The 144179-nt window shown below is 46.4% G+C and overlaps 1 protein-coding gene across 4 annotated transcripts; it reads left to right on the forward strand.

Annotated features, from left to right (window-relative positions):
- Window positions 1-32598: 32598 nt before the first annotated feature.
- On the forward strand, window positions 32599-91225 carry FGFR3 (fibroblast growth factor receptor 3). 4 transcript variants are annotated; one of them, XM_055796969.1, is made up of 18 exons: window positions 32599-32729; window positions 32935-33152; window positions 55639-55902; window positions 60319-60372; window positions 66409-66578; window positions 71181-71304; window positions 71723-71913; window positions 75243-75393; window positions 79300-79487; window positions 80397-80545; window positions 80636-80757; window positions 81997-82107; window positions 82265-82455; window positions 83857-83979; window positions 85525-85595; window positions 87023-87160; window positions 87622-87727; window positions 87813-91225. In XM_055796969.1, exons 2-18 carry the CDS (start codon window positions 32978-32980, stop codon window positions 87975-87977), a joined length of 2493 nt encoding a protein of 830 aa, XP_055652944.1. In that variant the 5' UTR covers window positions 32599-32729; window positions 32935-32977; the 3' UTR covers window positions 87978-91225. The 4 variants fall into 4 exon arrangements, with proteins under 4 accessions (XP_055652944.1, XP_055652945.1, XP_055652946.1 ...); XM_055796970.1 differs by having other exon boundaries at window positions 80400-80545; XM_055796971.1 differs by lacking the exon at window positions 75243-75393 and adding an exon at window positions 76513-76657.
- The last annotated feature ends 52954 nt before the right edge of the window (window positions 91226-144179 follow it).

Below are 144179 nucleotides of genomic sequence, written 5' to 3' on the forward strand. Positions count from 1 at the left end.
TTCCCCTGGGTGTGACAGTCCTCAACACTGATAATAAATTGAAATGCAGCGTTGTTATGAACCATTAAATAATAGATGCGCTTCCTACAAGGGAGAACTGCTTTTAAAAGTTGGTTGAAACAATCTGTGTGATTAGTCTGGGTTCTGATGCTGAAAACGTCTGTGTTTTGCCTGAATAAAGTGCTTGGGACTGCGGCCTTTTCAGGTTGCTGAAGGGGTTTGAAATCCTTGTGTCCTTAACGTGTCGCTGAGTTTTTTAAGCCGTTTCCCTGAAGACTTCATCAAGGACCCTCACTTCAAAACTGATGACACAATATGGTCCATAAGAGTTAAATTACATATGAAGTAAAAGTCAAATGCTCGGTGTTTAGCAAATGTTTCCGTAGCATGACTGGCTGCTGTATTTACTGAACACATCAGATCGTTGACTCCACAGCTTCTTAAACAAGCCAAGTTTTTGTTTTGTTATGTTTGTGTTCCATAAATCCATTTAAACAGAGCTATAATGGTTATTTTTAAGCCATATCTCAAATGTTTCTAAGGGACTTCTGTAATATCCAACAGAGCTGGCTCCTCTCCTTTGGAAATAAGAAACTGCAGCTTCAATGAGAAACACTATCTGAACAATGTCCTCTTTAAACAGCCCCCAGAAGCACCGCATTTCCAACTCCAAAGGGAATTTGCATGTGTTTCAGCATCAAAGGCCGATATGACCCTATCACCTAGGGACTGTCATGTTATCTAAGTGCCCGCATATCAGGAGCACGATAACATTGTGTGGTTCACAGCTGCTGCCGAAAGGACATATTTTCTGAATTAACCTAGGCTCAGATTTATATAAACGATTCCCGATAACATCTGCCCAGGACTCTTCTTTGAAAAGGCGCGGCCATCCTGCCCGAGAGGGCTGGGGGCGGCACACAAACCCAGCCGAGACCCTTTCCCTGGAAAAGCCACGCTCGGGTTCGTGGTACCCACCCCACAAAACGGTGCAAAATAAGCCTTTGGCGGCGCCGGTGGGGCGATGAAGATGTCAAGCGGCTTCTTGGGAGCGAGCCGCCGTGCCTTGTCACGGCTGGACACGGACGGGGCGCAAAACGTCTTTATCACCCAGGACGGTGACCTTGAAGTGCGCTGGCTGCTCCAGCCGACAGCTTTGCCGTGAGGAGAGGGCGCCCGCCGCCCTAACGAGGCGCAACGTCGCGGCTGACAGCGCCTTCGCCTCGCTGCGCGGCGGCGTGTCCGCGGGGGGCGGCTGCGGGGCCCAGGCGGCCGGGCCGAGCGCTCGGCGGGGTGGGGTGGGGGCGGCCGCGGCCCCCGCCCCGCGCTGGTCCCTGCCGGGGCTCTGGCCCTGGCACCGGCTGTAAAGCTGTCGCAGCAGCCCGTCTGAACGCTCCCCCGCTCCTGGCCTGGAGCTTCCGCCGCTCTCAGCAGAGAGCTGAGCCCCGGCATCTTTTGTTTGCATGAGAAACCGCTGGCATCTTCCATTTGTAAGGTCTTTTAAGGCTCTGCTATGAAAAATAACTTTGCCTCGAAAATACAGGGGATTTTGCTGCTGTTGGGTTCTTTCCACGGCACACAAACCAGACCGTGACTTTGGGTGCTCCTCTGAGAAGTTATTTTTACAGGGAGATGGGTGGTCATTTAAGATGCAAAGGCGTTTACCAGGCTGCAATCTTTCCACCTTGCATATTCATTTCGATGCCTAGAAGCAGAGGCTGCTCCAAGGGGAAAAAAGCAGGGATGGATTCCTGCCTCTGTGAAGGTGCTCAACCTGGTGGGAAAATAAGAGGGAAGAGCAAGTGGGCCCACCACCCCTGAAATGGGCTTCTTAGCAGTGTTCCTGTAACCATTCCTGTGCTGGATGGATGTGGAGAAGGTATCAGGAGTGGTCAAGCCAACTTGCAGGCTAAGATGCAGCGTGCAGAATTGCATTCTTGTTTTCTGTTGGTTTTAATTCGGTTTAAGCCTTTGAGCATCGAGGTTGTGAAGCTGCAGGTCAAATGAGGACCCTGGGGCGTGGCTGTTGATGCAAAAGGAGAAAGGCTCCACAGCCAAGCAGGAGGTTTCATCACAGCCCTCTCAGATGTTCCTTGGCTGCTTGTCATCACTCTGGTTGAACTGGAGATAGATGGAGAAGAGCTTCCCCTATTCTACTTTGGCCTCTCCATGTGAATCTGAGAGCAGACAGGGAGAAAACATAAATCTTGGGAAAACAAGTAAAAGTAGCTGAGGTTTGGAACCTCTGTGAGGCTCTGCTTTGTGTTACAAATGCACTCCTGGTGCACCTTCAAGGGGGCAAGGCTGCCCTGGTCTCTGGACCTGCCTGCCCGCAAGGACAGGCTGCACACATCTGCCCAAATCCTCATTTCAGTGACAAAGTACTTTTGTGTCTGGACACAAGGCATATGCAAGGATTTTCTCAAACTAGAGGGAAACTTTCTTGTATTTGATTCTTTTGACGGATCTGGAAATATTTGCTGGGGAGTTTCCCTGACAGTCCTTGGTCTGGAATTGTATCTGAAATATTATTTTCCTGTGGATTTAGTACATTCTGAGTTTGTAATCCCTCAGAACCAGTGCAAGCATTTCTACTGAACTGGGACAGCAAGAGGAAGAGGAGGCTATTCAATTTGTCACTGTGTGTTCCTTCTTGAGTATAGTTACTATTTTAATGCTAGTATTAATGCATCATGGATTGAGACCTGGGATCTCAATATATATTTCGACATAGTGGCTAGGTGAACCACTGTACCAGGGCAGATGGACATTGGAAAACTAGCTTCTTTCCCAGAAAGGCTGACCCAAGGCACCAACAGCCAGACCTGAAGCCATGGAATCAGCTGTGCCACCCACCAAGAGCAGACTTCTTTGTATCTAGTCATTTCTCACAGCCCAGGAATGAACACTCAGTTACATGGTCACACCAGTGAACACTTGAATCGATGGCTGGGATCATCTCAGTCAGTGGAAATAAAGTACAGCATTAGTGTGATGGAACTGACTGAAGTTATACCAGAAGTGATACACACGGAGAAGGAGTTTAGATGTCAGATATTTTGAATCTTCTCTGTATTTGCAAAAAAACCCAAAGCAATCCTTTCATACCTGGTCCAAGCAGCTAGTAATGTTTTTTACCAGCACTGAGAGATGTTATAGGTGGGTTGTTGGGACCTACCAGTCCTACATTCATTTGCTGCAGTCTTGGTTTTGACCCAAGCTGTAACGATTGACTGAAAAAAAACCTTCTGGACACATCTTTTCCTCAGACTGTATCAATGAAGTTTGGAGTAGTTTTCCAAAAGTTTTTCTCTTCAGTCTCCCAAATCCCCAGTTGGTTTTGCTTTTTTTCCTTCCCATTACTGCCCCCTCCTTGCCTCGCACTGCCAAAGGGCTCTGGGAGCTGTGTCCGTCCAGTGCCTGGATGAGGACTCTCTGCTCACAGTCACGGCAAAGCCTCTGCATCTTGGCAAACACACCACAGAGCATCACAGTACACACAACAGTGTTTTTAAAACCTCTCTTTCCGTGGAATAAAAAACCCCTGACATTGCAGCCTGATTTCTGAGAAATCAGGGAAGACCTTGCAGTACTGGGCTGCAGGATGGATCCAACTGGGGTGCCAAAAACCATCAACATGAGTGAAGGCACCTGCACTGCCCCACTCTCAGGGCTGTACATCCTTCACCAACCACTCACTAGAGCCCACCCCGGATCCTCTGGGGACAGCAACAGTTGTTGGGAAGCAGCTGGGGATGTTGCAGCACCAGTATCTTCCAACACACAAAATGCAGCCTCGGGCTACTCGATCGCACCCTGGATTTCTGCATGGAGTATCTTGGGATGTGTTTAGATAGAAGATATTGTCGAAAATAAACCTTGCCCTACAACTGTTTTTATTCTTTGCAACAACTGGACCACTGGAAAAAGGACTGTTAGAAAACAAATCTGAACCTGTATTGTTGGCCAAGGCGTAAAATGATTGTCCAATATAAAGCATAAAACTTGTTAACAAGCAAAACACACTATCCAATTCAATGGCAACAGGAGCAGGGAAAAATATCAAAACCTGCCCGAGGCACCCTGGACCCAGCCCTTACGAACTAGACCTTTTTCAGAGATGTCTTTTTATTTCTTTCCCATTTTTTAGGGGATTTGTTTTATTTTTAGCAGTGACCCTTTTTTTCCCTTTCCTGATATATTGCTGTAAATAATAATTGGTTCCTTTGTGGCAGCATTTCCACATTGGCAGCAGCGTGTAGTGCTTTCTTGGAGGTGGCAAGAAAAAAGAGAGTGATTTGTTTCAATGGGTTATTGTTGAGTGAATGCAAATATCTGCAGCCACTGGAGCAAATAGGAGCAGGGGATTAGGCGCAGGAAGCTGGCTGAGTGGCATAGGCCATCTGTCCCGGTCCTGAGAAAAGAGGAATCTCGTTTGCAGTATATGTTAATTAGTTAGCTGATTGGCTCAGCTGTCACCTTTCCAGGGTGAAAGCACACGGGCACAATTAAATTCATGTCCATATATGTTTATCAAAGCACATGTTTTTAGACGGCCTTGGTTTTTAGGTGTAATTTTGTCTTTTCAGGGACCGAGAGGATTCTTTGCTATTGTGCCCACAAATGGAGGGGAGAAAAAAAGGAAGAAAGAAAAAAGAAAGAAGAAGAAAGAAAATACCTTAATTAAAACATGATCTGGATTGTTTGCTGAAGCGTCTCTGGTCGCATTCTTTAATGCACTTGAAATTACCCATTTGCATCAATAGGCGTTAGCTGAATTTATTTCCATTCAAATGTATTCCCTTGATGTTTCTACAGAAGGTGGTAGGTTTGGAAATATATGTATGGCAAGTTTGAGCTCCTACGGTGCCCCCATTCAAACACAATGTCAATATCCTACACTTAAAAGGAACCCGTTAGTTAAAATAAAACACTCCCTGGTTTGGGGTGGGTTTTGTTTTTGTTTTCATTACATTGACATCTCCAAGGCAGCATCCCCAGTAACTTTCCTTGGGAAGAAGTTGTCTGCTTGCGAGCCCCAGGGAGTTATTTCCCATGGTGTCATTTCAATTATTTTTGATTTATTTGTTTACTGTCTTTCAGTCCTTGTCAATGCACAATGGGCCACGTCTCCCCCTCCACGGGCACACAGGGCCCTGCCTGCGGGGTTTTGGGATGCTGCAGAGCACCGTAGGAGCCACGAACATCTGCCCGGCCACTCGCACACTTCAGGGGCTGATGCAGAGAGGGCAGGCGAGGGGAGAGGGCAGGTCGGGGGCAAGGGATCCTCCCTGGTCGAGGACACCAGCGTTGACCTTCACACAGAGCCATGAAAGAGCTGCAGAGGCTCCCGGTCCCAGGCTGGAGGAGCAGCTGGGGAGCTTCTCTCCTGAGGCTGTTTTGCAGCAGTGGAAGATTTTTTCCTTACTGGCTTTGGGGGAGAAACCTGTCACTCAGCCCACTTGGCTCAGGCAAGTCCTGGGGAGAGGAACTGTCTCAAAACACTCCAGCCCAGTGTCATTCACAGTGCCAGGCTGCATTCACAGCCCCAGCTCCCCAGAGGAAAACCCATCCTGTCCTTCCCATCCTCTGGAAGGGTCTGGCCACGGTTCCTCAGGCTACAAAACCAGCCAAGGGCCACATCTTCATGCCCTGGGGAGATGCTGTGCTCCTCACTTGCCTGTGTCTGCCTGCAGGGACTCCCCCTGAAGACAACAAGTTGATCCGCAAGGCAGGGAGGGAAAACAAAATGTCAGGAACTCCCTTTCTTGCAAAAAATGAGCAAAGGCATTCAAAGCTCCAATGGGCAGAAACAGGGGAGGAAATGTTCATATCCAAAAATTGAAGCTCCTACTTGTGAGCCATGTAAAAGGAATACACAGCTCTATGCTAGGGGCTTGCATCCTGCCTAGGGATAACGAACTCTGTGCAGACTGGGGTGAAGAGGAGCAGCAGGGGTATGGGGGGATCTGTGTTAAAACCCAGCATGTTTGAATGCTCATCTCTGCAGAGATGAGACATCTCCCATATGCACACAAAATCATAAAACAGGTAGCAACCTCCAGGAAAGTGTATGTAATACCTTCTTGCCCTGTTTCATAGGGCTCACACCCTTTACCTGCTGAGGGTTTCCTTCTTCCCTCTCTCTCTCCCTCCCTCTCTCCCTTCCTCCCTCCCTCCCTTCCTGCCTTCCTGCCTTCCTTTATCATTTTTTTTGACCTGGGGCACAAGCCTCCATCCATACGGTGCTTCTCTGTCCTACTGGAAAGGTGAAAGCTGAATTGGGTGAAACCACTCTCAGAGATGCTGAGTCCCACCATGAAGGACACCTAAGCAATGTCACCAGTACGTCCATTGATGGCTGGCATGGGCTGCCTTAGAAGTATATTCAGCCTCTGACAGATCAAATTAAACACACACACACGCCCCTAGCCAAATTACTCTTCTGTGTGGTTCATGGGTCCTGGCCAACTACGATATTTCCTAATACCTTTCATTGGCATCACACTCTCAGGGGCTGTGTGTGTAAATGTGTGTCGTCTTCCTTTTTAAGAAAAAGCACTAAATCAGCTATATTTATAGAGGATCAGCAGATGGCCAGCAAGCTGTGAAAAAAAATTCTATTTGTCAGGCTTATAAATCTGGAAGGGGAGTTTAAGCAAAACTCCACAGCACTTGATGCAATTAATTTCTGGAATGGTATTTTGTCTCTGCAAAATTATTCCAAGCCTTCAGTGCACAGAGGGTGCAAGGCGTTATATGGGTGCTATAACAGCAGCATCTAAGTGCTCCTGGGATATCCTTGCAGCCCTCAAGTGAGGCATAGCACTGCTGTCCTCACAAAACAAAGGGAGATGAACTGGGCTGCTCAAGCCTGTGCTGAGGATCCTGCAGCAAAGAAGGCAACTGAATACGGGCCAGAATTTGCGCTTAGTGTGATATGGGAGACATGGAATGAGCTCAGCCCTTTCCATGCTGGTGCTCATGGCTGGAGCAGTGCATCCCTGCTGACTCTATGGTATTTTACTCAGCGGCTCTTCTGGTTATTCGTGAAAAAAACATGCCTTTGCAGGGGTTTTGGGGAAGACTGGAAGAAGACCCAATGTGAGAATAAAGAGAAAAGCTGGCAAGGCTAAGGAGGGCAGAGACAACCTGTGACTGTGGTCCATTAGCAAGGGAAAGGTAGGAGCCCTGTAGGAGCGAGTAGATATACTCCCAGCGTGGTTGCAGAAATGGCACAACTAAAGCAAAACAAGAGTTACCCCTTTTTTCTTTAACCACTTTGCAAAATGTATCCAGACACTCATGTCACAGCACTGCAATGTTTTCTTTCATGTCCTAGCTAACCTATATTCCTCCCTTCCACTACTGGAGACATAGGATCTGGCTAAGCAGGGCTTAAAAATGCATATAATATATTAGCAAAGTTTGGCAAAAGTCCTAATTAAGACAGGTAAAAGCTGTGCGCTAACATCAGCCAATCAGAGCAACCACAGGGAGTTTCTCCTCAGTAACACAGCAGGTGCGAAAATATAGCTTGTCCCCTCTACGGGAGGCTTTAGGATACATTCGCTGAAATGTTTTTAAAATATACTTTTGCTTCTAATTTAAACCAGCTTGCTGCACCAAGTTGCTTTGGAGTCATAGTTTTTACAGGCAGAGAGTCGAAGATGCTGTTTTATGAAGGAATTTAATTTACAGCAGGGCATGGGGTGACAAATCTGTTCAGCCATCGGAGGGGGGAGAACACCACTTTGCTGGGGAGATGTGCTGTGCCAGGGCCAGGAAGATGTGCTGTGCTGGGGAGATGTGCTGTGCTGGGGAGATGGGCTGTGCCGGGGAGATGGGCTGTGCTGGGAAGATGGGCTGTGCTGGGAAGATGTGCTGTGCTGGGGAGATGGACTGTGCCAGGGCCAGGGAGATGGGTTGTGCAGGAGAAATGGACTATGCTGGGGAGATGGGCTGTGCTGGGGAGATGGGCTATGCTGGGGAGAACACCACTGTGCTGGGGAGATGGGCTGTGCTGGGGAGATGGGCTGGGCCAGGGCCAGGGAGATGTGCTGTGCAGGAGAGATGGGCTGTGCCAGGGAGATGGGCTGCGCTGGGGAGATGGGCTGGGCCAGGGCCAGGGAGATGTGCTGCGCAGGGGAGATAGATGGGCTGTGCAGGGGAGATGGGCTGTGCTAGTAAGCACCGACCACCCACTGGTCCTTCCTCACAATAACTGTTTCCACTGAGGAGGAAGAGTGAGTGCATGTGCAAAAAAAGCCAGTCTTCCACAGTCATTACTCTTAATTACACTATTGCTTGATTCAAGACTACCACAAAATTATCCTGATTTGCCACTGCCTTATGTAGAGGTCTGTACCAGCACAAACAGAGTGCTAAGTGGGTGTAAATCAATACCAACTCCTGAGCAGAGATTTCTGGCATGGCAGCGTTTTACGTTCAATTTCTGTAGCAGTAAAGGACACCATATACAACCGTGGAAAATCAGCTCCTCCCTCCTTAATTTTACTTGCGAGACCTCTAAGACGGGGAGCAGCTCTCACTTGCCAGATCATTCCCAGCAGCGAACCTTATATACCCACACACGTTTTTCCTTGCAAATCCTTGCTGCTTCACTTTTTTGACCCTCAGCCCTCACATTTCCAACAGTAAGTGGTAGCTCTGCATCTCCCAGGTCGTTTGTCTCCCACAGGGATTGCCAGTGCTCCATGTTTCATTTAAGAGCTGTCTCATGACAGCCAGAATTTTCCTCTTAAAAAATAAAGCTCCTCTCCCCACCCCTCAGAAAAAAACCCGCTCCAAAACCCAGCAAGAATCAAAGCTGAACTATCCAAGAAAACTTATTCCTTAAAAAAGACCAGTGAAGTTATTTTGGAAGACAACTGCTGGAGGTACTGTGAGAACATTGATATCCAAAGCTGTCATAATATTTGACCCTCAGAAAATAGGAATGTCCATCCCTTGGGTAAACTGGGATAATATTAAGCAGGGAGAGGGAAAGAAAACACTTGTTGTCTTTTGGAAGAGGGATGCAGGGCTGCAGCAGCACTCCTCGGCCGAGCGTGCAAACAACACGGAGATCAAAAGCTGAGCTTCAAGTGCTTCCCGTCAGGAGCCTTTCATCTGCAGCTCTGCAAGCGTTTAGAGATGAAAGTCCTAGAGTTTCACTGGGAGTGACGAAAAACATTCCTTAGGACCTTGCTTGAAAGCATGGCTGTCTGCGGAACGGATTTATATTTGGGGTTTGTGTTCTTTTTCTTTTTTTTTCTCCCGTCCCTAGGACTTAAATTATACACGTTGGGCCAAATGCAGAATTAGACTAGCTGCAGGCAAAGGAGATGGTGGTGGGATGCAGGGTCTGCTCCACCAGCTGCAGGTTGCAACGCCAGCCCCTTCAACCAGACAAGTGCAGGTAGGGTGGTCTTACTCCCCCCAAGAAGAAGATTTAATCCTCTCCCTCTGTTGCAGGTCTAGAGAGATGCATGGCTGTTCCCGAGAGAAAGTGGCTGGGGAAGGAGGAGACCAGACCATGGCTGCCATGGAAAGCATCGGGTATGCAACTATTCAGCAAATTCTCGCAAATGATGGTTCTGTTCTCAGAAATCAGGATCACTCAGCATACGCTTTGCAAATGGGGCGGCGGGGGTGGTGGGGTGGGGGTGGGGAAAGGCAGGGGGGGATAAATTCATGGGATAATTTATTCACAATGAATAATTCAACCAGCAGAAGTGACTACTCCAAAGATCGGGTCAAAAGTTGAGTACTTGAATAAATGAATTGCCCTTTCACAAATATAAAAAGCAGAAATCTCAATATTTATCATTTGCAGACACACAAATATTCCAGAACAACATTTTCTAATGAAGTTGGGAGGGGTGTTAATAATAAATTCTATTGATAACGGGAGTTAGAAAAGCAAATAATAACTGACTGGAACATGTTTATATATGAGAAGTGACTTTTCAAACAAACTGTCAACAGTGGGCTGCATTATAAGACTATTAGGAAATAGGAACTCTCTAAATAACTTGACTACCCCAGCAACTACTGAACCTACTGCCAGTAAATAAGCATTACCCTGGAGCACGAACCAAGCTGTTGCAAGCTCGGAGACATATGGCAAAAGCGCAAGCAGAGAGGCTAGAGATCTGCAGCTGAGACCAGACACACAGACAACCAAGGCAAAAAATGGGAACTGTCAGAGACCTTTCCTGGTGGTTCACCCCAAGAGGAGTCGCAACCCCTCCCTGGGTGTGAGATGGGTTTTGCAGCCGCTGCAGCCCAAGGACTCTAATGTGCAGCCCAGGCAGTGTCCCTGCACAACGGTGCAGGTCCCCACTGCAGGGTGACCAAAGACACCTATCTCCAACCCAACCAGTGTGGCCACTGCATCCTTTTCACCAGGACCAACCACATCTAGGCTGCTTCTGGCTGGGTCAAATGCATGTGAAGCACTCAGCTGTAACATGCCTGCCCCGTTGGCTGCCTCTATGGTGATATACCCGTGGAGGCTCACCGTGCTTTCTTGGAAAGATGTCCACAGCTCCTCCAGGATCCTCCCACAGGGGTCCAGATGGGCATCACTAGATGCTGTCGTAACATGAGCAGATGCTGAGCTTCTGCATGCTCTGAGAAAGTCTGTCGTCATAGCGTTCCATTATTGGCCGACCTGCTATACCATTGAGGCAAACCTACTCTTTTCCAGTAATTATAGCGCCACACCAATACAGAGGTAGGAGCTGATCTGGGCTCATCAACTCATTTCACCCAAGTTTCTGCTGGTCATGCTTGCTCATGGCTGATCTAAGCCATGGTAGGAGTTCATCAGTCTTGGGGAGTCCTCTGCCACCTTGCTGGCAGCAGTAACTGAACTTCAGCTGAGTCAAGGGGAATTTGATTCAGTGTAGTTTGGACGGGTGAAAATTAGGGTGCAGGTCCTGCAAGTCAGCTTAATCCAGTCCCGAAGTCATGTCTTGAGATCATATTTGAAAACATGAAGGTGCTGGGTGGAGAGTGAAATTCCTTTTTTCATTATACTGTGCACAGCGGTGGCTAGCAGAGCTCTCAGCAGAGATCAGTCTCTGCACAGGAAAAACACCTTGAGGCATCAACAGCCCAAAAAGGAGGAACGAGGTGGATGAGAGGCAGAGGCATGGCTAGCTGCCGTTGGAGCTGAGGTGCTGCTCTCCTTTTGCAATGGGGGTGCAGACTAAAAACATCCCAAATACTGCCTTCCAATGATGTCCTTTGCCTGCCCCGAAGAGCTGACATCTCCGCCAACTACCCTGGGCAACCAGCCTGGTGTTACTGAACTACAAAGAACTGTGAAACACTGCGCAGATGGTTTGACAATGCAGCCAGGGTTTATGGCCTGGAGCAGGACAGAGACGCAGCTCTGCTGGGACACAGCCTGGGAAGACTGGTGTGCCGAGCCCCACTTCGATCTGCCGCAAAACCCTGCCATGGCCCACGCAGCGACTTGGTGGCCAAGGTAGGACTCTTACCCCACTGCTTCAGAGTGCCCATCCTCTCACTGCAACCCCAGCACAGCTTCTCCATCCAACTGCAGACCCAGATTGCAAGAAAATTGGCTTGATTGGATTTTTTTTTTAGATTTTATTTTAGTTATGGAGGGGGAAAAAAATGGCTGTTTTCAACTTGGCAACAGGAATAACAAACACATGAGTACGAGAGCTGACAGCCTTAATTTGTGGTTACGTTTCTACAGCTTCATCTCAACAAGGATTCTGGACACAGGGGAGGCAAATACTGCTCCTACCCTATAAAAGAGGTACAGGGGGGAAGAATGTAGTCCACTAATTATAGAAATGGTCTGCAGTCAGAAGGACTCCACTACGAGCAATTAAAAGGAAAATTAACCATAAGAAAAGTTTTCTTTCGGTTTTATAGCTAAACCCACAAATTGAAGAAATACTGTACAGTTGAACTCCAACAAACAAGCATGCCTGATTTTAATGAGCAAAATGAAGGGCTTGTTTTATGGGATATGTAATATAATAGTCCCATGGTAAGGGAGCCTATTTCTCCACCGCTCTGCACTGCATGCAGTTATTCCAAGTGGTGCGAAGTGGGTGTAAAATGCTACTGAAACCAAATTTCTTCCTTGTATCCTCCTTCAGTCATATCCTACCCCCTTGAATGCATGTGTGCACCGCTGTGCCACAAGCAAATAAACAGATTAAAGAAAAAGGACTAGAACTGTGGTTAGGAAAGGAAGGGAAGGGAAGGAAGGAGGTTCTGGGCTCACCCCCTTGCCACAAACTTTCTGCACGATCCTGGTCGATTCACTTCATTTTGGCAGAAGCTGGGATGGCAGGGCTCTGGCATAGGTCCAAACCACTGGTAAAGGTGAGATGCACAGGGCTGGCAGACCACTGAGCTATGCATCTCCCCACTTGCTGCCCCTTAAATGCCTCTGTAGAGCTGTAACTCTGCTCTCAGGGATGAAATACCGTTCCCTGTCCTCACGGTCATGCTATGTGCCTACAGCCATCACAGCAGTCAAATACCCCTACAACAGAGGTGCACCGGAATTTGCAGCTGAACTTTGCTGTTATTGTAGCAAAAAGGTACTGTTGTCTATGAAAAACAAGATGAAAAGTCAAAATCTAGCAGCAACAAGGATGCAGCCTCAAAATTTCCCTGGAGGAGCTGCAGATGGTTGGGGTCTCCCTGCACAGCAGTGGGGACCACAGACATCTTGTTTTTTCATGCGTGTGTGGGGCACACAGCACCATCGCACACAATACCACCTCCCCCCTCCCCCTTTCCCATGCCCCTGCACTCACTGAGCTCTCTTTCACACCAGAGTGAAAAAAACATAACTACACCTATACACCCCCCCAAATGCCACCACCTTTGCCCCACAGACTAATCTGTTCTTACTTGCCCAAAGTTACTGAAATAAAAAGGCAACTTGGTGTTTATAAATGCAAAAGAAAATATATGACTTCTTTGCCAGGGAAAAGGTCTTAAGGCTATATAGCAGAAATTATTTCCAGTTGACTCCTTCCACCCCATCAGTTTCAAAGAACCAATTTGTTGGCTACTTTGTTGCTTTATTCAAAGAAAAATACCACTTTTTTTTTTAATTATTATTCTCACTCTCATATTTCATGTTGTTCTTCTTGTGGGTAAGAAGAGAGCAGGGGCAATACCAGCACAGAAAGGTCTGACAAGCAGCTGGGTACGAGTGAAAGCCATAATCTTCAAAGCTGGCTTTTGTCTCTCGTAACTCGTACGATATAGGAAGGCAATCTCACCAAGGGTCATGCTCCTTCTTCTTTTCTCTCCATTTTGGGTGTTGCCAGGAGAGGCTGCCCTGTTTAAGAGGCATATAACCCAGGCTTGCACCCTTCAGGGCATAACACATGGTGAATCTTGCTGTGATGCTCATGAGCATCCTGGACTGCACTTTCCAAGGTGGTGACGTCCCAGGGCCTTTGATCCAGAAGATGCCAAATGTCCAGGATCAGCTCCAAGCAGATTGTACTGCAGGGTCTGAGGGCCACAAGGCTTGTGGAAATGGGTTAAACATAGTTCACACAGGCTTATTTGTCCTGCATCTGCCACCAGCAGCATGCTTCTCGCAATTTATATCAAACCACAAATACCTCCCACCTGTGTCTGGGGCCATGGCTGGTGTTGATGGAAGGGCATGTTGTGCCAGGTTGCAAAGCGGGTGGAATCCTCTGCCAAGCAGCAGCTGGCTCTGCTGGAATGACCCAGTCTTCTGCAAACAGCCAACAACACTCCATGTGTAAATGCATTATACCAACAAGCCCGCTGGAGTTGCTGCTTCTCAAGAGTTTCTCAGTGATACCAAAAAACAATCTCACCAGATGTATAACCCTTCCTACATCCCTGGGGAGCTCCTCGCTTCAAGTGCCTTCCCCACCGGGTTTGCTGGAGTCTTGGACTGCTGAAGAGGGGGACAGGAAGGCAACACCAGTTTGGCACTCTCTTCCCAGAGCAGGGGGGAAAACTATCTTGATGTAATGGTTGCAACTAAGGTTTGAAAGGCAGAGCCATCTATTGCCCATGTCCTAGGCTGATAGCAAGTCCATCTCAGAGGTACCCAGCTGCTCTTCTCTCTCTCTCTCCTGTATCACAGTATCACAGCAGCATCCAGAACTGGTTCTCACAGGTACCACGGGGCATTTTTCATTTGTTTTTGTTTTTGTTTTATTTGACGAACAGCAAGTATGCCAGAAATCAAAGGTTTTGGAAGATGAAATTCCTTGCAAATTCAGGGTGATCTGAGCTAATAGTTTCAGCCAGAGGGGAGAAAAAAAGGAAAGAAAGAGAAGAGAGTGGGAGGGGAATTCTGAAAAAATTTCGAAACACATTGTTTCAACATCTTCTAAACAAAATGGGTTGTTTTTTTCTGAAATACCAAAATGTTTCATTTCAACATTTTCACATTCGTGTCTCAAAACAGCCTTTTTTGTTTTACAAACGAATATAAATTAAAAGGAAAAAAAATGAGTGAAAAGGTTAATAAATACAATAAAACATTTTGGGTTTGGACTGAAAGAAACTATTCGGGGTTGACCCTACAGGAATCTTTTCCTTTTTTTTTCCTCATTTGCCAAGAAAACACAAATAATTTGTTTTGGTTTGGCCTGAAGCAATTTATTTATCATTCTTGGAACCTGAAATGCCATTGTTTACCTAGATCAGCTCATCAGCTCCCTGGCACTCTTTTCTTGGGGGAATTAGGAAGATGAAGGGGATTAAGGGAGACCACATTGAGTTGGCTGCAAAGAGAGTTGCTGTGGGGTCTGCGCTTTTTGATCCCAGTCAGGGTGGTTAGGTGCTGTGGTACCCACAGCGCCCTCAGGACACAAACCAGATGTGGGGAGAGGTGAGAAATTTTATTAGACCAAAATAAAAGATCTAATAAAAGTTATTATCTGCACCCACAAGACTTACCTTGCCTGGAGAATGAGGCATCGTTATTGCTACAGCACAGCCCTGTCCCAAAGGGCACCACAGCATCCTGACCGATAGGTTTTAGAGGTTTTGGCTAGAAAGTCAGGAGGTCCAGGTTTCATGGTTTGCCTCCTGTCTGGGAGAAAAGGCAGCACAAACCATCCTTGTCCATACACAAGGGATGTCAGACAGGCGTGGGCACGAAGCGCAGACCCCAGGACTAGCCCCAGGTTGTACTCCTTGCTGTGCCATGCCAGGGGCTGCTGCATACACACTATTGATTTTGGTTGTGTAATGCCGAGCTGTAAGACCTCATCAGCTGTTACTCATTACACAGGCACAGCCCTTCTTGAATAGAAACCATAGCAGAAAATAGATCTCGGGATGTAAAACCTGACATCTTGAATTCATAAAGCAAGCGACAGCATTCTTGTTTAGAGTCTGAGGGTGGCCTGTTCTGAACTTGCCTTTTTTTATACCAGATGAGTCTAACCTCAGAGCCAGGATGACTCCAGCGAATATCATTACCCTGAAGCAAAGAAAAGAACACGACTCAAGTCTAGCAGTGCTAGAGTCGCTACAAAGCGCCCTGGCAGGGGACACCAAGTCTGATCCTGCCATCTGCCCAGACCCATTGGATCTCTGATGAGCTTCTCAGTCCCAACAAGAGCAACAACAAAAGGGTGCAATTCTGGGCTGCAGTCAGCCTGTTTTCCCACATGTGATATCCCAGCTGGGGAAGTACCTTGGCGTACCCCAGCTCCCAGAAAGAGACAGAAAATAAGCCAAGAAACCACCCTCCTCCACCTACCCCACTACCAAACCAGCTTCACTTCTGGCAGCAGGAAGGACTTGTCTCATGGCATGTTCCCCTCTCTGCTAACATCAGGCTAAAGGCAGGCATGAGCTGAAGGGTTTTTAATCCAAAGAGCAGGCTTAAAGACACAGGAACTTTTGAAGCACCAGCATCTCTTGGTGAGGCTGTGACAGAACACCAGCTCAGCCACAGAGGTTGCACTCTATTTGCTGCTCTGCTTTAACTCAGCTAAAAAGAAATAATTTGTCCACAGGTAGGTAGGTGCCCAGCCACAGCTTCCACAGCATACTTGGCACACAGAAAGGCTGCAGGAGTCAACACCCATCACCTCCCTGACCCAGAGCCATGTGAGAGAGAGGGGCAAGATGGACTATTTTCATTAAGCAATGAAGGGGCTGGGGAAGGACTCATTGATCTCTCAAGGTCTTTTACAACCTGAATTTTTTAGTTTCATCTACCTGTGCCATTAAGATGTGTGTTTGGGGAGACTGAGGTTTTATGTGAGAGCTCCTGTAAGAGCCCAGGCAGGACACCTAATTCCTCCCTGCCTTTCCAAAATGATGATAATGTGTATAGACAGACCCATTGTGCTGGTTTTGGCAGGGACAGGGTTAACTTTCTTGATAGTAGCTAGTATGGGGTGATGGTTTGTGCTAAAACCAGTGTTGATAGCACAGGGGTGTTTCTGTGATTGCTGAGCAGTGCCCCCACAGAGCCAAGGGCTTTTCTGCCTCTCATCCCACCCCACCAGCCAGGGGCCTGGGGGGCACCAGGCCTGGGAGGGGACACAGCCAGGGCAGCCCCGCTCCACCTGACCCAAGGGATATTCCATACCATGGGATGCCATGCTCAGCATATAAAGCTGGGGAAGAAGGAAGGGGTGGGGGGGGGCGGGGGGATGTTCCGAGCGATGGTGTTGGCCTTCCCAAGTCCCTGTTACGTGTGATGGAGTCTGGCTGTCCTGGGGGGGGGGGGGGGGGGGGGCCTCAGCCTGCCTGCCCATGGGGAGGGGGGAATTAATTCCTTGGTTTGCTTTGCTTGTGTGCACGGCTTTTGCTTTACTTATTAAACTGCCTTCATCTCAACCCAGGAGTTTTCTCACTGTGCCTCTTCTGATTCTCTCCCCCATCCCACCAGGGGGGAGTGAGCGAGTGGTTGCGTGGGGCTCATTGGCTGGCTGGGGTTAAACCACAACACCCATTCACTAGTGAGATACTTAGATAAAGGTGCTGGAGACACTGAAGTATCTGGCCGGCCAGCAGGTACAGACAATCCTGAGGAGGCATTAATGTGCCTCAGATACACCATCTCATCACTGTCCATAACCTGCTCATGCCCAGTCTTCAGCAGTGCATCCACTGACAAGGTCTTCTCCTGCAGCTCCTCATGCTCTCTGCACGCCATACCAGCATTACCTTTCACAGACTCTTTCCAAGGCAGCTGGCAGTGCAAGTCCCTTTCTCACCTACTCAGTGGGAGGGAAGAAATCAAATATACAAGATAAAAACACACCCTATGCAGCAGCCTGACTTAAGCACGCTGTCACCAGGTTCTGTCTATTTATTCTTTGTCAGCTCTTTCTACTTACTCAGTCTTTCCTCACATATTTCAAATCTGCATCTAATTCAAGTATTACATCCATTTATTTTCTTAATACTTTTATTCCCCTGAACTGTGTTTTTATGGTGGGTAGCAGTCGCTGCAAGCACAGTGCTGAAATAAGGCACTTATTGGCTGCAGCTCCAGGGATTTTAACCGGATATCTGCCTTTGTTTAAATTAAGTAAATCAGGATGTTTCCTAAACACCATTAGGACAGAAGTTTAGACTTTCTACTGAATCAACTTTTTGACCTAAAGCCAGCAATGTTTCAGTCAAGGATATTCCCGGGATGTATTCAAAGAGTCTAAAAATCCCCCTCATCAGGTCCCAGGAGCTCTGCAACTCACCCCATCGGGAACACCAGCCCAGCTCCCTTTGGAGGGGACACCTACCTCTATGAAGTGACTACTTGAGAATAAGTTTCTAGTCACTCAGAATTGAGTGAGATACATCCTGCTCTTCATTTTTTGATAAAGACCCTAGTTTATATTCTTAGAGACATACTCCCCCATACTCCCTGATCAAAACAAACCTGCAGCCATGATGGGGTACAGCTTTAGATGCTGTTATACAGAGCTTCGGGGGGGGGGGGGGTGTTGACAGAGCCATGGGCTGGTGGGTGTTGAGTTCCTGAGTACCTTTTCCTATAGAAATGTTTTACCATCAGTCTTTATTAGGTGAGGTGCTTCTGAAGAGCTCAAAGCTGGACATCATAGTGAACTTGAAGTAAACCAGAGATTTCAGCACCTTTTCTTAAGGTGGTATCTTTCTGGAAGCCCAAAAATTAAGCATACCACTTCCATAAGCAAGAATAAATGGCAGATGAACAAATCTTCCAAGCAGATCCATGGGCTCTGAAGACTGGAGAGTCCCAAAAGCCTTTAAAGGATCTGTGCATCCTGGGACTGACATTATTATTTTCTTCTGAAGAAGCAAACCACAGTGGCCCAGATGTAGTCCATGGGCACCCAAATGAACTACGAAGTACCAGCATACCCAAAAGAAACAGGCTGATGCAAATATTGCTTGCTGGGTGAAGAGGGAGGGTGAGTAATTCCTATCAGAAATTGTTCCAGTTATTGGAAATGCTGACAAAAGCCAAATGCACAATAAACTCTGGTGGTTCCCAGCACTGAGATGCTTTGAGCCAAAGGGAGCTTTGCTCTCCTTCAGCCACAGGCCACTGACAAAGAAAATAGAAACTGATGATAAAATTAATCATTTAATTGCCTTAATTAAACAACTGAGAAAAAGCTTTGTAATCAAATACCCACCTTCCTTTTGTTAAGAAAGGGTTTGGAGAACAATCTCTCAAGGTCAGATTAAGATTGCTGGAACTGATCCCCATTTGAGGCTTTGAGGTGCTTGGCTCAGTTGTTTGCATGTGAGAGAGCTTCACCCTCCGACCGTTACCTGGGCTGTATTCTTCCAGCCTCCTTCCCTGAAGTCAGCTGATCTATTTAAGCAAAGAGATGCTTCTCTCTATTAACAACGCTAGTAAAATATGAGCAGCAGTACTGACTGTGGAGTGTCTACAGAGGCCATTGGCTTTGAAGGCCTTGTTAAATACACTTTGTTTGTCTCAGCTAATGTCTTTGTGGTGATTCAGCCTGATTCCCTGTGCCAGCAAAATGAATGAGCATCATTAATGTTTTATATCAAGGTGCAGAGTGCATAGTTAAATGCCTTCACACAGACACTGACGTCACAGAAGGATGTTTTCCTTCACTTCTCCCTCCTTGGCATTGCCCAGGACTTCAGCAGGAGAAAAAGCGCATATAGATGCAACACAGGCCTTCTGTGGCTCAGCAGCGGTACCCTACATCACTTTGGTTTTACTAGCAGTGCAGTTTTTTAGATGGAAGCTGTACTGGCATATAAGCAGAGCTCAAAATGTTGTCCAGATCAGCAAAAAAGGAGGTTAAATAATTAGCTATAAAAAAAGCAAACATAACGAGAAGCCAGGTAATGCCTAACTCAATGTGATATTAGAAAGCAAAGGAATCTAAGTGAGGCAATTTACATATCTTGGCAGCAATGTGCAGCTCAGTAGGAATGTCTGGAAGGAAATCACATCCGCAGTCAGCACAGCAGTGTTAACCAAGATTTGAGCCTCAAAAATCTACAGCTTAAAGTCCCATCACTCAGGCTCCAGTTCTATGTTATTCCCATGTTAACAAATGGGTAGAAAACCAGAACCCCCCTCTGAAGGTCCAGAGCGCCAGCCAACTGACTGCATGCAAATTCCTTGGGAAGAATTAGGTATCTGATTAAATGAACCTATTGCAGACAGTGCAGCACTTGACCAGAGGCTCCTCCATAGTGGAGAAAACTTGTAGACATACCTTGAAACAGCTTTAAACATTGCATCAATAGCTGTCTAACCCAGCAGCACAGTGGAGTAACTGCCCATGTACTTACTCTGGTTTTTTTAATGTGTTTTGCCAGTATTTTGAACCTGCACCTGCTGCTAAAGATACGTGGTTTGGATCAACCTGCTCTGCATTACGGCCACAACAGTGACGGCAGAATGGACTCCGAGAGTTCATCAGATCTGAGTCTCCAGCATGACCCGGTAAGGGAAAGGCACACAGCAGATATGTGCTAAAAATGAAAGCAGAGCATCTGTAGAGGCCATCCTGCTACCAAACAACTGGAAGAAAACACAGATGGGGATGGCTGCAAGCCACTCATCAAAGAAAGCTGGGAGAGAGCATTTATGGGTTTTAAGCAACTCTGAGGACATGCAAAGAGCAGCTCAAGCTAGACAGGGATGACTAAGAAGTTGCCTTAAGTGCCTGATGGTGAGGGAATCATCCAAATTCAGATTCTTCAAAGTCTAAGTGGGTAAGCAGAAGCACTGAAGACAAAAGGAAATAATTCATTTTTCAGCTTGTTTCCACTACTGTCCTTCAGTGCCTTCAGAGCTAAAACTAAGTGACTGAAGCTCAGCTGGGTAAACACAAACCAAACCAAAACCCAGCCTGGTTTTTGAAAATATTGCCACTAGCTGCTCATTTGCAATTAGTTTGACGCCAGAGCCTACACTGTGAGAGTTTAAAACCTGCTGGACCCCCAAGGACATGTCTGCATGGATGCTCCCAGCTGCTCGAGCAACCTGTCTGGTCCTGCTCACCATAACCCTCAAAGTGGACACAGCCGCCCAGGAGCAGAGCTGGGAGCAAAGGGCAAAGGGCTTCCCCAGAACTGCACTGTGTGATGGGCCTTGAGCAAACGGGCTTTCAAGGGCAAATACCATATCTATTCTTTCACCTCTTTAATCTTATCAGTACTGTCTAAACCTGGTCTAACAGGCCATCCAAGGGACAGTGATTGCCTCAGGGTTGGACATGCAACTAGAGAGAGACTGCCAAGTATGCAGATGGTTGTTATCTGCAACAGCATTGCTGTGCAACAGGCTAAGCTGGGACTCTTTGGCCATCTCCTAAGGAAGAGCAGAACATGCCCCAAGAGCATGGTGTTTCTGCCCTTCAGGCTTTTGAATTTGGCCTCCACAGAGGCTGTCTTTGATCAGAGCATCACCAAAGCCTCGCCAGATTAAATTCCACCAAGCAGATCCTCAGCTGTGGTAAATCATCACGGTTTCCCCCAGGGGTGGATGGAGTTATGGTGTAACCCCCCCCTGCAGAGGATCCAGCCCTCCCTTTCATCTAGCTCGAGCATTAGTGATAAATGCAGCTAGTTTTGAATGCCTTTGTCAGTCTTGCTGGAAAAATGCTGATTGTGAAACGGGAATTTGCAATGCTAACAAAATCCTAAGGAAGGGCTGCAGAGAAAAATAACTGCAAACAAACAAGACCAAACCTCCTCACTCAGAAGTTTCACAGCATCCCAAGGGAATCATAGCAAGGAGCCAGAGACTGACAGCATTTGAACCCTCCTTTCTACTTCATGAAGACCATCTCCTAGCAAAGGGCACCTGATGCTGCAAGGCAATTCTGGCTGCTTTGCAAGACCCCAAAGCATCAAACACCCATGCTGGCTCCAGCCCAGGATGGAGCTGTTGCACTGTAGTGGTTTCATGCCTGCGCTGTTTTCTCCTCACATTTGCACTGACTCTGGACACAATCCTCGCCTTTCTGCTAAGCCTTGGGACTCCCGCGGCACATTGCACCACTGAGGTATAGCATTGCACTGGTGGGTGGAAATGATCCCCCGTAAGCAGAGGTAAGCAGAGACCCTCACTCCATCTGCCCACTCAGCATCTCCCTGGTTTTTTGCACCTTCTCTCATTTCTGAGAAACTCACCCTCGGCTCAGTTCCTCCGCCTGCAATGTCTTTCATCTGGAATTAAAAATAGAGTCGGTGCAGGCAATTTCTGAACTCATTGTGAATATGAAGAGGTGAGAAATTAAAACTAACTTTCCACCAGTTCTGGCCCAAATTGCCTGGAGCCCATTTCTTGTATTTCTGCCCAAGTGAAAAGGCCATACACACAGCTTTGGGGAAAAGAAAGGTTAGCTTTCAACAGCTTTTCACAGAGCTGCAGTCCTTGGGCTTTCCCTTTAAGGTTTTAGCATCTTTGGGATGTAAAAATTATAATACAGACCAAGCTGGGAAACACAGAAAACAGCAAGTACTGAAGCAAGTACCCAAAAGTAACACCAGGTGATTTTGGCAAGGCAAGACCTCTCTTTTTTAGAGTGAAGAAGCCTCCTGCTTCTTCTGCAGACCTCAGCATGGATCTCCCACACCTCTTACACCACATCCTCTCTCACAAGAGCCCTCAAGATGCCCCAGCACTCCCCGCTGCCATGGGGCAGGTAATGCCCACCAGCATTTTTTCCCCCCAAACAACATCATGTCTTCTAACTTGGATTTGCCAGTGGTGACCTGTGGTGTCAGAGCACAGCCAGCTCCCAAAATACAGAGGCTTCACATCAATGAAGACAAGTCTGAAGGCATGACAATGGCACAACCTTTTTGTCCCCTTTCATATGGGTGATTGCAAACACACAGGTGAGGTTGAGGCATTTCAAATACTGGCTGGGAAAAAGACTGAGCGCAACAGCATAAAAGGAGCCAGAATAAGAGCAAGTGGTTATTGCACACAGTAACCAAAGGAAAAATAACATTTTTCAGTCTTCCTCCATCAAGTACTTTTGACAAGGAAACAGTTAAAGTCCAAACTTTTCTCTATTTTTTCCCCAAATAATGTCACAGTCTCTTGGCAGAATGAATTTCTCCCTGAAAATTTCACTGACCCCATTCAGTTAAATTCACAGATCTTTTAAAGTTTTCCAACATCATCGAGCAAAAAAATAAACACTGGCAATGCTAAAAGCGCTGCAAGAGCTTGTTTGATTTGAGGAATTTTCCTTATTCTGTCTCAGGCCTGAGCATATGGTTAGAATTTTGGTGTCCACTGGCAGCTGGGGACTGGCTGGAGATGGGATTGCCCCAGCCCTGCTCCATGGGCACCGGCCTGGATGCAAACAAGGCAGCCATTCCTCAAAGAACATGAAAACCCTTCAATCGCCTGCAAAATGCACAGCCTGACACCAGCATGAGATCGCTAAAGGGAACAGCCTCCCCAGTTTGATGTTGGTTGGAAAGGGAAGCCAGAGAACTGGAAGAAAAGAAGGGGAAAGAGCAAGGGATCCCGACAGCAAATTACTATTTGTTGCCTTTCAGATCAATGCTGGACTGAAATCATGGCCCTAGGCTGCCATTTCCAGTAACGAGATGAGCCGCTGGCGACGCGGCCATGCTGTTTGCTGAGTGTGATTCATGTATTCACAGCAGTTGCCCACACAGGTTCTTGAGCAAGGTGGGCTCAGGGTAGCACACAGGTGGCTTTCCTCCTGGCTGTGGCAGAGCAGGTACACCCAGATGCAGGGACAGCTCTCCAGGGATGGAAACGATGCCCCAGAGTTTAAGCATTCCCAGGTGAAACAACACTTCCTTTAGGTGTATCCTGTATTTTCACTCAGAGGTAGGCTTTTCTTTTGCATTCAGCTGGGCGGTTCATTGTGATAAGCCACAACACTTCATTTTAGATTGTGTTTATTACCAGTTTGACTCATTACTCTCATATTTATTTTTCAAATCATTCCATGAAACACTTTACTGATACAACTAAAATAGATATTAACTATAGGGACCAATATTCACCTGGCTTCTTAAATCTGTCCAAGCCTGCTCACAAAAAGGAATATTTTTCAAAGCTGCAATCAGGTAGAAGCAAATATAATATATTTCATACATTATAAGAGACTGAGAGAACTCAAATTTAAAGTTAGCAGAGTCTATTTCCTAACACCAAACTCACGAATGCTCTTCTTGTTCCTCTGAATGCAATATCCCTTCTGCAAAATGATACCAGCCACTTGTCAGACTTCAGACCTTCCAGCAATGCTTACAATTTCCTGAAAAGTCCACATTTATTTTCAAGTGGCTGAGTCAGGCCACAGGTAACTTACTGCCTGAAACCAAAATATGAATTGAGGCATTTTGAAAGCTAATGTATAGCTCTGGATGAAATCCATAGTGCCACGATGTGTTTTAGATAGCAGCAATTTTAATGACCAATGATTGTCATCATTTGTTGTGTTTATGCCTCATTTACTGTGTTGTGTCATACACTCCTGCACAGTCAAAATCAGCACTTTAATTTTAGAGTCGTCTCACTGCATACCGGGAAAAAAATGTATGAAATATAAGTGGCATACTTTAGTCATCTAGCATGTCTCTCCATCAACCTTATCTGTCTTATCTTTAAAGAAAACTATAATTGGATAATCTTTACTTAATGTAAACTTCTAAAAGCTGGAAGCCATTTCAAGATTACACAGATTAACTGTGGCTACCTGTGAGAACATGCTTCAACATTTCTATGAATTCAGGGTGGATAAAATCAAGTGTCTCCAGGATTTATGAAACTATTTTGGCAAAGAAGACACTGGAAATTTGTCACATAGCCTTCAAGAAAAAATGATAACTCTTCTGTAGTGTCCTTGTCTTTCTCATTACCCCATGAGCCAGTCAGCTGGCTGGAAGCGAAGAGTGGTTTTAATTTGCTGTTGGTTTGCAGAGTGCCCGCTGGCTCCCAGGTTAACTTTAGCACTGTCAGCAGCAGAAAGGAGTATCTTTTCAAAGTTCAGATCATTTGATTTTGCTATACTTCTTACAGGTACAGATATTCCTTGTTGTCTAGCTGCACAGCTGTCTGCAGAGAAATCAGCCTGACAGTGGATTATCCCCCTTCCACTGTGTAGTAAGATACAAACTATTACAAATATTTTCATATTTCTATGGTTTGAGGCATCAACAGCCACAGAGAAAATATGCCCTTTTCAACCAAGTTCCTACTTGTGTTCTCAATTGAAAGAGGAGCTAATATATTCCTGGCAATACGCAGCCCTTTTGTCTTGCCACAGCATATGATTAATACTACGCCTGAATTTTGGAGACAAACACAAATTTGCTGTCACAATCAAGTGACTTGTACGAACCAGAGTGGATACTGCAACCGCCTGCTTGTTGCTGTTTCTGAAGTGCCCAGCTTTGTACACTTTTCCTCCCTGAAAATGAGGTTTGCTCTCCAGCTCTAGGCTAGAGAGATTCATAGGATCTGCACTGTTTGCATGCTGTCTCCGGTGAGCCCACCATGAGCAATTAAGAAGCAATTAAGAAGCAATTTCTGGGTAAATGACATTAAGCCTTTTAGCAATTATTGTTATTTTTCTGATTCGTTTAAATTCTTTTCTCTCCTTATTGCACCAAGTTTGGAAACTAATGATCAAGAGTAACTTGATTTTGTCCATTAATGTTAGTTCCCAGTTACCGTCACAGTTAGACTCCATACAGAGATATCACTAATTAATTGAAAAATACCTAAAAAATGTTTAGATTCAGCCTTGTAGCAAACCTCTGTTCCCACTAACAAGCAGGTCCATAGATTCCAGACACTATAGAGACTGAAGCAGACAGTCTGTATAAATATATGGGAAAAAAAAAAATGTAGTTACAGAAGAATAAGTATATAGTTGTTTTCAATCGGTTTCACTGCAGTCTGTGGGTCTCTGGGGTGCACTGACTTCTGAATGGTCTACAAAACTTAACAAGAAAAATAAGCCTGTTGTCAGTAGGCTTCAGTTTAACTATACAAGGGGCTGAAGCCCTGCTGGAAAAAAAATGTGGATGTCTGCAAATGAAAAAGTTTGAAAACCACTGACTGAAAACCACTGGCTATTCTGGCTCCATTTTTTTTAAGGAAGACGAGTTACACTGTAAAAAAATGCCTTCAGAAGCATCTCTTTACCTTTCACTAGTAGTGAAGACATGTTTGAGTGAGATTTGCAAAGAAATTGTGACCTTTTGGATGTAATATTGATGTACAAATGTGAAATGCTGCTGTGTGAAAGGAGGGTGCAGGCTGACCTCAGGCAAGGTGGCAGTTTGGAGAAATGAAGCCTTTAGAAACTGTGGGTCTCCTTCCTACCTTGGAGCACCTCTGGCACTTCCAGCCTGTTCCCTTCGGCTCAGGGGGATCCTGTTTCCCTTTACACCCCACCAGCACAGCCTGGAAGCCCCCCCTCCACCCACACACCAGAGGCTGCTAAAATGGGGTGAAAACGCCCTCCCTCCAGCAGCTGAGCATCCAGGATCCCTCCATTATCAGGATAGACACAGAGACGCCATCAGAAGCAATTTAAGTTTAAAAAGTTGTCTTTCAGAGGAGTCTCGTTCCCTCCATTGACCATAGGGACAGCTCAGATCTACCAGGTTCCTAACCCAGGTGCTTTGCTAACTTCACCTGAAGATATGTGGGTTTTTCAGCCTAAGTACATATGGGTGACAGTGTTGCAGAAATGCTCAGAGAGGGTGGGGAGTTTCTTGTCACACAGTTAATGGCAAATCTGGGGGTAAACCTTGGGTCTTCTCCATAAATAAAAACCTTTGACCTATTGGTGAATCTTTTACAAGGTGCTCAAGATCAGCAGAACCTGGCATCCAGTGTTTCCAAATGCTTATTAATGATTCATCTGATCCATTGACCTAAAGCAAAATTAGCTGTGAAAAGCATGGCAAAGCCATGTGGGCCTTGCAGGGCTCATTCTCAACAATACATCTGTCTCCCAGCGCTTTTCTGGTCACGTTTTAAATGACTCAGGGTTTCCTTTCAGAACAGATGGAGCTGACCTGTGTTAAAAGTATGTGTAAAAAAACTGGGGCAAAATGCAACAGAGGAGGGGGCTGACATCAAGTTCTAGAAAAATGCATTGTGAGCAATTTCTTCATATAAAAGGATAATAAAGAAGAGAATTTCTATCCCAGGGAGAGCTCCCAGCATTGAGTTCACTTCTTTCCTACGAAGCCTGCAGGATTTTTGTCTGGTTAAGGAAGAAAGTGCTCTCATTTACTCAAAATATTAATTTGCCCACCTCCCCCAGTGCCACCAGGACCACCATCTGCCTTTGCCCACTGCAGCATCCCAGCTTGGCAGGCACTGGCAAGGTTGGTTGTGCATTGCAAACTGCACTGCAGCTCAAGCAATTAATTCCCTCCCTAGGAAAGAGGCTGCTAGAGCATCACAGTGTTCCTGGAATGTTTGGAAATACTTGTCAAAACACGACTCTGGTTTCATTGTTAGTTCTATTAACATTCAAACATTTCCCTTGCTGATTAAAGGCATTGGCTCCATGCAATGCCTTAAAGTCAGTACCTACCTGCCTCCTATCCAATTTCTTATGTAACTGCTGCTTTCCACACCACAAATGTTTTTCTCTTAATGATGAATGAAATTATTTATGCCACAATTACTACGGAGAGGCCTTTCAGGGCTGGCAGAAGCCAAACCTCCCTGATCATAGGTTGCATTCTTCATGATGTTTGATCTGGACATCCAGCACGCTGCATAAGAGGAATCACATTTCTCCAAAAGCACAAGATCCCTGAGGTAGTTATCACTTTATTACAACAGAGCTGGACATGGTCCCAGAAGCCAAGCTGCACACCATAAGTTGGTATTGGGAAGGCAGTTCACCTTCCTGGGCTTTGGAGTGACCGATTGTGCCATGGAGATAATAACACTTTACTATCCCCTATAGAGTTATCTCTGTTTATATAGTATCCTGAGACCCCCAATTGCTTTTCCACTGCAAAGCTGCTGGACGTGCACATAGGATCTGGAATACATACGTATGTTGCTTCTTATTTCAAAAGCTATAGAGCCACCCAACTCTGAAACATGTCCTGTACATTTACTACACTGTTACATGTCTGATCCACCCACCCTATCCCCGCAGTGCAATATACCTAGAGCGGAGCTTGTGCCGTGCTCTTTGGAAAAATAAAACTACCACAGGAATGGCAAGGAGATAGCCATACAAATCAGGCTCTAGACGTGGCTGGGCTGGTGTCAGACACAGCACTGTGTCAGCCTTGGCTTGCAGGAGCACACAGGCCGTATTAACACAGAACTGAGAATGGCTGATTTGTCCCCGTATTCCAGCCTTCCCCTGAAGTAAGACGATGTGCCACTGAGAAAAAGCTTGCCTAAAAGTCACAGTAATAATGTCCTAATATTGACAAAAGTTCTGCCATCCCTAAGAGATGAAAGACCTCAGCATGTATTTATTTTATGATGTGGCTGTTTATTCTGAAAGCTCCCATGCTGCTCACTGCACATCCCTTTCCCTGCCTTGGAGAGGGTCAGAGCAGGGGAAAAAACCCTGGAGAAAAGAGGGTGAGGATGTGGCCACCCAGGCCATACAGCAGGGCCAGGACTTGGGGAAGAGCCCAATGTGGGACATCTCCAGAGGGCTGGACACAAGGGGTGTTTCCATACCCCCTGCTGTGGGTGGGCAGGGGCAGGCAGCCTGTGCCCTTTGGTGGTTTCTGGTCACATCCAGGAGAGAGGGTTTCAGATAAGGCCACTACTCCCAGAAGCCCATCTTGGCAGCTTGTGGGTTCTCCTCACAGGCACTAGCATTCACAGGCTGGTGGGGGATGAAACAGATTGTGGCTTTGTTTCAAACACCCCCCCAAAGTTAGGTGTCCTTCTACACCCTTCTACATGCGCAAGCGCAACCATGTGGTGATGGCATGAGTAGGTCCCGCAGGCAAAAGTGAGCTCTGTCTTCTCCTCACTGGGCTCAGGAGCATTGTCTTTACCCCAAGGACAGGGAACCCCCAGCCTGTGCTGACAGTCAATGGCACCTCTGAGAGCCGCTGGTGACCCTGCAACAGTCCCCGGCCACGCAGGCAGCTGCTGTGCTGAATCAACATTATGTCAAGGTCTGATTTTAAATTGTTGCTTCTCACACCCTCCACAGGCACGCTCCACTTTGGTTCCCCCCGCCCCGCCTCCACTTTCTCCAACTGTCTGCTCTGCTTTCCAGGCTTCCAAATTATTTTACCTCTGTCAGCACCTCCCTGTACCCAGCTCTTGCAGAAGAGACTTAGTGTGTCTCTGCAGCTCACTCATTCCTCCTTATTTCACTTCAAATCAAACAACTTGCCCCTCGCAGAGCCCTCTCTATTCCTAATCTGTTCACGCTCTTTGGTGGGAAACAAATCCCACAGGATGAGGTTGTGTTGCAACCAGCTCGCAGAGGGTGCAGGCACAGAGACTGCCTTCACAGGGTGGCTTAACCTCTTGCAGTGTTTACCCTGACAATCACTTGGATTCTTAATCTTAGCAACAGTGACTTTTGGCTTGAAATTCAATAAACCTGCCTGGAATCATGGTCCTTTGGGCTGGCGAGCTAATAAAAAACAGTTTAGTCGTTCCAATGCACCTTATTGATATAAACGGGTAGTGACATGAGCTCTGGACAACATACCCCAGTGTCTGCATCCACTGATGCTATTTAACCCTTGGATGCTAAGGATGGACAGCTTGGGCTTCTGCTTACACACCGACCCTGATCTCTGAACCAGTATTGCAATTTAGTCCCATGTGAGCTTGTAACGGCCTGTTGGGCTGCAGGGACAGCTCGATAGAGCTCTGTGGGGCTGCAACACTCAAGTCTGGCTCCCAAGTCGGCTAACAAACCCCGGTTTTGATAAGAAATATTTGGTGATATTTATTGTGTGTACCTAACCTGATACACTTCAGAAACTCACGTGACTGTATCTCTGATCAAACTTGCCAGCATATTAAAGCTTGAATTAAAGTTTCACCTTTGCTCCAACTCAGTATCAATTCAGGAATTGCTTCCTGCCTACTAAGGAAGCAAGTATGGGGATGTAGGGGGTACCAGTGCCCCAGTATGATTTTTGCAAGATTGTTACTGAGCCCAGCGCTCAGGGCAGTCCCTGTGCTCTGCTCTCTGCTTTGGTAAGTACAAGAGCTCAGATGTGCAGGGGATTTGCCTTGCAAAGTGCACCGGAGAGATGGCAGGGGGGAGCAGCTTGTGTCACCGCACCCCATCTCACCACGCTCTCCTCTAGCAATGTCACCAAAGGTGACCCGTGAGAAGCCTTGGCCCTAAAGGCTTTTGGACAGGCATCTCACAGCCAGTTTTGCTGACAGCACCCTGTGTTTAACTTATTTTGAGACTATCAACTGGTTGCACTTTCAGAGGGAGAGATTAGCAGCCTCCCTCCCAGACAGGGCTTTGGATAGGCATGAAGGGCGAGAGGGGTTTTAGTCATGCCAATGCCCCCAGGGCCTGCAAGGTCCCCCAAAAACTTTCCCAGAACAGCTGCTGTCAGTGGCCGAGCCCCCAGCATGGTCCAGGCAGGTGGTGATGCCATGGGAGTGTGACACTGGCCAGCTGGGACACTGGGAGCACCATGTACCACATTGTATTTCAGCCGCTCGCTCGGAAAAGGGCAGCCGCTCACCATCCCTCAGCTGCTGAAAGGGGTTTGATTTTCATCACTGACAGCTCTGGATATTAAGGGGATAAACAAATAAAAAGTTCTGGGAAGGGAATGTTTATAAAGAGTAAAAGGAGAGCAAACACATTGGCAGAGAGATTACCCTGCTTGAGGGAGAAGGAAAACTTTGGGGCTAATATGCGGCTTATGGCATAATAGTCCTAAAATAAATTCAATTGTGTTGTGTAGGCTTTACTAGTTTACGTACATGGATTTTTTTTTATAGCAAGAAAGTGGCTAAGACACAGTCCAGAGCTGTAGTTTTTGCTGCACAGCACTAGCATTGCAGCCCAGGCTCTGTTACAGTGGCCACCACAGCGATGAAGCAGCATCAGAAAATCTGCGCTTAATCGGGTCTGTGCTCCCCAGCCCCACATGAGCGTGCTGCACCAGAGGTTAATAAACGGGAAACCTAAAAATATCCCACTCTGGGGAAAACTGCGAACCTTGAAGTCCTTCGTACAGGACTATCTCAATACCCCTTTGATTTCCTGTTGTAAAGGGCTTCCAAATGTTACAAGCTTTTAGTTTTCCTGCAAATGAAAACCAGTTCAAAACCATTAAAGGGCTGAGCTGACTTGATCCAAGATGTAGACCTTCACATCTCCTAGCAACCTGAAAACTCCCCAGGTTCAGATCGGCCGTATCCATCGTATCGCCCTGCTCCAGGAGCATCATGAAAGCGCTTGCCTTCACCTGACATGGAGGAATAGTCACCGTGATGCTTTTGAAACGCAGTCACATGGTGAGAAACCACTCTGAATTCTGGTGTTTCTATCTCAGCTGTGGGCTTAGGAAAGCTCCTGATCCTCCTTTGCTGCTCGCCTCATGGAAAATGGGGATCGTAACAGTAACAGGTGCTGCTCTTACTCGCCTGACTTTACATGAGATCAGAATTTGGCCCCGCTTTTGCAAAAAGTCATCTTCAAAATAACGACGGCAACGACTCCTTGTGCAGTGTTATAATTATGCTGCTGCTGTTGTTTTTATTTTTATCGATTTTCTGGCACCTCCAGCACAGCAGTTTTGAGAGCAAACATTGCGCAGTTTGACATGCTGCCAAGCCATCTCTGTGACGGTGAAATAACCACATTTTATTTATGTCTGCTTTTCGCCCCATTGTTTTCATTTAAACCAATGGTGTCACTGGAGAGGGTCTCCACTGACATGTAGGATTTCCTCGTCACAGCCCTGTCTCAATGCTTCCCCACACAATGCGGCAGTATTGAGATGTCAGAGTCTCTGTGCCTGATAAAGGTGTCAAGACAGATCCTGGTCGCAGCGACAACAGCGCAAACTCTAAGCCCTCCATGGCGGCCACGAGCAATCCCCACTGTACGCCCTGGCAGAAAGCTGAACCTCCGCACTGCCCTGGCTTTTTGGCTCCCCCAAACCACCTCAGCTTGACCCTTAAAGCAGGTTGGGGTTTTTATAGGCCCCCTGTGCAGAGCATTTTTGGCACTGATAATATTTACATCTATTTTTGGTGCATGAGCTGCTACGTCAAGGGGGATTAAAGAAGAGCTGTGACTTCTCTGTACGAAGCCGCTGGGATCGCTTGTCAGCAGTAACTGATGCGTGTCGCTTAGGCAGCTCGGCCGTGTCGGGGGTCTCTGAGACAACCATGATATCCCAAACCATAACTATGACAGTGACTAGCTTGTTGCAATCGTAACTAGATACAAGTGACGTTTAATCAGATTGGACTGAAGCGCTAGCTAGTCCAGCCAGCAGCAGCAAAGGTGCAGGCTCCGTGGGGGCTGCACTTGCACCCACCAACAAACCAGAGGGATTCAGAGGCTTTGGTGGGTGAAGGCAGGGTGCTCGAGGCAGGGTGCTCGAGGCAGGGTGCAGGCTGGTGGCTCCGCTTCGGGGCACACCGCGGCAGCGCCGCTCGCTGCGCCAGCCTGCAGGCTGAGGCGAAGCCCCGCACGCAGCTTCTGCGCTGTCCCCCGACCCACGGGTCCGCCCGCAGCCTCTTCCCACCGCCCGGCTTCAGAAAACGCGCTGCTACAGGGGCAGAAAAGGGAGAGACGCGGCCGTGCTCCGGCGCGGCTCCGGAGTGGCACTCTGCGCCGGGGACGCGGGGTTTCCAGCCAACTTTCATCTCCTGGATATGGGAAAAGGGTGCCCGGCGCGCCCCGGGGACTGGGCGGGGGAAGGCAGCGGCGGAGCCGCCGCCCGCCCCGAGCGGCACCGGCCGCCCCCTTCCCCCTCCCGGCGCAGACCCTCCCGCCGCCGCCGCGGGGCCGGGCGCGGAGCGGAGCGGGCGGTGGGCGCGGCCCCCCGCGGCGGCGGCGGCGGCGGGGCGGGGCGGGGCGGGCGGCCCGGCCCGGCGGGCGGGGACATCGCAGCCGCCCCGCTCCGCGCCCGCACCGCGCCGAGCAGACGCAGGAGCGCCGCGGCGGCGGCGGGCGGGCGGGCGGCGGCTCCTGCGGGCGAGCGCGCTCGCTCCCTCCATGCGCGGTGCGCGGCCAGCCGCGGGGCTTGCGCAGGTAGGCGCCCCGCTGCTCGGCGCCCGGGCTGCGCGCGTCCCCTGGCGCTTGCTTGCCCCCCCCCCTCCCCTCCACTTCCCCCCCTCCCCTTTTTTACCCTGTTATTTTTCCTTCGCGTTATTTTTGCTTTTTCTCCCCCGCGTCGGCGCCAGGGGCGGGGGGGGGCACCTCCTCGCCCTGAGCGCCTCTCTCCCTCTCCCGGCAGCGCGGCGGCGGAGCGGTGAGCGGCGGCAGCATGCGGCCGGGGGATGTCTGAGGCGGGCGGTGCGGCGGCGGCCGCGCTGCCCCGGCGCCGCGCCGGAGGCATGCGGGCGGCCTGGGGCTCCGTCTGGTGCCTGTGCCTGGCGGCGGCCGTCGGTGGGATGCCGTCGGCGCGGCGGGGCGGCGGCGCGGCGGCGGAGAGGAGCGGCGGGCAGCCGGCAGGTAAGGCTGCGCGGCCGCGCACACGTGCTTCGCGCTGGGGCGGGCGAGGGGCGGCTTCAGCTCTGCGGAACCCCCCTCAGTGGGAGTGGGAGGGGGTCGGATGAGGGCGTCGGAGCCGGCTTCGCAGTTCCAAACGCGGGACCGGTGGGGTGGCAGCCGGGCCGGGGCGACCCTGGGCGCAGCGCGGCTCGGGCAAGCTGCAGAGGCGCCGGGGAAGGAAAAGCTGCTTGTAAGACGGTGCCGGTCCCCGGGAGCCCCCTGGCAGCGGGGCAGCCCGTGCGGCTTCCCGCGGCTGCGGCGGGGGAAGGAAAGATGCTTCCGTACGCGTGCAGCGCGCATCTTCGGCGCGCCCGGGCAGTGTCCTGACGGCGTGTGTGTCTGGGTGTGTGTAAGGAAGGGTCACTTCCAGCCACGGCGTGGGCGCAGGGCTGGAGTTGGGACAGCTCCGGGTTGGCGCACGCTGGGTCGCAGCTGCCGGACTGCGGCTGTGCTGAGCCGGGAACGGCGTGTCGGGGGAGCCAGCAAAGATCTCCTCTCGAGTGGCAGCACTGCAGTTGCAAGTAAAACAAAAAGTTAACACGTCGGACAAAAGCTGTTGTGTGTGTTTGTGTTGTGGGTTTTTTTTTTTGTTTTGATGTGTGGTTAGGTTTTTGTTTTTTTTTTTTTAAATAACATACGGCGGGTCTGAAACGCCGCGTCTCTCTGATATGCCTCAGCTGCTACCTGAGTCCCTGTTTATTTTTCAAAGCTCTTTAATGGAAGGGAGCCCCCTCGCAGCCACCCGTCTTCGGGATTGCATGTACCCGGCAGAAAGTTTCCATTGTTCAGGAAAGGGTTTGAAGCCTGTTTGCCAAAAAAGTGACAGGGGAATAAATGGGCTTCGTGGAGGCTGGGGGGTGGGGGCATTACTTTCATACCCCTTTTGGTTAAAGTTATAAATCACACCGGGGGTTGGTTTTGTTTTCAAGAAAGTCCTAATAAAACACCAGATTCTTAGTGTAACTCGTTTGGCTCATTTTTCACAGCCAAAAGAATTGATTTATGGGGCAACATCTCAGCGACTCGGTCAGAGCAGATGAGGTCGGTGTGCGGGAGGAAGCCAGCAGCCCGCGCCGCTCACCGCCCTGGCGAGTGGCAGGAGCGAAGCGTCCCCTGTTCTCCCCAGTTTAGCCTGAAGCATGTACAGGTGGGCACCGCTGGAGCCACGGGGGTGGGGAACAACCTCGGGGGCTGCCTCGGAGGGCCCCCGGCTTTCCACCCATGCCTTCAGCCCGTAGCTCGGGGTTGATGATGTGTTCAAGTGGTGCTAAACCCTTCCCGTGCGCTGGGACACCTTTGGAAGTTAAGGCGTTAGGATGCTGTTGGGATTGTAACGAGCAGCAGGAGGTCACACGGAGGGAAACGTCCCTCCAGCGATGCCTGTGAGCTGAGCGCTGGGCTGGGGTTTCCAGGGGCTCCGGTGGAAATCCTGTGGACAGGCTCTCCTACCGCTCTCTCTGCTTTCTCCAAAGCAAAAGCGTTGCTGTCAAACCCACCCCTTGCTCCCTGGGAGCAGGATTGGGCCCTGAGCAGAGGGCTTCCCTTAACTCAGCGATGTCCCCAAGGGCCACCCCACGGCTGCGATGGCCGGGGCAGCCTCGCCATGCCGGTGGCTCTCCCGCCCTACCACTGCCGGCCACGTGCACCGGGAAGCACCGGGAGGTGTGAAGCCGGTGCGGTTCACCCAGCAGCCCCGCCAGCATGGGGGTACCCGCTGCCCATCCAACCTGGGGCGGGGGAAGGTTGTGCAAAAGAAACTGTAAAGAATATAAACCTTCAGAGCCAAGTAAAAACACATTTTACTTTTTCAGTCTTTTTGAATTGAACGGTAAAAAGCAAATTCTTTCTCCTAGTCAAATGGGCCATGGGGTATTGGCTCATTACTGAGGGTTGTTGTTCGCTGGGCTTTGCATTTACAGTCTAAGGCCTTATTTTCCATAAAGGGGCTTGGAAGGATTTTTCCCCAGTGATCTAATTCTCCACACGGGGCTGTGAAGGCTGTAACAGCTACTGCTTTGTGCCTATACTCAGCTACATAAAACACACATTGAAGGGAGGCATTCTCGAGGTATGTGTATGTTTGCTAATATGAATACTCGCTATTAGCGGAGGTGGAGGGGGTGCAGGTTTTAACATCTCCGCAGGGAGGTGTTCGGCTGTTGGCAGGAAGGAGGCAGATGGCGGGGCTGTTGCTGAATAGAAGCTAAACTAAAAACACCAGGGGCCTCATCTGGGCTGAGTTTCTCTTCTCTCGCTTTCTCGGGGCTGCTGCAGGAAGAACAATGTCAAATTTCCCCCCCACCCTCCATCCCCCCGGTTTTTTTTTTTTATGAATGAAAGTAGAGAGGCGAGGCAGGATTGAATGTGTATGTCATTCAGGGGCTATGACAGAGATGATTAGGGAGGTCAGTGAACTCCTTTGCAGCCTTGAGCATGCGGTCACTCTATTCAGCAGCCACAGAATAGACATCAATATAAAAAAGCCCGTCCAATTTGCATTAGTATTCAGATAAAGATATTACTTCGTACGATTTGTGAATGTCAAGTAATGCTGGCTGTTTTCTTAGAGAGCAGACCAACTGAAACAGCAGCATTTTGCTTTTAAAAACTTCTGATAACAGGCCTGTCTCCTGTAGCTGGTTTGTATGTCTCTGTCTGTGTACGGTATACATGAAAAAGGGAGTTTGTGGGCTTCTTAGGATTTGTGTTGCACTAGTTAGCTGCTAAAGCTGTCTGTGTGCATTGAAAGAGTTGTATAGAGAGCTGCTGAGGTTTGAGCAGGTTTGTGTGGGAAGGGGAGAGCTCTCCCAGTCTGTCAGGAGCGAGAACTGAAGTTTCCTGGTGCAGCACTGGAGTCAAATTGTCAGCCAGTTACTGCACAGGCAGTTTTCAAGCCAGAAGAATGGAAGAGGGGCCATTGCGGGATTTTGCTTAAGTTGAATGGGAGGGCATGTACCAATTCCTGCGACTTTTCTGCTTGGAAGGAACTGGTGATGCACTGATTGGTTTTCGTCATGCAGCTGATGGTAACTGGGCTCTAAGCCTTTCAGCACATGCCCAGAGAGGGGCCCAAGGGGTAGGGTACAGTGATCTGCATTGCTTCGCTTTGTGTATCTGAGTGTTTCAAAGTTCACCCTGAAATTATAAGGGTATTTGAAGTGGGTGCCAAATGGCACTGACCATTCCTGGAACTGGCCTTGGGGTTTATGCATTAAAGCCCCCCTAAAAAGAGTCTCTTATATATTGATGGTGCTTCCTACTTTGTGCTTGAGACCATAAATGCTTCACATTCAGTGAGCAGCTATGAGCAATACAGTTTTGAGATTAAAAGTTGATCCATTTGTTCTCATTAACAGCAGCAGCTAAAAAAAGCTAATTAAGTCTTCAGTGTTGAGACTAGCATATTTTACTGAGCGATAAAGTAAGAGGACATGAGTAACGGATGATGAAATAGTGCTGCTTCTTTTTTAAAAAAAATCTATTTCTTAGCAAATAGCAAACTAGAAAGTCTGTTCCAGTGCAGAGATTGACTCATTAAATGTCTTCAATACTAGCTGTATAACATCACATCTTCTACGTGTATTGACAAGGGTCACTCCAATTAAACCTGAGGGTTTTTTTGCTTTTAATTAAGACTTTATTAACCGCTGAGTAGGGAACGTGATGAAAGTAAATCTGAAAATTGTGTGGCGAAGTGTTGATCTGCTAATTAAATCATGCAATTAAAGTAAGCCACTCTGACCAGCACGTTAACTTTTACAACTCCCTCCGACAAATCTGAAGTGTGCTGTTTGGGAAAATGTACCTGTCCTGAAGCCTGCCTGAGTAGTGTGGGTTTTGAAGTTAGTGGAACACTGAAGAAGTCTTGATTGCTGCATCCCCGCTGCGTCTGAACCATTTCCATCCAGTGGGACCCAGTCTGGTGCCTGGACAAAGCTGAAATTTTGTGTGAAGCTGCAGGACTTTTCCCCCCCTCTATAAGGGTGGGAAACAAAGTTTTTCCCCTTAAAATATGGTCAATAAAAGTAACTTTAATATCCACCTATATGCTTAGAAAGCTGTCTTCCCTGAAAACTTACGGTGTATATCTGCTATTTCACTTGGAGACCCTAAAAGATAGGGAAACAGCCCAGTTTCTGAGCAGTTAATAAAATTTCCAGAGTTTGACCAAGCTGTTTCTGACAGTGATCCGTCAGCTGGCACACAGAGCTGTGACTGAAGGCATTAGCTGAACCTTCATTTCAGCTGAGGTTAGGGCATGGACTGCTGGTAGATTTTTCTGGCTGGTCAGTGAAGCATGTGAGATCCAGTGCAGGAGCCTGGGCATGAGCTCTCAGATCAGAGTATGTGAAGTGGCTGTGGTGTTCTCCTATTAGCTTTTGGCAATTTTTAGTATATGTGGGGTAGACGCAGCAGGAATATTACAAATTCACATATTTTTACTAAAAATACAGGTGAAAATCCCTCCCCAGTTTGGTGACATTTTCCCAGCTAGGCTGAGCCTGTTACACAGGCGATCAATTAAACCGACTTTATTTTTATTGTTTCCCCATTTGAATATACTTTTCTCTTTTTCCTAGTGTGCTACGTGCTTGTTAACTTTTCCTGTGTCCTGGGAGTCTGTCTGGCTCTGCATACCTGTTTCTGGGTTTTTTCTGACCCTTCAAAAAACCCCCAAAACCCAGCTTGAAATTGCCTGCTGACGCAGCACCCTCCAAGCCATTTGATAGCGTGGTTTGATGGAGCTGTTTCAGTGTTGACCATTTAATCTCTTTTAATACTGGTTAGTTAATAAACTTTATTCTCCTCCACATACTAGGCTGGATGCCAGAGAGGATGGTGGCTTGGTAAAACTTTGCCTTGCATCCTTTTTTTTTTTTGCAGCCAGTGGGACTGCGGTTCAGCAAAGCCATTCATGGTATGTGAAAGCAGGCAGCCGGGCCTGCTAGGAGAAGTAAATCTGATAGCAAGCTCTACGCAAATGCTGGGCTAAAACCATGCCTGAAGATGTGTACAGTTGCCAAAAGCACCTTAAAATACCTTGTTACACCTTGAATTTTTTTCCTTGGCCTCCTGCATGGCTTATGTTTGCTGGTTGCCCCTTTGCTGGCTGTTGATCCGGTGATCTTGTGAAGAAAAATGAAGAAAAAAATAAAAGTGCCTTTTCCTCTCAAGTAGAGCTGACTGTCCCAGTGTCCCAGTGCCCCCTTTCCAGTATGCTCACAGCTCAGGTTGTCACGTGCCATAGAATTTAAAGCCCTGGCTGTGTGAAGAAGGGCTTTTATTCCTGTGGTAAATGTGGTATTCCTGGTGTGCTTACCCCCGAAGTATCTGCTCCCTGGCTTGCATGACCAGGAAGTTTCTGTAATATCAAAAGCAAACAAGAACTGTGAGATACAAGCTGAGTAAAACCTTTGGTAAACTTAGTAGTTAAAATGTGAAAGCTAGTCAGACGTAAACCTGCCCTATTATTCTGATAGGCTATCTGGAGGTTGTCACGTTCAGGTGGATAGGGACTAGCCAGGTAGTTAAATATTTTTTTCCCCTCCCCCCTGTGGCACTCAGGTTACACAATGAAGCATAGGGGTTTTTTGAATAGCAGCAGGGTCAAGTAAGAAAACATTTCTCCAGTAACTGTTTCAGTTTCAGATGTATTCATCTCAAAAAGGTGTGGTATTTCTTGTGGAGGGGGAGGCAGGTCTTGCATGCTGGCCCTGCTTTCTCAAATCCAGAAAGCAGGGGAAGGTAAAGACTTAATTAACTAAAAAGGTTATATTAAAACTTGGAAAGAGATTTCTTTATCAGGCAGAACTGTATGCAAAACAATTACCATGTGCTTACACGTTTAGCATCTGTGAGATTTTGGGGCGGTGCCATTTCTGCAGGTTGCGAGGGGTTAAAAGTATTAATGACTCAGAAGTGAGAAGGGTTCCAAGTTTTCGGGTGAGGAAAGGACGCAGCCTAGGATCGCTCTCCGCGAACCAGCGGAGCTGTGCAGGCGGCGGTGTATGCTGGAGGCACCCTTGCCCGGGAACGCCGCAGCACGAGCACCCCAGCATTGGTGTTTGCACCCAGGGGTTGTACTGTGAGCCACTGAGCTACCTGTGAACGTCACGCTGACACATGGCAGCATGCTGGTTTGGGTTCCCCACCCCACCCACCCCCCACTTTTCCTTTTCACCCAAGGAGCCAAGCTATTGCTCCATTCCTTAGTTTGAGTATAAGGTTTTTAGGGAAAGGAAGTGACGGACAGTCATGGTGCACCATGGCATGCCAGGCACCCACAAGGGTGGCATCCCAACTCCTGCTGTTTGATAACTGATGAAAGTATTTGTCAACTTATCTTCATTTATTACTTTTGCCCTGGAAAGCAGAGTGTCTTGTAGTTGTGCCCTTATTGCACCAAACTACCTCGTGCTGTTCACGAGGAATCTCACCGAAGCATTTCAGCTGATGTAGTTAGGTCAGTAAAGCCTTGGAGACCAGATCACTGCTGAGTTACAAGGGTTGGGCTGATACCCAGAAGTAATGGAGTTGAAGTGTTCTGGAGTTGACCTGGGATGAGCTGGGTGTAGGGGAGCCAGCAAAATAGCTGGATATTGCTCAGGGGCCAAACCTTGTGGTGGTTATGCAGTGAAGTGAGTAGGTGAGTTCTCATGGCTGCCAAGAGAGAGGAGCCATGCAAAGTAACAGGCAAGGACTGTTGTAGAAGGAGGGTACTATGGGTGAGAGCATCTCTGAAGCTTCTCTCACAAGATGCAGGTGGCACCTGGCTTCTGCGGAGATGGGGTGCAGACGTGGTCCCCGTAGCAGGACCCATGTCCCAGGAGATGTCTGGTCCCCTGTGTTGCTGGTGGAGGCTCTGCAGAGGGATTTACTGGGGGGGTTCTGTGGTGTGGAGCCGAGGAGATCATGTGAAGCCCTGAAGGTGTTTCTACTCTGGGCTCGGCAGGGAGGGTGCATCACCCTGGACTCACCCCCTCTTACTCTCCTGGGGAAGGCAAAACATGCATCTATGAAGGCTTTTCTTTTGAGGAAAAGGGAGCTACGGGAGATGTTCCTGGATCCAAATGATGAGACCAGACTTTATCAGCCTTACGCTTCCCCTGTCAAAAAACTGAAAAGCTCCAAAGAGTTGGATTTTTAATTTTATTTTGATGCTTGGCAGACCTTGTAAAGAACTTTCATGACAAGTTTGGCTCCTGTTTTGGAGGGTTGTTGCTTGCTTTGGGGGTTTTACCATTCTCTGCTGCATGTAGTCCTGTAAAAATAATAGAGGTCCTGATCTTGTGCCTATTGAATCCTAAGCAAAAAAGCCCCCATTGATTTCCAAGGGAGCAGGCTGAAGCCCTTCACAGATCGTGGTGGGAGCAGCTATTTAGCATAAGCTGGGATTGTTTGGAAAGTTTTCTAATGACCCAAACATTTTAACAAGTAGGGGAAACCCTGCGAGTGAAAGGGCTCCCTGGTTTGGGGGTGGGGAGATGCCCAGTGCTGCTTCATGGGGGTGATCCCTGGAGCTTGCTCTCGATCCCTGGAGCTGGCTCTCCCATCACCTCCCATTCCCCTCAACCTCCTGTAACGCAGACCTTCACTTCCCATCTTGTTTTTTTATAACTCCAGCCTCGATTCAAGCCGGCAGCAGCATCGCAGCCTGAACATGAGACTAGAGGCAATGGTAACGGCCACCGCCTGGGCCCCCTGTGACTCCGGCGCGAGTTCTGCGTGGAGCCAAGCTGCAGCACCGGCCGCCATCCCCTCATGCTCCATCCTAGTTGCCATTGTATCAGCGTCGGCCGGCATTAGCCCCAGTGCCGTGATCTGCAAGCCACACAATGCTCCGGGGAAAGTGTTAATAATCCCCGGCGGGGGTCCGCAGGCAAGAGGGGGTGAGCCGGCCGGTGGGCCAGCTCCAGCACCGCTCAGCTCCAGCACCGCTCGCTGCTCGCACGGGCAGGAGCCAGCTGAGGAGCTTTCCTGGCCCTTCATGGGCAGGCAGAATTGGGGAAAATTTTTTTTCTCAGAGGGTCTGGTCGGTTTTTGGGTTTTATCCCTCCCTTTCACATACAAGACTCAAGCACAAGAAATTCCCTCCCAGCAAAATATTTCAGCAGCTTGTTTGGAGACTGCAGGTCTTGAACTAAGCGGTGATTTGATTTTTGTTTAAAATTTTTTGACTTCTTACATAGATTCCCCCAGGCAAGCATTTTGTATCTAGCCGGTAGCAGGATCGGTGCAAAATGAGCATGCTGATTCCCGGAGACGTGCTTTGGGAGATGGGGGTATCAGACCTAAAAGTGAAGGGAAAAACCCAGTTGCAGTGGGAAGATTAGGGAGTTACGAGTGTGCCCTGACAACTACCATGTGCAACTGAAGATAAATCCTCTGTGAGCCTGTCTTTAATTAAAAGAATGATTGGAATTAGGCATAGTACCATCTCTCCTGATCTGTATCATGTGTATCTGTACGAATAAAGCATTTTTGGGGAGGGAGAAGAGGAAAACACCAGATTTTAATCTTCCTTTGTTAGCCGATATGTCTGCCTTTTGAAAGGGCATATTTCTCCCAGTCTTTGAGTACCCAGGCTTGTTGACAGTAAACAACTGTCACTTGGCAGTTTATGAAAGAAGAAGAATGTTTAAGAAAACATGTCCAGTTAAAATAGTTATGTTAATAGGCTGGGGATTCATGCAGAAGGGGGAGGGGGGTGTGTGCTGGTAGATGGAGGTGCATAGATCAGCTGGTATTAACTGTGTTAGAGATGAGCTGTAAGTGAATGTAGTTGGGAAAAATAAAACCCACACCAAAAAATACATACATTTTTACAGTCAGTGTTTTTTTTTTTCCCAGGGAAAATTCAGAAAGCCTCTTTCTTGCCATGTGCAGTGGGGATGAGCTTTAGGGCTGGGAGCTCAGCACTCCCACTGACGGGCCCTAATGCTGCTTCATGCTTTACGGGCAGCATTTAGACCTTGCAGCTGCCCTGATATGTCCTTGGCCTTTGCTTTGCCGGGGTGGTTGGAAGAGAAGACTGCAAGAAAACTCAGCCTCCTAATTTGCGAATTGATTAATTACAGAAAGGAAGGAAAAAAAGAATTAAGAAACGGCAGATGGTGTCCTCTCTGCATCCCTGCCCAAAGTTGCTACAAATCCATCACCCACCTTCTTCTGAGTTAAACACACGTGAACATAGTGAGTGATGAGTGAGCGCAAAGCATTTGTTCCAGCTCGGCCCAAAGGCATCAGTGTCAAAAGCGTAATGAGGTCTTCATGTCAGACACTTGAAATCTGTAATTAAGCATAAAAATAAGTTCCAGGCTTTCCAGCTCCTGATTTCCCTGGCTTGGGACCAAGGGTGTAAGCAGCTGGTGGGGGATGCTGACATTAGTCTTGAAAGGTACTGGGTAGAGCCACCCTCCTGCCCACAGTAAATACAGTAAACACTGTGTAGTTCAAATAAATAATGTGTAGATACTGTGTTACAGATACTCCACCTTTCCTTCAGCTGTGGGTATCTCGGAGGGGGTACTGTGGCAGCAGCACCTTCTCTTAACGGTGTTTCAGGTAAAACAGAGAGAGCTGCAGGAGCAAATGGGAATCCCTGGAATATGGGTGAAAGGGTCGCACTTAATTTTCTTTTGGCCACTGGTTCAATTAGTATTGCCATTATTTGGACAAGGAGGCAAAGGAAATGCAAACCTGAAGCCTCCTGCCACAGAAGTGCACTGCAATCTGCCCGGACAAAAAGGAAGACTCCTAGAAAGTGTTTATTGAGTCATTCTGGGACTCCAACCTGTGTCTTATTTAATGAAGGAACGAGATTGCTGCCTCATTTTTATGCATAGACATGGTGGTATCTTGGGATTTGGGAAGGCAGTGGGCGTCTCCATTGGGAAAGTCTTCTTGGCGGGGTGGGAACCACAGATGTCGCTGGAGGGGACAGGTGTTCTCCTTTGCCCCATCTCCCTTGGTGCAGGGGCAAAAAGGGGCAGGTTTGTACCCACCAGTCCTGTTTTGGCACTGGGTCACTGCCTGAGAAACTGGACTGCCTGCTTGATCCTTGATTTGGTGACCCCATGCAATGTAAAATCTTTCCTGTGAGAAGCCCATCTGCATGCTCTGAACAAGGTTGTCTTGTAGGTGGAATGTGTTAGTCCTGGCAAAAAAAGGCCTGAAACTGCCTCAGGTGCTTTCAAAATATGTGTAAATGTTTGAAGTGGAGGTTTTATCCCCCTCTGCCCCCCCTCCTCCCAGTGCATCACAAATGAGGTGCGAACAAGTGGTGCAGTCTTTGCAGGAATAACTTCACCCAGTGCTGGAGCCCGCCGTTTTGGGGATGAGAAGGAGCAGTTGGAGGAGCAACATGTGGTGTCTCAGGGCAGGGAGGGAGAGGAGACAACCCTGGATTAACCACCTACCCTCAGAAAGGGAGTGGAGGGGCCAGAATGCCCCAGGCAGCTCTTGCTCCATTTCTGGGTGTATACATCAACCTGGATGAATAGGTGTAAATATGTGGGGAGGTTGTCCAGCTTCATGTCTTCACTAGTGTTATGAGGTGGGGAGCGTGGCAGGAGTTTAGCTTCAGTGCCTGACTTGCAGCAAAGAGAAATCCAGCCCTTGGGTACCTGCTGGGCTCAGTTTTTATCATGCACATTCTCTGTCTGCCCAGAGAGACGTGGCTGTTTTCTTTCTCCCTTGACTTGCCTGTTGCGGTGACCACCCCTGCTGTCACAACAGCATCCATCTCACTCGGACACTTGTGTGCTCTCTTGTTTGCAGAGAGGAGGAGGTTTTAGAAGTGTTTCAGGTGAGGGAAGGAAGGGAGGAGCTGGGAAAATCAGACTGGAGGATGGGGCAGGTGTCCAGAAGTGCCTGTGGAAGGTCCCTGGCTCGTGGACATAGGACCAGCCATGTGCTGCTGCAGGACACTGGAAACGGCCCTCTGCAGAGGGTCTGCATTTCCTTACAGCAGCATTAAAACAGCTGTGTATAGGGGTGTCCACCCTGCTGCTGGCAATACTGCAGCTTAATGTAGTACAGTTTGTAGAAGGTGATTGCTTGGGAGCCCTAAAACTGCTTGAAGGCAGTGGGAACTGAGACACGCATGACTTCCTTGAACTCTCTCTTAATTTATTACACGCAGTCCAAAACCCACCGTAATAGATACGGTTGCGGGAGACCATTAAAAGGTCCGTTCTGGTGAACCTGATGCCCTGCTGTTGCTGCTGGAAATGATAAACCGCCGTGTTTGGGGCGGATGGTATGTGTGCCCTCTGTGTGTGTGCGTATGCTTGGAAGCTGGTAAATTCTGCTAATTTAGGGATTGTTTTCTAAGTCTGTTTTCTATAACTCCGTAGACTTAATACAAATAAAGAACTGACTTAAGTTTCCTGTGAGAAATGCAGAACAAACGCTAAGTGTGGGATTTGAATGCAGAAAGGTGAAAACACAAATGTATACAGAAATGGCAAGTCAAACAAGCTGAAAAAATATTGTAAGGTTGATTTAACAGAGCAGTGAACTCAAAGCTGTCTAATCCCTTTAGCAGCCTTCTTTAAAGACGAGAAATAAATGAATTTTTGACATCTACTTTTCTTTTCCCATCTCTCCCAACGCGTTTCTATTAATGCTGAAGGATAAGACTTGAGTTTAGCACAAGGACCAAGTGTTGCAGCTTTAGTTAGATGTGCTTTCTAAATAATAACGTCTTCGTTTGTCATTTGTGACTTCAGATTAAAGTGGATCAGACTTTCTGAAAGGAGATTACAGTTAAACTTCTCCAGCTTGGGTACCTGGCACCTAAATCTCACTTGAGTCACTGAAATAACAGGCTCAGTTTTGAAAGATGCTGAGCCAGGTCAGGCTCTACATGAAAATCGCTTAAGCACTCTCAAAATCTGGCTATTCATTTTGATGCTTGCATTTCAAATGTTTGACCTTTGTTTTCTTTACTAAGTATGCAGACAGAGCAGCCCCCAAATTATTGGGTTTTTTTCCCCTTTTATACATCTGAAAACGGCTAGCAGGGAAGACTTGAAGTTCTGCATCTTATTACTGAGAAATATAGATCTTTGAAAACTACCATTTTATGTAACTCAAGGGAAGCTTGCAAAGGGGGGAATATTTACTTATTTTCATTGACATGAACATGGTCTGTCGCATATCTAAAACCCACAATCGGTTAGAAAAAAACCCACCCAAAGTACCTTAAACCTTTGCCCTCTCTTAATCCATGTACAAGAGGGGTTTTTTTTCAGATGTTCTCCCCCCCGCCCCCCCCCCCCCCCTCCGCTGAAATAGAGGCAATTGATAGGCTCATAAACAAATACCAAACATTAAGTCCTAATCTCCATATAGAGGAGTCTGACCCTTTTTATGGAGAGAGAGGGTAGAGGGAGGAAACGGGGCCAGGAGTTTGAGGTTTAATGCTTATTAAAGTTTTAGTGGGTGGGAAAATGCAATCAATAAATTTTGTTTAATGCCTTGAAACTGGTGTTAGTTTTCACTAGCTACACTGGAGGGTAGTTTTCATTTTGAAACTAGGACACTCGTAGTTGGAATGACAATTAATGTGGAGTGAATATGGTCCCAGTTGGAAGCCGATTTTTTGAATAGCATGAAAACTCCCCCCACCTCCCCGCCTTGGCTCCGGAGTGGGGTAGCTTCCGTTTTTAATTAGCGAACCAGGCAAAATTTAGCTCATTGTGTCTTTCTGCTCCTTTGGCCCAGTGGATAGCTTGGATTTCTCCATCTTGCTGTCATGAGGCTGTTCTTTTTATTTTTTTCCTTCAGTTTTGGTGTGGGGAGGAAGGGCAGGGGGGGCTTCAGGATACTTAGGATTAAAGTCATTGTTCAGGGGTATTTGCAGCCAGCTGCTTGCATTAAATGAAGATTAGAGGAACGCACATTAAAAGTGTAAGGGAAACGCAGAGGAGCTGGGATTTGGGAGCTGCATAGCTGTGAACCGAAGGGGAAAGGTTGGGGCTTTATGGCAAATTTTTTCTGCTGCCATGTGATCTCAAAGCCCACTTCAGAAAAGCATCACAAGTAACAGAAAAGCATCACAAGTAACAGAAAAGCATCACAAGGAACTGCCAGGGCCAGGCCTGCCTGGGAATTGTAAAGGGAGCATGAGTCTTTGCAACCATTAAAAAGTTCCTGTGAGATAAACCTAAACTTCTGGGCCCAGCGAACTTACGTATTGCTTAAAATTCATCTGCAAGAGCACTTAGGAGGTGGTGAACGTTTTGCTAGAATTCACTAAAGAGCTGAAAACCCACCCAGGAGGTTGAAAGTCCAGAAGTAACGAATTTTTGAAGGATTTCAGGAAGGAAATGTAGAAGGAAGGGTGTAGAAGAGGAGCCTAGAAAAAAAAAGTAATTCTGCAATGCCTGCTTATTCTTTGAAGGGTTTACAAGAAAGATTAAAAATATTTCCAAAGATTCAGTTTCTCTCCTTTCTTTATGCTTTGTGGAACACTCATTTATGTAATCTGTCATTCTTGTTGCAAACCTTGCTAATTGCTTGGTGCTTGTCACCTACAAAACCCTGCTGGGTAACCTGGTCCAGGGAAGCATGAGGGATGGCATGGTGCACTGATGCTGAAGAGCATAGGTTTGTTCGGGGCCTCCATAGTTTAGCAGGACACAATCCTGCTCCAGTGGAGGCTGGGGACAAGGTTTGCCCAGTCTGTTGGGATGCTGGGAAGCCTCAGACTGTGCCTCAGTTTCCATAGCTGCCTGCACTGGCTTTGGAAAGGGGTTGTGGCGGTTGCTTGCTGCTGCAAAGATGAAGCTTTTTTGGACTTCCTCAGGCATGAGGAGCAGGAATGTAAAAAAAACATCAGCTGTTTTGTGGCAGGATCTGTCTGTCGAGACCAAGCTGGGATGCCCCTGCTGTGCTATGCAAAAAGCTGGGGCCAAGTTGGCCACTGGTCTTCAAAGACAACAAGAGGCAGACACCAAAAGGAAGATGACATTGACACAGACACCTAGGATCAGCCAATGGGTGTCCCGTCCCTCTGCCTTGAGTAGGGAGCAGTCTGGGTTGAGCATGTTTGGCCCCCACAGTTGGGTGAGGTGGACTGTGTATGTGACATGTGGGCAAACCAGCTGCAAGGATGCAGTCACCCACATGGTGTGCTGGGATTGGTGCCATCCCTGCCACGAGTGTGGGCTGCCGAGATCTGATACAGCTTATTGCCACACTCCCCCTGAGTAAAGCACGGAGGCCTCGGCACCTGGGAGAGCAGGAACCATCTATACAGGCATCCTTGAGGTGCTTCAGCATGAGCCAGGAGCTCTTGTAGGATAGGACACATGGAGCAGTACAGCCCAGGGACTTCAGCATCCCCACACTGCCAGGCCTCTGCTCCGCTCTCCCTGTCTTTAGGGACCATTGATGAAGTGGAGGACACCTCATATCAGTTCTTCTATTTCATTTAAAAAAAAGAAAAAAGGCATGCAGAGCTGTGAGATAGATGGATATGGGTAGTGGTTGCTTCCCTCTCTTGTGTTTTGAGTGAGGAACCAAGGAAAATGATTGCACGGTACGGCCAGATTTCAAAGAAAACTCCGCATCGCTGCCTGTTCCTTTAAGCCAGCAAACCCCAGCTGAAGGCTGTCCTTAGGACAGGCTCTGGGCTCTCAGCAGCAACCAAAGCTTTGTGTCCCTTGGGGTTTACATTCCCATTTTTGTTAGGTGTAGCCAGGAGACCCCTTTGATTTGTTCTCTGTTGTGTTTTTTTTCCCCTCCTTAGGGCTTTCCAAGTGCCACAGGGAAATCCTCCGGGCTAAAGTCTTTTTGTAACTATTTTAGCTTTGTGGCAATTTATTTCTTCTTCTAACTCTCAGCATCTGAATTGGGTGATCTGAGAAAACAGTCCATTAAAAGGAGGATACTGTAGAGTCCTGATGAATCCTGTTTTCTACTTGGCCGGTGGAACAGAAAGCTAATTGCCAGTAGTAAATCCATTCAAAGGAGGGCTGGAGGGAGGGAGAAAAGCTAATATTCCTCCTTGAATGCCATTTAATCTCTGAAACCTTTCATGCAGATGTAAATTAGGATTTGCACAACAGAGTCAACAGTTGCTCCGTAGATAAGGCAGATTTGCAACATCTGCTTTTCCATTCTAGAAGCTCTTCCAAAGTCGCTGTCGCTGTTGGGGATAGCCAAGCTAAATACTAGAGTTTTTATTCTTTCCGTAATCTTTTGTTTATGAGGAAAGCTGCATATGACAGAACTAAACCTGGTTATTGTTCTGCTGATTTGCTAGGAAAAAAGTTTGCTTTCCTCTTAAGATAGGTCTAAAAAAACCCTCCCACTGGGTGGTAATACAGTGCAGCACACTTGTTAACTTCTTTGGAAGAAACATTGTCTGGTAACAATTGCATAGGCCACTGCAGTGGTAATACAGTATAAACAGTTTACCTTGCAGTATTATTAGGAAAACTATGTTAAGCGTTTTCAGGAGAGCAGCACCCCCCCACCCCCACCCTTCCCCAAGCAAACGTGCAATAGGTGAAAGATAAAGTGCCACCTTCAAATGATGGAGGCAAACCCTTTCCAGAAGTGGTTTCCTAAAGGTACATTTCTGGATTACAGTTTAAGCTTTTACAGAAGCTACCATATTTTTTTTATTTTTGCTGAGGAGTGAGCCCCGTTGAGCAGGGGAGATAACCCAGCTGAACACCACTGCAGGAAAGCATATTGCTTCGACAAAGCATTCTGTGCTGCTGTGATTGCCAGGCTGAGCCCTTTCTTCCCGGGATAGCTGCAGCCTGACACTGGAAAATGCTCCGAGAGGGATCTTGACCTTGGAGAGGGAGAAAAGGGAGTGAAGAGAAAAGATAGGATATATATTTTATATAATACATATTTATATACACACATACATATGCACACACACATATATATAAAATAAGATAATATACGTAACATACTATATATAACATGTGTGCATTTGATATATTTTGCTGTGCCAGGCTGGTGATGTACCCTTTGGGGTGGCAGTGCCGTAGCCAGACAGGGATGTGCCACCACTGGCACCATCATAGCTGCTGCAGAAAGGGGAGGGAGGTTTGCCTTGCATAAAGCACTGCCAAAAATACGTCTATAAAAAACCACCCTGTCAGCTTCCCCCCTTCCCCCCCGCGCCCCCCCCCCCCCGCGGTTGAGGGTATGGGGTGACTGTGGGGGAGCTCGAGGGTATGGGGCGACTGTGGGGGAGCTTGCTTTGCTGTCGGCCGCTCCCTCGATCTTATCTGGCCTGAAAAGGCAGATACTTGGGTAAACAGGCGATCCCACGATCTTATCGTGCTCCCTCTCAGGGGCTGATGCTGGGTGCAGGGCCTGGGGCGGGTTTGGTGGTTTTTGGTATTCCCCCAGGGCTCATCTGCCTGTCTGGGGAGATGGAGGGAACAGGGGCATGGCAGGGTGCTCACGGGGGAGGTGGCACTGGGGCTGCTTGTCATCCCTCCTGGCTACTCTTTAAATTAAAGCAGGTCCCAAATGTACAGTGTTTGGCAATAAAAGTTTTATTTCCCTTCTCAGCAATGAGATTTGCTCAGTTCTCAGTGCAGAAGTCCCAAGGTGAGGTGGGCAGGCAGCCCCATGCCACAAGCAGCCGCGCAGGCATTGGGAAAAATGCTGTTGTTGGGGAGTGAATGATACCGTGGAACCCTGTTAACACAGGTGGGACACTAAACCAAGGCTGAGCGTGCATTGAGGACACGATGCTGGTCTGAGCCTGGAAGTAGTCTACGTGCTCTTTGCCATCACAGCTTTGTTCATCCCACCGATGCTGGAGGTCTCTGTATCCCTCCAGCAGTTAGCCACCAGCTCTGCAGCTGTGACCATGATCCCCCTGGGAACGGTATGCCAGCCTCAACAGGAGAAAGCTCTGGCATGATTGTTGTTCTGTGATCCTACAATACGTCCTGTGACATGAATTTGATGCAATAAAATACATAGGACAAGAAATGTTTTTGAATTAACCTGAAGGGAGAAGTCTGTTGATTGCTGCTATCCTTTTGCTTGTTAACCTGCCAAATGCAGCTTGTCCAGCTTGAAAAAGGGAGAATATGATGCACTTAGAAATGAGCCTCTTAGTCTATTCCACCACCAGGCTATGAAGCAGTCCCGAAAAGCCTCTCCAGGCTTGCCAGGGTGTGGGGTACGGTGAGGAATATCTTGCTGTTGGTACTGAAGGTCCTGTGCTTCGAGTGCTCTGTGGTGGGGGGTCTCGGTAGGGTTTCAGTTGTGTGGTGGATGTGCCCTGGCTGCGGGATGCTCACTGAAGGAAGAGGAGGATGGTGATGGTGGGTGAGGCGTGCACCCCACCTGAGCAGTCCCTCAGGAAGCTTCCAAACACATTGATGTTTGGAAAAGCACAATTGTGGGAAGCTATTCCAGGAGGAGAAACACAGATGAAGAGAAACAAGTAGAATGTCCTGGAGCCCAGGACCCAGCACTTTGTGAGGTGCCATGGGGCCCCCAGGGTTCCCCTGCCCCCCTAGGGCTCCCACAGGCACTGTGGACCTTTGCCAACCAGCAGCAGCCCCCATGCTTTCTGCCACAGCTCCTGGGAATAGTCCCTGACTCCAAGGAGGGCATCAGCTAGCCTCTGGGGGTGCTTGAAGTTTTTTGGGGGCCATAAGCAGGCCAGGAATACCCCACCACCCTCCACCTCCTTGGCCTTTTGTGGCTGAAGAAGAAGTAACTGCATATTCTCCTGCAGTTCTTGAAAGCTGCCTGCGGTAAAGCCAAAATAAAACATTTCCAGGCTCAGCCAGAAACAAGTATTGATGTCTAAGGAGCAGACGTCTGATGGAAATACTGACACACTTAAGCACTTGGAGCTGTGAACCACACAAAAAGTGAATTATTGCTGGGATGAGCCAAGCAGCTATGGAGATGAAGTATCTTACCCTTATAAGTGAATACATACAAAAGCTTTTTAGCTATGCTGGCCCAGCTGCTTCTCGTTGTGGAAGGTGCTTCCTGGCTAGTTGCTGCCTTTTTGCTCCTCTGTTCAGCTTAAAAATTGCCTGGCTCCCTGTAGCATGTTTGCTCTGAGCAGCAGTGATGCTGCTGCAAGTGTTGATCCCCATCAGAAGCGTCTCTTGGTGATTCTTGACTAATTACTGCTTTGGCTAAACTCATACATGGTTGAATTTTAGACATGTATCAGGACCCCACAACCTAGATTGCCTTCTCCTCTCTAAGAACCCATTATAGCTGCAAATGCATTAATCCCTGCACTGCTGGCAAGTGACAGAGCAGGCTCCCATAACCCCTGCATGAATTAACTCCCCAGTAATTTATACCTGTGTATCGAGGTTTAACCCCAGCCAGCAAATAAAGCTCCATGAAGCTGCTTGCTCCCCCCTGGTGGGATGGGGGAGAGAATCAGAAGAGGCACAGTGAGAAAACTCCTGGGTTGAGATAAAGGCAGTTTAATAAGTAAAGCAAAAGCCGTGCACACAAGCAAAGCAAACCAAGGAATTAATTCCCCCCTCCCCATGGGCAGGCAGGCTGAGGCCCCCCCCCCCCCCCCCGACAGCCAGACTCCATCACACGTAACAGGGACTTGGGAAGGCCAACACCATCGCTCGGAACATCCCCCCGCCCCCCCCCCCCCCCTTCCTTCTTCCCCAGCTTTATATGCTGAGCATGGCATCCCATGGTATGGAATATCCCTTGGGTCAGGTGGAGCGGGCTGCCCTGGCCGTGTCCCCTCCCAGGCCTGGTGCCCCCCAGGCCCCTGGCTGGTGGGGTGGGATGAGAGGCAGAAAAGCCCTTGGCTCTGTGGGGGCACTGCTCAGCAATCACAGAAACACCTCTGTGCTATCAACACTGGTTTTAGCACAAACCATCACCCCATACTAGCTACTATCAAGAAAGTTAACTCTGTCCCTGCCAAAAGCAGTGCACTCTGTCAGCTGTGGGTTTTGAAAAGATGCTTTTAATGTCAGTTAGATCCCAAATGGGGGTTTCCTTTGGGAGCAGAGGGACCCTTGCAACCTGACTTGCAATAGAAACGCTTTAGGATAAAGTTTTAAAGGGTGCGTGGGGATAGGTATTTGCCAGCAGCAAGGGTGGTTTTCTTGGTACCCAGGACTGAGATCCAGGAGGTGTGTGTTCAGCCCCAGTAAATCTGAAAACCTACCTCCCCACAGTGCTGCTTTGCAGGTGGAATTTTTCCGACTGCTTCAGTCAAAGGTGTATGAGCAGATGGAAGAAGCAACTGTGTCAGGAGAGCTCAGTACCTGCTCCCCGGATTGGTTTCCTTACAATTTAGCAGTGAGAGATGCAGGATGAAGAAGGTGGCCAAACCCTTGCCCAGGTCCTCAGGAGAGCTCAGCCCATCTGTGTTAAACTCCTCCCAAACACAGGCTGTACACACAGCCCCTGCCACTTTGTGAACGTGGTTGGAGATGTAGACTTCTGCAAGTCAGTCTCATGGCTGGATGCTTGGCTCCAGAGGGGGCAACTTCATGTCTCCTTCGTGTCTTGGTGTCTCTTGGTTGGGAACACCAGGCACTTGCAGCTGGAAGGAGGTGCTGGGCTCTGGGCACCCAGTGGAAGAGCTGTGTTTTCCCACTCAAAACTCCAGCTGTTCTCAGCATGGAAATGAGACTGTCTCTGCTTTCTGATTTATCATCTTATTTGAAAGCTATAGGAGGAATAAGAGTAAAATTTCATTCTCCAAGGTCACAGTTGGTCAAAGTGCTTAAGCACTTGAAGCGCATGTTTAAGTACTTTGTGGAGGTTTCCAATTTGAGCCCTGTTTATTTTTTAAGCCATAAGCACATAAACTGAAATTTGAAAAACTGTTTAAAGAAGTGAGATTAAAACCATTAGTATAATGTTTATAATTATAATCCATAACCCTTTCAATTCACTCTCCATCTTTCCAGACATTACTCCCAGTCAGCAGGAATAGTCACCAAGACTGAACTTTGCATTTAACAGGCATCACGGTATCTGGTGGAGACTGGCTGGGGAGATTGAGGGCAGAGATGCCAAAAAGTTGTCAGAAACAAGAGATGATGATGCTTTCCACAGAAAGAAAAGACCCCAGTGGTTCTGCTCTGAGTATAAAGTGAATTTCCTCTTTGTTTCAGCATTCCTTAATTATGTTTTATAAAAAGAGTTTGTCACTTTGTCCTTAACCCAGGTTCATGGCTTTCCAAAAAGAATGATTTCCTTTTAAATGGCCGAACAGTACAGTTTGGCTTGTGCTTAGTCTGGGTTTGTTCCTGTTCGGTAGGTTTATGATAGAAAAAACAAAATATACAAGTCTTGATAATTTGGCAAACAGCTTGGATAAAACTGTGTATTTTGTGTGGAGGGATTGTGCAGCTGCATGGGATTTGTTTTCCAGTAGATTAAATTAGCAAGAGCTTCCATCAGAGTCAACAAACGAAGATCAGTACCCAGTCCTGCAAGTGCAAAGCTATATGCGGGCTTTTTAATTGGAAGCCAAAGTTGGTATCATTGAAAAAATCCTTACAGTCTAGAAAAAGGAAGAAAAAACCTCTGAAAGGAGCAGTTAAACCAGAATATTTCTCAACCATATTTTCCCCAAGGCTATATCCCCGTTGGGAAGAGACCATGGGTGAACACTCAAGTGTCGCAACAGGTGCTGGTCTGATAGGAAGGAGATATTGGAGCTCTGTCTTCTTTTTCTTTTTGCTAAAAGTGTACGCTTTCAGGAAAAATCTTTTCATTAAAAGAAAAAAACCCAACACCCTAAACCTTTGACTGTATGAATACCACAAAATTCTGGCCAAACTCTAAAATACTTGAGCTGGAATTGCTGCAAGGGTGTCAGAGGAAAGAATCTTTGTAACCCCCAACAAGTGTGGGCTTTGCCTCCTGCGAGATGATACCTCCCATGAAATACCACATTTTCAGGCCCCCAGGATTCATTACTTCTATCCTGCAAGGGTATTGACTAAAACATTTTTATAATTTTAATTTTTACATTTCCTCAAGAATAAAAGCTTGCATGACAAGAAGAGAAGAGCAATACATTTTTCTCATAACCTGCTCCAACTCTTTCACTTAATGGCAGAAGAGCAGCTTGAAGCCAGTGCCACATCCTCGGGTATTCAGAGCTGCTGTAATTGCATTGGTTTTAAAGTCAAATTGTAATTTATGAATATGCTGAAGCTGCAAAATTAGGATCTCTGTCCAAATCTGATTACTATCTGAGATCAACTCGGGCCACCTGGGTTTGGATCATAGTTCAGACCGAACTGTTTTGAATCACTTTTCATTTGCTAATTATGTAGTCATAGCACCAAAGTATCTTCATCAAGGAGTAGGATCCCCTGTGATACATACTGTACAAAAGCAAGAAGACACTTATGCCTGGTGGAACATACAGCCTCGGAGCCGGTGTCAGCCAGAAGGTAGAGGTGGGGCAATGCCAAGTGAAAACGTTGGTTAGCATAGACAAAGTGGGGAGAATGGCAGTCTTGTTGTTAAGCTAGCTGGGTTGAGGGCAGCTGTATTCTAATTCTCCTTTATTAAAGAAGTGTAAAGGGTAAATAAACCATTTAATGCCAAGAGTGAGTTTATATGTCACTAGAAGGAACATGAGAACCTTCAGGCCCAAGAACCACACTTCGAACATGCACCGCATTTCGCCATGGGGACATTTCTGAGCTTGAACCTTTCCTTGTGTCATTATCCTATGGTAAAAAACATTCTCCAGCCCATGGCAGTGTTCACTGGCATCATTTGTGGAATGAGCTACTGCAGCTGGTAGACTGAAGAGACGAGGATTTCAGCTTTCATGCTCAGTCTTTGGTTCTGCACTTCTTTGTTGCACAGAGGGTAACTCCATCAGGGAGCTAGTGGTGGGTTCATTTATTTTAGCTATTCCAGCTTGCATCTTCCATTCAGCCTTCCCACCTTGTTTCCTTCAGCCCACAGAGGTTGCCTTTGGGCCACCCAGAGTCACTTGAGAAATTCTGTTTTCCCATTTCTGCTCCTTTTATCCCCTTCTTGCAGGGTCTGGCAGGGGTTGTGGACAGTTTCACAGGAGTAAAGAAACCGAGATCCAGGGACCAAACTGTGAATAAGCACACACTTATTTCTGCTAGATCACCCCCCACACACCCCAGTGCTGGGTGTTGCAGTGACCCTATGTAGTGGTCTGTGCTGTTTCTTATGATGCACCTGATGGAGTGGCCGTGTTTTGGTCACTACAGGGTGGACATGGTCCTTGTAGATCAGCCAGAGACCTGACTGCAGTGTGCACAGCTGGCTGTGCCTTACTGCCTGCCAGGGGCAGGCAAGCCTCGTCTCTGGCAAGGAGGAGCTCTGGGCACATGGAAGTATCAGTAGAGCAAATATAAATTTCTTTTTTAAATGCTCTTTCATTCTCTGACACCTGGTCTTATTTACTCATTTCCGTTTCTTTCTCCCTTTGCAGAATACTTGAGGAGCGAGACCGCCTTTCTGGAAGAGTTGGTGTTTGGAAGTGGAGATACCATTGAACTTTCTTGTAACACCCAAGGCTCTTCTGTGTCTGTTTTCTGGTTTAAAGATGGTATCGGGATTGTACCTACCAACAGAACTCATATTGGACAAAAACTGTTGAAGATAATCAATGTGTCATATGATGACTCGGGGCTGTACAGTTGCAAGCCAAGGCATTCCAATGAGGTCCTGGGAAACTTTACAGTCAGAGTTACAGGTACATGCAGAAATACAGCGGTTTTGGTGGTTTTTAAAAATTATTTATTTATTTTCCGTTTTTGCTCCTCCACATGTTCAGCATAGCTGGTGCTTTGCGGTGTTCATCCATACTTGGTGGGTCTCTACCTCCCTGGTAACTCCTGGCAGTGATTAGACTGACACCACAAACGAGTCAAAGAACGCTTGCGTGTCCATACCAAATGTTAAAGCTTGGTGTTAATACTGAGAGAGACTTAGAAACAGTGCTAGTCAGATTAAACCCCAAATCCCCCCTAACCCTCAAATAGATGCAATGCTACATGTGCCTTTGAAGTCCTCTGTGAGTGAGTGAACTGTGGCTCAGGGAGGTTAAGTGACTTTTTCTACTTTATGTGAGAAATCAGTGGCAAAATTGCATGTAAAAGCTGGAGGTTCCTGAAAACTGTTCCCCTGCTGTAGCTGATAAATCCTCTTCCTTCTGTCCTGGTTATCACAAATCACCAGTTTGTTTCAGAAGTAGCTTATCTGTAAACTGTATATCTCAAATATGTGCTTCATCAAAGGTACTTATTGGGATTCGTGTATTGCAAACAAGTGCTGTGTTGGCAAAGCACGTGCTGTCATTTGCTTGGTCATATTTTTTCCATGATTAGGACAGTAGGACAGAACAGCTGCAAGTTGTCCAAGCCTGAATCACTAAATGGAGAGTGCCAGAAAAAACTGTTGCTCCCGGCGAGCTAACCAGTAACATTAAGATCATCTCCATGATTTCAGGTTTCTGCATTGGTAGATGGATACCCATCACTGTGAACAGACAGAAGAAAGCCTTCTGATCACACAGATTAAAAGCCTGGATTTTTAGAAAAATTTACCCCTTCTGGATCTAAGATTTTGAAAACTTTCCTTTGCCCTTGTGCATTGGACCTTTTTCGAGCATCGTTGAACAGTAGGTCCTTGCCTCCAAAAGTTGAGTTCCCTCAAAAAGTAAGGGGGTCTGTCTGAAAAGCAAATAGAGAGATGTTTGTGATTGTAAATCACATCTACTCCATAAAGGGCTTTTTCATGCCAGAAATAGGATTTTGTGTAAGTGAGAGAATCAAACCATCGTGAGAATAAAAGCTTGTTTCAGCAATTCTTCACCAACATCTGCTTTTCATTGAATGTTACTGGAGATCGCTGTGAATGCTTCAAGGTCATATCAATTAAATGGTTAAAGAAGTATTTGGCCCTTGAAAGGCTTTCTTTAACTAGGTATGATTATTGCAACTATCCAAGGAACTGCAGGTTGTTAGAAACTTTACTCTTTTTTTTTTTTTTTTAAAGTGACATTAAAATGCTTTTGAGTTCAAGGGGCAGCAGGGAGGCAGAAGAGGGCAGCTGGTTACATGCTCAAATGAAACAGCTGCCAGCCCCAAAAGTTCGTAAAGTGAGAAATTGTTTTTAATAGTGGAAGGGCTGATAATCCTCTGCTTTTAAAAAGTTTAAGCCCCTGTGTTTTTCCTCTTCGCTAATAATAGCTAATAACAGCTTAAGAACAAGCGAGTAACCTGAACCTGCTTTCTGACAGCATTATGAGTCTTTGATTCTATTAGCCCACTGTCATTACCACCAAAGTGCTAGTAATGTGGGAATCTCTGTTTTAGCTGTCAGCAGCACTTGTTTTAAACTTTGAAGCCCTGCTTTATGTGGCAATAGTGGCGCCTTTCTTATGCTCAGATACGTCTTCATAATTTGTACTGATTGCTCAGTGTGGCACTTGCGGAGATGAAATCATTATTGGAGATTTGTGGTTTGTGTTCCCACTTCTTAAAGGTAACGCCAGCATTAGCTCAGATATCTGGTTGGGTGTTCATGTGGGTATCTAATGTTCAGGGCTGGGGTTGTCCTCTGTATTAAACTGCTTTAAATCTGTATCAACAGACTGGAATTGCTCTGATCCGTATTCTAAAGTAAGCAAAACTAGGCTAGGTGTATTCAGAATAGCTGGTGTACATGCAAGTCACATTTTGAGAGGTGCTTCCAGATTCTAGGAGTGTATCAGGATTTTCCTATGTGGGGCCATGAGTTCTGAGTCTGCAACAAACTCTTCTGTGGTGACTGTGCACAGTGAGATGCTTGATACTGAAGGTAGAGCAAGGACATGCTGGAGCTGGCATTGCGGAGTTGAAAACCAGGTTGATTAATAGCAGGGTCTGATCTCTTCAAAATGCCTCTCTGGACAGATGTGGGCTTGAGCATGTTGCTAGTTTACAAAAAGAAATGTACTGTCTTCTTAAAACCTGAGCACTTGAAGAGGATCACAAATAGAGGCTGCATGCCCAAACTGATCTCCATCCCTCTTGGCAGAAGCTCCATTTCTGCAACCATTTCACACATGGAACAGCCTTTGGATTTAGTGGCTGAGCAGCACGGACAAGCACGGACTGCAGGCTAGTACTGGCAAAAAGAGCTTTCAAAATACCCAAAACTAAGCTCTTCAGAACACTTGACTAAAAAACTTAAGCCCCTTTCTGTTCATAGTTAAAGCTCTTTGGAGAATAGCATCTGGCAGTTCTTGCTGATGCCAATACTCATCAGCTTCTGTAAAGGATTGTTTTAGTAAATGATTAACAAAGAGCTTACAAATTTTTGGTCACTTTTTGAAAAAGGTGATGTTTCAGGAACCTGAATGGGACAGTAGCTCTGAGTATGGGATATTTGCTCTTAAAACCTAAGCTGCATCTCTCATCTGAAACACAGGCAAGGGCAAAGACTCTTCCCTTGCTCTTGTGGAAATGTTTCTGAATTGGTTTAAAAATTGATTCTGCTCCTCTGGTCACAGTTGGTTCATTGGAAACCAGAAGTAAATTATAATCACATGTTAATATATGGATAACCAAATCTGAGATTGCAGGGCTGAGAATGTGCTGGTTTCTCTGTCAATGCTGGTGGCGATTTGGCTGGGTTTCTGCCTTCGCCGGGACTTGAGCAAACCTGCTGATTCAGCCAACACACCTAAACATCCACTTCACTTTCAGCAAGCCCCATGGCATTTCCCTAGTTCTGCTGCCAGCAGGACCTCAACTGTGGATAGTTAGATACATGCTTGAAATCTTCCTTGGGACTTTGCCAGGGAGAAGGCGCAAAGCACGATGTGCCACTGCAGTCTAAAGCAGGGAGATGATTCCTGTGTCACTCCTGTATATGGTGCATATGTCTGGAAAGTCCTTCCAGATTCTGCAGAGAAGTAGTATTTGTTGTTATCTTTCTTTTCCTTTTATCCCCTCACACCCCCCCCCCCCCCTTTTTTTTTTTTCCCCTCCCCATTTTTACCTCCACTGAGCTGGTCAGAGAATGGCAGAAAACTCAAGTGCATCTTGAAATGAAGGAGATTCTGCCTGGCTTGATCTAAAGTAGTGCTTTACATTCCTGGCCACACTTTGAACACTCACAAAGTTTCCTTGTGAGTTGAAAGCCAAGTTCTTTTACCACTGTCTCAGAATATAAAGGCTGCTCGGTTGTTAGCATTTTGCCTTTATTTAAAAAAGAAATTCCTAGAGATTATATGAAGTCAGTGATTCTGAATCTTCCAGACAATGAATTGTACAAAATCATGTAAACTAAATCAAACACTAAGCTGCTATTTTATAATGGGATTTACATTTACAGTAGTCATTTGGTGGGGAATGGAGAGACTGAGACTTCATTGTGAACAGCTTGGAGAAGGTGAGATGTTAGATCACATTAAGAGAAACAGTTCAGGATGTTTTGGAGAGATACAGATGGAAAATTCCCACCTGCTAACTTGTATTCAGTTACCGCCTCGAGGTGTCTCTGTAGGAGGGATATAATCGAAGGGAACTGGTTCACGGAGTAGACATCAAAATGTCGCTCGAGAGAGGTTTGATTGCACCTTAAAAGCTGTGGTCTGAGTAGTTGAGCGAGGAGTTAATAAGGGGAGATGTGACTGGGGTTTATTGAGTTAAAAGAAGAATGCAGGAAAAGTGAATTAGAAATGCTGACCTGTCATTTCAAGACTTGGTGAAATAAAAAGTCTTCAAGGTGAGTGCTGGGCGGGGGGGGGGGGGGGGGGGGGGGAAAGCGGAGGAGAGTTTGTTCTGCAAAAAGAAACTTCCCCTTTTGGAACTGCCTTTGTATTTATGAGGAGAAGAGCACTTCACGCAGGGAGAAGTGTTTGGCATTGGACCCTGGTCTCTGGTGGCAGAGCACTGGCAGACTCGTGACACCTCTTTCCCATTTCAGAAAGCTCCTGGCCGGTTGTCCCTGACCCAGTAGCTTGGGAGAGACAGACTTGTGGAGCTGCAGGGAAGGGTGACCCATCACGTGGATGTTCTCCCCTCACTGGAGCCCACTGTGGCACCAACAGCCTTGTCCAACGTAGTATCCCCGTGTGCCATCCTTTTTGTGCTTCACCTCTTTCTCCTTCTCCTCCTAGATTCCCCTTCGTCTGGTGATGATGAAGATGATGACGATGAGTCAGAAGACACAGGTAATTTGGTTTTCTGGGAGGCAGAGGCCTTTTTTTTCAAAGAGAGGTAGCTCTGAAGTGGAGCAGCTCATCTAGATGTTCAGCTGGTTGGAGAGCAGCTCTTTCTCTGTGTTGATGTCGGTGATCATGATGGTGTTTATCTAAAAATTCAGAAGTAGCTGCCAGAGTGATAGTGCTGCTGTAATATCCTACGGCAGCAGCAATGTTGAGTGTTTTTTGGGGGAGACCTGATGAGCTAGAGTTATGAATTTTCATTGTATGTAAATCCAGGCAAACACACTTATCCTTTTTTTTTTTTTACTACATCAATGTTATGCCAGATTTACACCATTGTAAACCTTGGCCTGCTTTATTTGTAGCTGTTTTGATTCTGGTCCTTACTGGCATCTTGATTGGAGCCAGAGCATAAAATTTACGCTAGCCAAGGGCCAAATTTACTGATGCTGTAAGCGGCAGCAAGCCTTTTGGCTTTGCTGGCTTTTTCTTTTGCTCTGCGTGGGGAAGGGAGCCCCAGGATGGAGCCTCTCGGTGCTTTCTTTAAGTGCAATAGCACTAATCAGGATCACTGCATGTTTCAGAGGCATTAGTGTTGTGTTTTATCATGCTCTTTATATTTCTGCAAAGCGAGCTGCCTGTGTGTATGTGTTTTTAATAAATAAATGTCTTGCATTTGAACTCCCAATCAGCTGTGTACATTGGCAGAAGTTCAACATGACTGGAAAATTTCTCCTGCCCATAGTGTTGGACATGCAGGACTCTTTAGAACAAGTCCCTCACTGTAATACATTCGTACCACTGTGTCGTGCAGTATGTGGACGGTAACAGTGAGTTATGGTGCCAGGCAACCCATCACCAGCAGTTAGTGGTTTTCTGATAGCTTCTAATTAAGGGTCGGATCCTGCGAGGTATTGGGCACCTTTGCAGATGTGCTCAGGGCTCCTGAAGCCTGGTGGAGGCTCAGGTTTGGTCAGGATTTGTTCCTGCTGCAGAGCAGCTCTGATGAGCACAATTAATCGTTCTGTACTATTTTTTTATGTGGTTTGTAGTAAACTCCCATCTCTTAGCAACAGGTATCACAAAACATCAGCTGGTTTATGGTACAGAAAGACACGTTTTTCTTCACTGGAAAGGAAAACATACATTTAGCCTCATGTATTTATAGCCTGTATTCTGGGTCTTATTGACTTTGAGGCTGTGTCTTTTTTTAGACCTAAAGGTAACAACTGGCTTTGCTTAAAGGTCTTATTGGAAAAATTTGGATTCTCTTCTGCTTTAAAAACTGTTGATTAGCTTAACGTGCCAGCTCAGTGAAAGCTCATTGCGTGTCATGACATGGATGTGCTTTATGTTGCTTGGTTTGATGACAGACCCTCCCCTTAACCTTCACAGACTTTCTCTTGAGTCTGGGGAGCCGTGTTGTTAACCCTGGCACCACTGCTTCTGGGACATCCCACCAGGGACAGGGGCTGCAGGACCATCCCAGGCAGGTGCACACGTGGGTGTAACCAGTACCGTGTCCTATGGACAGCCCAAAAAACCTGTGTCCTCTGTTTTCTGTGGCAAAACAATACCCTACTAATGAGTTGTATGAGCCCCTGCTTGGCCATCAGACATAGCCATGGTCAGTAGTTGGAGGAGTGAAGAAATAAATACGCTTTCATTGAAAAGAAAACTATAACCAATAGTTACCGTATTTATTCAGGACTGGCTCACTGCATGTTGCCATACTGCATGTATGTGTATATATATATATGTGTGTGTGTATATATATATATATATATATATATATATACACACACACACACACTGAATAAACCCCTTGTCTTCTGGCTCCTAGCGATGATAAGTTAATTTTCTGGCTTAATTGTGTTGTTCAAGGGAGTTTCTTACCCTCATATGTATAGAGAAGAGCTTGGAGAGCTGATTCCAATACTCATGAGTTTGAAGTCAGTCTTGTTAATTTTGGGGCTTTGACCCAAAATTGTTGAATGACAGGAGCTGCAAATACCAAAGCAAGAGAACAAGAGGAAATATGTCCCAGAAGAAATTAATATTTGGTGCAAAAACTCTTGGAGAGCACAGAGATAGGCCCTCCACGTGGAGTGCCTTGCTCTGCTCACTCCTTTAAGCATTCTCTTCGAAGGGCAATACAGGAACGGGCATCCCTTAGGGATGGGCAGCAGAAAAGAAAAAAGGGGAACTTCAGCAGCCTCAAAACGTCAGCCCATTTGTTGCAGCCTTGTCACAAACCGTGGTCCACCTATGCAAAAAGAGGCTTTCCAATACCTCTGTTCTCTACAGCTGTTTTTCCTGGCCCTGAAACAAAAACAAAACTCCCTTTTCACACACTGCTCTTCTGCCCCAGTGCTCCCTACCCCTCTGTATCTGTTTGTTTGGAGCCCCCGCTGCGTAGCCCCAGCACCTTCAAAGAGCCCCTATAATCTCCAATTAAATCTGGCTGTGTACTCAGAGGCGTCAGCTGGGGAAATTACACAATTAAGGTTGATTCTGTCTGCCGCAGAATTTTGTGGCAGCTCCTCATTGCTAAATGAGAGCTGGGCTGTATTAATTATTCCAAGTATCGCGCTCGGGTGTTTTTTTAATTGGTCATTCCAGTCAGATGGGTGGCCGGTGTCTTTGACGAACAAAATGGACTGTCGGGCTTAGTGTTTGATGATGGGAAAGGGCCGATGATAATGTTTGTGGGTCCTTTTTTTTTTCCACACCTGCACATGCAAAATCATTGCTTGTAATTAATTTAGAGCAAGCGGCTCTAGAAATTTTTCCTGTCTTTCATCCTTCCTCCTTTCTCATTCCCAAAACTCTCTGGAGCTTTACAAGCTTTGCTTGAAAAGAAGAGTTAGCAACATTTTCACCCCCTTAAAAACTGGTAATGAAAGGACTCTGGGGGCACAGCAAACCGAAAGCAGTGATGTTTTGTTCGCTGCTCCTGTGAGTGAGAACAAAGGCACCTTTTTCAGTGTGTAGACACTTTCTTCCAGTTGCAGTTTGACTTGAGAGCGATGTCCTGGTTATTTGAATCTTGGCATGTTAATCCAGGGCTGCCCAGCCCTGGAGAGCCCCAAATCCCACGGAATAGCACCCAAACAGAGCGAAGGCACTTGGGGAAGAAGCCATGTCTAATTGCAGGAGGGAGGAGCGGATCCTGCTTTTGCTCCACATGGAGAATATCCCCTGCTGGAAATTTGCGTGGGTCCCATGTTGCTCCTTTCTGATGTCCAATGGCAAAATCTCCCTTGGCTTCAGTGGCAAAGGTTGCAGTCAGTGGTTTGATTGGTCTCCTGTGAGATTCCAACTCATCTTTTGAGTGAGAAAACGTGGAGAAACATTACCTGCAGAACAGGCAGCTGGTGTAGAAAGGGGAAACCCCAGCAAAAGCACAGCCCAAGGAGGAACCTGGTCCTGGCGGGGTGGCCATGCGATCTAGTTACACCCTCATGCCCGGGTGAGTGTCACTAATGCCATGAAATGGGATTTATGGTAGGCAGATATGTTAATCAAACAACAAACAGCAGGTTATTCAGCTGCCTTTCTTAGCATTGGTGGAGAGGGACTTCTCCATCCATGCCTGGCCTTTCCCTGAACTCTTCCCTGTAGCCCTGTTAACCTCCTGTAAAGTCTCCAGGAAATCAGGGTGTGTTGCCAAAATGAAGCGTTCAGCCAGAAAATAGCCAGTGCTTCAGAAACCAAGGACCAGATGTCTCCCAACATAGTTTCTGCAGCTCCCTCCTCTTCAGCCTTCCCAGCACCACCCCAGCTCTCCTCCTCCAGATTCACCCCCCTGCTGCTGCCTGGGCTTTTGCCCAGCCTTTACTTGGTTTCTGCCCTTCCCAAAGCATGCAATAGCAGCATCTTCCTTTATCATCAAGACCTACTCTTCTTTTAGGGGTTGCACCCACTTTTCTAACATTTTTTGGAATATTCCTCTTTTTTGTGCAGTTCTACCATTTTTCTAAGCTCGGCTGTTGGAGTGTAGGTGGCTACATGAAGTCCTGCTTTAGCTCACATTACCGTAGCATTTGAGGGCTCCTGGATGTGCTGTCGTTTCACAGCAAAATTTGTAGCCAGGGTTTTGCAGGAACATGGGAATTGCAGGGATTACTTCTTTTGCTTCTGTTTGTGCCAGCTGTACTCCTGCTCTGGTGCCATCCTGGCACGAAAAGGGCCTTAAGCAGTTTTGTTTAAAAAATGAGGCTTATGCAGCATGGGTGAGCACCACATCCCTCCAGTACGTGGAGCTGACCCTGACAGGCACCACAGTGTGTTGTCCCAGGCAATCTGAGGGCAAATGCAAGCACTCAGTACTGATTTCTCTCCCTGGGACCACATTACTGAGGCACCTACCTATATCTAGCTGCCCGGCTGCAGAGGTGGAAAAGCGATGAGACATGAGAGCGATGTGCCCAGTGGATGGCCTCCTGGATGTAGCTCCTGACATCCAGTTCCTCATGGCCAAATGGGCTTCACAAGTAGCCATGGAGAGAGGGGACCATGTGGAGAGTGTTAGCAGGTACTAAAAAATGGGTGGGTGCATGGATTGCCTTGGCTGAGCTATATGACCTTGCCTGCAAGGCCTTGGAGCTGAAATGCAGCAGGGAGCCTGCACAGAGGACACTGGCGAGTTAGACCAAGGTGGAGTCATCACTGACTTACCTGGAATTGCAAAGGGATGGGTGTCATGGAGCCAAACATGTTGAGGCTAAGTACATCAGGGAGCACTGAAGAAAGGGAGCAGCTCGAGTGCATCTCACAGGGATGCAACAAGAGGGAAAACTTTGTATACCCTTGTCGTGAAGGGGAGGGGGATTGCAGAGGCTTCAGGGTAGCACTGAGTTGGGGCTGTGATGCTGGGTGATGTTTCTGATCTTCATCACTGCTGTGGGAGTGGCCAGCAGCATGTTTTCCCCACATCTTTGGCGGCCGTTGTGCTCTCCAGGACAGTTCTTGAAGGACCAGCACCTTCCACTTGTCTTGGCCAGTAGCACATGGGTCTCTGCAACTGGTGGTTTTGGGTACTCCATGTCTGTGGATGCTTCCTTCCCATCTGGAGGAGATGCCAGTTAGGCTCTTCGGTCTCCTTTTTGCTATTTTGCAGCCCAAACGCTGTCTGCCCCCATCTCCCTTTGGCTTTGGTGTGGAGCGCAGAGCTGGGGGTTTGGACGTGGCCCCTGGCATGGCAGGGAAGCACCCCACATGCAACTCGGCGGTGTTGCCTTAAGCAGAAATGAAAGCTTGGGAGGCTTTACAAAAAAATTTTCTTCTCAGTATGAATTTGCTGCTGCTGCCGCCTTAATTTGGAGCTAATATGTAATGTTTGTAACACAGCCAAGAAACATTGTTGCACTTGAGGCAGATTATAAAAAGTATCTCATGCTAACACTGGTGTTTTAAAAGTTATCCGTGTTCAAAGGTAACATGAATCTTTAAAACTAAAATCACTTGTACTTAAAGAACATAAACATGATAAACCAGTTTGACACTGGCTTTTTTTTTTTTTTTTTTCCTTTCCTTCCCTTAAGGAGGCTGCACTACATTTGTGCTCACTGAGAAGCAACATTTTCCAATGCACTCAGCTAACACTTTTTCTCTGCTCCCTTGCTGGCCCATCAACTTTTTTTACAGTTCCAACATCTTTCTGCTGTTCGTGTTTCTTGGCTACTATTGTCCTGAAGGTACATCTGTCTCTTTTTACATGCTGAGGCCAGATTCTCATCCTGATCTGGAATAACTCTACCTGTTGATTTAAAAGCGGCTATTCCAGATTTATACTGGCATTACCGAGACAAGAACCTGGTCGTGAACCTTTCATCACAAACCTAAAATGCAAACACCCTGTCTATGTCTATGAGAGTCATTTAGCTGGAAAGTGTTTCTGCGTCATTTATCTTAAGTGCAGCAGGTAGCAATTTAACTGTCACTCTGCACATGCCAAAGCCTCCTCAAATGCATCTGCTCACCAGCTGATATCCTCAGCAGCAGAAAAGGGCCTGTTAAACTTGGTCTTCCCTTTCTTAGGTGTTCCCTTCTGGACCCGGCCAGATAAGATGGAGAAGAAGCTGCTGGCAGTTCCTGCTGCCAACACTGTTCGCTTCCGATGTCCTGCGGGTGGAAACCCAACTCCTTCCATCTACTGGCTGAAAAATGGCAAGGAGTTCAAAGGAGAGCATAGGATTGGGGGCATCAAGGTAAGGCCTTGGTCTGGATCTCTGTTTTTGTCAGGAGTTTTCTACCAACTGTAGAAAATTGTATTTCACAGTGAGTAACATGTAAGTACATGTAAGTGCACGATCCTGACTCTGGGAATGCAAGTGTTTCTTGTAGCCATAGTAATTGCTGGACATCGAAGTGTTAAAAAGAGCTTCTGTCCCTTGGGATTGAAGGCCAGTTCCCTCTGGGTTTGTCAGGGAGTAGGTAAAAATGAGGCTGGGTTTATGGTTGCATTGTGGACAGTGATGAGAAAGCAGGAGCAGAAACTTCTGTCTTGATTTCTGGAGATTAACCCAGTGCATTGAGACTTGTTAGACCAAGCCATACCTACTCCCAGCTTTCAAGGAAAACTGACTTGTCATCCTTTGAAGGTGTAGGAAGGACCTCACCAAAGAGCTGGGCTGTCGTGCTGGTGGTCATTAACATTCTCGTGGTATAAATCACTGACCCTTGGTCAAGTACTGGATTCCTTGTAGCCAGAGTAATGGCATCTGCTCCTTGGCTGCTTGCTTCTCCCTCCTTCCTTTCTACCATGAGGTGTTCTGGAAAATGCTCTGGCTTGTGTTTGTAGATAAAACTAAGGGATGCAAAAACCCACTGCACTCAAATGGCTTAATTAGCCAGAAGTTTCTGTGCTATATGATGAAATATGGCAGGATTTGAATAGGAAAGTCAGCTCTTCTCTGATTTTGTTGTTACTGCTTAGTCCCTTAGCTCCCGTAGTGAAGTCGCAGTCAGGCCCCTTTCTGGTTTTATGTGGGGAGAATAGAACTGGCAGCAGCTGATGATAACAAAATGAGTGTAGCAGGAAGTACTCGAGCAGCAGTTCTTGCCTGTGCTCTGCCAGCCCTGACGTATCCCTGGGCTGCTGCTGAGGAGAGAAGGTGATTTTTAGGAAGGCACCTTCATCAGTACTCTGAATAGCTGTGTGCTGATGCCTACCACATCTGTAGTGTTTTGAAAGGGAGCTAGGCATGCAAAACATGCCAGGCTCCAGAAACCAGCGAAGGATTCAGAAAAGCCTTCCCTCCCCACAGTTTTGGGCCATTTCTTTCCTGTTAGCTCAGACCTGTTCCTGAAAGAGCCTTTTGTGATTGCTTCAGTGAAGCCTTTGAAGCTTCCTGCTCAGTCCTGTCCCTGCTCCAGCCTGGATGAGGCTGAGGACACGGTCAGGGTTGGATCTTGTGAAAAGTTAAGGAGCAAAAAGAAGTGGGGAAGTAACTCCTGTGGGTAAACAGCCTTTTCGGCAGGTAGCATTCCCAGAGCACAAGCATCTTTCACGAATTGCAGGCTGTGAGGATCATCATGAAGTGTTTTCAGGCTTGCGTGTGCCGTTCGAACGGCTTTTTACAAAACTATGTGACATCAGCTGTACTAAATTATGCTTGCAGAATAAAATCTAAAGCTGAAAGCAATTCCCCTACCCACTTCCCAGTGGTTTTAATCTATCCTTGAGTTTAAATTGACACATTTCATCCTCTGCAACATGGTAGTGAATCTTTGGCATCGCTGTGCTTTGTTTCTCTAGGGGCACCTTCCAGCAACAAGCTGATGCTTAAAAGAGCTATTGAAGGCAATGTCAGGCCAATTACAGCAAGATTGGTTTAAGCTCTCTATCTGTCTAGGTGTAGTTCTTTGTCCCTTTCTTGATATAAAGACATCTTTCTCTGTCTGTAATTTTCCTTCCCTTATTTGCTTGCTTTTGCTCTTGAGCTGTGGTTAGATGTAAGTAGTCTAAAGTAAATCTCATCCAATATAAATATACTGGTAGATATCAGCTGCAATTTGAACCAGAAAAAGAGATTGAAAACCTGCTCAGTATCTGATGTATTTAAGATTTAAATTCCCTGTTACAACTTAACTTCATAACAGGATTAGGCAGCTTGAAAAGAAAGGGCAAGATCCAGATCCAGCAGAGTTTGGTTGGCTGGCTTCATCTCGATCTCATCTTAACCCAGAAATCCGTGAGCTGGGAATGTTCTCATTTGTTTTCAGTGTGTGGAAGAGTTTAAATGTTGATTGTGAAAGCTCTGTGGTCAGCACATGCAAGCTGACCATTATTCCACTTCTGCCTCTCGCAAATGGCATTTAGAACTCCTGTGATTGCCTGGTGTAAAGCCTGCAAGAGGGAAGGGCGAGCACTGAAAACATGAAGTGCAGACTAACCTAGTGTTGTTACAGTTCATCCTTAACTAGTAAAGAAAAGAAATTCATATGACTTATCTTATGAAATTTCCCAAAGAGCATTAATGGTTAAATCCTTGTTGGAATCTCTAATATCATAAGCCTGTGTGTGTTAAATGACCCTAGAAGGGAAGATTGAGGGGAGGGGAGATAGAGGATTATGCCTTCCCCAGACCATTGCACTGACTTGCATACCAGTCAGGCAAACACAGACTAAGGTTCTAAGTGTGTCTGCAAATGTTTGTTTCACAAGGAGCCAAGAATGACAACACCAAATAAACCAGAGGGATTTCCAGTATCTCACTCACTTGATTAATGCCTGCACTAAGTCACTTCATGTTTCTAGTGTTTTATCAAGTGTGGCAACTATCCTAACTTGGGAACGTTCCTTTTTATTATCCTTTAAATCTAGATGCCTCTCTCAACCTGAAAAAAAAAGTAAATCTCATTGCTTCTAGAAGAGTTTCCAGACAAGTTCTGCCCCATGAGTCTGTGCCCCCCAGGTTTTCCTCTCTGTTCAGAGTCCAAAGTCCCCATCATAAACCTGACAAAAAGAAGTGCTTTGAAAGTGCATCCTAAGTAAAACACCTAATTTGGACCTGATTTTATAATACAGGTCAGACTAGGGAGTTGCCCATGTTATCTGGAGCCCCATATCCTTTGAGTACCTCCTGGGGTTCCAGACACAAATACTTTGCAATGCCGAAAAGTGGATTAAAAGTCTTGAGACACAACTATGAGACAAGCTAGTTTGGAAATGAGCCACTGAGGAGCCACAAATTTGCACTGAAACTTCTTGCCAGTCTGGTATGTTCAGGTGAACTTGGGGTCCAGGCTCTCTGTTCTCTGTAATTGCCACACTGTCACAGAGATGCACCAAGTGGAATGTTGCTTTAAAGGTGTAATGTTGGTTCGGCATTCAGCTGCACCTGTGCTGTCCTGGGTGGGCAGAGGGTGCAGTCAGACCTGACCAGACATCTGCAACAACCGAGATCTCTGTTTAGGCACAGCATCCTATAACTTGAAATGGAAGGAAATGCTCTATTCAGCAGTCTCTGAAAAGTAGGGGTGCTCGGCAGTGCTTTTCTGAGGGATGCAGAGATCTACAAAGCTTTGTTAAAAATACTTTTGCTTGCTTATCTTGCAACTAAGCTGTCTAGTCCTATGACTTTAAGCCTTCCCTTTGCAAAATTCTGGCTTTAATTGCAACTTGGCCCCTTAAAGGGAACCATGTGGATGCAATTTATGTGTAGCAAAAGAGGTTAAATAACTTCATATTTGAGTTCACCTGCTGCAGCAAGAAACCTCCAGGAGCAATTACGCCCTTGTTTTCTCCATCAGCCCTTGACATTCTGTAGCGCAGTGTTATTGTAATCTCCTGCTTCTGTGTCCTTGGAGTCACCTTCTAAATGTTTAATAAAGTTAAATGTTTTGCTCTGGGAAGCAGAAGGCATCAAATTAATATCCAGAGATTTAGAGAGCTTTCATACAGTATGCATCCTGAAGTCATCTTTGTTACTGTTGATTGCTTTCTGTATTAATTCAAGATTTGCTTTCTATATCCATTATTTCCTTTATACTCATTAGAAACAAACGTTGTAGCTGGGATCACAGGGCAGCAGGTCAGGGTGGAGATGAGGGTTCTGCTTTCCCTTCTGCTACTGAACAGCCAACAACTCTGGACATGAGCCACATCCAGAAAACCGACTAGTATAATACTTGGTGCCAAAAGAGAAGGGCTGACCAAGCATCCTACGGACCAGACTTGAGGCTGGGCATGTTTTCCTGTGTTTTTTACAGGGAATTTAGGGGACTAACTGTATTACAGACATTCATTTCTGTTCAGACAGATGCCATGACCTGTTGCTTCCATAGCACACATCTTTAAAATATCTCACAGATGGGGTAAGAAGTACAATTTTTATTGTTTATAGTCATCTTATGGGTTATATGTAGTAATTGGTAAAGATCTGCAGATGGGAGTAAAATATTTTGAGTTGACAGAGTCTCTGTACCAGAGTGGTCTGGCAGAGGGGACCAGCAGACTGGAGTTACCTTAGCTGGTGCCTTCTGAAGTCATTACTCTAATGAGAGGTGCCACATGCAGCTGTCACCTGGTTTCATTATTGTTACTATTGTGGAAGCATCTACAAGTCCCCGTTGCAATCTCAGCATGTTACATTGTGTTGCACTGTTCCTGCATTGGTCTTAATTCCTTTTCACGTTAAGCCTTTAATGACCCTTGAAATGGGTCCTTGTGATTTTCAGGACTACTCTGGGCTCCATTCATGCTGGCCAAGTGTGCAGAAGGAAGCTCACTGGTTGTTCACTGATTTGAATGGTCTGGTGATGAGGGTACTTGACCATGAGCTTGATGGTTTGATCTCTTCTTCCAGTTGCGACACCAGCAGTGGAGCTTGGTGATGGAGAGTGTCGTGCCATCAGATCGAGGAAATTACACCTGTGTTGTGGAGAACAAATATGGAAACATTAGGCACACATACCAGCTTGACGTTTTAGGTGAGATTTCACTGTTTTCCCTCAACAGCTGATCTGTGGTGATGTTGAACAGGTGCATGGAGAGATATGGGAAGCAGGTTTCTTTCTCCAAGTACTGGATCACGTGTCCCCTAAAACCAACAAGCTTCCTTTCGGCCAACAATTCAGACTCATATTGGTGATCAATAAATTAGTTAGTTGGTCTATAGAGGGGCCAGAGAAGGACTGGCAGGGCTGAGAGGCCTCCTCCGTTCCCAGGTGGCTCTTCCCTGTTTGGCTTGAGAAGCGCTGGGGAGAGCAGTGGCCAGGACACCTGGAGGGACAATCCCAGTCTGCACCCTTCCTGCTGAAAAGCCAGCAGATGAAGTGTTCAGAGAAGAATCCTTGCTGGAAGAAGGACAAGGAAATTAGGATTTCCCTCTCTTTTTCTGTTTTTCAGAAAGGTCACCCCACCGACCAATCCTGCAGGCAGGGCTCCCTGCCAACCAGACCGTGGTGGTAGGGAGCAATGTGGAGTTTCATTGCAAGGTCTACAGTGATGCCCAGCCTCACATCCAGTGGCTGAAACACGTGGAAGTCAACGGCAGCAAATACGGACCCGATGGGACGCCCTATGTCACGGTGCTGAAGGTTGGTACATGCTCCTTCTTCTCACCCTCAGGGCAGTCCTTCTTTAAGCTTGTGCAGTGGAATACTCTGCTTTTTGGAGGGGGTACAGCAGAGATGCCCTAAAGTCAATGCTCCAGGCTCTTCTGTTTGCCAGAGATAACACAACTACTGTAGTGGCGCAGATAAGCAAAGTAGTTATAAGAGCTGAGGCAACTGTGAGAAATGCAGCATAATAAAAGGGCTGTCAGATTGCATTTGACCTAAAATTGTAAAAGTAACCCTTTTTTGCAGCTTCAGTAGAGGTATTTGCGGGGCTTATTAAAATAAAAGGTTCCCAACTAAAACACATTCTTTCGTTTTCCAAGTAATCACACTACAGCGTGCACGTACTAAATGATGCTGAACTACCAGCACCTGAGAGCCAAGATAGTCTTGTTCCAGCCACTAACATCTGTGAACATTGCTATTATCCATGCTCCGGAAAGTTTTTGTTTTTTTTTTTTATTTAGCAAAATGTCACTTAGTAAGATTTGACTTTGCTAAAATGCTTTCTTGAAAGGGAACTTCCAGATTACAGCCAGAACAAAGCCAGCAGGTCTCGTTTCCCCTATGTAAACCTATGTAAACATAAATCACAGAGAACAGAGTGAAAATCATATTGGACTTTTAAAATATCTTTTTTTTTTCTTTCTTTCAATAATTCAAGGCATTCTGTGTTGGTTTTTATTAAAATATATAGGGCCAAATGGAGGTTTTCTGGTTCTGCATTTATAGCTGAAAGCAGATTTTGGCCCTGCAGTTTCACACTGAGGTTGTCCTGCACATGGACATTCCCCCAACACGTTCTGCTGCACACACCCTTCTTTTCGTATGAAGTTTTTTAAAAACAAACACTTATCAGACAGCATCTACGAAACTGCAACTCAGCCAGATACATGATAATAAAAGCCAGAGACCCTGGAAATAATTACACAGATTGAAATAACAGATTGGTTGGAAGAAATGGTTGGAGACAGTTCTTCAGGACTGGCAACACGTGCTTCTCCGAGTTGATAAAACTCTTTTATTTTCTCGCCGTCTCTCCAAATGTGTTTGAATTATGCATGTTTGAATTTCCCCCTGGTTTCACAGCCCAGTACCAAGCTCTGAATAGCTGGCTGTGTCACATGCCATCTAGTATAGTCTCCGAGCTCTGTGTGTGGTCCCCGTGGGATAAAGTGCTACCTTTTGGAAGTTTGCAGAGCCGCTGCGAACAGTGCCTTGTGTCACAAGCACAACCTCCCATTTTGCTGTGGCAAAGAACATGTAAATAGTCCGTATAAATAGTGTTTTAAAATTAAGTTGGAGCGACACCGGGGTGGCTAGGTAATTAGAATTGCCAAATACCTTCTCTTCTGTGGACAGCAAAGGCTCCGCATTCCTCGAAGGGGAGCACAGGCAAGCGTTTGAAAGCACAAGTTTTGTTTGGTTTTATTTTTTTGCTGAATAGGACCAGCACACGTCTATTTACTACTTCTGGTTAATCGGGAATGCTTTGAATTGTATTAATGCCGGCATCAGCACTGGGGCATGGAGCATTTCCATTTTGGGATGCATCTTTTGTGCGCCAGTACTGGGCCTCTGTGGAGCTGTGTCAGGCCCAGCTTTGCAGGGATTTTTTTTTTAATGTGTTTGTGCTTGTTTTTTAAAAATAAAGATCTGATAAAATGATCTTGCTGTCATCTTGGGGCCAGTCTGTTGGCTTTACAGACTTCTTCCCCTCATGCCACACAGTGCTGTGCTCTGACCCAGCATCCTGGCGGTGCTGCTGCAGCAGGGTGCTGTTAACACCCTTCCCTGCCCACAGCTGCTTTAGAAAAGGCTCCCTCCTGCCCAGTGCCAAGGTGCCTGCAGGGAGATAAGGCTTTTTTATCAGCCTGCCCTTCCCTCCTGGTTTCAGGAGATTTTGTGGAGTGTAGGAGCTGCTATGGGGCAGTTAATATATGGGGAGTATCCTGGTCTCCATCGGGGCAAAGGGGACAGAGAGGTGCCCAGCACATGAAGTTCCCCCCTCAGATCTAAAGAAGGGGGGCAAACCCCACCCCAGTCCAGATGGATAAATTGAATGCTGTACTTTCAACCCATTTTTTAAACAGCCTGGCAAAACCAAGCCATCACCTGCATCAGTTCCTGAAAGCCTGGGCTAATTTGTGATCAAAGGAAACCTCTTTTTCTTTGCAGAAAAGCACTAAATGCATTCCAGTTACAGAGCGGGGGCTGGCAGCACTGTGCCCAAGCTTTGTCAAAGGCTAAATTGTATGTTCTGCATTGAAACATGCCCGGTTTAATTATAAACAAGGCAGCAACAGCAGGCAGGCACGTTTCCCCACTAGCTGGGACGGACAAACTTGCCAGCACATAATCCTTAGAGATGAGATCAGGTCAAAGCTGGTGGTGGTTGCCGTCAGACATGGACACTGGAGCTCCTCTCTGATACCACCTCGGGGTTCAGTTCCTAATAACCCGTCAGGTCTGGCCGCCCTGTTGGTTTTCATGGGCTGCAAGTCATATTGGCAGGATCAGGCCTTGCAGTCGAAGGCACTGAGGCTGAGCTGGAGACCGTAAGGCCAAAAATGAGAAGAGCAATTTTTTTATTTTCATTTCCAGAACTGAAGCTGATATTTTTTCTAGACAGTCCCTAGGCTACTTCTGAGGCCACCCAAAACAGTTGTGCATTTTCAACCAAAATAAAAACAACTGTTAAGGGAAAAAACTGATGTGCTGTTGTAGCAGCCTGGAATAAGAGAAATAAAACCCTTGCTTAAGAGTCTGAAGTTTGTTTGATTTATATGCACCACTTTATTTAGTAAAGAAGAGGCTCCTATAAGCAGTGGAAAAAATTACAGCTAATTTCTGAAAGGCAAAGTCAGCAGCGAGTTTCAGACCGCCACTGCTTACATTTTGTTTCCAAATTCTATTTTGGAATCTGATAATTGAAACAGTATTTGCTGAGCCGGGTTGCAAACACAAATCTATGTTTAAGCCGTTTCTCTGGTGCTCCTGTCTGCAGAGTTATTAGGAAACTGTAGGGCCTTTGGCTGCTGTCAGATGGAGAAGTGGGAAACTGGTCTGTTTTAAAGGAGAAATTGCATGTGTGAAGGGAAGGGAGTTCATTTGCACATGGTTTGGGGGCCAAATGCAACTTCTTTTCTTCACCCAGGCCCTGGGTTAGGTCTCTCACCACGGGGTGAGCCGGGGATGTTGCCACAGCCAAAAAGGGAATAGCCGTGAACAGTCAATCCTAGCTGATGTAGGTGCGATGGAGGTATTGTTTGGTTTACTGAAGTTCAGGTTTCTGTCTGTTCCTGCAGTCTTGGATCAGTAAAAACGCTGAAGCCGATGCTAACCTAAATCTGTTCAATGTGACAGAACAAGATGAAGGAGAATATCTGTGTAGAGCCAACAATTTCGTAGGCATAGCCGAAAAACCCTTTTGGCTCCACATTCGCAAACCAAAACCAGGTAAACCACAGACTCTGTCCCAAGGCCCTGGCAACTGCAAGAATGAGCTATAACATTTTAAAGAAGCTAGTGATTAAAATTACTATTCATTTTGTATTATACCCTGTCAACTGACGCTGAATGGCTTTATCTTATTTTCTTGCTAATTTTTTTTTTACGAGAATGTAACGCCTATACAGCAATTGCCATGGAAAAATTCCCACAATAAAATGACTGTCAAATTTTGCTATCAATTCTTCACACTTTTATTCCTCTCCCTTCGTTACAATTGAGTGCTGATAACAGAATTGCATGTTAATGACCTGTGATGTTCAAAGCTCCGGAAAACCAAGCCGTTTTAAGATTTTCACCCATAAACCTGATACAATCAGTTCTGTCCCTTGGCGAAGTAATGGAGAAATAGATGTCAGCATTGGCTCATGCAAGCAAACACATTAAATAGAAAGCAGCAGCAACCTCATGGGCTCTGGAGTTTGACTCCAGCCCGGAGCGTTTGGCTGCTGTGTTGCTCAGTGCCACTGCAGGGAAGTTCTTTGCAGGCACCTTCTTGTTACCGGCCTAAGTTACACTACAGTATCGAGGGCTGGGTAATCAATGTATAGCTTTGAGAAGTCCACTTTGAAAACATTCTGAAAAATTCTAAAACTGTGTATTTTCCGATGAACTAAGGAACCAAAATATTTGTATATTCCTCTGATCAGCACTTGAGTCTTTCTCCACTACATCTCCCCTCCTTTCTTTCCATCTTTCCTCTTTTACCATCTTTCTTCTCACCCCCCCACCCCACCCCACCCCACCCCACCCCCCACCTCGTGCTCACCCTACTAACCCAAGGTCAGTCATATTGTGGGGGCAATTTTTCATTTGGATGCTTTTGCTTGCATGCTTCTTTAGTGGGACAGAGTAAGAACCTGGTGAAGGGAGCTTTTTTTTGCTTTTGACTACAGGTTGCAGAGGGGAATGAGTAAATAAATATGGAAGATGGGCCATTGGAAAATAAAAAACAACCCACCTTAATCTGCTTTTGAAATTTGCCTGTGGTGTCCTCACACTTGCTGGGAATGTGGCTTATTCTCTGTTTTCCCTCTTTCTATATGTGTGTGTTTTTTTTCCCCATAGACGGCAGGTGTTAACACAACGGATAAGGAGCTAGAGATTCTGTACTTGCGAAATGTTACTTTTGAGGATGCTGGGGAATATACTTGTCTCGCAGGGAATTCTATTGGGTTCTCACATCACTCTGCTTGGCTGACGGTGCTACCAGGTATTTCCTTCTGTGCTGGCCTCTCCCTCCCTCTCCAGGGTGCCTTGACAATTTGCTTTAGAAATGCCAAGTTCCTGCAGTCCACCCCTTGCTTGGAAGCGGGGGCATTATCCAGGGAGGGCTCTCCTCTGGGATTTGCTGCAGACCTCTGTTGCATACTCACAGCTGACACTTTGCATTGCATCTCAAGATAAAAATTATTTACTGCAGTAAGCAAATAAAATGCCCAGTATCTTTTTTGATCTAGATAACAGGAAGGTGTTCACAGCCTCTCCTGACTGTTAAGCGCCAAAATCAGGAGATTTTTCTTCTTACACTGCCAGTGGGAGAAGGAAACCTTTGCAGCAGATGATCCAGGGCGCTTGAATTGGACATGGACTGTGGATCATCTTACGGTGAAAGCTTTCTGTCTAAGCTCATACCTTAGCCTAAAATTAGATACATAAGTTCTTGGTGTGAGTACACCCGTCCCTGCCTGTAGCATGGTTTCCACTTCACAGATGAACAGGCCAAGATAGCGATCTCACACAGAAGGTCGAGGAGAGTCATCTGTAGATAGAGCCCAGGAGTTCTGGCTCCCAGGGGCATTGCATGCTGCCTGCTCCAGCTGGGATTGATGAAGGCTGCAGTGGCCTTGAAACCAGTGGCCAGAATGACCTCAGTTTTGTGGTGCTTCCATGTGCAAAGCTCTCATTGACAATGAAGCCACCACAGAATATGCAACAGAGGAGCTTGCTCTCCAAAAGAGGGGAATGAGGCTCTGCTGTCCCTTCACCTACAGAATCTGCCTCTGGCTACAGGGCAGCCTTGAGCACAGTCCAGGAAAGCACCAGCAATATTCATATTGAATCTTATGGGTGCTGTGCCTTGCAGTGTAGGAACAGACCAGGAGTATGTTCAGTAGACCCTTACTGCAAGGGCACCCAAAATACTATACACCCGACTTTGGCTCACTCAGTTGTAGACCACATTTGGGTCCATCTTGCAACACATCCATCTCAGGATGTGTTTAGGAACTGGAAACTTTGGCATTTCTAATATTGACTTTATCTGTGCGGATGGTTCGGATGTAGTCACTTTTACTGGGGCTGAAGAAGGTCTCCATGCCCAACCCTGCTGCCAGTGGGATCTGCTGGTCTTTTCTCTGTTCATTTGCCAGCTCTGTAATAGCTGATCTGATCCTGTTTCTGCTTCTGCCATCCACTGGACGAAAGAAATCATTTCCTTTGGTTAGAAGACTGTTATTTTGAGTATCTCTGTCTCATCTGACTGTTAACACTGCTTTTATAATGTTTGAACTCACACCTCTTTTTAAGCAAAGAATAAGCAGGAGAAAAACCACCAAAAAACCTGAAGTGGAACTTTATATTGAAGTCAGATGCAGTGGAGGACAGTCGCCTGTGCAGCAGCAGGCGCTGAAGCACTGCCCACAGGGAGGCTGTGGGATACAGCCCACCTGGGGAACCTCTGCTTGTTAAATGCTGTCCACGCTATGAGAGAGGTGTGTGAAGCAGAGGCCAAGATGGTGCGAGCCAAGGCAGCAAGAGCTGTGGCACCAACCATAATGCCCAATCCTGGGAGATCTGGTAACCCTTCCTCGCAGGAGGAGATGGCCGCTTGGCAGGATCTGGCCCTGCAGGGCTGGCACACAGGCTGATGCAGCCCCCAGTGTCACCATCAGCCTTTTCCCCGTGTTCCCTGGGACACAGCCACCAAAGACCAGACTCAGAGCCTGCTGCTGCCAGGGGAAAGCTCCCGCTGCTTGCCAAAGACACTGCTTTGGGGCAGCAGTGATGTACACAAGCCATTAGCGAGCTAACCTCACCAGCATGACTTCATTATAAAGTTTCTCACTGCTGACTGTTCCTCTGATGCCAGCACACCTTTGGGGAACAGAAGACCAGTCCCACCGTGACCCTGTCCTCTGGTCTACGTGCCTGTCCTGAAAGGAACAAGGGGAGAAACACAGCTGAGCTTTGGTGGTCCCCAGAAAGTCATGCTAGCAGGTAGCCACTGCTGATGGGCTCATGCCATTACCCTCCCAACGCTGCCATCTCTCTGGGCCAGACCTTCAGCCTCTTCCCAGGAGAACTAAGTTTTATGAAATAATTCTTCAAATTGCTCTTATGAAGCTTTTTCTCTTGTGTGATGCCTTACCCCTGCGTGCCCCTCAAGCCCCTTGGTCCCTCAGGGCAGTCACTGGTCCAGTGGAAATCTTTGCTGGAGAAGCCGAATTGGCAAAGTGCAGCAAACCCCAGTCCTGCAGCCTTTGCACATACAAGGCATCCAGGTATGTGGTGTGGATGTGCAGGGAAAGCAAAATCTGGGTCAGAGGGACAGCACGCACACATGAAGATGCCTTCAGCCTAGAGCAGTGGTTTTCAGCCCGTGAGCTGAAGTTAGAAATCCCAGGGCTGCGTCAGCAGGCAGTAAGGTTACCCCCAAAAAGGCAGACTGAACGGATGTTTTAGCTGCAGCCACAGGTAGAAAACCACTGGCCTAGGAGGGTGCCCTTACTGAAGTTACTCAGCAGATTGGCATAGCTGAGCAAGTTCTCCTCAAATTCTTTGCACTGCACGTGTGTAGTTGTGTGCAGGCAGCTACCTGCCCAGTCCTGACTGCCATCTCTTGTCACCCCGCAGCGGAGGAGCTCATGGAAATGGATGATTCAGGCTCAGTGTACACTGGCATTCTCAGTTACGGCACTGGCTTTGGTCTCTTCGTTGTGGTGCTGATCAGTGTGACTATCTACAAGATGAAAATGCCAAACAAAAAAGCCATGAACACCCCCACTGTACAGAAAGTCTCCAAATTTCCACTCAAGAGACAGGTAACAGAAAGTAGATACAAGATTCCTATTCCCCCCTATGGCCATCCCCCTTTCCCCCTGCCCCTGCTTTGAAATTTTCTCTCTAGGTGAGAAGCTCTACCAGAAAATCATTGCCCAAGAGGGACATAAGTTGGCTGCAGTCTAGGATTTTAAACCCGTTATTCATTTGTTCCTGTTCCAGTGGAGCAGTAGGTGGTGGCAGCTGGCTCTGGTTCATGAGCAGCTCCCAGGCAGCCACATTTCTGTTGCCCCTGTCTGAGGGGGGTGGCAGTGCAGCTATGGATGATGCAGACAGCACGTCTTGCAGGGCAGCAGTTTAGTCGAGGCTCCCTGGTGGAGCAGGGATTTGGGGAGCAAGAAGATGTTCAGTTGTGCCCTGCTTTCACAGAGGTCACTGAACCCAGAGCAATTCTCATGGAGGTGGGAGAGGGTCCTCTTCCTCTGTGCCATTAGAGATGCTCTGCTGCGCGTAATTGCAGAGAGGCAGGAGCAAAAGGCACCACGTGAAACCACGTGGTGAAGGATACAGATTTTATGGCTTTGGCTGCAAGCTTGTGGTGGGCATCTACAGTGCAAGAACAGAAGTCACTCCATAGGCTGTAAGTGCTGTGGAGATGCACACGGAACAAATGTACAGATTATATACCTGCTGCCTGCTGGAGGGCACTGGCTGACCTGTCGCTTCTTTCCACCAGCTGAAACCCTGACCACCGGTGCTTAGATCAGTGCATTTCTGCAAGGATGGGAGGAGAGGAGAGAGAGGTGGAGGGTGTGGGAGACTGCCCATTTAGAAATCACTGGAAAGATGTCAGTGGGCAAAGATAGCTCAAACCCCCTCAGTGATCCATTTCAGGCGCTGCCTGCCCTGGGAATACAGTTGGCAATAACACTTCATTTGCTCTACCCAAGCAGGTGTCGTTGGAGTCCAACTCTTCCATGAATTCCAACACGCCCCTGGTCCGGATTACACGTCTCTCTTCCAGCGATGGGCCGATGCTGGCCAATGTCTCTGAGCTGGAACTGCCTCCGGATCCCAAGTGGGAATTGGCACGCTCTCGGTCAGTCAAAACTACGGGTTGGGGTCTCTGTGCCTGCAGTAGTGTCGCCACCCCGGTACCCACTCATGTGCCTGCTTGTTCTCCCTTCAGCCTGACCTTGGGAAAACCGCTCGGTGAGGGGTGTTTTGGCCAAGTGGTGATGGCAGAAGCGATTGGGATTGATAAGGACAAGCCAAACAAAGCCATCACGGTTGCTGTCAAGATGTTAAAAGGTATGGGGAGTCCACAGAGGACAGAACAGCATGCCGCGCTAGGATTTCCTCTCCTTGCCTCTCTTTTAAGTCTTTTGTACAAACAGATTCAACAGAAGAAAGCAAGAACAACCTTTCTTCCCCTTCACCCACATAGCCTGGGGGTGAGGGCTGTCTCCTTGGAGAGCACAAAAAGTGCAAATCCCATCAGGAAGAGGGCCTGGGAATTAACCCAGTTCTCTGCCAAGGGGTAATAGCATCCCTGAGAAGAAGGGGAACCCCCTTCACTTCTAGCCAGCTCTGTGAATCAGCCCACTCCTTAGCCCTCCCATAGCAAGTGCTGCCTGTTCTAGCAAAAGCTTGTGCAACAAGCTTAGGTGGAGCTTGCAGAAATCCACTTGAGAGACTCCTTGAGGAGCTTGTTAATTGAAGAAACTTGATCCCAAACTCCTGAGAGGTTAAAGGGAGGCCAAAAATGGGGGAGTCGCTGGGCACCTCTGGATGAGTCTCTGCTTCACATCCTTCTACTCCACACAGCAACTGGACAGCACACAGACAAAATCACCCTGAGGAATTCAGCTGGGGCAAGCAGGGCAGATGTTCCAGCAGTGAGCAGCCCAGGGTTAAGGTTACATGGGGTGACACTTTTAAAAAATAGGATTTCTTATCAGAAAAGGATGTTTACATTTCCTTCAGTCCATTCTGAAGCTGGTTTTGGGAGCAGGAACATTTACATCTTCCCAAACCAAAGCATTCATTTGGGGAGGCGTCTCCCTATTTTTCTACTTTTTTAGAAAAGTAGAAAAGATGCACATAGCTTTCGTAGAAAAATTGCAGTTCTCCTTGCAAAAAGTACATTGCTTCCTGTAACCCCTCTCCTAGCTCTGACCTTCCACCATCCTTAACTCATTGCCCCCGGAGACGAGGGAGGGAAACAATCAGAAAATCAAAACGATCCCAAGTGCCAAAACTGACTGTTTTGCTTAACTTACCAGGATGTAACAGAAGGTGAGGGGTTTATTGATTTCCATATGGGCATTTATCTTTATCTCCATTTATTTGGGGGTTTATCTTTTTTTTTGGTGATACTAGGTTTTGGTTTTATTTTGATTCTTCTTCCCAAAGTGGAATAAAAACTAATACTGCCATATTTTGAGTACTGTTTCCACCAAATGACTATGCAGCAGTTTTATTAACCACTTGCCAAAATACTGATACTCTTCCTGACATTTTTTTCCTTTCCTGTCTTGCTTTCTGCAGATGATGCCACAGACAAGGACCTTTCTGATCTGGTCTCTGAGATGGAAATGATGAAAATGATTGGGAAGCATAAAAACATTATTAACCTCCTTGGTGCCTGCACACAGGATGGTATGTAGCAAAGCAGCCTGATGCTCACAGGGCCGTGGGAGGCTCAGGTTTGACTGTCCCTTCCATGCAATTGCTTACTGGCTGCCCAAAATGTCCCAGACTGGGTTTCAGTGGTTGGCTGTTCCTCTGCTGGATGCTGATGTGCTCTTACTTGCAGGACCACTCTACGTGTTGGTGGAATATGCATCAAAGGGGAATTTGCGGGAATACCTCAGGGCACGTCGCCCACCTGGCATGGACTATTCCTTCGACACCTGCAAGCTGCCTGAAGAGCAGCTGACATTTAAAGACCTGGTTTCCTGCGCCTACCAGGTGGCCCGGGGCATGGAGTACTTGGCATCTCAGAAGGTGAGCTGAGAAACCTCATTTGGAAGAAGTGTCAGTCAGACCCATGTTTTGGAAAGCACGCAATGTTCGGTATGTGTGGTGTGCAGGACAACCTCAGGCAAAACGTTGCAGGCTTCTCCCTTTAGAGACCAGAATTTTTGATATGAAGTATCTCGAGTTTTTTACTGGAGGCTTCATCTGTATGCAGAAGTTCCCGTATGCTGGCTGCATCCATGTGCCATGCAGCTGTACAGCCCTTGCTGTCACCTGCAGGCCCGTTAGCATCCCCAAAAGGCGTATGAAAGCACAAGCAACCCAGACCTTGGTGCCTGTCTTCACCACGCTCGTAAAGGTAACTTTCACATGTGCCATCCTGAGGCTCAGGCAGCAGCGGTCATGGTGAGCATCACACCAAGTTGTGAGCTTCCACCATGGGAGATGTTACGTTAGACAGCAGTCAGGAGCTGCTGAACCCTTGTTCCCCCCATCTTCCTTCTGAGATGGCTAAAGATGCAGAGCACTCACAAGGAAGCTGAGATCCTGGGTGTAGCTCATGCATTTGCAGCTCTCACCAGCACACGTAGGCTTGGTAGGAGCGGACCTGGCAGTGCATTTGGCTCCGTGCGTGGCCACGCCTAGGATGCTCCTTGGGGAGCATTCTGCTGACACTGAGCCAGCTGCTGCATTTTCTTACATCATGGCATGGGACTAGTCCTGATTTACCCTGGCATCAGCAAGTGGAGAATCAGGCTTTGGGTTCACGAAACTGTGCACCAGCCGGCGTGACCTCTTTTTGCGGGCAGGGAGCGCAGCGGCAAGAGCAATTTCCACTTCACATGTCAGACATGTTCATCCTGTGGCTGCAGCTCAGGGTGGATGGTTCATGGTGGCTTTAAACTGCTTTCTGCACAGCGCCGGCTAATTGAGCTGCTTTCTTAGGTAACAGCTATGATGTTGGGCATCAGACTAGGTGACCTTTAAAGGTCCCTTCCAACCCAAACTGTTCTATGATTCTGTGTGTGGTGGATGTACTGGGGGCGTCTTCATTTGAGGATTTTTTTCCCTTCAAACGTGAGCCTGCGCTCCTCTTCCTGGAGGAAGCAGGGCAGAAAGACAGCTTCACATTCCAGTAAGCGCCCACAGAAAAGGAGGTTTGGCTTTCTTGTCTGTGTATCCCCTTTGGAGAGAAAAGCCACGTGGCTGTGTCAGCGCTGAGGCTGCCGATTAGGTGTTGCTAAGAGGTGGCTCCCACCAAGTATGCATGATGGGGCAGTGACACAGAAAGTGAGGAGTTAAGCAGTGCCCACAGCTTTATGAGCTTGGGAGTCAATGAAACAGCAGCTCATAAACCACGTGGTGCTGTTGGTTCCAGGCGCAAGCAGCTAACAAGCCCTTATTTATTGACTTGCTCACCTTTCACAGTGCATTCATCGCGACTTGGCAGCCAGGAACGTGTTAGTCACTGAAGACAATGTGATGAAAATTGCTGATTTTGGCCTCGCTAGAGACGTTCACAACATCGACTATTACAAGAAAACCACCAATGTAAGTACAGGGCTGCCAAGCACATGCAGTTCTCCTTCTGGCAGGGAACTCGGTCATCCATGCAGCAAGTGGCCCTTGTCCCACATCTCACTTTCTAGAGGGGCTTAGGAGGAAGAAATCTGTCGGTGGCCTCATCTAGTGAGGGACTGTAGATATGCTGGTCCCAGACTCCACCCACCATCTGTTTTCTTCCTGACAGATACTGCTGCTGCTTGCAGCTGGTTGTGAGGTCTCATCTCTGGCCAAACTAAGAGAAACTGAGGTTTTTACCACAGGGGCATGGAGCCCTTTCCAGTCTGCTCCACTACTGTTCATAAGGTCCCAAGGAGCCAACTTCTGTCCCACCAGAGGCCTTGGCAGAGGAATGTCACTTTTTGTATACCTGAGCTACCTGGCTTTCATGCATTTCACTCTTTTTTACAACTGAGGTCCTTGACTCCAAGGGTGAGAAGATGGTCCAAGACAAGGGCTGAGTCCCAGCATCGTTTATACTTTCCATAGAGATGAATTTACAAGTGAAGGGCTGGAGAGAGGTGTTGAGCTCTGAGCAAAAGCCACAACTACCACAGAGTGCGGAGATGGTGGTCAAAGAGGTTGAGGGCATAACAGAACGTTAAGGACCTTGCAACTGCAAGGGGTCTAAATGTCCACCGTGCCCATACCGATCCTTTGCAATATCATATCAGAAATCTTTTCTTAATTGCTGGGATTTCTTAATCATAAATTAATAAAAATTCTTGGGGAATTTTAATCACAGATCAGATGGATTTTCCCTGTTTCAGGACAGCTGGGAGCATAATCCCATTTGTGTATCCTGCCTATGTCCTATCTCTGGTTGTTTCTCCCAGTGAGACAATGGGTCAGAAGAGGACAAAGTCCCCCCCACAGCCAAATTATGCCTCAGACACAAACTACTCCTTTCAGATTCCCTCCAGGGGCCAAGCAAAGCCCCAAAGAATTATGATTAATCTAGTCTTTCTCATCTCATATTTCTCACATGTGACAGCCCATGTTTATGACCCTGATGTAGGATGTTCCCCTGGAAACCTGGGATCAGGCCTCCTCCTTTAGCCTCCAGCAGGATCAGGATTTGTTTATTAGAGGATGTGGCCCTTGCCTTCACTCTTGGAAGTTTCCCTTCAAGTTCAGCCTAAGCCAGGTTTGGGCTTGGAGTCAACTGCTTCTTCCAACCAAAGAGCTGGAAAGTGGTGTCCCATGCTCTGCTGCAGAGCTAGCTGCGTTACGAGCAGTTGAGGCTGTTCCCATGCAAAGCTATAGATGTGCTGATACATTAAACCTGCCTTGGCAGTGAAATACAGTCCTCTGCAGAGAGCGTTTGCTGCAAAGATTGTCAGCAAAGATCCAGGGATCAAATGTTTTAATCTGTTTATATGTGACCACTACAGCTTTGCGCAGTGACCGGGAAGGCAGATGTGGTTGTTAATGAAAATGTTTCAAACTGGATTAGAACAGAAGATTCAGATGGTGCCCTGTTGGCTGGGGGAATATGCTGATGGGATGTTCCCATTGTCTTCCTAATTACAGGGTCGGCTGCCTGTGAAATGGATGGCTCCAGAAGCCTTGTTTGACCGGGTCTATACTCACCAAAGCGATGTGTAAGCATACCCGCACTTCTAAAAAAAATTTGAAATGACAGGGAAATCAACACCTATAGTATCTTAAAGACAAGCATACTGCTAAGCGTGAGCAGGGCTCATTCACTGCTGGGGTGCCTGGGGATGCAAAAGCAAATTGAATCAATTCCAAGCTGCAGCTTTGCACATGTGGTTTTATTTTCCCATTATCTAGTTGCTTTCATCTGAGGATCTCTAGTGAGCTTCTGGAAAATTATTGGAAGGCAGGCAGGTATTTCTTGTCCGGTTTATAGACGAGGTGATTCGTCCTGCCATCAAAAATACTTGTGCAAAAAAAACTCCATGCAAAAAAAGTTACCCTCAGCTTCCTCCGCATTTCACCCCAGACAGTTACGCTTCATTGAGTACGTGGGATGAGATACTCTGCTGTTGGTAGAGTTGATCGGAGAATATTCAACAAATATATTCTTGGATTAACTTTGCTGCTTCATTTATTTCCTTTATTTTTCCTAATCCTGCCTTGTCCATTGTAGTGCCTCAGCATGGTGAGCACACAGCAGAGCCCACCTTAGGTGTAAATCTGTATCGCATCTGAACTTTGCTGGGGCTGAAGTAGCTCAGCATGTGCACTGCCTTTTTTATTTCAGTATCTGGTCAATAATGGCATTTTTACAGTAATTCAGCAGCCAGCCTGCCTGCTCCCCAAAGCTCACTGCTTGCAGTTGGATGAATGAATCTTTTCTATTTCTGTATTTTTCACATACTTTGGCTTTTATTGATCTTAAATCATAGTTTCCATGCTTAGGTAATGCTGCAGCAGGCGTGACAGATAAATCAAAGCTAGAGAACAGGAGAGTGAGCGTGCGTGAAAGCAAAACGGAGACAGATAATCCCTGTTTTTAAAAAGAAAATGAAGAAGGCAAAAGATATTTTCTAAAAAGAGGACTTCTAACCATAGCACAGCTGCGGGACTGGAGTGTGTAACATCAGTGCTCTGCTGATTTTTGTTGGGGTATTTTTCTCTCGGCTTGGCCAGTGAAACGAGTGTTGTAACAAGCAAGTTTTGGTATCAGCTTGCACAATTAGTGGCCTGTGGTTCCAAGCCTGCAATTCAGTGAAGCTGTGCATGAATAATTTGATTTGTTCCATTCAGTGGAGCTGGTGGAAGACCTAACAAAGAGCTGGGGGTGATAGATGGGCTGTCACCTATCTGATTAAATGCTCATTTCAATTTCAGACTTGGTGCCTGGGATTTCTTTGCTATTGAGTTGGATCAGCAGAGATCTCCAAGTAACTAGTAAAAATGGCCTAGGCAATTAGTCATGCTATTGATGACTTTGTTAGCTATGCATGGCTGCACAGAAATAAAGCCAAGTAGGGGGGAGGGGATATGAGGGGGCCTGTAAAAAAAACTCATTGAATTTTAAAGATCTTTCTTTGGTTTCCAGCTGGTCTTTTGGAGTGCTACTATGGGAGATCTTCACTTTGGGAGGGTCTCCGTACCCAGGAATTCCTGTTGAGGAACTCTTCAAACTCTTGAAGGAAGGCCACCGGATGGACAAACCTGCAAACTGCACCCATGATTTGTGAGTGTGTGGTGGGGGCTGACCTCGCCCTGCTCCCCCTTCCCTCTGCAGCCAGATAACCACCCAGGCTGTGGTTTGGGCTGTTGGGGCATCCCCACTGTGAGACTGTGCGGCCATCTCCCGGTAGGCTTGGCAACCCCAACTCCTCTGGCTCAGCCCATGACTGCTGAGCAGTATAACGTGCCTGCCCTTGTTTAGTCGGTGGTGTCTGGGGGTGTAGCTCTGGTGTTTTGTCTTTAGGACAGGTCCTCCTCCTGCTTTGAGAGCACAGACATGCATGAGATGATGACCAGTAATGAGGAGCGTGGCTCCACAAAACCCTCCTCCTGCTCGCTGTAGCTGGCTGTGCACTGAGGCCACCATGGCTGAAGTTGCGTTGGCCGTAGCTGTTCTCACAGGCAATTTGGGAGTGGGTGGACACCACTTAGCCCCACCATGGATGACAGTCCCCTTTCCTGCAGGTACATGATCATGCGGGAGTGCTGGCACGCCGTCCCCTCACAACGGCCCACCTTCAAGCAGCTGGTGGAAGACCTGGACAGGGTCCTCACTGTGACATCCACTGATGTGAGTGTGGTGGGGTGGGTGCGGGAGGGCTTGCTTGGTCCCTGGTGTGAGGCAGCCAGCACTGATGGGTCTATTGCCCCGGCAGGAGTACCTGGACCTCTCAGTGCCCTTTGAGCAGTACTCACCAGCTGGCCAGGACACCCACAGCACCTGCTCCTCGGGGGATGACTCCGTTTTTGCACATGACCTGCTGCCTGACGAGCCCTGCCTGCCCAAGCACCCCCCGTGCAATGGCGTTATCCGGACGTGAGGACCCCCCAGGCGGACAGGTGGACAGATGGATGGATGGACAGACAGGCAGCATGCCCATGGAGGTGCGAATGTGGGGCGCCGAGGATGAAACCGTAGTGAAGGATCTTCCAGTGGAACTGTGTGGTGGTGCCTGGAGATTTGTGTTGTTGTCAAGCTGTTCAGGGTAAAAAAAAAACCCACAAACCAACAATTTTTTTTTTTTTTTCTCTCATTTGCTGTATAAAAAGTCAAGAAGCACTGTTTGGCCTGAAGGAACTAATCTCTTGCCAAGATGATCTATCATCTATGACTTTTTTTTGGTTTATTTTTCATTTTGGGTTGGGGTTTTTTTTTGGTTTGTTTTTTTTTTACTAAGCAGAATGTTGAACCTGGGGGATGCTGACCTCCCAGCTCCGTGCTTGCATTTCGAGTGCCAGAGTAGCCGTTCTGTGCCTGCAATACGAAGAAGACAAAAAAAAATAATCTTCCTTTTTTTAAAAAAAAACAAAAAACACAAACAAGAAAAGTGTAAAGAATGTAGAAATTCTTTGCTTATGCAATCTGTATATGAACCTTTTTGGTGGAGCTGAAAAGCCACGTTGCCTGCAGGGATTCATATATTTATAAAAATATCTATATTTTTGTTGTCGTCGTTTTTATAGCTTCATGATCACACTACCCAGCTACACAGAAGGAATCCTTTTTGGAAGAAGAATTAAAAATCAAGTAAAATGCAAATCGTGATGGAGAAATGAAAAAAAAAAAAATAAAAAAGAGTCGATCAAGTCATCTGAAAGGGCAGTGCTTTGGCCAGGCTTGGCAGCCACCAGCCCTTGCGCTGGGCTGGGAGCGATGGGGCCGTGCCAAGATAGGAGCAGACCCTGGGGCAGGCAGAGACCCAGTGGTGGCCATGGGGGTTCCCAGGTAGGAGAGCATCACCCATCTGAGACTGGTGGGGAACCTGGCTCCTGGGTGCCCACACGACAACTCAAGCCACATCCTGACCTTTGGGAACAGCCATTTTGTGGGGAAAAAAAAATAATCTCACTTTTGGGGGTTTGCTTGTTTTTGCTTGCAAAGTGTTTTGTGGGAGGGAAGCAGCTCCCCCATCCACCCCTCGATGCCAGCGGGTTGGCTCCATCTACATGCAGTGACTCGGAGAAAGAAGTTACGGGTACCTGTAGGCAAGAGCCTTTAACTTATATCAAAAAGGTTTATTCCAGAGAATCTGTGTATATATCTATAAATATATCCTGTATATATATATATAAATATATATATATATATAAAAAATTAAATATATTAAAAAAAAAGAATGTATAATACTAATGCAACATGAAGCAGTACTGAGAGAGAGTCTCAAAATACGAGCATTGCAATCTAGGATATACTGATCTGGGCAAAAGAAAAGATTGTTTGTTTGTTTTATATCTTCACAGTTTTGTTTTAAAAATTGTACCTTAACATGTATATTTGTAAAGTTATTTATAGACATTAACATATCTGTTCATCGGTTTAAATAGCGTAGTAGCGTTACTGTAAACTTTAAATTTCACCGAGCTTAAGGGTGTTTTTTTTAACTTATTAAAAAATGGAGAAAAAATATATATTAATCAAGTTCTTCTTTTGTGTTTATGGGAAATACTGAAAGAATGTATAGATGTACAGTCCTTTAACAAATTACATTTAATGTTATAAATATATATATATGTATATATATGTGTGTATATATATATGTGTGTGTGTGTGTGTGTGTGTATGTATGTACGTATTCAGTTAAAAAAATATTAGTTTATCCTGGATTGCAGTAAGAAAAGGTAAGTTTATTTTTCAGTACATCAGTGGTTAAAACCAAACAAATAGCAGCAGAAAGATGATTTTTACATATTTCAGAAAATCAGGGCCAAGAATTCTTCCATCAGTTTAACCACTGTGCATTAAGGGGGCGTGGGTGTTTATTTTTCTATTTTCAAATGAAGGTATTCTTTGTGGTCGATTTAATAACAAGTATGCAGCAAAGTGAAATGTTGACTTTGGGTGATGTGGGGTAATTTTTTTTTCCCCTTTGCCAGTACTGTTGTATTTTGGGCTTCAGAAATGCCATGTGAGCTAACTAGCAAGAAGAGTGACACTGTTTGCAGGAGAGGTGCAACGACTGCGTATTTCTCTTGCATCTAACACATTGGAAAATGCCAGTGATGCCTGATTTTCTGTGTTTAAAATGCTGTGCTGTTCCTCGATGTCAGATAGCTGTTTAAAAGCACACGAGTGAACCAGGGACCTTTAGCATGGATCAAGCTGACCGGGGAAGCAGGGGTTTGGACTGGGGGCTTTTTGTGGGTGGGATTTTTTTGTCCAGAAGACTTTATCTGCTGCCATGAAGAGGCAAGGCAAATTGCATCCTGAATTCTTTCTTTCCATTTTTCTCTGATGCATATTACATATCAATGTTTCAGAATAACAGGATGACAGCATCTCATTTTAAGATATATTTTTTTTTCCTTCTTAGAGCCACAAAATCCTAAAATAAATAATTTATAGTTTGAGATTACTTCAGTGGAAGTTTGAGAAGGTAGATTTCTATAGATTTTTGTTTTGTTTTGTTGGAATAAAAAAAGAATTTTTTGGTATTTTCTTACAAATGTCTGCTAATTGTGTACATTCCAAGTACTCGAAGCATTGAGTTTTCCTGTACTGAAAAAAGAAAATGTACAAAACTGTGCATGATTTGAAATGTTACTAGATATTATAAATATATATATAATTTATTGAGTTTTTACAAGATGTATCTGTTGTAGACTTGTTGACTTTAACATTTCTTATTCAATGCTTATATAGTTTTATAGCCTGGACTATTATCTTTAAAAGCTTAAAAAAATTTAAAATTCCAATTTTGTTACATTTTATACTGTTGATGTTACAATCCACAGGTTTGCATAGCGTGATTTTTTCAATGAGCAACTGTTCAGTTTATTTTAATACTGTATTTCTGTGCCTGACAGCTGCAGCTGTCCAAGGTGTGAGATGAACACTAAATAAAACTATTCTGCTTTTTTGTTAACATGGAAAACTTACTTTAAAAAAATAATAAACAAATTGTTAAATTTTGGGGTTTATTCCCAGTTGTGAGGGTCCTTTACAAAACCAAGTCTTCTAGGCTTTCGGATTTGTAGTGCCAGGAGGGTTCTTTTTTTACAGCGCTGCTGTGTGAGTCCTGGCCAGCACAGGTTTTATATTCATAATAAATATATAATAATTTTTGTTTAAGGGCAGTATTCTTTATTTGTTAGTGGCTATATTTATAGCCTCATAAGCCATTGTGTGCATAGAGTTATTTAAACCCCTGCTGTCATACAGGATTAAGTGTATAGCAGTAGCACAAGGGCAGGAATTGCTCATTAAACCTCTGTTCTGGATTTCTGTCATTACATGGTGGTGGTGCTCACAGTGCATTCAGCCGTGCAGATGCTCAAGGAGGTGCAAGGTCCACAAGAGGATCCCACGGCTAGGAAAGGGGGAAGGTGGGTGCGTCGGAGCGGGCACCCAGTGCCTGGTGGGATGGGCACAAGGGACCTCATCCTGCCCTGCTCCCAAGGGGCAAGAGGAGCCCGAGTTTGGCTTTGGTTTGGGGGAGGATTGAGCAAAGTTGCTCAGCAAACCCTTGCTTGGCTGGTACTAGGTGATGCAGGGGGATGTTGCAGCATGGGAAACACTGGGCTGATCCTACCAGCACTTCTGTATAATATTAATGGATTCCTGCAAGTGATCCTGTTGAACTGCATCCCAGACACCTAGAGTTTTACGTGCAAGTTTACCTATGTATAACCTGCCTACAGTAATGCATTTGTAGTTTTAAGTAGCTGGGAATGGGAGTGTATGCTGCTGGGCAGGTCACATCTGCAGCACTGGGACTGGTACCACCACCGTTGCATCCTAGTAGAACCTGGGGAAAAAAATTACCTGAATTTTCTTGCTCTTGTAAGGTGCTTTTAACACCAAGATGCACTGCTTTGTGGGAGAGGTCTTGCCACCTGGAACGAGTGGTTTCCATGCTTTAAGGACAAACACACTTTGGTGGCCAGCCCTGAGCCCTGCCCCAGCAGGAGCAGCATGAGCCAGAGGACAAACCCTAGCTGTCCAGGGCTGCAGCCAGAGCACAGTTAAATGGCCTTTTTCTGGGTCATGTGGAGATGGTATCATCATAGAAGGGTGGCGAGGATGTTGTGCACCATTTGCCACCAGGACTTGAAAAGCAGGAGAGGGATAGATTGTTCTGTGGTTAACTGTGGTGTGGAGCACACCCATGCTTTACAGCTGCCCAAAAGATGAGTCGTCTGAGCACATGGAGAGCACAGAAGTCAAAGCCACAAAGAGGCAAGACTCTGTCCTGGCGCAGTGGCTGACCTGCGCGTGGAGCTGGCATGATGTTTCATTTCCCTCTTGGGTTTATGATGTCATTCTTCCTCTGACGGCCTTCACGCACCTCAGTGTTTGCTTGTGGGTTAGGGAGGAGGGGGTCATATTTTACTTTAATTGCCCTACAATGCAGCCAGTTCTTAGCCAAGGATGAATATTTGGCTGGCGACGCATGATGTGCGCTGATCAACGTGCAAAACCATCTCAAGGAACATTTGCAATGCTGCTCAGTTGGGCTGCATCATTGCGCAAACGTCCTACCGCAGCTCATCTTCCCTTTCGGCAGCCACAGCCTTCAACCCAAACCATATGCCCTTTCCACATGGAAGAGGTATTTTTCAAAGCAGAACAAATGTCTTTTTTCCTCCTTGGGTGACTACACAAATAGGACCTCGCGCTGGCTGCCATGACCTGTTCCATAGCAACATTCAAAAAAATCGCCAAAGATTGTGATTTATTCCCCTTGGTCATGGCTCCATGGTGAGGCAGGGAGGATTTGGCAAAAGGAAGAAAAGTCTGAAGCCCTGCAGCTGTCAGTAAAAGATGGCAACTAGACCTAAAATAGCAGTTTCCTGGTGGTCACTGCTATTTAAAACTCCTGAAGGAGGTGTGTCCCGCTGGTGGACTCCTCTGAGCAAGCTTATCCCCACCAGAGGCTACATAACTTGCAGAAAGGGAATATGGAGACGTGGGTTGTGTAGACATGAAATAGGAATATAGAAGGTGAGTGATGGATCTGTTCCACACAGCAGAGCTACTAACAATGGGAGGACACAAGCAAATGGCCAAGGAGATGCCAGGAGCTGAAGTGCATTCTAGGGCTTCGTGGCCCAGGGCCATGGGCTTACCAAGACAAGGGAAAGGTTTTGTCATTCTTCTTCCTCCACTTTCTCAGCTCTGGTTTAGTTTCTTTGTTTCATTACCATCATGTTTTTCACAAGCAGCATCTCGGGTGTAGGCAGCCCGTCAAGCAGAAGCAGCGTCATGCCCTCCCCAACAAGACTGTTATCTAAAACCAGGAAAGCAATCGGTGTCCTAGCATATGGTGATACAATCAGACCTGAGACCTGCTGGGACACTTGTGCCCACACTCACCACTGTGTAATCAGCTCTCCTGGCTGGTGCCCACCAAAGACCAGCCCATAACCATTGCACCTGCCCCAGGCCCTTTTTAGGCAGGGCTGGCAGCATGTGGGAAAGGAAAGTATGCCAGCACAAAAAAGATGCATTACTGAGTGTGCAAGTAGGATTGTTCCAGGAACAATATTGCTAAAGGCCAAAGTCTGCATGCATCACCCACCAACCATGGCTTGCTCCAGGCTCATCACCAGTGCAGACAAAAGTGGCTTTGCCATCAAGGAGGAAGGACATGCTGGGAGGAGAGAGCAGGGAGAAGGGATACAGACGAGTGCATCTTCCAGCCAAGTGCTACATTCAAACAAGCATTGGGCACCAGACTCGAGCAGTGAAAACAAGGGGAAGGTTGGCACCAGTAGAGCATTAGGTATCTCCTGTCCTGGTTTCAGTTGGGATAGAGGTAGTTTTCTTCTCAGTATCTAGTACAGTGCAGTGTTTTGGCTCTGATGTGAGAACAACGTTGATGGCACACTGATGTTTTTGGTTGTTGCTGGGTGATGTTTATACTAAATCAAGTATTTTTCAGTTTCTTGGGCCCTGCCAGCAAGAGGGCTGGAGGGGCATGGGAAACTGGGAGAGGACAGAGGCAGGACAGCGGGGGGCCTGATGACGGAGGACACAGAGAAGGTGGAGTTACTGAACGCCGCCTTTGCTTCAGTCTTCACTGCTAGGTCTGGGTCTCAGGTTTCCCAGACCCTGGAGGTAGAGAGGAGGTCTGGAGAAAGGAAGACTTTCCCTTGGTTGAGGAGGATCACACTAGACTTAAATTGACCCCCAAAAACCCATGAGCCCCGATGGAGTGCAACCCTGAGTGCTGAGGGAGCTGGCAGATGTTATTGCCGAGCCACTCTCCATCATCTTTGCAAGGTCATGGAGAACAGGAGAGGTGCCTGAGGACTGGAGGAGAGCCAGAGTCACTCCAGTCTTCAAAAAAAGGTAAGGAGGACCCAGGACACTACTGAGGCTGGTCAGCCTCACCTCCATCCCTGGAAAGCTCATCCTGGAGGTCGTCTTGAAGCATGTGGAGGAAAAGAAGGTTATCAAAAGTAGTCAACATGGATTCACCAAAGGGAAATCATGCCTGACCAACCTGATAGGCTTCTATGGTGGAATGGCTGGCTGGGTGGATGAGGGCAGAGCGGTGGATGTTGTCTACTTTGACCTCAGCAAGGCTTCTGACACTCTCCTATAACACCCTCCCAGGTAAGCTCAGGCAGTGTGGGTCAGGTGAGGACAGTGAGGTGGATTGAGAACTGGCTGAATGGCAGCAACAGGACAAGGGGTAATGGGCACAAACTGCAACATGGGAAGCTCCATCTGCATATGAGAAAAAAGATTTTCTCTTGAGGGTGACAGAGCACTGGAACAGGCTGCCCAGGGAGTTTGTGGAGTCTCCTTTGCTGGGGACATTCAAAACTCACCTGGACGTGACTCTGCACAACCTGCTCTAGGTGAACCTGCTTTAGCAGGGGGTTAGACTAGGTGATCTCCAACCCTGACCATTCTGTGATCTGTGAAAGGTAATATAACATACGACACATCCCCTGAAGACTTTGCCAAATTGGTAGAGCTGGGCAAAAACCCCAAAGAAATTCCTACAAGCCCTCACTGAAACTGCCTCAAGGAACTACCTGCTTTGGAGACTAACTTCACAAATGCAAAGTGATCACAGCCTGCACAGATATAGAGCAAAGCTCTGTGGAGAAGTGCTGTCATGCACTCCTGACACGTTCAAACACATCCAAAATGGTTGCTTGGACAACTAGGATCCAGCCATCAGCTTGCCATTTTCCCAAGAGCCAGCATGCTTGCTCTGTGAGATAGCTCTGGTTCTACCAAAAAAAGCCTGAACCCAATCCAAGAAAGATCATTCCATGTCTTTTCTGGGTAACACCACAGCTATCTTTTTTCCCAGCATAGCTAATAACTTCATCAGGAAATGATTCTTTGTGCTGACCTTCCACCAGACACTCACTCAGTCTGTTCAGCAAGGCAGAAAACACATTTATTTGTTCCAGCCAGTCAATGTTGATTTTTCCACTTCCACACCAGTATGAAGGAGGCAGACAAATACAACTTTTTCCCAAAGTAAAAATTAGCTAGACTTTCAGAAGCTGTTTTCAAGCAGACCCCGGATTTAAACCTGCTTTAATAGTACTGACAGGTAATGTCTTCTTATTGCAGGAGAGAGATACCTTGTTTTCATCCTCTTGTGTCTCCCTGCAACGTTTAGCTCCCTCAGCCATTTCTGTCCTGCAGAAGATGGCAGACTCAGAGGTGATGGCCCTTGAGGCCATTCTGGAGGAACAAAGTCATTGAGCACTGATAAAGGCTTATTGTACATGTCCATTGCAGGCTCTCAAAACAATCATCTTTTTGTCCTGGAGTGACGCATACTTATCTTCCACATGAGAAGAACATGCACTCAGGTGCTGACATTACATGGATGATGCCCACCGCACCCTCACTGTGCACCACCATGAGCGCTGGGCACCTGGACAGGGTCAGCTGTCAATATGTGTAATTCATGCAGTTTGGCCAGTGGCTTCAGAGGACTCCTAGTTCTCTGCCTGTCTTAAGTTTTGGCCTAATACAGGCTCCTAGGGATGCCTTCTCTCATTTGATGTCGGTGAGGAGTTTGTCTTGTCTCAGCAGACAGTAGCCTGGCCTCCGCTGCACACTGCCTGGTCCAGCCACAGGAACCACAGCAGAACTTCAACTACGTGACCAGAAGCCTTGAGCCCTTAGAAAACTGCTGAATGGGCACTGCCAAACACATCAGCAGAAAGGCACAGAGATGTTTGGCTGGTGAGGGCAGTATGAAAACCAAACCAGAATAGCAGCGATGGGGCACATGGATGGTAAAAGCTGAGTCATCTTCACAAGAGGAGGGGAAGGACCAAGCTGCCAACTGGTTTCCTAAGAAAGATGCAATACCTTTCCAGGTACTTATGAGTTCACACACTGGGAATGTGCTGCTGTCAGACAGGAGCACTCATTTACAGCCTGCACATGAGAATTTCAAAGTCATGGCAGTCTGAATGTCACCTCAGAGCTCTTGTTATACAGGTAATTCAGATTTCTGGTGATTATTCTTCCTTGGACAGAAACCATGCAGCCAACTCCAACCAACACAAGAGATGGAGGAGGTAAATTTTAGGACTGATTGATCTGGACATTGTAAAATGTGTTTGTGGAAACGCCCTTGCCAGTATATACGTTCCTATCTAATGTTTCTGTTGGAGGTTAATGGCTTGCAGATGAAAAACTTCTGCAAATACTTCCCAAAGGCATTTTTGGTCAAACTCTTGGAGAACACCAGGAAAATCCAGAACTAGACCTTCTTAAAGAGACCCTGCTGAGTCTCCCTCTTCAAAAAAAGCCATTCCGCTCAGAATAATCCTCATCACCTCAGCCTGGGATGTATAAACATCCAACTAATAAAAAGCATCTGCCAAGCAGCCTTTCACAAACTACCCAAGGAAATACTCATACGCCAACAGGAGAAATGACAGAAATGCCTGAAAATTAGGTAATGCCTTTGCAAGTATTATCACCTTCCAAACAGCCCAGGAGATAAGGAGAGGCTGTGCAATATACCCCTGATGACCAGGGACTTTCATCTGGCAGGGCAACCACCGAGGTCCAGAGCCATCACACTTGGCTCCTGAGCAGGACAGTGACTCCTAGGTTAAAAAATGCAGATAAATGCAACACACATCATGAGGCTGATGCTAAACAAACACCAAGCTCCAGTCAGGGGTGCAGGTCCCAGGCTGCAAGTGAGGAAGGCAAAGGAGCTTCCAGCTCTCCTTGTACAGGCTGAGCAAAGTTGTTTGCAGTGGGTGAGTGGAGCTGACCTAGCTCTGGACCTCCTCCAGCTGAATAATAGCAAAAAATCACTGTTTCTGCTAAGATCAAGGTCTGTGGAAAGTGTAGGCCAGCATACCTGGAGCTGTGCCCAGCGAGCATCACTCCCCTTTTCTCTGCAACAGTGCTTTTTTCTAGTTGCTAGTTAGCAAATACATGGTTATTACTACATAATTATGTCTATACGCTTGCTAGTCACAATTCCAGCACACAGAGTTCTGCTGTTAGGTAGATATTCTGGGAAAATGGATGCTTTTAATATTGCTTACTGGTTTTATTGACATATTACTAAGATCATAATTCTGCCTTAAACTGGAGGAAATCTCAAATGGGCTGAAACGTTTTGGATACACCTCTTCCAGCTTCACCTATACCCCCTCTAATTGGCTCGTGATGAGATTTTTCATCAAAAGTCTCAGAGCATAGCAGATACATGCACACTCACACCATATTTTATTTTTGTCCCAATTTATTAGTTATTTGTGAGGATCACATTTTTTTTCTATTTTTAAAAAATAAACAGAATTTAAGAAACCTGAACCAGTGGAAGCCTTTGGACACCAAGTCCATTTCATACAAAGCCCCACTATCAACTTTCACTCTTTGAGAGTGATTTTAATGACATTTTCAGGAATTAGGTTTGCAAAAGCAAGACTGTTATTGGATATTCAGAAAACAGAAAGGTGAGTGCTGTATTCATTACAACGTTACAATGCTATGTTGGCACAGAAATATTCATGACTTTTCCATCAGCCTTGTACTTAAATATAGAATTTAAGAAATTTTTACAAGGTAGAGAAAGGGCAAGAAAGTGTTGGCAAAAGGGGCGGTTCTGAGGTTACAGATTCCAAAGTAATTTTGATTGGCTGACCAAAAGCTAGTTAATTTTTCTGAAGGTGCCACAGTCCTTATGTAGGTGATGCAAACTCATATTTGCCTTGCCCAGATCGGTGAAACACGTAGATTTTATGAACAGGAAAGAAGGTAGGAGCAGTATAAGCCCAAGGAGAGTGGGCAGCTCTCCAAAAGGAAGACACTCATCCTCACCATTAAAGTCAATCTTAAGAAATTATGTAAAAGGCCATCATTTTAGTTGTTAGGCAAAATCTCCAGCAAAGCCAAGGGAGGTTTGCTTGCGTGGGAGGGACTGGAGAAGGAAGGTCTCTGTGCATGTGTGAGCATGTAGAACAGGGCAGAAAAACAGTTGTTTATGCAACATTGAAGTTGAGAAACGAAGCAGTCAAGCACTGCAGCATTAGGGTTGAATGCTTAGCTGCAATGTTGCCTCTCAGTGTCGGCAGTGGTGGTTTTGCACAGTGCTGTGACTCCATGCAAGGGGCAAGATCTGTGAAATATGATGTAGTTGGGGTTGTTCAGTGACAAGTCAACCTGTGATTATCCGGGGGGGTGGGGGTGGGAGGGCAGTGGGGGAAGCAACACTTTGATTAACAACAATCTTTTCCAGCTTCAATGATTCTATGATTCTAACCTGACCCCTCACCATCCTTCAGCCCCACGCTTTGCCCTGCATCTCCCGGCCTGTATGAGCTGTGCCTTGGTGTAAGGGTCACTTCACACTCTCGGCGGCAGAGAGTTAAGCCTAAAATAAGACTGTCAGCTGATCGCAAAATGTTTCAGTCTGGATACCACCATCCAAATAAGAGTTTAAAAGTATCACTGCTGATTTTAGCTCCTGCCTGCTCTGCGGATGGGCACCAGGGAGCTGAGTGCCCCTCACTGCCTGTGCAGCCCCACACACAGCATATCGCAGAGCCAGCCTTCCCTATTCAGCATCCCCTAGGGAAGCTGTGCCAGCACTGCAATACAGGACTTTTCATTCTTCACTCAGTAATTAGCTGTTTTGTGGCTTTTGATCCAGGATGCTCCTCATAGCTGACATACATGAAGCCAACTGTCCCTTCCTGCAAGTACAGGAGGACCTGAAAGTGGTGCTGCAGCTAAACCCTTACAAAACTCACATCATCTCTCAGGATTCAGCTATGCAAGACAGCCAGGGCAAGCACAGTTCCATGGCTTATGATGAAAGCTTTTTTCTCCCTTTAAGAAATGAGAATCTGTGGCTACAAAGGGACAGATCTTCCGCATCCCTGTGCCTTTCAAACTTCCCAGCTTACTTTGCATATAATTCCAAATGATCAAATCTAATGCTGATCTGACCTTTGTTTGTTTTTCTTTCCTCAATGTCTGAGTGATTCGTTTGGCTCAGAAAATGGATTTAACTATCATTTCAAACAATTGCTAATTACAGTGACTGAAACCTAATACTTAATTCCAGCCTCAAAGGAGCCAATGGTTCACATTAAATATCAGATGAGGCGAAACATCTCAATTTAGCCTGGCTATACATTTGTCAGATTTCTGTGCAGAATGCATGCATGAGCAAGATACAACCAAGACAGAGGAAATCAGATATCAGGAAGCTCTCCGTAACACTCAAGGAGCATAACCCATGCCATTTGTCTGAGGTACCTTGAAGTTCAGGCACCAATGAAGCAGATTTCAGGTGGGACATCTAATGTGTAGACAGCGGGAATTTCAGCAGCGAAATAAATTCTTAATCATCAATCTCTCTGTTGTCACATCTTAAAGGTGCTGAAGCAAGACAGACTTTTGCAAATTTAGTAGAGCAAGAGCAATGCAAGCTCAAGGAACAGGGTAGGTTGGGGGCATGTCTCCCAGATACACAGAGGTTGACAAGGTCCAGTGTTGACAAGTGGGGACACAAAAGGGGCTTTCCAGATCTCTGCATAATCTTTGGATGTGCCAAAGCTGCCAAACCTAAGAGATGCATTTCTACAGCTAATTTCCACAGTTTACAGACTCTGAAACTAAGGTGTGTGTTTTCAGAAGGGCTGAGAGCACAGGCTCCCCAGATGGTGCAAATTAAAGCAATAGCTTTGTTAACTGATTGTACATGCAACACATTGCAGCAGTAGACCCAGAAACCAGGGCATGGGCACCACACTGGCCTCGCCTGGGTGAGGTGGCAGAGATATTTCATATTTTTTTGACCACTCTCTTAAAATATAAAAATTACAAGCCAAAAATAAGGCATTTTGCTATTTCCAACTAATATATGGATTTAGCTAGCTCATCTTCAAATGCTCAGGTTTGAAACCTCGCCTTTTCTTTTTACAGACATTTTTCTGCCTGATATCAAACCTCACATTACTCAGTGTTTGCTTCAGAAAGCCAGGCATCACCGTTTGAGGGAGGCTACAAACTGTCAGACTGTACACATTATCCCAGTAACCCCATGTACAACCATTCCAGTCAGCTCTCTGCAGGACACACACTCCCCCCCGCGCCCCGCCCCCCCCCCCCCCCCCCCCCGACACACACACACAGAGAATTTCAAGGGTTTGAGCACAGCAGTTACTTCTGCAGCCCTGCTGCATCTGTGACTCTCACACTGCAGTACGCCTGACACATCCAGCTGCCCTGGAGCCAGGGCTTTACCTCTGCTCATTCGCCATAAAACAACACTGTTGTTCTGTGGGAACATCTGCTCATTTGTGCTCCACCCAAACACCCCACACATTCTTCTGAAATTTCTTTTTCTACAAGTCTGGTTGCTTTTTGCCAGCAGCAATGTACATGCTTGACAGGCTAAGAAAAAGTATTTAACAGGAGGGAAAGTGCGTTCCTCGTGAATTATTCTCACTGCAGGATGAAGAGGAGCAAACTAACGCTCCTGTGCTTTATGAAACCCATTTGTGAAAGGGAAGAAGCTTAACTGAGTCAGTTAAGGTGAAATACCTGCCATCCCCTCTCCATAACATGCTTCAAAAAGTGTTTATGGTAAATTTACCTGGGTCACTACTGGACTGAGTGACGGGGTGGCTGTACAGCACCCTGGGAACTGCGCTCCCCTATGTGAATCCATGCTTAGCGAGCGACTAGGGAACACATTTCTACCTGGGCTTCCACCTGGGCTTTCTGGCCAACTAGGACAACTCTCTTTAGCTTGCTGGTGGTGAACCATACCTGACAGCAAAGACTGAATCTGGATGGAAAAGACAGAGTTCTGCTCCGGGGAGCATGGAAGAAAACACTGCTATGCCAGATCAATGCAGGGTGTGGGGTTTATAGCAGTTTTCTATACTAACAGACCCCCACATTCATAAATGCAACCCAAAGAAGCAGGACTTTTAATCTTATTATTTTTCAGTCTAAGTCACCAGTTGGAGCTCTTTTTATTTGACTTCTCATTGTTTAACTTGGAAGGTACTTTCCAAGGACCATTTACAGCTTTTCTTCACTACTATAAAATCTAAACATCATTTAATATCATGACTCCATCATCTAAGGTTTCAAAGAAAGGAAGCAAAGATGACAGCTGCCAATTCTGCTTTTCACTTGTATTTAAGATAGCATATAAAAAAGAAAAATTTTAAAGATGATTTTCAGACACGAAAATAACTGTATGTTTTGCAAAACTAGCTAATGGTTCAGTTCTGACTGCCCTTCCCCCCTTTCCCTCACTGACACTGGCATCGCTTGGAGTAAAACAGCCTTTTAGGTGTGTGGTGGTGGCTGGCCACTAAAACCTCTGTGAGAAGTGGTATTCAGTCACACCTGTGCTTCACACTTGATCTTCAGCCATATGAAAGCAACTGAGTAATACTTCAGTATTTCATGGCTAGTTGCACTGGATTTGTTGCTAAAACAACTTCTCTCAGATGACCCGGCGCTCTTCTTTTGAGCTTAATCTTGAGTTTGCAGTTTCTGTGTGTTTTTCTCATGAGGATGCAAACAACAGACTCTGAGCAGACATGGGCAGAAAGCCTTTCCTGGGCTTCTTGGGTTTTAGCCTATTTCATTTAAGTACCACAAGACTGAGATTTCATGGCATTGGGCAGTGCACGAACGCATGACACCCAACCCCTGTCCTCTAGTGGCTGCTCTGGCAGGGGCTGAAGTGGAAAAACAGGCTGTAGGTGGCACCAAAGAAGTCAGGCAATGAACGTTAAGCCCTCCAGGACTCAAAAGGCCCAGCTCTGAGCTCCGGACCCCTCCAGTTACAACTCTGCAAACCACTTTAGTTAGTCCTTTGCAGAGTTACCCAACTGGTCCAAGTGTTAAGCAAAAGGAGTCACCTGTAGGAGCTACTGTCAAGCCAGCTGGTTACTTGAGAGTTGCACCTGGTTGGATGCTCTGTGTCAGGGAGGTCTGGTGGACAAAGTTTCTGTAAAACCTGTGCAAATTGCAGTAGTGCACTTCTTCCCTCCGCTCCTGCAGTTTCAATTAATCCAACTTGATTTAATATCTCATAATTGTGCAGTGTGTTTTTATTTAAATTTGCCTCTAGTCTCCTACCAATTAGTACATCCATGCATAAGTGATGTCAGTACCTCAGATCTTGCCGGACTGCCTCGCTCACTGTTTCATCATCTGCAGATCCTAAAACGCTCCAGGTGGCTGCCAGAAGATGAGCAAGGGCATTTCTCCCTCAAATTCCCGGCTACCTTGTGAAAAGCCTTTTGCAAAGGATTGCCCTGAAACAACTCCGCATGCAGGGAAGCCCTGTTAAATCACCCCCAGAGCCATGCGTCTTATCAGGCACGCTTTTCCCCTGTGACTCTCAGAAGTGGTTCCCACAGGAAGCGATGTGCTGATTTTGGCTTGCAGGAGAAATTTAAGACAGAACAAATGTTACTGAGTTGTTTGAATCCAGTTCCAGCTCCGTCTCTGCTGTGTTTAATAACCTCCATAAATTGCTTAATTCCTTTGTAAGATTAAATGGATGGTTATGCATGGCTTGCTCTGGCTTCCCCGGTATGAGAGTGGTAATGCTGGAATTTCAGCCATGAACTGGAATGACCGGCTGATAACTGTCATCCACGTACAGGCTGTAGATGCCTGTAGGGGCCCTTGTGCATGTGTTGGCCTTGGTTAATCTGGTGACACAATCTTCAAAACCCACTTTCCTGACTCAAGCTAGAAGATTTACCAAGTGCCTTAGAAGTGTATGCATTGCACAAGGTCAGGCCAGCAAAACGAAGGAATGAGCGGCCACGAGCACACTTCTGAGCTCCTTACTTTGTGCCTGCAATGGCGCTCACTGCCTTCTTAATGCCTGCGTCCCACCTGCTCTGATGCTGGAAGAGAATTGAGGGAGCAGTAAGTTTTTCTCTAAGTTCCCTCACTGTTCCCACTAACAATGCTGTGGAGATAAATGGGTGAATGCTGTCCTTTTTAATAGACCTCTGTAAAAGCAGCTGGTAATTACAACCATAATGAGACACCAACTAGAGATGAATCAGTTATGTACTTTTTACTTGTCTGGAACTACAGATTATGTCTACAGTGGAAAAGTTCGTCTTAGAAAATATATTCGTTAGCATGATTAGATCAACACCACCACAATATTCAATATTACTTCGCCTTTGGCAGCAGCAAGGGCAGCTGGGCAAAGCAGTATTTAGCATGATGCTAGTTAAGGCATGTCAGATAATATAATTTCCAACATGAGGCAGTCTCCCACAACAGACAAGCCATAGCAAAGAAAACAGTTTCGGTGGTCACTGAGTAAATGAAAACCTTTCTGAGATTATATACATGGGATGGGTCAACACCCACCCCAGTAGGAGCCTCTCGTAGCAGGGCCAGTCCTACGCAATGGCAGCTTACAGGAACAAGCCCTAGAGCACCATGCCACCGGCACCAACAGGAGCTCTACACGCTCCCAGCAAAGTTCGAAATACAGAATTGGGCATTGCTGTGAGCTCCAGTCTGTCTTGGCAGCTCCTGGAAGTTGGTTTCCAGCTGCATTAGCAATGCAGACCCACTACAGGAGGCTTACTGGACACCAGATCAGTCTGTGTCGCTGCACTTGCCGCAGCCATGCTCACAAGCACACTCCCCCTCCCTGCACACTTCCCCCAACCTGGGGGCACTGTCTGCACCCCAGCCCCCATAAAACTCTGCTGCTTCCACTGTGGTCATGCTTCCTCAACACTGATGTTGTGAAGGTTTCTGTTGCAAATGTTGTCTCACATTATCCTCTTCAAAAGCACATGCTCCCTCTCTGCTTGTTACAGGTACTCTACCTGTGCAAGCAGGTAGTGGATGAGGTGTGATGCTCTAGTTGAATGTCTTACATACTCAGGAATAGTTTCTTGGGCTGAAGGAGCTAACAAGCCTTGCTGTGCCTGTAAGATGTTTCCTCAAACTGCTCCTTATGCCTTATACACACAGAGTGAAAAGTGTCTGTTAGGTCAAAAACACACACCCACACCCTGTAACCCATTCAGGAGATGTACAGAGATGTAAAAAATCACAGCAGTGCATTATTGTAGCAAAGAAACTATTCTTCATCTATGGGAAAGATCAGCATAGGTCAATCAGCACAGCCACATTAGAGCAGCACTGGAAAACCTACTGGTGAGCATTGCAACCATTTGGTCTTCACTTGACGAGCTACAGACTAAAGCCAACTCAGCCAATGCACAGGTCACTGTCAAAGGTCTCTGAAGGCTGCTGTCATCATCTGAACTTCATCTGTACAAGCTCACTTATCACGCATCAAGAGACAGGCACCACTGGCACTTTCCCCAGCTGTAATCCAGTCCACATGCTGGCAGCAGGAATTGGCCTGCCCTGCCTCTGCCCCACCAGAGGATTGCCCAGTCCATGGGAACTCTTTCCTTTAGCAGCTTAGCCAGTTTTTCTGGTTCATAGTAGAACAGAGCAGCTGGTATGGCTACTCTGGCTGACTGAATCCTACCCAGCTGCCTAGGAAAACTCTATCATGGAAGCAGACATGAGCATCAAAGACCTGGCCTAGCTTGAGAAAAACCAGAGAGCTGGTGTTGCAAAGAGCCTGGGCCAACAGCCTGAACAGTCCATGCAGCAGAAGTTACCTTTCCCTTGTGGTCAGGGGAGATTTCTAACCAGCATTTCAATGTTTGCCTTATCTGCCAGCCTAGGTGCTTTTATGGAGCACCTCAGCAGAAGATCTGCACACTGCATCGATACGCCTGGCTTAGTGCTTTCTCTTGCCTTCATTTTAAAGATGGCTAATTAAAACACAGGCTAGACTAGGTAAAGGACCAAAGACTCTAAAATGACTGTAGCAGAGTAGAGATGGGAACTCAGCTGAGCACCACTTCAGGACCCCCACCCAAAATCTGCTCTCTGCAGTGGAGTGCCTGAGCACGCTGCCTAAATACCTACACACATAGGTTATGCTGTCACAGACCAGCATCCCATCTGTAGACCCAAAGGGAAAGTCCTTTACAAATCTTTGTGAACTCTTTCTGCCTATAAAAATATGTAAACCCTGCATTCCTTGCTATTAAAAGACAAGCCCTGGTGGGTTATCTGCATGGATACAGACCCTGCAGGCAACCATCTCCCTTTGCTCTCTAAGATAAACTCTTGTTTACACCTGTAAGTCTTTTCCCCCATGACAGGTATGAAACGTTACCAGGAGGTCTACAGAGTTCTCAAGAAACCCGAGTTCCCAGGTTGCAATGCCAGAAGAAGCAGCAAATTTAACTCATGATTTTTGAAACCCTGGGGCGTTCCATCAACCCCCCATGCCATCTCCCATCTCCTAGTCACACACCCTTGCTCTATTCCCTGACAGACTCTTCCATGAGCCTATTCAACATGCCTGACCACCAGAATACTAATCTACCTCTTAAAGCAGGGGTCCTCAAACTTTTTAACCAGGGGGCCGGCGCGCGGATGCAGTGGCAGGATGTCATCTGCAGCTGCTTGGTTTCCCCCCCCCCCCAACCCCCGGCAGGGGGTTCTGTAAATACCAGGGGCCGGATTGAGGACCCTGGGGGGCCATATCCGGCCTGCGGGCCGTAGTTTGAGGACCCCTGTCTTAAAGAAAGGGGCAGCTGGACTAATGGTGAACAGCTCAGAGAGGGGGCTGGTGAGCCCCAGAGCTCAGGAGGGGCCACAAGACCACATAGCCTGGGGCAGAGGTGGAAGGAAGGAGTGAGCTAGGGGGTTGTCCTAGGGGAGCTCTTGGGTTTTCTTTGGATGGGCTCTTGAGTCTCCCTAGCAGGGAATCCTGGGTTGTGCCAGGAGGGGCTCTCCTCACCCTTCGGCTGTTCTTCATAAGAATGTACAGGCCAGGTTTACCATCCTGCGCCACTATCGCCACACCAGGCGCAAGGGTTTTCCTTCTCTAGCTGGGGACAGAGTGGGAGGCAAGAAGCCCCACACTCCAGCAGGAGCCTGAATTTGATATGCAAAGTGTCCCCAACAGAGTCATGAGCTACACCAAGACAGTTCCCCCCCAGCATCCAAACTAGCAGTCCCTCAAGAGAAATGTCTCTAGTCACAAGTTTCAAAATCACTTCTGTTTGCATTGCAATGAATTTGCCACTGGCAGGGGCTGAAACTCAGGAGTTAATGTACTGCAGGTTTATGGTAAATGAATGCTTCTGGAGCCATAATTCACGTTAATTGACAGAAGCTGTCTGCAACACTATGAAATATGTACATCATAGCGGCAAAACAGGAATCCCTGTGTGCATCAGAAAACAAACAGAGCCTTTTGCTTCCAAGCACTGTGATTACTTCTCTTTTTCACATCAAATAAAAACTGCTAGTTACATCCACATCTGAAATGAGGTGTGAATAGTCAAAGACGCATCTGTAACAAACCAGCCAAATGCAAGAACTGGAAGAGGAATGTACCTGAGACACAGCAGACCATTGCCATCCACACCACACTTTGATCATAAAACACACTGAAAAACCAGTCAGCTCAGGGCAATGAAAATCATCAGGCAATTACCATTTGTGTGACCCATTTTCATCACTTTATTTTAAAGAAGAGGCCAACTGGAGCAAACTGGCTTAGCTCCATTGGTTAGAGCACAATCAGCCCCCAAAGGTTTATCTGCTTGGAAAATGAGTATATTCTGCAAGTAGATCCGCTTTTAATGACTGATAGTGGATTTACAGCCTTACAGGTATGTTTAGAAGAGGTTCAGTTTCTCAGTGAGGGAATTAGTGAAACCAGTGAGGGGGTGTGTGCAAGGATCTTTACTGGGAGCACTGACCCATGGATAAATTCATTAGAAACAGAGGTTTGTGAAGTGAGATTTCAAATGTTGTGTACAGATGGGCTTCAAGGCAGCAAAGGAAAAACACTGAAAATCTCCAGTTTGTCAAAATGTGTCACCACATCAAAGCATAGCCATCCTGGGTAGACATTTGGGCTTGACAATGTATTTGGGGAAGATTTTCTGCAAGTCTGAGGAGTCTCTAGCTGAGAGAGGTGTCATGATATGGTGTGAGGGTTTTTTAAGCAACATTTTTGACCCAAAACCAGTAATGTTAAGAGATTCCATTTTAGGACACCATTCTCAAAAAATTCTGTCCCGTTCCTATAAAAAATGAAAATGAGCTTTGAAGCTATAAAAGCTGTGCCAAACAGAATTATTCGCTTACATCAATAGCTGCAGGGGACAATGTCTGGCCTTAGAAAACCCATCTTAGACCAACAAGCCCAGCTAATGCAAGTTAGATCCCACTGCAGTCATAAATAGAGGTTTTCTCCTCATTCCTTTCCCTACTAACACTACTGAACACTGGTAACTTCAAGAAAATGTATTGGGGAAGCAAAGTCCTCTTTCTAGATTACACACAGTGAAGGCTTTTTTGCCACCACTGAACACATGGATATAAGACCCTAGTGGTGGCCTTAAGGAAAGTATGTTCACCAGGTTTCTTGTCTTTTTCCAATGATAACCAACATGCTAGCTAACCTCACCTGGCCCCACCATCCAATCCATCTTTCCATCACCTTCTTTGAGACCTGTGAAAACCCCCATGGATTTCCCATGGTCTAGGATCTCCTCCTGGCACAGTCCACCATCTTCAGCAAAACTCTCACCAAAGCAAGGTGCCACACAACTCCAGGCTGGCAAAGCAAGGCCTAGGCAGGTGAGGGTTGGGGCACGGTGTGAAAGGGAAGAAGGTAAGAGGTGGTGTTGCTCAATATGGGCGACTGCACAAGGCTTGGGAGGTGCCGTCACATGAAGGGTGGTTTAACTAGGTTCTACCAGATTTTGCCCTGAAATAAACCTTGCCATAGCCCTGCCTACAGTTTTGGACCCAGGGTCCATCCAGCTTTATATCTTACACTCCTTATGCATCAGGAGGAGCAGTATCTTGTTTTTAATTCACTAACTAATGGCAGGATTCTGCCCACCCCCTACACATGGGGTTGTTCCTTATACCCAATAGAGGACGTGGTACGTTCAACATGAGCACCCTGGGATTGAGGAGCTGCAAGTGAGCTCACTGCAGGCAGGATTTGGCCCAGACAGGACATCATGATTGAGCTTTAACTTGCCCCCCTCATTAGCAGAGCTATTCTGCTGGTTTGTCTCTGTGTAACTAGTAAAGAAAACAGTGAATGATGATTCCTTCCCCAAGAGGCCTGAAACTTGTGAGCCCAGCCCTGTAATCTTCACTCACACAGCTCTTCCTTGACTTATACAAGTAGTTCCATGTGTGGATGAGGTTGGAGGATTTTCAGGATGAGACCTCAGGTAATCCTGACCTGACCTGACTCATGAAGGGGGAGGAAGGAGCTCAATCCAACTGGCTTGGGAGGCTGTTCATCTTGCCAGAGGTACCTGATGCCAGTTCCTTTGAAAATAAAGAATTAGTCATCTTTCTGATTAAGTTTAGATACTTTTAGATGGGCAATGAGAAATGAGTCAAAGCTGAAGACAACATCAGAAAAGAGTGGAAGAGGAATGGTAGGTGTCAGGACAAATTGTTCTGACTTGGAAGCTCAGCTGAAAAAGAGGTGTTAAATGGCAGTAGGTCGGTGTTTGCAGCTAACAGCCTGGCCTGTGAAGCTTTCCTCTCCCACCCCAACATGGATGCTGAGTGAAAGCAAAGAGGGCTTTTCACTCATTTTGAACCTGATCCTGCACCATTCAAATCAGCCAGGCTTTGTCATTAGCCTCAAATTCACAGGTGGGGAAGGAACATTCTCTCCATGTCCTGTTTATCCTGGTGGCAGCTAAAAGAGCATTTCTGAAACGTGTCAGCTAAAATATTTGAACAAGCAAGTTTTCAAATCCCAGTGTGGACAGAAGGAGCTGCTTTTTAGCAGGTGTTAGCAGGAAAAGATAAAGCTGCTTAGTTGAAAATATGTCATTGTTCATTTGGAAATGTATCAGTATGAGTGTGTTAGCATCTTTGTGCCAAGCCTGGACAAGCCTTGGAGCAGAACAGCTTGAACTAGAGAGGACAGGGAGTTGCAGCTTGCTCTAGGGGCAGCCCAGTGCTGCAATACTTTGGGTAGGGGAGAGAAAATAACTGTCCTCTAATGGGAACATTCTAAAGTCAAGGGGCTTAGGAAAGGAGACAGCAATTGACATCATTTTACACCTGCTCCAAGGAAAGTTGGAGGATTGTGTTTGAGGCAGCTGTGGCCACATGGAGTCTTTTCTTCATTAGGATTCCTGAGGCTGATGCTATCGCAGGAGCTAGAATGGGTTCAGCAGCAGTAAGACCACTACGGGAGCCAAACCCAGATGGACAGAGACAGAGGGGAAAGGGGTCACCTCCCAAGAGCTCAAGATCTTCTTGTACTAGTCCCTGCTTCTATGGCTGCTTTGGCATCTGAGCTGGTATTTTGGATCCTGCATACCCAGAGCAAACCCCAGAGTAGGCATCTTCATGTCCCTCCATCAATATCCACAGCAAATCTCCAAGCACAGGTTCACTTAGCTTGTTTTTCTCTGTGCAAAGTGGTTGCACAGTCCCACTCACTTGGCATTTACCCAAGCAGCTGCTGATACAGTCCCAAAGAGGCACAATAAAAAGACTGGGGGAATGTACAAATTCAGTTTAATGTGGAACGAGGGACTAGTTAATCTGATCCCTGAAGAACACAAAGATATTTATTTTCGTGACAGTGAGGCCTCCTATTCCAAGACAGGAACAGCTCTCGTACCTTGGATCCACACTCCCTCTGTGCAAACATGCCTGAGTAGCCAAATTTAATGCCAGCTCCCAACCTTCTGCTTGCAATCAGATTTTGTGTAATTGGAGGCATCCCTCTCTTTGGCACAAACAAATAGGTATAAAACCAAACCATAGGGATATCAGCAAAGACAATGTGAACTGAGATTCTTAGATTTCTATTCTGTTTCCCAGGCACACCATGGTTCCACTCCCATCCCAACAAACCCCGCACGACACATAGAGTGTCCGCTTGAGTGGCTCTAAAGGATTGCTAACCATATTCATGAGGTCTGAATGGAGTTACAAATAATAAAAAGCCAATGTTAATGCCTCAGTATCCAGGACAGATTTCTAGAGCTGTATCCTAACCTACAGGTGGCAGGAAGAAATATTTAACCCATGTACAGGGTGAGCAGAACTATGAGAATATTAATCCTGATGGTCCTCTGACTATTAACATCAACACTAATTACCATCACTGCAGCTTTCACTCCAGCCTTGTTCCTCCAGGTCTGTACATTAGCTCCCACTTTGTCAAGTGAAAGCACTGCAGCCATCCCTGCCTTGCTGCACAGCCCTGCCAGGTCTCCTAACCCTCCTCTCCACACTCTCTGCCACAGGTATCTGGATCCTGCTGTGCCAGCCCCATGCTGGGGCAGCTGTAATTGTGTTGCCACAATATTGGATTAACAGCACAGTGAGTCTGAAGGTACATCACATTTTTAGTTTCCCATTTGATGAAAAACTAGTTGCTGAAAACAACTACATTTTCATCACATTTAAGTGAGAGATCCAAGTTCTGTTACTGTGCATGACCAGCGATACCTCCTCCATGGATAAAACAAGAAAAAAATAATAATCAATTTCCTGCCCAAATCCACCCGGGACACACAAGTCCCCTGAACAGGGACTTCCACCATCACATAATGTCAGGGCCAATTGAACATGGTGTACCAGCATGATGCACAGCAGTCACTGGCACCTTCACCGAAAACACATCCCAAGAGGGAGGTAGAAGCTCTCAGCACCATGGCAGCCACAGCATCTGGCCAAGAAACAGCAAAATTAGATTCAGCTCCTTCCTCAGGGTGAGGGGACTCAAAGACATTTCTCCCATGAGCCTGCCTTGACCACTGTCCCAAAGAAAGCCAAAGGGAGAAACCTCCAGTATGGGAGTCGAGACCTCTGCAACCAAGAAGTGCTACGTGACGGTCAAAAATGACAGCAGAAAAGGAAGAGCTGCCTTTAGCCATCTGGCTGCAGCACTCAGCCCTGGGAAAAGGGGAGATCAAAATAATTTAAAAATCAGCCCTTTGGGAAATACCAGACAGCCTCAATTTTTTACCTCCAGTGATTTTAATTGAATGACTCAGGTGCTTCAAATGCCTCAGACACCCAAATCCCCTGAAATACTTTGTGAAAGTGGTGCACGGAGAAGCAGTTTTCTAAGAGCAGGCAGTGACTGTACTGGAGGGTTTAACCCTTTCCAGCAGTTCTGATTTCCATGTCTTTTAGGAGCAAAAAGTAGTTTTTAGACACAAATGAAACCACTTCCAAGGAAAACCCTTCTTCTGGCACCACACAGGGCTCCCACAAACAGCCGTGCAGTGCCAACAGTGTCACCACAGAGGCAGGACAGGTTGTCCATGGGGACCAGCAGAGCAGGGCCAGGCTGGACACGCTGGATTTTCTCTGTCCATAGCCTACTGCTGGCAATGGAATTCCCTGAGAGCTCTGGACAGGCCATTATTGATGCTATGAAGGAGAGGAGAAAAAAGTTTATGGTTAACCCTGGACAAAAATTGCTTTCTTCCCACATAAGAAAAGTTCTCAGCAGTTTTGGAGAAAAGGCGTAGCAGGGTCAAGCATGCCATCAGCCTGAGCCCAGGTGAAATAATACGGCAATGCAAGTGAGGCATGGACCCAAGCATACATGCACGTCCTTACAGGAGAAAGATCTGAGCCTGAGGATGGACACCAACCCATCAATACATCCATGATGACAGAAGACCCATACTGTAACCCTGCCAAGCTTTCTGAGCTCAGCTCTTTTTGCAGTGCTTTGAGTGTGACCAGACACTCTGAGCTCCTGCATTAGTTCAGCATGTCCAGGCAGCCTGAAACATGCTAAGTATGTTCTCAGTAGGAGACAACCCCTGTTTCCAAGGGGGTTTTAGCCTAAATGCACCATACCAAGGGGGAGCTTCGCACCACAATGCATGGCGGGTTCATGGTGGGAAGCTATGTCAGTCAGGCCAAACACCAAATCCCATCCAGGACATCACATTGGTCCCCCAGAAGTCCAATGACTCAAACAGATAAAAGGAACTTGCTCCCCTGAGACGAACATTTCTTCCGAGCTGTCTAGGAACAGATTTAGATATGTGGAAGAGGCAAGACAAAGCCAGTGTGTTGTGCCCGTGGCTGTGTATCAAGGCAAAGAGCAGCTTGTCCACCACTTTGGGACATGAGAAGGGGCAAACCCTGCTACCGCTCACAGTTATCCCAAGTGCAGGATGATCCTCATAGGACATAACTGAACAAGTTATACCACCTAGGGTGTAAATGAGCAAGCCCTTCAGACACTGTGGGCTGTATGGCTTGGTCTTCTTCAGTGTCTACGTGATGGAGCCAAAGCAGGCAGACTGAGGATCTAGTCACCAACAAGGCAAAAGAAACTTAGAGGGGTTGAATGAGAAAAACGATGGAGCATGAGTTGTTTAAAGCAAAGGTCGTCTTTTTCCTTTGCATTATACAGTGTAGAGGACCACGGTTCCTGACTGGCAAATATAAGCACTTGTGCAATAAAATGAGAATAATAACAGGTATGGCCATTTTAAGGAAATGGAATTAAATATAGTACAGTTAGGTTGAATATAATTTGCTGTTTCCAGAGTTCCTTTAATAATGGAGTAATTTGTCAAATGAAATTTAAAAAGTCACATCTCAGAAGTTTTTATGGACACTGGATGAAAGCAGACAAAATATATTTTAGATAAAATCCTACGTTAATAGAAGGGAGTGGAGGGGTTATTTTTATTTCAACTCTAGTTGCTGTGCAGGCTCAGCCTTTTACCCAGGGGGATTATCTCTCTCTTAACATGTTAACATTAAGACTGCATACTTCCCTGAATGATACAATTCAGTGCAACACAAAGTATTGAGCTTAATACAAAAGTGAACGGGTGAAGTTCTGTGACCTCTGTATTTTATAGGGGTTGGGACTAGATGAGCTAATGGGCCCTTCTGGTCCTACTGGCTGTAACTCCATCAATTAATGCTTTTTAGAAGTGATTTTTATTTTTTGATCTTCGCAATTCTTTCTGCACCTTTACTAGGAGATAAGAGGTTTAGGGGGACCAAGTCAAATTAAGGATCCCTATAACAATAAATAAATAAATAAATATGCAGTGTTTTTGCTGACAAATTGAGGGTATCATGGATCAGCAGTTTTATTATAGTCTCAGGGAGAAAAGATCAAAAGACAGATCAATGCATCAGCTTTTAGTTGGTTTTAGATGGCACGCTAAGGGATTAAGAACTCAAAGGATTTCCCTTCAATCTCAGAGAGTTTCCAGAACATGTAACAGTTTTAGGTCAAATTATAATAATTAACTTGAGATAGTGTGTTGACTGGAGAGGAACTTCGCCAAAACCAATTTTGTACATCACTAAATACTGACATTTGAATTCAGAAGGGAAACTTGCTTTAGCTCACCCACAAGTTTATACAGGTTCAACCATTAAAAGGGAGGTTGGTCTTTGTAAAAAACAAGAGCTGAAAGTTGTAACGCTTCCCAAGTCAGATGGGGAGTAGTCCCAAGAGGATGATGTATAATGCAGCAGAAAGAATGTTTAAACATACGTGGGATTGTACTGCCATACAGATAGACATGGTCTCTTAAAACTCTGATAATTAATCAGTGACAGGATTGTTAATCAACACTTCTGGGTTCTTAAAAGATCCTCGGGAAGCGTAAATGTAAATGCAGGGGCTTATTTTTAGTAGGCAACTCATCTTTGATAATGAGTAGACGGACACTTGGCAGGGAAAGAAAACACAATCTCAGCCCAAAGTTGAAAATTTTATTATTATAGCATTCTTATTAAAGAGCTGCTGTATCTCGGCCAGGTGGGGTGGCCCTGCTGCAGGAGTCACCAGGTGATACCACACAACCTGCATGAGATAAAGAGCAAGGCTGTATTAAGAGAAATATGCAGTTTTAAGGTCAGGAGTAGCTGTGTTTTAAACAGAAAATATCCATTCCTTGTTGCTTCATGTCCAAGTGAGCAAGCAGAGGGGAGCTCAAATAGCTGTACTGGCCAGACATGAGTTGTATTCAATTTTATTTCGACCCACATTCCTCAAACTTAAAATTGTCATTACTTCCTATCACCCCTGCAGGCTGCTTCACCCCTTTAGAGGAGAGGAGGCAGCTGGAGAAAGTAATTTCATTAAAATAAAAACACAAAAAAACCCCAAAGCAGGCATGTAGGCTCTGGCATGAAGAATTAGACAGTCCAACAATCGCCGGGTCAATTCACATTAAGCTGAACAAAGAGCAGACGGCAACAAGAAGATGAGCTAAATGGCTCGGTGGCTGCTGCCTGTCCCTAATTCTCTGTTGACTTTCGTCAGCGCCTTGTCAGAGGGGGGCTGCAGCATTTGACCCCCCGTTTCCAGGCGCAGGCGGGGAGCTGGGGACACATGCGGCAGCGTTAAATAGGCGACTCCATCCCTGCGTGCCCCAGCCCTGCCATGGGTGACTGCTCTCCCAAGTCAGCCTATCAGGAATTTATTGCCTCTTCTCCATCACCCGGCAAAGAAACTGTCACACAGATGTTGGCATTGTAACTCATTCAGTGTCACTGTGGGGTTCTCCGCCATTGTATCCCCGCACAATGGGGCGGCATTCAGGGAAGGGCATGGTAGGGCTGCAAAGGTAGCCCGGGGCTGGGGACGTGCTGATGCGCTCTTTGTTGCAGCTCCTTCTCCGAGGGTATCGCCTGCCCTTGCACTCCCCTGCGCTGGAGGCAAGGCCTGGAGACGAGCTGGCAGGAAGGAAGGATTTTCCGCCCTTTGTGGGCTCTTTCTGTGCTATTTTTGTTCTCTGGGACAGCTTTTGTTGCCCAAGGTAATGATCCTTGGCCCTTATTCATATCTCTGCTTTTGTCCTGGGGCCTTTGTAGGCGATGCACCGGGGGGGGGGGGGGGGGGGCCTGAAACCCGCCAGACAGCACCAGGGCCAGGCCCTGCTATAAATAACTAGTGAGTTGTATAGTATGAAATCATCCTTGTCAGAGTATTGGCAGCAGGTTGTGAAAAGGTTTCACAAAGATATAGCAGATGCATCCTGGCTCCGTAAAGCATCCCCAAGAACACACCCCACTGACTGCAGAAGTGACAGGGTGATGAGCAGCATCCCAAAGCCCAGTCAGGACAAGCATCTTCACAGGCTGTCCCACAGCCACATACTGTGGTCCCCTGGGCTTCTGTAAGTGCATTCACACTCCTACTCACAGGGAAGGCCAAGAAAAAGGGTTCCAGGAGTGATGTGAACCAAAGCAAAACCCTCGGTTCAAACTTCAGCTGAACCTCCTGGGACGATGCTCTCACCAGTACTGTGTGCTCCACCCTGGTACCTGAGCGGGGATGAGGTGGCAGGAAACATGGGCACACTGCTCTTTAGAGGCACTCATATATGCACATAAATATAAAACAGTGAAACCAGCTTCAGTACTTAAAAAAAGAAGAGCTTCAAGGCCACATCATTCCTCCCCACTGGTAGCACTGGTGGCATCCTCACCATGCTTGAGCCAGGCAGACAAAGGGTGGTGGGGACAGCTCAAGGTGACACCACTTCGCACCAGAGCCTCCCCCAATGCCCAGCCCGAGCTTTGCTCCAGCTCCCTGCGCAGAGCTCCCCTCTGGGCTACAGACCTGCAAACAGTTATGCAAGTTCTCACACGCATACCATCAAGCATATTTGTTTTTGTTTTTTCAGGTTCAAGGCCTCAGAGTGTAAGCTCCGGAGGGTAGGGAGGCTCTGCTGTTCAGACATCTAAGGCACCACACCCAACTGTGAGGAGGAGGGATTTTTTTTTTTGCAATTTTTTTTTTCCTAACTCCCATCCATCAGCTCAACAGCTGCAATGGTGCCAAATGAAGTCTTTCCACTCATGCAATTTTTGCGGTCTAAAATTCACCACGTGTCTAACCACGACTCCTTGGCCAGTCCCCACAGCACCCAGGTTCCCAGGTGGTCCCCCATCCCAGCACCAGCCAAGCCTGCAACTGTTTAGTTTCTAAGCTCAGGGCAGTGAGGCCAGAGTGGATACTGGCCAAATATAATATAGACACACACAGGCCTATATTATATAAAATACACACACACACTTACACATATTTTATGTATATACATATACATATGTATATAAAAATATATAAACTCACACACAATGTATGTGTTTAAAATAGAACCCCCCAACCAGAAAATAAAATATTTTACTGCAAAGCAAATAGATTTTTTTAATGCTTAGAAAAACGTGTTAAAATAAAACTAGAACATTAATGAATCCCTGTTCAAATGCCGATGAAATACAGTGCTTCTTACTGACTGCATGAAAATTTTTTACTGTTTATTTATATCATTGCTAATGGGAAAAATTTCATTTGGAGTGAAATATACTTGCTACAGAAGGGGCCTAAGTCTTCATGGCCCACCAAGCTGTCCCCAGCAGCAAATCTATGGTACAGAGAGCCTGGAAAACTCATGGCTTCACTGTATGCAGGCTCGAAAATCAAAACTGAACTGGAGCACGTAAAGTTCACCCTCCTGGTGAGGTCCTTTTGCCCTGGTGAGACTCCTGAGCCAGGTAGTTTTCCATGAGCCTGAGCTGGGGAAAAGCCTGCTCTCCACATCAGCCCTTTTTTCAGCTTTCCCCTCAGATGAGTGCCATCCAGTACAGAGAGCTGCCTGCTGTCCCCCCCACAGGCCAGGTGATTTCCCTAAACACAGTACTTCTCCACAGGACCTAAAGTGCTGTCCATGATGCTTGCATTTGAAGAGGATCATCTCCGCTTAAGGCACCCGGTTGTTTGATGGAAAGACCCTGGTGGGAGTTGTTAACCCAGCCAGAGAGGGTTTCTTGATGGAGGTAAGCTTTGAGATCTCAGACCTTCAAACAGAAGCCACAAATTGTGTGGGCAGGTTTCCTGAATCATTACACCCTGTTATTAGGGCTTTAAGCTGGGAAGTGGAGAGACCTGGACTGTTTCAGTGGCAATTTAATTATTTTATACAAATGGGAACATCTTTAAAAGTTTTAGAGCCTGGGAGAGGCTTTGAGAGCTGCATTTGGACATTTCTTTGGGGAAAGCAAGTTCAAGTCTCATCAAGCAGAGGAAAATAATTCATCAGAGTCTCCCATATCCCAGATGAATAATTACTGGCCTGGGCCTGGGGAGAAATGGGGGAAGCACAGCATTACTGCTTTCTCCAGTTCTTCCACTGAGAGACATGATTAACCCTTCCCGGGTACCAGACCACATTCAAGCTTTGGGCCTCCAGTCATAACAGGTACCTCTTGCTCATGTAGAAGTAACATCCAAAGGCAATGGCAGACACTTCTCTGAGGTCGTGAGGGTGGTATGGGTCCCATCAAGCTTCCCCTGTGGTCAGCAGCCAGAGCTGGGCTTCTCCAGAAAGTCAACACAACCACTGAAAATGCAAATTTCCCTCTAGAGGGGTCTGTCTCTTCCCACTGAAGGAAGAAGGATCCCTGGTCACCAGAGTCCTAAGGCAAGGCACATCCTCTGGTGCTGAAACAAGGCGGGATGAATCAGAGAAGCAGAGAATGGTTTGGGCTGGAAGGGACCCTAAAGACTATGTCATTCCAACCTCCCTGCCATGGGTAATCCAGGCACCAAACCTCAGCATTTCCTCAGCCCTTCCCCTCTTGAAATTCATTAATACTATCCTGTACAGTGCCTGGCACAGAGCATGAAAGCTCAGTTTCCCTGCGTAAAGGTTATTCACGCAGTGACCTATAACACTGGCCGGATGAGAGCACTAGCATATGTAAAGGATCGAGCCAAGCTCTTGGAAGAATAAAACAACTAATACGCTGACATAGCGCTATTGTATGGAGTAATCAAGAAAAAGCAATGCTAACATGGCTTGAACAGTACATGAATTATGTAATGCTGACATTGAAATGCCTGAAAAATGGTGGGAGGAATTCCTTTTCCTCAGAGTTCAGATGAACATGGTGCCCTGGACTAGTCGGGAGCAGCAGCCTGCCAGGACAGGACAGCAGACCCCTTCCAAGTCTGATGAGTAACTAGTTTTCACCAACTTAACAAAGCAAGCTTTCAGCATGTAGATATAATGATGGCACAACTCGAGGAGATAAAAGGAATGGGCCAGCATTCACAGTCAAAACAGGCTAGTCTGAGTCAGTTTGTTATGGTGGATATATCTGAGCTCAATCAAAGATGATTTTGAGATTCCTTGAGTAATCTCATGCAGCAAATCTAGCTAATGTGTAAGCTGTAATTCATAATCACCATTGCATCAGGAGGAAAAATACATTAAAAATCATTTTGCTTTGTACAAGTTAGTCTAGAACAACAACATAAATAGTGAGGTTCCTCAGGGAAAAGGCTTTCTTAAGCAGAATTACTAAGCACGCCTCACATTGATTAGATACCTCCAGATCCCCAAGAGGAGGATGTAGGCTCAGCAACACAGGCTTTTCATCAACAGCTCCTGCCTAGGACCATCGTACAAACAAGGTGCAATGAGAGCAAAGGAATCCCAGCTGTAAGTGACTGGGTGACAGTCCTCCTGATACCCCCCATCAGCCATCAGAGAAAACACCCACTGAGCTGGTGGAAAGAATCTCAGTCCAGTGGTCTTTGGATCCTGTCCCAAAGGGGAAAGCAATTTCCGTCACAGAAATATGCCTGCCACCTAGCTCATTTATTGCTCTTTTGTTAAATGTACTATAAAGACTCACACAGTAAAGTTCCAGAAATCATCCAATATCAACAGGTTTCAGCTGGAGTGATTAACCAAAGCCCAGGAACTTGGAAAGTAACTGTATTAATGTCTTCTGGCCACTAAATCTTTCTTGCCAAGCAATAAAAGAGCCAAAAAAAGCTAAGTAATTAGGAAGTTAGCACAATAACTCCAACTCCCAAAGAGGGTTCATTAATTGTTTACAGAAGATAGACTGCAATAAAGGGATGATTAGAAATATGTCAGCTGCAGGACTTTGATAGCAAAACTGTCTTGGCAGGGGGAGGAATAGACTACAGAGAACAACAGCAGTCAAATAAACAGAGGGCAAATGACTGGTTGATCTGCCTCAGAGATTTTGCAGTCCTGCAAATATCTACTCTATTGATCTAAATGTAAGATGGCATCACACATGTCTGGTATTTTGCATAATGGGAAACAAATTAAGGAGTGGACACATAGTGGAGCCATGGTGTTCCCTTTCAACCCAGCTGGGACCATCCATGCAGCTGACAAAGCAGATCCTCCTTGGGAGCTGCACTGCACACAGCTGCTGTTGAAGCAAATGCTGGGCAGCAGTGACCCAACACATCTTATGCCACTGCAGCCCTAAGACATAAAAGCAAATTTCAGCAGCATCCAATTCTGGTTTTCTGGACTCTGTTGGTGCCCTTGGTGTTAAAGAGCATGGGGACGGCCAGAGGACAAGCTCAACATCTGGGGTGCTTGATTGGTGTCAACAGTGACTACACGGTAAAGTGAATTTTTATAATAATTTTCATATGTTTGGGCCAGTGCAATACATCCAGAGCTGTGATGCTCCACAGTCCTGTCTCTTGCATGGCTGCAGCCCACTGCATGCCATAGAATGGTTTGGTGTATTAACACCTATAGCTTTGTGCCAGATCATGCGAACTGAAGAACATGACAAGCCTACAGGAGCAGGTCAAGAATACAGGGCCACATTACCTATATGAAAAGTCAAGGCCAACCACCACCAGTCACATGAGCTCCTCTCACTCTTGCGTTTTACCACTGCAGCTGTGCCAGGCACCATGTGTAGAAGCTCAAGGCATCAGAAACACAGCCAAGCAAACACACACGCAAACATCCCCATGCCAAGAGGCTGATAACGTCGTTTCTCTCTCTTCCACAGCTTCCAGATCAAATTGGCTTTGTTTCTATGAGCTATTTTGTTTATCTAATTTTCAACACTGCAAACCCTGCCTGGAGACCATTAAACTCTGCCTGTACACCCCGGGACTCAGGGCCGTTCATAGCAGTTAAGTATGGGCTCTCAAAGGAGGAAGGAAATAGGTTTGGGTTGTAATAAATACTAACAGGGTGCTTTAATGATGTCTCTGGGCACAGGTACATGAAGCACTCTGCACCTCAGCCTGACCAACGTAGCTTGTGTGCCCATAGGGTCCCGCTGGACCAAGTGGTGCCAGGGTCTCCAGTTAAACTGGCCAGCCAGAGACAAGGTGCTTTGCTCTGCTGTAGCTCCTTCAGGCACACAGACCTCATAACTGGTACCAGGAATTTCTGCCAACAACTTCAAAGAGGGCAGGATTCAACTCATCGTTTGAAGCCCAGCCCCATTCCCTGTCCTTAGGCAAGTGGAGGAGCCATGAGAACAGCTCAAAAACCTCAGCTGCTTCAAAGCACATCTGCCTACCTTGGGAATCAAGAAGTGCCCTAAAAACACACCTCCCTTCTGCACCTGCAAAGCACTGGCCACCCGTTTGCACTGCCTGGGATGAGATGAATGCCTGTGCCCTGCTTGCCAACTGCATGGTCCTCAAATGTCTGAGCCCCTGCTGTTTCACATCACATCCCAGCTCTTCCCACTGTGTACTGACGCGAAAGCTGTGCCAGCCCAAAGGCTTTACTAAGTCAAACACCCATAATCAGATGAGTAAAGGCATAATCCTGTCTAGGATGCATGGCTAGATAGTTCAGCTTCCATGACAGTACCAGTGGAAAAACAGCACAGAAATATTTTTGTAACATTAATGCAATCTCCTTCTAATTAACAATTTATTGCACTAATTCAGCCTGCTTTGCTTCTTGCAGGTCATCAGCATGAAGTCACTCACCCCCAAAGGGGCTTGTAATTCAGATGTTTTCCCACGGTGTGGTGTTCTGCCCCCCTCCATCCTGTCCCAACTGAGGGTGAGGACAGGCAGCGTCCCCATTTCCCCAGGAAGTCCATGGGGGCATTTTGCAAATGAAGTGACGTGATGCCTAAAAGGCCAGATAAAACAGGGTGAGGGGCCGTTAAGCAGCCCTGGGCACACAGGAGAGGCTTGCCGAGTGCATGTTCTTCCCATCCCAAGAGGACAAGCTTTGGGAACAGCCTTGTGCTTATGTGTTTCCCCAGATGGTACCAGGACACCATCTCAGAGAATGTGAGTTGATGCAGGCCATATCTGTGCCAAGGCAATAGCTAACACTGAAATTGTCTGGATGGTCAGAGGCCAGGACATGAGACCAAGTATTGGCCACACATGTCTCTTAGTGGCCACGGACCAGAGTGACCTGCCCATTACTTCCCTCCTGCCGCCAGGCCACCAGGTGACTTGTTACACTTGTTAGAGTTTAGAAAAGCAAAGGCACCAACTTTTCTGTATGAAAAAAACACCAAAGGGAAGTTCTGAAGGAGGCTTGGGATACTTCATGACTCCTTGGAGGAGCTGGTTCAGGATGCCACTGCACGAGGAAGAACGTAGCCCTGGGAAAGCTCCCTCTGTTCCTCTGGGCCTTTGTTCCCCATCAACCCAATGGGGAAAACAGCATATTCCCTTGTCACGAGGGTGTTGTTAGAGTTGTACATCAAAGACCACACGGTGTCCAGGCACTGCAGGGATGGGAACTACATGAGCACCCAACCTGAGATGAAAACACAAAGAAAGGCGTTTTCAAACAGAAGTAATCTAAGTCAATTTTGTCATCTCCAACTTCAAAGATACAAACTCCATTATTTTGTCTGCTCAGGAAGTGGAAAAACATTCTTCTTGTCCAATACAGATTCATGCTGACAGCAGGCAAAATTTTGGGCTATTGAATTAATTAACAGCATTTTTCATTGAGGTTCCAGATTTCACCCAGCCTGGCTTAGGGCATGTCTACACAGATGGGCGCAGACACACTCGGGCTCCTCTGTCTGCCTTCCATGCCAGCTTGACTCAAGCTGGCTTCAGCATAGCGCTGTGCTCGCATGAGCTATCTGGCTACTTGAGGGGAATAAGGAATGCTCCTAACAAACAGGGTGTAAGATTTAAGCCCAGCACTGCATGAGCATGGCTTCATGGCTTCTGGATGAAGCTGGCTTGTGCCCAGTTGGCTTGGAGAGCAAGAGAGGAGCTCACATCTGTTTGCATCCATCCATGCAGGCATGCCCTTATATGCCTGTTTTCATGTTTACTAAATATCTTTTTATTTGGCTACCCACTAATGGAAGTATTTTCATGACAGCTTTTAAAAACCGTACAGCTTTCCATTTTACTATTTCCTTGTACTGCACAAAGCCAAAATATTGTGGTGCTCACAATAATCAGCAAAAATCAGGAATAGAAACATACATTATTATGACAGCATTTAATAGCAACAAATTAATTACATTTGTAAAATGTTTTTGTTTATGATAATCACAGGTGCTATTTACAACACAGGGTTTTTTTTCATACGTGGGTGTGTGCAATGATCTATTATTTTGGCAGATTCTTCTAAAAAAGAGCACATTCATCAGTCCTTACTTCAATAAAATACTCAACCAGGGTAAAATCTACTAGACATGGAAATGTCCATGGAACAGATGGAGTCACAGGAAAACAAACCATCCCTATTTCATCTTTATTAATGTTCAGCCAATCTCAGGATTAATACACACACAGAGCCACAGCTGAAACAGTCTGAGTATTTACTATGATCAGTTTTCGGCATAGGCCACCAATACGTTCAGAGGGAGCCCAGTCACTGGAAAGAAATCCTCTGGACATGGAATAATAGGAAGTACACGGAGTGTACAGAGGAAAAACCTTTTCACAGGAACACAAATCATTCAAAATTTGCTGGGATGTAATTTGCAATGAATGTAGTAATTTACTCGGGGAAGGAGGAAACTTGCAATAATTCATTTGAAGTGGCTTTCTTTGCATAAACACTGACCAAGATAAAGCTTATCAGAGGCATTCTTGTAGCTTTGGTATGCAATTGTAGTAGTCCATGGAGTATTAGTTATTTGGCACTCAACATGTTATTCTGATAGAAAACATACAAGCCAATTAAGTATATTTAACCGTTCATTGTCCACCACTGGAATAATGTCAGTAATCCTCATGACTCTCAACCAAAGCCTTTGTTTACAACATTGGTATCACGATAGTGTTGCCAAGAAAAGGAAAAATTCAAGTTCCTCCCAAAATAGCATAGTCAACTGGGGAAAGAAATTACAAGGAGAAGTTTGCAGAATTTGTCTTGTTGAAAAAACAGCTTGACTATAACACACACATAGTAGCACAAAGACTTTCTTCTCAACGGCAACATTTCTAGGCCTTTACTCAAGGCAGCCTCATAAATCCCAGCACGTGGGCATTCCCAGGGGACAGCAGCTTTCAGAACTGCTTTGTGAGCTACAGACATCAAGGAGATCTGCCAGTCAGATGGGAACAGTTTTGCTGCCTGTGTCAGTGCCAGATAGCAGCAATTTGCACAGTGATCAGGAGAGATGTGGCCATTGACAGTTAGCCTTTAGAATAATACAAATAGGAACTGCAATAACAGAGCAGGGCAACATCTAGCCTGTTACTGCTATTGAAAAGAAACAGATGTTTCACAGAAAGAGAAACGGAACAAACCCACCAAACTCTTGTGGTTTATATTCCTCTCGTAGTCTATTCCTCTGCTGCATGCCTGTGCTATTCATCCTACCACAACCCTCTAAAATCAGTAAGAAGCTCGCACGACTAAAATGCAGATACATTTGACCCTACTGGAGATCTTCATCCATCCTCAGATGGTGCATGGACAAGAGATAGGAAAGGTTTATCGCTTGAACATCTGCATGGAGGCAGGAGGTGTTTCCGCAGCACCAAACCTCAGTGCAACACCCAGCCTCCGAGAGGCAGGGAAGGGAAAGAGGAAGGAAGAGTTTTGTTCTTCTCTCATGTTTGCTATGGTCACCACTTCTTGGAGCTTAATCCGAGCGCTTCAAATCTCACCAAGAAATAAATTAAAAAGGCTGGACACGGCAGCTGCCAAAACAAAAGATTATTCTACAGTCATGAGAATTAAAATTACTTATGAGCTCAGCCAGAATCTCCTCTAAGGGGACAAATTTTCTGATTGTCTGTAGAGGAAAATAACCCAGTTAAATAGAGGATTGTAACTAAAAAGTATTCAGGTTTCGCTGAAAGGATTTGGTCTGCAGAGGTTATTGACTCCATATCGATGTGCCTTACAAGACTGAGGGTTTGAAGGGCTGTAGGGCAATGTAAGCAAGAGGGCTTGAGACAGTTAAACCAACAAGATGATCACGGGAACTGCTCTCCACACTGACCAAAGCTTAAGGTAAAGTGGTGCCTCTAACTGCCATGTGATATCTAGTACGTTTGATGAATTTCAGCTTCTGACCTTAGGCCCAGAATGGTGGAGTTTGATCCAAGATGAATGAGGAGACAGTTGCTTAAACCAACTTCTCCTTTGATGGCCTGCCCCACGGGTCTTTTCTGGGGACACTAGTATCAGTGGTATCTATATTTTCATTAGCTTCACTGTACCTTCAGTCATGTCCCTTGTCTGTTTCAGCTGGATGCCAAGCACAGGCTGAAGCCCACGTTCACCAGTTGTCTTAACTGCAGAGACTCCAGCTCATGTTTGGTTTCAAGACAAGCTTTGGGGAGCAAAGGTTCCAGCGTGCAACCACTTACAGCACAGACAGACTGGCCACAGTGTGCTGTACTATCTACCACCTCTTAATCCTATTGATTAACCTTGAGGTTAATTGGCCTCAGGGACCTCAATAGTACCTGCTGTTCAGATGACTGAAAAATGTGTAAGTTAATCTGCTGTTGTAGAGCAGGAGCACACATTTGCAGACAAGCAGGTCCTGTAGCTGCTGTATGGAGATGCATATCCAAGTTGAAGAAACAAGCCAGGGTTTTCTCGCAATCTGGTCCCTGCACCAAGGGATGTTCTGGCCTAGCCTGCCTGCTCAAGGGACACGAATGCACCGAGGCTGTCAGATGCTTCCTGCTACATTGTCTTTGCTACTGCTGCCCAAGCAAGGGAAGCTGATACAGAGACACCCTCTCAACTCCTTTGCCACATAAAGGGACACAAAACCAGAAGTACAGATAATGCTGCTTACACAGCACTCCCACAAGCTTTTACAACAAAATGCTGTATGTAACTTTAGTTTGGATTAGTTCTTCAAAAGACCTTTGTAAGATGCTCATTCTTTGCACATCAATAGAGAGTGGCAAGAGAAGGATTATTTTGATGTTGCACTTCTCTTTGAGCTTGATGTTTATCCCCTGTGAGCACCTGAGGATTGTGGGACCTGTACCAGGTTCTGCAAGTTTTCCCACCTGATGGGTAGGTGACTAGATAGTTGTCAACCAACACACAACCCTAAATTGCCTTACCTTGCTGCCTTGCAAAAAAACACGTGACTTGTCTCCCAAAGGATCTTACAGCAATATTTCTGACATATGTAGGTTATTACACTGTAGAAAAAACTCTGTCCCTTCTGGAACTGAATATAGCTCTGCATTCACTGTCAAGCCCTACCCTAAACTTCCACCAAGATTAATTCCATTTACAAATACCAGTCTGCAGTTTTCTGTCTGCTGTCAAGCTAGACTGGGCATCCAAGAAATTTTTTCTTGGTTTTAGCTGGAAAGTCTTGTCCTTCCATCTGCGGACTCCACCCATTGCTCTCAGCAAACAAGCCTGTCCTATCCCATCCAGGTTCTCTCCCAATCAGGAAAGATATGCAACACTTAACAACTGGATCATTCATTTTTTCCTCACACTCCACAGTTGCCAAAATAAACTCTCCACGAGATAGAGGCAAAAAAGTTACTAACAGAGTGAGTTATGGCCTGGTTGCTGTGTTCCCCTCGGCATTCCCTGGGGGCTGGTTTCCTGCACAGCCCTTCGAGGAAGTGCCTTGCTTGCTGGGTTTGTTTGTGTGCCCCTGTCAGGATTTAACTCTAGCAACACCTTAAGGCAGCTCATGAATGAATGAGTGAATTAATGAACACAAAATATGAGCAAACAAAGTGTGCTCAGTCCAGCTCCTGATTCGCTTTATCCCACACTCATGGAGCCAGGCTGAGGGGCAGGGGTATATATTTGTGACCCACCAGGCTCGTGTTGTGTGAAATCATTCACTTTCCTGTTGGTTTTGAATTCCTCACTATTTCATTTTACTGAGTCTTTCCTTCTCTTTGCCTCTCTCATGACGGTGACACTCTCTTTCCTTCATCTCTTTAGCAGGGTAACTCATCTCAGCCCCCTCTCCAAGGCTGGTGGCCAGCACCTCAGGCTGTGTGCTATAAGAGGCCATGCCACTCATCGTTGCAGGCAATACAATATTCTCCCTGTTTAGTTTCCACTGCATTCCTTTCCCTCACCTCTATTTGTTTTCTCAACCGATGAAATACACAGAGCAAAGCTTTTCCTCGCCTACAACCCTTCCCTGGTTAAAGCAGTTCATTGAAAACACTTTACACAGCCCACTCTAACCAGACCTTCTCATATCATCATATTCAGCTTTTTTATTCCTGTGGCTTTAGTCACTTTTTCAATTGTTGTTTCACCACTTCACACATACAGAGACATGGCTCCCTAACCATTCTCATGGCCTTTTTACACTGCAGTGCAGTCCGGGCTACAAGCTGCTCCTCTGGGGTGGCATGGTGAAGGACTCACACAGCCCCACTGCCGATTGCATCTCACTCCCAGCTCCCCTGGGAACTTCCAGCTGCCCAAGAGCTTTTTGGACAATCAATTTCAGGCTAGTGGCCTGAAAAGCCAAGACATGCAGAGATGTCCCAGGTGTATCTCCCTTCCACAGACCTAATGTCCTGTGCTGGACAAATGTCATGACCCCAGATTTATCATATTGTATAGACACCTCCTACTAAATGCATGATTCAAAGCCGCTAAGAAAGCCATGTAGCCATCACTACCCTGTCCCTTCAGCAAGTTCAATACACCTTTAAGGTTTGTAAGGGCAATACCTTAACATCTAGCAAATACTAATATCTACTTTATGCTGAATGAGAAAGATGTGACAGTCACTCCCTGGTCATGGTCAGATGATCTCTGTAGCACACTTTTGAGTACACAATAAGCAACACCATCCTTCTACAAACAACTGCAAGAAACTGACCAGAGAAGCATTTGCTTTGTGGTCCCCTTCTGCTTTGTTGCCGTGTCTCCATGCTGTGCCCCAGGTTGCAACCACAAGGTGCCAGTTGGGATGACTGGCTGAAGCACAGCTGGGAAACTGGGACTCTCAACCAGAAATTCCTTGGGAATACTCATGTCAGGCACTTCTCAGCACTGCTGCCTGCAAGGAAGCTACTTTTATGTCCTCTAATACGAAAACTTGTATGTCTCCATCAGTTGACCTCATCCTCTCCCTCCCGTTCTTGCTTCCGGCTATTTTTTCATCCCAAACAGCTTCCATGGCTGTCAGAGGAAAAGCGAGCCTGCTGTGAGAAGCAAATTTCCCGTGGCACACTGATTGCTGGGTGCAGATGTGTTAGCACTGCCTCTGCTCAGTGGGAGCCAGGAGCTCTTTTCTACAGACAGTGCATGCTCCCTGCACAAATTCTGCCAGTTTATTAATTAAAACCAGTGTTCTGTAGAAAGCATCAGCCTCCCAGCTGGAGTCAGGTGCTGTGTCCAACCCTGGCAAGTGCCCTATTGCCCTGCTGCCCAGCACAGCCCACTTCCCCTAACGCTGGATACTTGCTAGAGCAGACAAGTGGCTTGTTTGGTCATTTGCCCTTCTTTAAGAATGAAATCATAGCTCGTCGTGATGTCTTTCAGGGCTGGTTTTGAGGGACAAATTCTCCTTCTCCCATGAAACACATTCACCTTGAGCAGAGGGTTGCCTGCCTTTAATGGGGAAAATTCTTGTTTGCTTTTACCTGTTCATGAATATAGTTCATGTCCTCTAAAGCGTTAGGAGAGTTGTAACCTTCCAGAATGACTTATTAGCTTTCTATTAAACACGTTTATATGTTATTTTTAGGAATGGATGGCACAACCTGTATAAAACCTTACACTGCATGAATATTAATCATCAGAGTGGAAAGAGGATGAGTTTCTGAGCAAGCACAAGCCAGAAAAGCCCCTGAAATTAAATGGAAAGATCAGCTTCATCTAATCTATGATCAATCAAATGAACTCTTGCAATAGTTCCGGGCTTTGAACACAAGATAGTTGCAACTGAAGCAAGCATTTTATTCCTCAGAGCTCATCTTCTTCTGCCAACAGAGCTTCTAAGTCCAGGAGCAGGGCTACACCTGCAGTGTCAGTGGCTTTGCTAACAGATCAAGGGGCGTGTGGGTGTGTTAAGAAACCATTTTTCAAGCAAACAGCAAAAATTATGAGCTAATGAAAAGTTTCTGCTTATGAAAAAAACTACCTTCAGAAATAGCAAAAGAAGCACAGAAGATCAAAACAGTAGTTTAGGAGCATGATTTGTGCTGAAGCATCTTTTTGAATTGTCTGAGTATTTTAAGTTTCACACAGCTGAGCTCAATGAGGTATGTGACAGCATGGGATGGCAAATCACTGTTGGTCTAAATAGGCACCAGGGGGATTCCTGGTGTGTTGAAACTCCTGAAACGGTCACTGGCAGAGGTAAGAATACAGTTTCCAGCTCTGCATTTTTTCGACATTAAATAAAGCACTCGGGCTATTACCCTGGTTCTGTCTGATGTGATAGTTAGGCTGTGATATTTGCTAGTGGACCTGATTACAAAGGGGAACAAATATCCCAAGTTTCCAGTGAAGGCAGCTATTTACAGCCTGGGATCTGTGCAGGTCCTGCTTAGCAAGGCATCTTCCTATAAACCAGGCACCAAGCAAGAATGTTCCCACCAAGTACGTCTAATCAGTATGCAGAGACTGTATGAAAGGAAAATTGGAAACTTAACCAAGGCAAACAAAATGAACGGCAGATAGCAAATAAAAACAAATACAAAGATCTAATTTTATGTATCACTGGAAAATTCCACCAGCTCAGATATCAAGATCTGCATTTAAATGCAATTTAAGCAATAAGGGGCTGATTTTCAAACCTGCTTTCACTGTTTTTACCATTGCCACTTGAACATCTTACATTGGGTTTAGAACTATGCCACTAAGAGCACAATAAACCCATGGAATTAATTCTGACTGGCTTTGACATACTAGAACGTACCTGGTGCACACATAAATCTATTTCATTATAGCAGCATAATGACATTAACTTTATATTAATGCATTGGGCACCCCCTCAGTGAGCCTCAGTGTTAACTGCAGGAGATGAGTGTTAACGCTGGTTCAGCTGCACCCAGGGACACCAGCAAGCAGAGATGCAGTCTAACCGCTCAGATGGGGTGGGGAACCGGGTGCCCCAATAGTCAGGTGGGAGATTAACCTACACAAGGGATTTTTATAAAAAACCTGCGCTTAAAATAATATGCAAAATGAACAGGCTGCTATTAGCAAGGCTTGGCTGTGGGTGCAGCATGGGGGGGTGTCTGTTGTGCCGTGCTGGTATGCAATGGGCTGCTGCAGAGCCCAGCCGCAGGCATGTTCCTGCAAGCGGGAGCATCCCTGCAAAAGCCTCCATTGCTGGGGTTACCAGCACTGTATGTCCTTCCACTTGGACAGTCTCACTGAAGTTTGCAGCTATTCAAATCAATTTTACATTTCTTTGCATGTGCAGATACAAGCGTCATGTCCCCATGCAGGCTGCAGCTCTGTGCCAGCACTGCAAGGTGGCCCAAGGAAATTCAGTGGCTTCCTGATGACCTCTCCAGCTTCCAGAATAATTTATTTTTTCTGAGATTTTCTGAACATAAACACATGCTGCACTGTGCGCACCAAGAAAGCTCCAGGCTTTGGAGGAAACACTTCCCCCCAATCAGACATGCTCTGCGCATGGCCTGTATAAATACTGTACAGGGCTTCTAGTGAACACTTTTACCAGTAAAAGTGTTTTTAGTAATAACTGGATGCTTTGTCAATGTTCCTACCTTGAATCTCCCCAGTTGGCTCTCCTGATGTATGCCAGTGGATCTGTGACCTGGAAAGACACATTTTGGGGGTCAAATGTCTGTTATACAGCTTCTTGCATCACGTGATCCCAATCCACCCACCCCAGTGATCAAATCCAGTTCTAGGTCTCTTCATCCTTGCTGACATGCTGCTGCTAGTTACAAAGGAAAATTTTGGGTTGCACTCACAGGAATGAGCATTACCAGCCCAGCGCCATAGGGCTGCCAGACCTGAGCTGACTGCCCTCTCTGGAGCATCACAGACCAGCCCCTGTCTGAGACCCATCCAAAGGAGAAGGAGCAGAGGCACAGAAGATTAGGGACAGGATTCCCTGGGGTTAGTCTTTCTAATATAAATAATCATAAAAAAATCCTGAGCAATCAATGCAACTGCGAAACCAGACTTTTGGCTGATCGATTGCAGACCTGAAAAAAAAATAATAAAAGAAAACCTTCAAAAAATCCTGAAACCAAAAAGCAAAGCAGTATCTCACATGAAATCAGGGCCCATGCGTGGGATGTGTTTGGCCATGCTATTGCAACATCCACCCGCACACAAGTTACTTCATGCAGCAGAGAATGACCCCCGCAAGACAGTTTGGGGAGATGAGATAATGCTCCTCCTTATCTCCTAGAGGTGGAAGGTGCCCGATGCAAAGTCTCATGCAAGGATTTTGTCACAGCCCCAAGCTACCCTATATAAAGTCTCAGGAATGTGGGCTCAGATTTTCAGCCCCTTGCAAGAACCCCTTCCCTCCACCTCAGATGTTTCTAAGCAATATATAGCAACCACATTTATTGTTATGCTTTTCATTAAGCATCAGTAAGCCTTCCTTAGCTGAAGCCTTCCCAGGCTCAGCACAAACCAAGTTATTTATTACTTTTGCTCTGTACAGGAGCCTTTGTGGACACCTTTAAGTAAAGAGCTGTGATCCAGAAGTCGTTTGCAGCTCAGCTCCCTGACAATATCTTTACTGCGCTGCAAACTTGCGATGTTAAACAGATTTATGGCACTCTTCTAACAAAGACAGACACTCTTCGCAAGGCCCATTCCCAGACCACATTTCAATGTAAAACCAGCTGTGTCTGCTCTATCGACATTCACTGAAGGAATTATAAGAAATAATAAAAGGAGAAAAGTTTCCTCTCTCTCCTTAGATGCAGAGATGAGTTAGCAATATTTGGCTTAAGTAAGTATACACTTAAGCACTATGCTTTTTTCCAGGTGGAAAACAAGCCCAGGAAATTTAGCTCAAAAGCTGAAGATTGCAACAAATTGCTAACTGAAAACAAATTAGAATGGGAATGATTATGCAACTTTATCTTTGTTATGCTAATTTATAGCTACTGTGCCCTTAGGCCTAGCACAGTGCCAAACTCTAGTCTCTTATCAACCTTTCCCTAGGACAAGAGGTTCATGTGGTCTCTTATATTAAAATATTATGCAAAAGAGATACTGTGAAGTTTGGTTCAGTTTTGTGGCCCTGTGTCATTAACTCCTCTTTCTGTACCTCCTTTTAGAAAAGCAAGAGTCATCTGTCTGATGTTGCACAGAAACTGTCTTTCCCTGAATCCATGAGCCTTGAACAAACGCACCAACACACTGGGGCATGGTACAGGGGTCTGCATACAGAAAGGAAAAATTGTACATATCAGAAGCATACAGCATGCTATGCACTAACTATATATTTTGTATTAACATTTTAATAGCTTGATCTGGTGACAAAAATTGCAAAGAGGGGTAAAGGGAGCAGGCTGAATCTACCCAAGGTACCACATTCATGGAAAAAATCAAACCCTGGTTGATCACAACCCTACTAGTGCCATCCCAAAGGCTTATCCATGCTGCCTTTCCCTGAGGACTTTACCGGCACACATCTGCCAGGCTTTTCTTCCCTTGCCACCCTGCCAGGTGGGCACATGCTCAGAGGGGTCCTGTCCCACCCTCCGCTCCTCCTTTCACTAGCACTAGCAGGAGCAATTCACACCTCTAAGTTGAAGGCAATTTGCTCCAGGTGGAGGGTGCAGTGGTGATGCACAGCCCCCAGCACCATTCTCAGCCCATCACCTGGTATATGGCAGAGGCAAAAATGCTCCAGGTTCACCTTCCTGAAGGTGTTTCTACCCCAGCAGCATCCACTGGGTATTTCTAAACTCTGTCTTTTCTCATCACGCACATTAATGTGCATGAGGTTGTATTTATGAAAAATGAATCAAAGTGTCCGTATTGAGCATGGGGCGGGTGAGGGAACTGGAAGAGGGGAGGGAAGGGAACATTTGAAGCCAGACTCTGGCAGCCTTACCATCCAAGGGGGCAGAGGGCGAGTGGTAACTTGAACATCTGCCATTCAGCAACGTGGCTTCCTCCTGAATCAGCAATTCACTTGATGCTGTGTGGGAATGCCCACAGGACACGTTTTGGAAGGGTTAGTGAACAAGTGTGAGCAGCTGTACATGCTTGCTTTGAAAGCTTATCCTTTCCTTTCCAGGACTTTATACATATCAAGATTTAACTCCGTCTCATAACCCACTCCCTGCTTTAAGGACATCACTTGCTGGCCTTTAAAATAACCATTCACCACTACATAAACACCAGGTTGATTCTTTGTGAGCAATTAAACTTGTTTTGCACCCTTTTTTCCTGCCTGTTGAACACAAGAGTTATTCCCTCTGTGCAGCTGCTCAGCTGATGAGTTACCAGTGGTGCCTGACCCACCTGTTTGCAAACCCACGTGCACAAAATCCAGTCCACTTGCACTCAGCATCGCTCCAGTCAATACCTCTTGCACTCTGTATGCTAAATGTTTCTTCCAGTGGCTTCCCTATTCCCTTAAGCTGAAACAATCTTTATTTCCTCCCTTGCATGAGCTCTAGGTGCAAACTGGTTCATCATCCATCTGATGACTCTTGCTGGTGGTTGCCCCTGAATAATCCTGCTTCCAACATGACAGCCAGCTGTTGCTAATCCATACTATGTCTCTCTAAGTAAACCCCTGAATACACAAATACCTGTCAAAGACCTTTTAATGAAGCTTTCTCCAATCAGTATTCAGTACCTGATGCCAGGGAAGGGTTGTGTTCTTCTATTTACCCTCATTTCAACAGCTTACCCAGGATTACCAAGTGACACTGTCACCTGTAATAATGTCACAGAGCTTGGGACTACATACAGTTTAAAACCATGAAGACTTAAAACTGACTGAAACATTTTCACACTACTCCTATGATAAGCACAAACATACCTGCACGTGTCTGTGTTTGAACAACAAATACCAAATCCTAGATGTTTTGAATAAAACAGGCTATTTCAGTTGGAAGGAGCCTACAACAACCATCTAGTACAACTGCCTGACCAGTTCAGGACTGATATCTGTTGAGGTGTTTCTTTTTTCCTTTAAGGCCATCTGGACGCACTTGAACAAAAATTCTAGCACTATGCTGTCTGCCATACCATCGTCTTGCAAATACTTCACAGCCATGCCCAAGAACATTACAATTCCCATTATAATGGAGCATGTGCTGTGCCCACAGAGGTCTCTTCTATAGTTCAGCCTCTGAAGACAGAGGACAGGTTTCAGATGGTCTCATAAGGCACCCCAGCCTGCCTAGGGATTATTCAAAACAGCGAAGAGACAATCCAATTGACCTAATGACTCAGTTGTTTCAATAAATCTCCTGTGCAACAGTGGAAATGGGTGGATATTGCAAACTGGTTGCGGGAATGAACGGGTCAACAGATACTTTGCCAGTGACATGAGAGTAGTATCCCCACCACTGTCAAATTGGGCTGTGCAGTGTATTTGTGGACTGGTAAACAACATTTTATAGGAATCGTGGAAGCTGTAAGCGCAGCAGAGGGCAAACCGAGCCCTGCAGCCAGCATCTCGAGCCACAGTGATGTAGCATTTAGTTCAATGTCTCCTGGTGTCAGGGGGCACAAAAAGTGGTCCTTCACCCCAAAGACATTGTAGTCCCCAGAAACCTCAGACTTTTGGGACTTCAGCAGGACACAGCTGCATGTGTAGCGGGGCACAGGGACCATCCTGCCCTGCAGCCCAGGGTGTGACACGAAATAAACATATTCTAACCACATTAAACCTGGGAATTTGTCCCAATTTATTCACATTAAATGACTGGGCTGCACTTGCACTTGCTGCAATTCCCCATAACAGCAGGATCTGCTGCACACCAGGGTTTGAACTTCTTAAGGAAAGAAGGACCCAAGCCCGACCTGGGAATGGCGCTGCTTGTCAGTCTGTCTTGTACGTGGCCCACTGCCACGCAGTACGAGGAAGAGGAGTGTATCCAAGGGGCTGCCTGACCCCTGAGAAAGATTAACCTTGCTGAGCACAGCTGGAGACAGGGCTGGTGTCCTCTCCCCCGTCAATTTTTTTTCTTCCTTTTCTTTTAACGTGATATAACCGGAGAAGACCATGTGAATAACCTCAAATTTGAAACCAAACTGGTCCCATCTCCCTCACACACCCCTCTACCACTCACTTAATTTTTACAGTATTTTTTTCCCAAAAAATTTCCAACAATGCAAAAAGAATGAGAGGGTTTTTCTTAAGAAATCAATTCTGTGTCATTGTCTAGCTCGTATTTTTCCCTTTCCTATTTCAGAGAAAGCCACTTTCTTATCCCTGCTGCTGCCAACCTCCTACTTACAAGAGAATGAATCCAAAGTAAACTCATTAATTTCAGTGAAGATACTTTGGAATTATTTCATTATAACTCCAAGTGTAATTTTCCCCTGATGTCTTTAACAACTGTACAGATTCCTGTTATACACTCAGACTTCAGCCTGTGTCCAGTACTCTTAATAACTCAATTAGTGTCACAAAAACTCCATTATATTAGACTTTAAAGCAGAAACAGAGGCATTGCCACTGTCTTATCTCAGTGAATAGTTGGTATTCACCTGGAGGAAGATGCAAGACTTCTCCTTCCTTTTTTTTTTTTTTTTTTTAAAGAGGCATTAACGAATTCATTTAAAAAAAAAAAAACAACACCAAAAACAAACCAAAGAAGAGGAAACAAAATTCTCTATAAATGCCTTAGATTTAAGGTTTTTTTCCTGACTTATGGCAGCGTGACAAGGGGACATGCAGACAACTGGACCAGGCTAATGTCAGGACAGTGGCAGAAACATCACCTTTTAGAGGTATAGGCTATGCATTTCTGTATCCCCATTTTGGAAGTGTAGCTAAGCAAATGGAAACATTTACATACTATTCATATCCCCAGCCAAGAGGATATTAATTAGAGGATTTAATTCATCAGTTTTACCTTTGTCATGAAAAGATATTGAAAAAAATCAAAGGTTACAATCCACATGACCATTCAATCCAATATATTAAATTTATTCCGTCCTGAAATTTTCTTTAAGTCAGACACATTATTCATTCCTGTACTGACACAGGGCTCTGAAGCTCTCATTTACTTCTCTTGGGTAAAATAATTAGGTACTGAAATCTGTCTCACTGTTTGTTTACGTGCACAATGCACTGCAAAGCACCCAGGATACCCAATAACGGTTGCTCTTCAGCTGCACATAATCCCTATGGAAAATGGGATTGCTTAGAAGGACGTGTAGCAACATACAGACAACCGGATTTTTTCTTCCTAATTACCCTCTCACATGCGGGAAGGCAGGGTGTGTATATCAGTATATCTCTGAAGTTTGGAGGAGAGGTAATACCTGGGATTAAAACTGTTACAGACATGTTATTTCTTGCCATACAACATGGAAATATCAAAGTTCACACCCTGTTGTTTTGGAAGATGAAACCAAGTGCGGATGGCAGAACCTGTCTGGCTAAAAAGAGCACCCGTTTGGGACCCGTGCTCACCACACTGAAGTGCCTGGATGGCTTTTTTTTACCCAGTTTTTAATTCTTCCAGATTATGTTCAGGCCATGGCCAAAACCAAGGGAGATTTCAAGGACACTGCACTTCAGTGAGGATGAGGGAGATGGAGACACCCCACTGACTGAGTGGTTGGTGTTTTGGGACATGCCCCCCACAGCTCCATTGCTCATCCCCAGACACTCTGCTTCCAGCCCTGCTCCTCCCACATCCCACGCAACCCCTGTGGAGAGCCAAGCACCGCACACAGCACTTCTGCATTGCACTGTGCAACTTTTCCCTAGTCCCAAAGAGTTTTGTTGCCTCCTCAAAGGCTCTTCTTCTCCCACTGCCAGCAGGTCAGCTTCCTCGCCCTTCCCTCGCTGTTCAGCTGATTATGACCAGCTGCACTTGTCTCAGCTACTCAGGGCTCCCCCTCTCCTAAGCAAAAACATTCTTTTCAATCCCCCAAGCCCATCCTCCAGTGAGGCCCACAGCTTCTGTGCACGGCTCCAAAAAAAGCAGCTGCTCGCTTGATAATAGCAACGAATCACTCTCACTGGCAGAGAGTGGGTGGTGATGCTCCTTCTTCCTGCCTGCTCCCTAATGGATTATTTAAATCATCCTAATCAAGCAATGGCAAACCATCACTCCTCAACAGCAGTTTTCCCATTTTCCTTCTTCCCCTTCCTGAAGTCCAGGTCTTTCTGCAGGAGTGCGCACAAGCATGGGTGCTTGCTCCCCTGCCACACAGCAGGCACCGGGCACACTGATACAGTCAAATTAAACAGATTTAATGATGCCTGCAGCAAAAATGCCAGGACCTCATACATGTGCTCTACTTCTAGAGCCTAACAGGGAGAACCACTCTTCCACTCGAAAAGCAATGTTTCCCCATCAATTACGATAAAAGCTCATAGTGGAGATGAGCTACAGAGATTGGGCTTGATGGTTCAGGAGTTGATAATCAGATTAGAGGGGCTGCTTCTGCTGGGAGGAACCTGGAAGGAACCAGCTCAGACAGACTGTATCAGGAACCAGCTGTCCTCCGAGGTCTTCTCAATGGTTTTGCTCTCATTCATCCTTGTGCAGCGTTTGTGTGTCTGCTGAGTTTTGCTCCAGCTGCAGGAAAAGATGGGTTTGAGGGCAGAAGCCATAGGAACAACTGTGGGCATCATCTGGTCTCCAACTGCCTGCTAGAAGTGCAGCTTCTAGCCTTTTTTGGTTTATTAACTGGATTTGCACTAGGGTTGTGAAGGCCTGCAGAGGAAAATGAAGTCTTCAGAAATAACAAGTGGACATGCTAAGGACCACACACCAGCATGCTGGACAAGCTGTAGCTCGAGCCACAGCATGGGCTGCTGGCAGGAATGTTGGTGTCAAGATATTTTGGCTGGTGTCAGACTCATTGCAACACTTTTTTAAAATTTAAAAATCTATAAACCTCCTCTTCCCCCTTCCAAAACACAAGCTATGCCTATCAGACCCTTGCAAGCAACAAGCAAAATGAAGAGGCATTGAAGAGACATGGGACATTACTGAGCTGCTAGTGTGGTCCACACCAAGCTGAGGTGCTGGTCCACACTGTACTGCAGACATGGGGGCCACTGGAACCAGGTGGCCTATGCCACCATCGGTCATGCAAACCTCCCAAAAAACGCAACTTGCCAGGCTCCTGATCCCATCTGTCCCACAGCTACCAGATCCACACACTTTCCCCTGAGCTGAAGAAATTGCCCTTGGCAGCAGCCCAGGACACCTTCAAAGGACACTTTGCAATTTAAGAAAAAAAATCAGCACTTTCGAGAAGCAAACAAGCAGCACCCAAAAAGGTGCCCACCCAGTCTCAGCCTTACAATTTTATTGCCATCCTAATAACGTTATCTGCTCTGGAGAAGTAAAAGCTCCCCTGACAAGCGGAAAAGTGCTTGGATGGAGTCAGGGGGGTGGTCTGGGGGCCAGTTGGTCCCTCGAAGCCCTGGTTCTCCTTCCCAGGCATCTCTCCAAGAAACATTCCCAACTGGAGCATGGCCTGCTTTGCCAGGGGCTGCAGGAGAAGACGTTCGTTTGCAGGTGGAGGCACGTCAGGAAAACTGCCAGGCAAGGTGTTAAGCAATCAGCTACAAGCAAACTAGAGCGCAAAGTGCCACCAGCTGCAGGCAGGAGCAGTGCCGAGGAGCCAGCTACCATCCCACGGCTGCTGTGCCTTGCAGCAACCCCAACTCCTCCACTGGTGCTCTATGTCCCTCTGCCCACATCTTGCCCCTCCGTGGAGCTGTGACTTGGATTTGGAAATCTGAGACGTATCATCTTGGTTTGCTCTGGTGTGGTGTCACAGGGCCCTGGGAACACTAGGGTACAGATGATGGCCAAGTGCCCTTATGTCAGCCCAGCATGTGACTGGCAGCAGTGCGACAGCACACCACCTGGGAGCAGTGCTTACTACCACAGCCTCTTCTTGTAGCCAAAATCTTGTCACAGACAGAACCGATGGATGGAGATTAGTCACGCACTTCAGACACAAGATCAAACAGCCCTTTTCCACCACGCCATGGAGGAGCGGGCACGGGCTGCAGACTGAGTGGCCACAATCCTGCTTTAACCCCAAGGTCCCTGTTGCACCAGGAGCTCCAAGCAGCACCAGCCTGAAACACGGCAACCCAGGGGCTGCTCTAGTTTGGTTTAGAAATCCAAATTCAGTACTGGTTTTAGTTTTTAGTTTGCTCTAGAAATCCAAATTCAGTGCTGAAGGGCAGGTCAAGCCAGATTCAGTTGCTTCTGCCATCTCTTCTTCACACTTCTATTATGAGCCACCTGGCCACTCCAAGGGCAGGAGAGGAGCTCAGGGAAGCAACCACTTGCTGCTGACCCTGCTTTGAGATGGAGCGTGGACTGGAAACCTCCAGGGGTCCCTGCCAGCCTAGATTACCCTACAACCCTATTAACTCCCAGTTACCCTTCCACACCGTACAGCGACCCTCTATGGGAGAAGCCCACCCAGGTGAGGATGGGGGCACTTGGCAGCCTGTTTCCTCACAACCTGGGCACATGAGGCAGAGCTTTCATCTCAACCCCTGGTGCTTCTAAAGCCTCATGAATTTTTATCAAACACTAATGGTTTAATTCCTGCTCACATATGTAGTAACCTTGCCATGAGCCTGAGCTTTTTTTGGGGGTGTGTGTTTTGTTTCTTTTTAACTTTATAACAACTTTAATTTTACAAGTTCATAAATCAACTCTTCTTCCTTGCTCTGCCCCACACCTCCTGTCTGGGTGTGGCTGTAAGCAAATGAGACTATTGAATGAAAATTAACTTTTTTCTTTCTTTCTTTCTTTTTTTCCTTCAAGAATTGCTCATGTCTCCTCACAGCCTCAAATATTTCATGCAGGTTGTGCCATGTATTTCACAAGCTAAGCCAAGCAAAACAACGCCTTCCATATACATGGCAAAAAAATGTTTTCCAGGGCTCAAAGCATTTCTGTCTTTGGCAGAATCTTTTCTCAAAGCATACCAAAGGAAAAGTATGGAAACGAAATACAAAGAGTGGTTAAAATAATATTTTGGAAAGAGATGAGCCCAAACCAAACCCCACATTAGAAAGCCAGATACCCCCCTAGATACCATTCCCAAAATGAGGTTTGTTGTGATACTTGGAGAACAACTGGGAAACACTGCAGGTCTCCCACCGAGTTTAATTCATTAATTGAACTTATAAATGACTTAACCCCTACCATTCCTCACAGCTAACACAGATCCTGTTATTTATATAGTAGGTTATATTTACCCAGACTGGCCCTGGGCGGATTAGACATGGGATGGACAGGCCGTGGGGGGACAGGTGGGGTCAAACATGGCAGAGAGGTTCTGCAAGGCAAAGTGGCTCTGCTGAACCTAGGCAGGACACCCAAAGCTTCCCTGGGTTTCGGTGTGGTTGGATCCAGCCTGTCACTGACACGGGCACAAACTGCGGTGTAGTCCAGGGTTTCAGACCCAGCATTTAGGACCAGATCCAAAACTCAAATGGAAGAAATTAGGGAAAGAGGCTTTTAAGAGTTTAATTTGAAACAGAAAACCTGTGAATCTATTTTTGCCTTGGTCTTTAATTGAACTTTTTTTTTTTAAAAAAAAAATCTTTGGCCATTCAGGCATCTAACAGCAACTGCTCAATATTAAATAGGAGGCTTTATGCTATATGAATGGTGAACGAATGACAAATTCAGCAATGTGTGCACCCACTGTTCTGGAGAGGTGAACAAACAGCATGTTATAGCTCAGCGCATTTTCTCAACAGCAGCCAAAAGGAGAGCCTACTTTAAACAAAGCCTATCTTGACAACAGATTTCAAGAGGATAATTGCACCTACTAATTCATAAATGCTCTCAGACACTGATAGTTTAAGTTCTAGACTCAGAGGCATCTTTAATTTCTGTATCCCAGTAAGGAGTCCATGTGCATGACTGCAAAATTAAGACAGTTTAATCATGTAAAGTGTATTTTACTCTCTAGATTAATATTTTTTATAAACCTTAAAATAACCTTGAAAATATTTGTCCTAGTACTTTACAGGATTCGGGTTTGTTTTTCCAATGATTTAGTGGTTGTAACACAGTCTTAAAATAGAGTATCCAGGGAAGGGAGGGTGGTTTTTTGGTCCAGAAGCTGAACGTACGTATACCCAGCACATCAGCCTGCACCAGCCCCGGTGTACCAAGCACCTACCATCACAAGCCGAAACCGCCCCAGCTCCCTGCCAGCTAAGGACAGATGTGCCCTGGGCTCTGGCAACTGCTCTGCTCCATCCCACACCGTGCTGGGGCTGCTGGTGGCTGGTACCCACAGCACAAACAGGTACCCAGCCAAATCCTCCCCCATCTTCAATAAGCCAGTTAACCGCACCTCTGTTCCCCTGCCTGCAAAACAAGGACAAGTTTTGGCTGAAGTGGTGGACCTTCAGTGCAGCACACTGTGGATGCTACCCGCTACTAGGCAAAATGAAACCTACCAGGCATGAAAGGCCTACAGGGCAGAAGAGACAACTCATTAAACATATTTTTTCTTTTTTTTTTTTTTTTTTTTTTCCCATGAGAAGTATCATGTGTTTTTAATGTTGTTAAATCCTGTCCCATCACAGCCTGACAATTTTTGGTCTGCAGGGGTCATGTCCCACCTTTAATGCATACAGCCACCCCCAGTGCAAGCCCAGCTCTGCCCCCGGCAGTGATGCCAGCACCTCACTGCTCTCCTCCCCAGATCCTTGCTGCCATGGATGCATGATGAGGGACTCCTGCCCCTCTCAGACTCCCCAAGCAGTTGTAGGAACACAGGCATCCGGGCTCAAAAGCAAAGGAAGCCAGTTTTGTAGCAGACAATGTTCCTGGACTCCATCAGCAACATCTTCAGACTCGGTCACCTTTAAAAAAACTAACTCCATGAATGCTGCTCACATATGCATACATGCACACACAAAAACACTTCTTAGCTTAATAAGGTGAGTATCAAAATGTAACAATAAATTATCTGACATCTTTATTGCTTAGAATGACAGATTCAAACAAAGCTAACCCTTTAATTATGTTTATATAATGTAATTTGGCATAAGTCATAAAGCACCCCTTTGGCAATGCCAGATTAAATATTTTACATTTGCTTGGGCAGCACATTACAAGATTGAGAGTGGTGTGTTCGCTTGATGCTCCACAGCAGCGACTGCAGTAGCGTGGACGGGAAAGGCTCAGCACAGAGGTTTTCCCAGCAGGGATCGCTCTGGGCTTGGGGGGATCCCAGCCCCACACCTCACTTTGCACAGTTCCCCTTTGCACCCTCTCACCCAGGAGACCAGCACCACTGGTGTTTGCTAAGAGCAAAATAAAAGTCCTTGCTGATGCAACGGCACCAGAACTGCCTCCGTTACCACCTTTCTGCCCACCGGGGTTTCTCTGAGTCCTCCTTTTGTGTACAACAGTGGGGGTTTTCACACTTTATGACACAAAAATTTCAGCTAATGGAGGCTGAGAAATTCATACCTGAGATTTCACAGAGAGGATTGGAAGCACCTTGAGCTGATCTGCACAGGGCAGGGAAAAGAGAGCATTCAATGTCCACATTCTCAGGGCCCATCTTTCCCGTTGTTCCTAAGTATTTTCCAAAAGAAAGGGGGCTCCCCATGCCGGGCCTGGTGGTTGGGTTCCCTTGTAAGACACTCCCCAAGGGTCCCTCACGCAAGCTCTGTGGCCCTGTTCTTCAGTGGTGAACTAGAAATGCTAGTGGTGCTGGTTGCCTATTTCAAAGGAATGCCGAAGAAATGCCCCTCGCCCCCGAAACAGGTCCCATGAAGCCACCCCTCCACTGTCAGCACATCAGGTTAAGTAGATGTAGCTGAAGTCAGAAAGAGGCCCCTTGAGATCCAGGATATCCATTTAGCTGTCAGACTGGTTGCCTTTCCCAAGGGTCTGCATTTTGCAAAGGTCACAACCACCACTCTGGAGACCTCAGTCCACTCTCAGCCCTCTGAAATACACCTGTTTACTCTGACCATAACAATCTACTCAAACATATGTAAATCCACCCCTCTCAAGGACCAGGCTTGTTCAGCCTAACCTCATGGGTCCTTCAGAGAGGTTTCTCTGCCCAGGTTCTGCTGCTACAATTGCATGGTAGCACAAAACTGATATTCATAAGAAAAGGCAACACAGCAGGATCTTGCCAGTCCAGGGAGAATGTGGTTGCCCTTGATAGGTGTTTGATTGTTTGTATTACAACCTTTCCACATTCTTCTATTTACTTTCTTCCGTCTTACATACTTCAAAAGGCTCTTGGTACCAGTAGGAGCTTGAGACCATGCATCCAAATATTAGAACACTGTAAAGCTCCAAAATTTTAGAGAATGCATTCAAATTTATGTGAAAGACAGACCTTCACACCCCAAATGTGGATGTTTCCTGGCCTGCACATCATTGCTATGCAAGGCTTCTTCCATGCTACAAGAAACCAGGCAGCAGGCACCCTGCCTTGGTTGACCCATGAGCCCATGCCTCACAGCCCCATCACTCCAGTGTAGCCCATTAACCACACCCATGCAACTTAGCTTCTTTTTCAGATGGTATGTGCATCTGTAACTTTTCTCTTGCCAATAGGTTGTGGCTGAGATGGTTCTGCTTTCCATTTTCCATGTCCGTCTATCTGACTGCCATGTGTCAGCTTTGACCCACACTGTACCACTTGGCCTCAGCCTTCTACCATATACCTTGCTCCCACAGTCTTGTAGTCAAGATGAAGACTGCAGCTTCACGTCATTGCCTTTGTAGGTAAAGGCAGAGAGGAGGCAAGACAACAGTCTTACCCCTTTCTTATAGAAAGTCCACTGACTCCTTCAAAACTCCAGAGATGCAAACAGATGGGAGGGAAAGATTTTAGCCAGCCTTCATCCCAACCTCATAGAGTGCTGAAACTTAATGTAAAAGCATAAAGGTCACACCTATAGTAGGTGCCCAAAGTGCTTTTGTTTGGGGTTGGGTTTTGTGGGTTTGGGGTTTTTTTTTGCCTTGCCATCCATACAAAGTGAGATTTTATCGACAAAGGCAGGATCTGCATTTTTCTGAAGCTGCCACCAGTACATAAAAATAGACACTGCACTGCTAGAGGAGATGGGGAAAAAGAAA

The sequence above is a fragment of the Falco peregrinus genome, chromosome 2, assembly GCF_023634155.1.
Source record: "Falco peregrinus isolate bFalPer1 chromosome 2, bFalPer1.pri, whole genome shotgun sequence".
Taxonomy (NCBI): domain Eukaryota; kingdom Metazoa; phylum Chordata; class Aves; order Falconiformes; family Falconidae; genus Falco; species Falco peregrinus.

What these genes read in the sequence shown, in the direction of transcription:
- FGFR3 (XM_055796969.1), top strand. Translation starts at nt 32,978, where the DNA reads ATGTCTGAGGCGGGCGGTGCGGCGGCGGCCGCGCTGCCCCGGCGCCGC. An exon ending in AATTTCCACTCAAGAGACAG is followed by an intron (nt 79,488 to 80,396) that starts GTAACAGAAAGT and finishes GCTCTACCCAAG; the next exon opens with CAGGTGTCGTTGGAGTCCAA. An exon ending in TATACTCACCAAAGCGATGT is followed by an intron (nt 85,596 to 87,022) that starts GTAAGCATACCC and finishes TTTGGTTTCCAG; the next exon opens with CTGGTCTTTTGGAGTGCTAC.